The sequence below is a fragment of the Pseudopodoces humilis genome, chromosome 20, assembly GCF_049639895.1.
Source record: "Pseudopodoces humilis isolate 2021_Gansu_Grassland_sample_001 chromosome 20, ASM4963989v1, whole genome shotgun sequence".
NCBI lineage: Eukaryota > Metazoa > Chordata > Aves > Passeriformes > Paridae > Pseudopodoces > Pseudopodoces humilis.
In genome coordinates this window covers 8,252,662-8,374,557 of record NC_142219.1, presented here as the reverse complement: position 1 = coordinate 8,374,557, position 121,896 = coordinate 8,252,662, and the positions used below count along the sequence as shown (strand labels likewise).

The following is a 121,896-nucleotide window of genomic DNA, read 5'->3' as shown; positions in this document are numbered from 1 at the left end:
TAATAAATAGCACTTCTTAATCTCTCTTTATAGAATTAAACAAAATTAATTTCTATTAAAAAAATAATAATCAGAAGCCAAGTTCTTCCCTTTACATACAAGAACCTACCTGAAGGTCAAGACATTCACAAGTTTTCTACCATCACCAAATTTGTGACCACACAAATACCACAAGAAGGTTTTCAAAAAGGTATTGAGGTGAGGGTCAAAAAGGTTTGTATCTTTTTTTGCCATACTCCTATTTCACCTGCCCCCTGTTCATGCACACATCCAGTTATTTATATTCCTGGTAATACCAAATACCAAACTGTGGCAAAGTAACTTTTTAAGCAACATCTGGAATTATTTTATCATCACAAATAAATTCTTTTGCAAAAATAATGGTTTACATGTAGTAATGGTTTACATTCCTCTCTCAGCATCTAAGAGAATCTACTCAAGAAAAACACAGAAATGTCATATTCTCTTTTATTCTAAGAAAACAAAATCCACCAGCTGCATGTCCATGCTGAAACAAACATGATAGAGTAGTTTCTGCATTTTAACAGATATTATGGGGGAAAAGTATCAATGAAGTCGTAATAAAAAAAGTTTGGGAAATAAGTGCAACAACTCTTCATTAACAATAAGCACCTTTTATTGGCTGTCTTACCATTCAACACTCATTCCATTCAATCTCTTAAACTGCTGAACTACAGTCCAGTTTAGCATTTAAATGAAAGAACGAAATTTGACTTATACAAAAAATGTTATACCTCGGTGGCACAGAATTAAAGGTCTGTTTAAAAAAGTCATAGATAGAAATAATCACTACCTGTGATTTGAAATTAAATCCTAAGTATTTCAAAGTAAAAATTAACACATATCCTCCATGTGATGTTACAAATGCCTACAAAAATGTTTGTTCAGAAGGCAGAAGGTATTTTGTTTCAACACTTAACAAACGACATCACAAAAACACTAGGCAGCAAAATATTTCAGATAAATTTCACACATTAAAAGAACCCCTGACATCACCATGTCGCAACAATTTCAGTAGGGCAAATATAGTTCAGCACAGCAAAGAAATATGTGTAGTACAGACTAAAATTCAGCTACATATAATTTGTTACAAGATTTAATTCAATGCTCAGGAAAATTAAAAATCAAATACACCTAGGAATCTAGTCATCAGGTACTGGTAATTTCCATTCTTTTTCCTTGTTGCTTGTAGAATTTTACGTCTGTGTTATGAAGGGTATATGCTACTTCCCAGTGTTTAAGATATCTTCAAAATTGATCAGCAAACTTCTTGAGAAACTGGCAAATTGCCTTTTATAGAGAACACTTAAAATGTTTTTTTTTTGCCACCTTCTTCTGACATTATTAAACTTCTACCCAAGCCAATAAAATTAACCAGAGCTATTTTGCTGCAAGAACACCAACTTATATGCCAACATGAATATACAGGCAACAACATTCATTTTATCAAAAATTAGCACAAGTGCAAATTAAATTTCTTCTGAAAGTCCTGGACACTACACAGTTAAAGTTTTTCAACAGTATCCAAGAAGAAATAAAACTCCATCTCAGGAAACAATAAGAAAAGCTACTGAAGTAAATCCTTCATTATACATTCAAAATGGCATTTCCTGGAAAAGCAAAAATCATGTGGTTATTTTCCTTTAAATTTCCTTTTCCTCTAGGATAGAAAGTTAGTCCAAGAGATAAAAAACATCATCACTATTATAAAATAGTGGTGTCTCCTCATGTCAGTTAGACTTAAGTTTGTTATCAGCAAAAATCAGTATGAAAGCAGAGACAAGCAATTCAGTTTGTATCAGAAATTCTTTTATATCCATGCACCATCTTTTTCCCCCTGCAAAAGAAACCCAGTGTGGTAAATGATCCTTTAAAACAAGGCCATTAAAACCAAACAAAAATAATAAATAGAGCAAGAAAACCTAAGCAAAGGCAGGCATACATTACTGAGGCAGTGAATGGGATTGTTAGAAGACATGAGGAGTTAGACATCTGTATAGATTCCACATGGCTGAGATCCTGGGTTTTTACTCTGCTTGGATTAGGGCATTCTCAAAGCACAAATAGAAATTTATTTTTTATTCCCAAAGCAGAAATAGGGATTTATTTTTTATTCCCCAAGCAGAAATAGGGATTTATTTTTTATTCCCCTTCCCTCCTTGTGTTTTTAAAGGCATCAAAGATATCCAGGATGCATTGAATATTTCATAAGGCCACTACAACTAAACATTTGCTCAAAAACTTGAGTTAATTTTTGAAATAATTTAGACTAAAACTGGAATGGCATCAGAATGGCAGCACACTTCACCCTTAAATCAAAGATTTTTGCTTGGATTCAAGCTCCAGATTTCTTACTTCACATAACACAACCAGATCCTCCAGTGACGTTTTTCCTCCATTTGCCATAACTTAGTCAAGAAAGTCTCAGAGTCCATCCTTGTTATCAGTCTTACTTTAGTAAACACTGAGTTGTGACAGTTGCAGTCAGATTTCACACTAAAAGGAGTGTTATTAAAACAAGTAAGAAACTAAACTAAAGGTACAAACAAAATTTTGATCTTCCTTCACATAAACTCTATAATTTACTAAATAAATGCATCAACTGTCTTGAGATATCAAATCATATCATTAATAAATATTCTAACAGAGTGAAATAATTAATCATGGTATAAACCCAAATAGTATAATTATATATTAATAGGTTATTTGTAATTCTTAATGTGCATAAATTAGATAAACTGAAAATTAAAAAGCAATTAAAGGTACTCAATTGCTCTTGAAGTTTTATGTCCCTCCAAAAGAGATTTTTTTGGGGGGGACTGAAATCAATGCCACAAGTAACAAAGGAAAAAAAAGCTCACCTTAAATCTAATTCACAACTCAACCCTGCCAGTATCCCAGAAATAGTATTTTTTCCATACTACTATGTCAAATAAGTGTAGCTTTTTCAGTGATTTATTTTTCTAGAAGTGAACTTTCTGGGGACACAGTAAAATAAGAAAGGCTCAGTTTCTCTTATCTCCATAACAGTTTGGATGCACCTTGTGGCAAGTGAGCTCAAGGTAACAAATCCCTTGAAAAAGGAACAAGAGGGGTATGAATGTGACATCCGTGAAGGGGACAAGCTTGATAGCTCAGAACACCTTTAATCCATAAGGCAACGTGGCATTAGTTCAAAATAAGTAACAATATCTTCCTAGCCACACACTGTCACTTGTGATGCTCCAATACTGACACAGGTCCCTTTGCCTCTCCAAACAGGAGGACCTTGCTTGTTTTCAAGACAGACAGCAAGTTCTGAATGTCTTGTGTCAGGCTGGAGCAGAATTGTGATTATTTTGTTCTACAGTGATCCTTACAAAAGAACAAAACAAAGTGAAAGACCCAAATTCTATCTGGAAGACTCAGAAATGGTTTTGGGCTTTTCTTTATTTGCAGGAATTTTTTATACCTGCTAAGCCAATGCAGATGCATGTGAACCATAGTGGAGTTTCTTAACAGTCACATTACTTAGCAAAGCACTCCATCTGTAATCACATCTGAAATAAATGCTAAAGAACAATCTTCTGTAATCTGCTTGTGCACTATCAGACCAACTCTCCATTTCTAAAATGGAAGCTGTTTTTTCAAATAACCACCTAAATGAATAAGCTGAGAAAAAGCAGAAAATTAAAAGCAGATGGTGACCATTTCTGCAAAAGAATCTTTAAGAGCACATACATTTAAGTCCTCATTTTGTTACCCAAACTTTTTGGGTCACTGTCAAGGAACATTTCTTTCAGACCATAAGATACCCTTAGAAATCTTTACCGACAAGACTGTAAAGGCAAGTGTATTTAGCTACCTAAACATAAAAACCACAATTTGTGGATGCACCATTTGGGCAAAGTCATCTTAGGAAAGGTAACACAACACAGGATATTACATTAATACAAGACACTCTTCATATTTTACAACTTCCACAGAACAGTTCATTCCTTAAGCCCCAGAAATGCTGGAGAACAGTCACTTAAAAATATTTTTACAGCTGGAAATCAGCATTTTTTTCTGAATTTAACGTATCTGTAGGTAAACAGAATTAGCAACATTTGTTCTGAACAAAGCATCACATTATGTTCCCCCTGCCCCCTCCCCAAAACAGAGGCAAAAATGCAGTTCCTTTTCTCATCAGAGCTCCCAGGCCAAGGACACTGCAGCTTTGTGGAGTGCGAATTCCTCCATGCACATGACACAGTTACACAACTGAGTGGGGCATCCTGACCCAATGCTGAGAGATTTTACTCCACATGCACTTTTCCCATGTAGACCAAGAGGAAATGTAAAGTATTGCGCTGACTTAAGACTACATAATTTTAATGACAACAAAACCAGTAACACAGTAGAAAAAAAAAGATAAACAGATACTGCCCAAGATTTTTTTTAAGAGATTGGTTGAGATGAGGCATTCAGGATGAACCAATACCAGGCAAAAGAAATTCTAAAAATCCTTTAAAGTTGTCGGACTTTCCTATCAGTGTTTTTAATGTTGACATCCAGTGTCTCTACTTTCTTTGTGAGCCGATCCAACATATCATCCTGCTCTTCTATTTCAGTCTGCAGGCCAAGAGCAAGGCTTTTCAGGCGACTCAGCCCAGAAGACATCTCATCTGTCAGGGTAGAGAGGGATCATAAGGAATCAAAGTGCTGTAACACATATTATCTAAAGGGACACTCAGGATCCCTTCTTCTCCAAAACCCTGGGTTAGAAAATGTTAGGTACAATTCCTCAAGTCTGAGTGTTCCTCTGAAATACAGGAAGCACTGGTATGTTCATTGTTGTACTGTTACTACCAGAAATGGTCACTTCCTCCTTTTTTACATTTTACATTTGCTGTTAAGCAAATGCTTACCACCAGATTGGATCTTTATCAAATTACATACCCTGTAATGTAGTTTTTACCTTTTTTTAAAAAATGTACCTCATAGAAAATTTGGTATATGTTTTCTCTGCTCAGCATACAGTGTGCTTACTACCTCAGTTGTTTTGCTTCATGCACAGATGATACCAGTGAGCTGAAGATGTAAGCAGATATTTATCATAAATGAGAAACTCCCATTTCTAGATTTTCTAGTTGACCAAAAGGTGACAATTTCATTGCATGATTGATTGGTATAAATGCTTCTTGAGCTTAGTAAGTTTTCCACACCTTTTGAACAGAACAAATGGGCTTCTACTAGCTCTTATGACTATTTCTCTTTGATTTATTCCTTTCTGATTTTTTCCCAATCTCTTCTTTCTAGGTCAGCTACACAGTGACACATGTACGCAAACAGGCACTTCGTCTATATGCGACAGAACAAAGGAAGGCAAACTCAGCTGAATGGTTCTGAGAAGTAATAAAAGAAATGCAGAAATTCCACAAATTAAATATTTTGCAAAACATGTATTTCAAAAGCTGTGCACTGCTTTAAATTATTTGGGTCTAAACTGATGTACCACGTAGATAGTTTTGAAATGCAAATACCAGCAAATTATTTTTAAAATTATCAAATTTTGCATGTTAACTAAAAAAAGTGTTGGAAATATATCACATAATAATTTTATCTGGTTTAGGAATCAAAATTTCACAACTGTGTAACATCAAACACCTTCAGTTTCCTCACTCACCTAAGTTGGTATCAATTTTCTGATGGTAAGCTCGCAGTTGTTGGTTCTTTGGACAGGCATCTCTTTGCACTGAAGAAACTAAATCTGCTTTGTTGAAATCATTATCTGTTAAGAGTATAGAGTAAAGAATATTATATAATGAAAAAGCATGTGAGAAGAGGTTTTGAAGTTTTAGCAAGGCTGTTAAAAATTAGCTTGAATACAGCTGCCAGGTAATCACATAACCAGAGTATCAGTAGTCCAAGACCATTGTCTTCAAGCCAGCTCTCAAGATGAACACTTAAGCTACAGTTATTCTCTTTTGGGCTGTTAATTGTAGTTCTAGTAGGGAGTTGGGAGAGAAAAGCAAACGGAGCCCGCAGCGCACATCCAGGGGGACAAAGGGCTGGGACGGTCACCGGGACTCGCAGCGAGCGGCCGCAGCACGGGCTGTCGGAGCCGCTCTGCCCTCTGCTGGACAGAGCTCGGCACTACACGGAGTGCGATGGGATCCAAGCCCCCAAAAGCCTCATACAACTCTCATACAACACCATCGATATCCTGCTGCTTTCCCACTCTTACTGTGTTAAATAACCGAAGCTCGCTTTATAAAGAAACAGTCATTTAGTACGAAAAGGCCCTCACAGAAGTTATCAGATTGAGAGAAGGAGGAATGAGGCCAAACTCCATACACCACCTTCTGAGAATCAAGAAATTACTTCAGTATGAAGGGCTAGAATCCATGTTTGAAGTAACAAGGACAGTATCTAAAAACTATGACAAACAATGGTTAAAAGGAGAACCTCTGAACATGTAACATTTTGGCAAACTTAGGGAAACCCTGTCTACACACTGTGCATTCTCTATGCAAATAGAAGCACTGGGTGTTTTCAGTCTTCAGTTGGTATAACATCTTCCCAATGGATATGAGAGTTTAATGGAAACAATTCCATAGAATTCAAACATGAAGCATCTGGGATACCAATCTGCAGATGTTAGGCAGCAAGGCAAGTCAGCAGTTGGGCAGGCTGAAGGGTCTCTGCCTTCATCACTCTGGAAGTTTGCCCCACAAAGATGACAGGCATTCAATGTAAAATAAAGTTAACAAACCTGAATCATCTAGCTTCCTTAAATTTGGATGGCTTTCCTGGTATTTTGATTCTTGTTCTTTACTAGACATCATTGCTTCTTTTAACCTATTTTAAAAAAGAAAAAAAAATTAAAGAAAGCATTGTTTTAATGAAATTAATTAATTAAAATTCAGCATTTAAGAAAAAAGGTAGCCAGACCATCTCAGGAGTTACAAGAGTTTGAGAGAACCAACAGATGTTTTACTTTCTGATTTTCTGGTGACATTTCAGAGATGCTGTGGGAGACAAGTCCTAAATAAAAAGTTTATGTTATTTACCTGCTGTTAGCATAATATTCAGGGGCTCCATTCTGCTCTGGCTTGCTCTCTGGAGGTTTGGCTTTGAAGTAGTTTACCAAGCCCCCCCAAACACTCTTGATGCTGTTTATGTGCCTTTGACTCGTTTTCAAGTCCTGGTCCATTTTATCCACCATCTGCTCCGTGCGCTTCAGAGCCTCTCCCTGACGGATGAGCTCCTAACAGGTATTGACAGAGAAAAGCAGATCATAAAGCCAGGATAAACTGAGCCATCAATTAATTAACACTAAAGGTGACACGCTAAAGAAAAATTAACACCACTCCTTCACCTGTGCAGATTATTTCTGAGGGCAAACAGCTTTTTCCTTTGCTCCCCTTCCTCCAGGGCATTTCAATCAAAAGTTGCCTGTCAGCCACTGCATTAACAAGCTGTAAAATCCTCATCCCTGAGACTTCTTGGGTTCGTGGCACCTACCACAAAAAAATCCAGGAGCTTCCTGTACTAGCCTTTTGTCAAGCTGACATTTGCCTCTATGGCTGACCACCAGATGGGTGATGTGGTGGAAATGCACAGGTTTATGTCAGGGGAATGAGCAAGCAGGGCAATTTCTAGTTATGAGTGGCACCTTCATTGGGAAGGGAATCTATTTCCACCTTACTGGGAGGTTTTTGATAACTTACAAGTAGAATAACCAAAAGAAATATACACAAACATAATTTCTTCAGACTTCAGGAATATTTTAGTTAATTTTAGCAGTGCAGGATTTAGGAATTTTTATATATAGAAGTACATTATTTTCTAATTCAGCAGCACAACCACTGTTCCAGAGTAACCCAAAGATTAATGCTGGCAGGAAAGTTGCCTGCAGCTACCACCAGTGCCAAACAAAGAACTTGTGTTCACGTTCTTGTTAAACTCTGGGAAATTTTAGTTGAATATGTTTTTCCCCCTCTCAATAAAGGGCAAACACACAGTCTTCAAGCTTTACCACAGGCATCAAGCCTGAATTCTTGATTCCTCACTTGTGATTTCCTGGACAAACAAATTACAAGTCTGGAAGTTCACAGAAGTCCCACTAAGAACCTTCTGAACATAAGGACTGGCTGCAGCTTGGGGATGGCCTGGGGTTAATTTAGGCTACATCACCCAAGGAGCATCCCATTATAGCCGGTGACACAGTGGACAAGACCTTTATGAGCCCGAGCACAAAGTGCTGAAACAGAGCCTAAGGAATGAAGGAAATGATTAATCAGGGTGAACCGAAGCACATCACAAACAACTAAGAGGGAAGGCCCTTCATCTAACCACTGCTAAAAACTTTTTAGTCAGCTAAAAATTAGTAAGAACTGTTGAAATCGGCTGAAAACACCGCCGAGTCCCAGCCTCAGTACTATTCAGACACATAGGCTATAACTGAGATTTTTCCCTTAAAACCCAAACGCCACCATCCAGAAAACACAGAGACAGACTGACTGGAAAATATCAAGTAAAGAGGGACTTTTCAGGAGACTGTCCAGGGGAACAGGGAGCACAAGACTTCCCTTCCGGAGATGTGAGCGAAGGGGGAGCGCTCGGGGCCTGCGGCCGCTCCTCCCCAGCGGCCCAGGGGCCAAGGCTCCGCTCCCGGCCCTGACCCACCTCGGAGGCGGCCACGCCGATGCGCTCGGACTCGTAGAGAAGCGACAGGGAGCGGGTGGTGCTGTCGGCGGTGGCGGCGGAGCGGCGCAGCACCTCCTGCTGCAAGTACCGCTGCCGGTCCGTGCCGCCCGCCCCGCCGGGAGCCGCCGGCGCCACATCCTCCTCCTCGTCCTCCGCGAACGGGTTGTAGCTCCTCGGAAGCGCCGACATGGCACCGCCGACTGCGAGAACGCCCGTGAGGAGGCCTCCCCGCTCACACAACCGCCCTAGCCCCCGCCTCGGGCCGCGGCCGCTCCGCTGCTTCCACCCACGGCACCGAGCGCCGGGCGGAAGCGCCGTAAGCAGCCACCGACAGCCTTCCCCCCCGCGAGGCGGGGTGGGCGCACCGCAGCGCCGCTGGTGGATAGGCGGCTTCCGGGCGGGACCACTGCGGCAGGGGGGGAAGATGTGAAGAGACGGCTGCGCAGCGAAGGCAGGTCACCGGGCGGAAGTGAAGCCGCACTGGGCGCTGCCATCTTTGTGGCGCGATTGGTGCCCCGTGCTCCCGCGGGAGGCGCTGATCTCGCGGGCGGGGGCGGGACGGGCTGCCCGGCGCCGTTCCCCCACAACATGGCGGCCGCGGCGGTGGCGGCGGCAGCGGCGGCTGCGGCCACGGCGGCCACGGCGGCGGCGGCCGGGACGGCGGCCGCCACGGCCGGGACCGCCGCGGCTCCCTCCGCGGGCTCTGCGGGCCGCGGGAGCAGCGCGGCCACCGCGCGCGGCTTTTACTTCAACACGGTGCTGTCACTGGCGCGGTCGCTGGCGGTGCAGAACCCGGCGCCCCTGGAGAAGGTGAGGGCGTTTGTGGGGGCGCCCGACACGCGTGGGGCTGCGTGTGGGGCGCTGCGTGTGGGCAGACTGCGGGGTTGTCACGCGTGGCAGCCGCGTGTGGCGGGGGGGCCGTGCCGCGGCAGGGGTGGCCCCTGCGTACACGGGACTCGAGAGCAGCCCGGTCAGCGCCGCTCGTGGCCCCTTCTGTGCGCTGTTTGTGCCGTGTCGGGGTGTCCGGCCGACCCCTGGGCAGTGGGAAGCGGGTTAGGGGCAGCGAGCGTGCCCGCGGACCGGGAGATGCCCCAGAGGACGCGGCTCTGCCTGGGCGGGGCTGTCTGTGGGCTCTGAGAGGGTTCTGTCACCCCAGCTTCGCCCGTCCCTGCGTCCGGGGCAGTTGGGCCTCAGGGATGCTCGTGTGGGCTAGCTTGACCCAAAAATTCTGGTCAGCAGCGCACCCTCGGGGCGAGGAACTGGATCTTGCTGCATGTCCCCCAAGTCTGTAGAATATGGTCGTGTGGGAGTAATTAGTCTCAACCTAATTAGGGCTGGTTGCTTTCTTCCACGTATCTTGTTAAATCCAGGCGACGCAATCAGTGCCGGGTGAAATGTGGTGAGATAAAGCCGTGCTGACGGGAGAACGCGGGGATCCGTGTCTGGGCAGTGCCCCGAGGGGCTGTCCCACTCCCGGGCAGGTGCGTGTGCTGCTGCCCGCAGCAGGGATGCACAGTCTGCTGCGCCCGGACTGGCCACGAAGTGACAGCATGTCCGAATTGCATCAGGCAATAATCATGACTTAATAGCTGAAAAAATCACCTGTCTTTGCTGATGAAAACTATAGGGCTTGTTCTGGGCCAGCTGTTGCAGCCTTCTTTTCTTATTTCTTATTCTCGAAATGTACCGTTGGTGTGACAGCCAACGGTGCATAATTTTTTTACGCCCTGCTTGTTGGTTCATAAATATCCAGGGATTTTAATTTTTTTTTGCAGTTTGACAGAATATAGCAGTTCAATGATACTAACAGTTTGTATCTAGCTAAAGTTGTTCACTCATATTATTGCAAATGTAACCTGACGTGGAACGCACATATCAGCAGTCATTTTCCAAAGTTCATATTTCGTCTACTGCATTTTGTGTTGAGCAAGAGGATTATCTGTGTTGTACTACAGGTCTTGTAATTAGGAGGTTTGGCAGCTGAAGGACCAGAATCTTGAATTGCACTGAGCATCCAGTCAATTCTTCTAATCCTCTAGAGAGGTTGTGTCTTGCTTTAGAAATTTCAAAGTGGGATGTTCAGAGAGTTATCTAAACAGGAAGTGACTTGACATTCAAACATTGGTAAGTCAAACAGTTATTTATTATGAGGGCTGTTTTTAGATAGTATTTACTAACATAAAGGAAATTTATAAAAAGGCAACATGCTTGTTGCATTTTCCCATTTATTAACAATTCCATAGAAGGACAAAGTATTTGGGAGGTTTGATGTATTCTTTAAACATGCATTAAGTATGGAGAGAAGTAATAGGTAAGTAGTGAGATAGTAATTGTTCTGAAAACTTAATCTGTTGTGTTGAAAGTTAATTGTTTAGTGCTGTATATGTAGAAAGGCATTGGTGCAGCTGTAACTGAAGTTACATCCACCTATTTTTTTTGTTTACAGGAATTGAGTCATATAATGAAAGTGCCTGCTGCAAATTTCCTGCACATTTAAGAGTGAAATAGTGGAACAAAGGCTTTATCATACTTCAGCACTTTGATCAAGTGTTGAAGAAAACCTTTAAATTGACCCATGTCGTAGAAAAAATGTTCGACATCCACTTGAAATTTTTCTGTCTTTTTCTGGTTTCTGTCATCACTCTTCCTTGTCCTTGAATGTTCTCACTAAGATTGATGATGGAATGAGGGTAATGTGGCCAGATGTATTCCAGAAGATGGAGAGACTACTGTGTGTGTCAGACAAGCTCCAAATTGTTTTTCAATCTCTTTCCTTCTGCTGTTTTTCAGGTACAAAAGCTGCTCTGTATGTGTCCAGTGGATTTCCACGGGATTTTCCAGTTGGATGAACGTCGTAGGGATGCTGTTATTGCTTTAGGAATCTTCCTTATTGAATCTGACCTTCAGGTATTTTTCTCACTTAGGCTACCTATTTACCTTCAAAGATCTTGGATTAATTCAAGTTTTGTTGTTCAATGAATGAGAAGTTGGTATTTGTTCTTCATAAAAGTAATTAAAAAGGCCAGAGATAAGGGATGGATGCAGTCAAGAGAGCAGGGGAATACTGGTAAGTGCGATAGGCAGTAGCCATGGCACTGCCACAGCCAAATTGCTGCTGTGTTTTCTGGTCATCATGGCTTAAGCAGAGAAGGGAGAGAGTATTCAGGAGGATTTACTCAAACCAGATTTGTCACTGCATGTTCTTCCCCCCATGCTCCTGACTGACAGGGATGCTCCAGTGCACTCCTGAAGGCCAGGTTTGCAATGGGCCCTTTCATGCCAGGATAAACAGACAGACAGGGCACACAGGCTGCATTATACACAAACATCCCTTCTGTGTCTGCCAGCAGGGTCAGCACAAGCTGGTTCTCTTCCCTTTGACTACTGGGCCTGGTATTGTTCTGTGTAGACGAAAGGAAGCATGGACAGAGTCCCAGGTCCAATGCTATTAGACCTCACCTTGAATTCTTTCATATTGCATGCACAGCTTGCATGGGTATTATTGACCTCGTTTTTGTTTTTTTTTTTTTGTGTTTGTTTGGGGTTTTTTATAAGGCAGCTGTGCTGTGCTTTGATTTGCAGGTGAGGGAGCTGAAGTGTTACATAGATGTGTTAAGTGACTTGCGTAAGGCCATGGGATGCATCACGTGTACTGAATTGGCACTGGCGCTCTGAATTTCTAGCTGTCTTAAAATTATTTTGGGAGCTTGCTGTCAAATAATAAAATGTTTGGGGTTAGCTACTGTTCTGGAACTTTCTTCTCCAGCTTTTACAGAGAATGATCTGTTGCCTCAAGTGAAAGGCTTGGATTTAAGGCACTGAATTGGGTTACTTTCATTTGCTTGTTTTGAAATCAGTTTTGCAATAGTCAAGAAGCCTGTGGAGTAATCATTAGAAGCAAGTTCTGTGTGAGCTAATGCAATTTTACCATATCTCTAAAATATCTTAAGACTATATGGTTCAGCTTTTCTCCTCCATTTTAAATAAAATATTTTCTTCTTTAGCACAAGGATACTTTGGTTCCTTACCTTCTGCGGCTCCTGAAGGGCCTTCCCAAAGTCCAGTGGATAGAAGAAAGCAATGCACGGAAAGGCAGAGGTGATATTTGGATTTTTTGATCTTTGTCATGGAACGCTAGCCAGGAAATAGAAATAGCAAAGGTTGTTTGGGACGCGGTTCACGGGGAGGGGAGAAGTCCTGCTGTGTTCTTACTTAGCTCCTGGCTTGGACAGCCTTTAACATTGATTTTCTTTAGAAGCCAAAGGAAGTTGAATAGATCCCTGTTTTCCTGCCTGGCTGCTTTTAGATGAATTGCACTTTCCAAATAGTTCTGTGTTCAATATGTTTCGTTACTAAACTGGAGAAATTGTGTAGTAGCTAGGGTAGGAGAGTGGAACGTGAGATTTGTATGCTCTACTTTTAGCTTTGATGCTTAGTTGCTGTTTAAACCACTTCATTTTTTGCTCCCTTAATGTATGAATACTTTTATACAGTATTATATAATTAAGGTTTATTTCTAATTAGGCCTGGGAAGGTTTTTAATTCTGAATTTTCTTTAAACATTTATGCTAAAATTATGATGGTTAGAGTATTTCTAAATTTTGTATGTAATACTATTTTTGTCTACAGTCTGTCTCAGAACTTTATGACATGGGAGTCACTTGCGTCTTCTTGCTTTATTACAGTTTGCTCTTTGCATGTTGGTTTTGTCAAACAAGGTTTAAGTGCCTGATTTTCTCTCCATTACTTTGCAGGTTTGCTTCCAGTGGCAGAAAACTTCAGCTTCTGCTTAGTGACACTGTTGTCTGACGTTGCTTACAGGGATGCATCTCTCCGAGAGCAGGTGGAGTTTAAGTTTGTGCTGTTGTGTTACCCAGTTCTCCAATGCTGCAATCCTGACAAATGTCTGGAGAAGAGCACAGCTGCTCCCTGTCAGCAAGGGGCTGATTGCTTTAGTGTGTGCGCTGATGCATTAATTTGCTTGTCTTGATAGTCAAGTACTTAGAGGATATTCATAGGTCTGCAGTTACTTTTGGGTGTCAGTTGCTGAGCCCAGTTTTAAAATTTCAGTTTTGATGCTGAGGTTGGGAGTGCTGCTGTTTTATCGAGTAGTACTTGCAGCTCACTGCAGACTACAAGAGAAGCTCTGTAACCTTATGGAGGGCAATGTAATCTTTTAGTCACACAGTATTAAGAAATTTCACAGAGGTGATTACATTAATATTTACAAGTTTCATTTGTTATAGTGATCTGGTGTAAGATAATGATATCTCTTTACCAAAAGATGTTTTTGTCTGTCTTGATGACTTTAGATTTTGGATGCAGTCCTACAAGTAATGCAGTTCCTGTTGGGAATGTGCCAGACACCACAAATGCACGATAAAGGTAGTGATAAAATGGTTACTGTATTTGTAACTCCTCTCCTCAGAAATTCTCTTGTGTTTGCTGGTTATCAGGATCAATCCTGAAAAGTGAATTTTGTCTTTCAGCTTTCTGTAGCACTTCTCTATTGTTTGTTGCTGACTAGAAAATACGGAAGCAGAATTGTAGTAATTTGTGATGCTTTAATCGTGAAGTGGTAGCAAAACCATGAAGAGGAAGTTCTAAGTTACTGTTAATGTGCTGTTACATGTGTTTTTCTTTTCCAGAATATTTATGCAAGTATGCAGTGCCCTGCCTGATTGGAATTTCTCGAGCCTTTGGTCGCTACAGCAATTCAGAGGAGGCTCTCCTTTCAAAGCTTTTTCCTAAAATTCCCCCACATTCCCTGAGAGTTCCAGAAGAGCTCGAAGGAATTCGCAGGCGATCCTTTAATGATTTCAGATCAATTCTTCCCAGTTCTCTGCTCACTGTTTGCCAGGAAGGAACACTGAAGAGAAAGACTAGCAGTGTATCCAGCATCACACAGGTTTGTATGCCCTCCTCTGTGTCAGAGTCAGCACTGAGATAATTTCTTGATCTCAGTGGAGTTAAGACTTAAGCCTGGATATGCAGAGTCTCTTAACACATTGTTTGACCAAATACAAATATCTTTATTGAGGTTCCACAACTGAATTTCAAAATAGTTTTGTAGTTTCTGAATCACAGAACAAGCAGTGACAGTTAAAGCAGCAACTGTACTAGTAAGTCTTTACATGGAGCATTTGGCAAATTCCATTCCTTGTGTTATTATCATGAAAAGGCATTGTAATGTATAGCTGTAAAATCAGGATGCTGGCACTTAATGGCTGAAGTTTTCACAAGAGGATACAGGAGCTCTTCATGGTTTCACCAGAGGCTGTGGATGTTCATTGTCTTAGGGGAAGACTGGATTCAGATGGTGGTTTGAAACTACAGGTTGTTACTGGGCATAGTTTCATACTGTGGGGGAGTTACCATTCTGATCTCCGCTTTAGTCAAAAGCACTGAACTGGCATATTTTAACTTCCCATTTTTGGCTGAATAGTGCTGTTAGACCAAACAATATGTAGTTTCTGTTAGTTTTGCTTGAAGCTGTGTTTCATTTTAAAGTGCAATCTACTCCTTGACAGGTTTTTAAATGTTTTATATTTTCTAAAATACGGCTTCTGTGCAATGTTTCAGGTTAGTCCTGAACGTGGGCTTCCCCCTCCCAGCTCTCCTGGAGGACCTGCTGCAATTCATTACTTTGAAGGTAGATTACCTTAAGGAACAGTCTGTGATTTGGGGTTTTGTTGCTATTTATAGAAAATTTAAAACAAAAAAACTTTTGATCCCTTTCCCTGCCTTTTAGAGTTATTATAGGAATTCGTGGCACATGCTGGCTAGGATTTTTTACAAAACTCTGGTTTAAGGACAGTAGCAAGTAATTATTAACACCAGTAATTTCTAGGCTCAGGTATTTTTCACTTGTTTCTTGATTCTCTTCCTGATAGGCAGTGCCTAGTACTGAAGAGCTTAATTCAGCTAGGCCAAAAGGATTTCAGGAGATTAGGCTGAGTAACTTTGAGGAACAAGAGTTAATATTGTGCTTCAGTAGACAACAACATTGTTGAACTGGGGTCTGGAATTTTGAGACTTGTGGCACATTATATAAATCCAAAACAACTGCTTCATTTGGAGTGAGTGTGATGTGAGTCATTGTGGAAGACCCAGTAATTTGCTGAAGCAAGAAATACTAAAGGAGACAGTGCAGTGGAGTGTTCAGTAATGTGCATTAGTTACTGTATCATAGAAGGCCAAAACCTGAGAAAGTTTCAGGAATTAACACGCAAACTCTTAATAATGAGTTGCAGTAGAGCTCCATCTGTGCGTTCTAAGTTGACGCAGGGCTTAAAAATAAGCTCTTCTTCATGAATCATGTGGAGGACTAGCTCTGCATCTGAGCTGTTTTGGTGTCTCTGGTTTTGTCTGGCCCTTTCAGGTTTTTAACAGTTTGGGCTTTCTCTGTTTCTGGGTCATTCTCCTCTCTCAAGCCCTGGCTTAAATTAATTTCTTCCACATTGCTTTTCTTTTTCCTTCACGTTGCTATTTCTAGAGGCATCTTTTCCTCAGTCATATAATGGGATTGGAGGGTAGTTCTTAAATTGCCAGGTAGGAACAGACCTGTTTATCTGTCTATTGTGTTGAACCAATGTATTTTTCTTCAATGTTGTGGTCTTCATGGTTTGAATTGAAAAAATAGACAAAACCCAAAGGCTGCAGGTTAGAGAGATACTACTGTAGTAGAACAGAAATAATCTTAAATTTATAAGTGAATAGTGGACAACTCTGTAAATATTTTTTAAATTATTTTAGTTGTCTCTCTGGTAGAGTTATGATTATTCCAGTCAGGATTTTATTTTCAGTACTAACTTCTATCAAATATTTCAGCTACAGTCAATCCTTGTATTACTTCTGTTGATATAGCCATGCCTTCTAAAGAAGATGAATAGTGACCTTGGTTTTGAAAAAAAAAAGAGCTGAGGACTTTTTGTTGTTGTCAATAAATAGTCTTGCTTGAAAGCCTGTTAATCAGGAGAACATTACTCTAGCACAGCCAGCTGAGCACTTCAGTAAGGCATGAGATGTAATTTCTCAATAGGAAACAGAGCCAAGAGCAGTTTGCTGAGCAAGTTGTTTGCTTAATAGAGTACTTGAATCCGAAAAATAATTTGATTCTCTTCAAATTGCTGTGGTGAATTGGTGCCTCTTCTAAGATGGACACTGTGCCATGTGTTCATTTTAATCTAATACAGGGGAAAACCTTGCAAGATTGTTTTGACTTAACCTGTACTTTGCATCTCTGTGCTTCTCATCTAAAGGACATTTACAGATGTTTTCAGGTAAATGCACATCAGTCATCTGGAAAGGTTTGTCAGAAGTATCTCTGGCTTAGACACAAGTTATTGTAATGAATTCTCTGTTGTGATACTGAATTTCTAATGATAATTCTATCATAGCTTTCTGTCTTAATTTACCAGTAGATGAGCTGAAACCTCTGGCAGGTTAAAGACTGTGTTAGAAAGAACTCTTTTATAGTGGCTAAATGTTTCCATTAAAGAAAGTTAATATCCTTTCTCTCAAACTTGTATTTCCATTTTTTTCTGATCAGGTTCATATCTTCCTGATGGCAGTGCACTGGATCCTGATTATTACTTCTCCACAATCAGCTCCAGCTTTTCAGTTTCTCCTCTCTTCAATGGTATTAACAATAAAGAGTTTAACATCCCGCTGGAAATGCTCCGACAGCTGTTGAACATGGTTCGTGATGGCTCCTTATGAAGACTGCAGTGTCACTGTGTTCTAGATAATTGCTAGAAATAGACACAGTTTAAGTTTAAACATTTAGAATTGGAAGTAAACCAACTTTGTCTCTCAAGCTGTGTGTAATTTTGGTTTTATATCATTTAATGTCACACTTCAGTAGTGATCCTGAAAAGCTCTCATATAAACCATGCAGAATTTGGAAAATTCAGTAAGTTTATGTCAACTGCTTCCTGCTTGAGTCTTGCAGACCACTAGTTCTGGTGTAACCTGCATACTGCTAGCTGCTGAAATAGAAGATTGGGTTTTGCTGAGAGAGTGAGACTTCCTAAAGGATTTGTTTGCTGGCAATTTGCACGAGTGACAGAAGCTGCAGGCCCTGTCTGCTTCTGGCATCAGCTATTCTGAAACAGCAGAGAGGCTCAAAAGTTCTTGTTGCAGCCTTAATTTTATCTGAGACTTTGTAGTGAAGTGACTTGTGTTTTCTGTGCATTAGCAGAATTACTAAATGATATTCTCCTATCTAGAGTCACTAACAGGAAACATCCTGTTTCAGTTTGGGTTGTTTTCCTCCATAGGTAAAGCAGATTGTTGAGGATTCTCTTCTGAAAACCTTAGATGGAGTTATAGCAGAAGTTGCAGAGGTATGGTTTTACCTTCCTTCTTTAATGACTTTAATATTTCATTTTTTGCCTTATTACTTACAAAATCAGTATTTTACTGATATAAGGTATGCTTTATCTTTGCAAAATGATACTAATTTCCTTTCTGAACAGCTCTTTCAGTGATTTAAATCTAGCCTTAGACTATGTGAAAATGGTGATGGGGGTTGATGTTTTTCACTAACATAGGAGGAAATAGTTATTTTCCTACATTAGCTGTGTTGTCCTAATAAATTACAGCATTGATTGCCCCAAACTGGTTTACTGTAGACTGAGGTCTTTCTTGCATATTGCAGTAACACTGTCTTTTCTTCACATATATGAAATGTGTTGGTTGTTGTCAGTTTGTGGCTTGGAAATCGCTGCTGCTGTCTTAGGTGCCTTTCTATGAGTTTGTCAGTGTTTCATCTCATGCACTTTCAGAGGTGGCAGACTTGGTTCTTTAGGTCTGTGAGTCCTCGTTTCAGAATAAGGACGTGTTTCTTGTTCTCCTCTCCCCTGGGTGCAGTTCTGTCACAGCCTCCACCACATTTTATGGAGTTTGCCTTATTCCTCAGGGCATAAAGCTGTGCTGAAAGGGGTGTGTGCTGAAATGTGTGCAGAAATGACTCTGCTTTGCTCTCAGCCTCCCATTGAGCACTGCCATATTCAAAATGTAGGCCTGAGTGGAGACAACTTCAGCCTCTCTTTTTTCCATCTCAGTAAAATCAGAGCTTTGAGCCCCGCCTTTATTTTTCTTTTTTGTTTTTAGCCCCATTGTTAGAGAAACAGATGTGCTCTTCCAATCAGTGACTGAATCTTGTTTAATGCATTGAATGGCTGTACTTTTTCTTTCATTACTAGCAGAGGGGGAAAAGCTGTGAAGTTACTTCTTGTACCTGTTTTATACACTTGTTTACATTGTGGAGGTGGACTGAGATATATTTATTTGTATAATGTAAGATACTTCCTTTTGAATCTAAGATCTTCCTTTTGAATCTAATGAAAGATTTTCTCTTTCAGATGGGTTCTAGTACAGATCTCTATTACAAAACCTTCAGTGACCCTCTTTATCTTGCTCAGTTTAAAATGCTGAGAGACACACTATACTATATGAAAGGTATAGTATTTTTTTTTTATTTATCTTTCATTATGTTTAGGATCTCAAGCATCATCTGCTTTGTATTGAGTGCTTGAACATTGGATTTACATTTCCTGGGAACTCTACTTATGGTATTAAATTTGTATTTTGAAATGTTTCCATATTAAAAAGGTGCTATGGAAGTAGGAAAAAATGTTTGGACCAGCTTTAAAAGGATTAATAGATAGCATTTGAATTGTCTGTTCACTGGTGGACTTTGTTATTATATTTGTCTTTTAGACAGGACATAAACCTGATTAAATAATATAATTTATAATGTAGCAATGACTTTTATATATGCTGTTATCCTGATACACTGACTTCAATCCTTCCAGTATAATGTTGTCTCCTTTTTTTTTTTTTAGACCTTCCCAACTCATTTGTGAAGGAAATCCATGATTTTGTGCTGGAACAATTCAACAGCAGCCAGTCAGAACTTCAGAAAATCCTCCACGATGTGGATCGACTGCACAATGAACTGAGCCCTTTAAAACTGCGTTGTCAGGCCAATGCTGCCTGTGTGGATCTCATGGTGTGGGCTGTGAAAGATGAGCAAAGTAAAAAAAAATGTTCTTTGGTCTCTACAGTGTCTGTTCGTTGTGTTCTAAGTTGCAGAAATACTTACAGAGTAGATGGTTCTCAGAGAAATATTAAATTTCGTGGAATACTTCTTACTTTTAGAATACGAGAGTAAAATTTCTGTCAAAAGGTTGTCAGATTAGTTGGCTGAGTAGTTAGACATCTCTTTATAGAAATGGAAACAGAAACTTCTATTAATTATCTCCAGGGGATGCTCTAGATGCTGAATTGCATGCAGCTATTTATTTTGGGAAACTCTTTCTTACTTTTTCTCTATTTTCTTTCTTGTTGTATAGATTTTACATCTGCTGAATATGTGAAGGATATTTTCATTTTGGACATTGCAATATTTGATTTCTGTTCAGTATGAAGTATGCTCAAAATCAGCTTTAAGTATTGTCATTCTTTCAGACGCAGTGTTAGAGCTGTTTGGTGCAGGTGCTAAGTTTCTAAAACTATTTTTGCAGAAGCAGCACTGAATCTTATACTAGAAGCTTTAAGCTTATAAATTCTCTCCATTATTTTAGAAATTCCAGTAAGCATTGGGTTGTGTGTGGCCTAATAACAAATTGAAAATAACTTTTTGTATTGGATTTTTTGATTTAAGGTGCAGAGAACCTGTGCATCAAGTTATCAGAGAAACTGCAGTCAAAAACCTCAAGCAAAGTCATAATTGCTCATTTGCCACTGCTAATTTGCTGTTTGCAGGTCTGTCATTACAGCATTTGTCATTAGTTACTGTAATTACTCACTGTATCAGTGAGTGAGAGTGTAGGGAATTTTACAGATTGCTAGAATAGTTTATCTGCTATTTTTATTACTTTCCATCATTGTGTTCTTCATTTGGGTTTCAGAGGTCAGGTGTGAAAACTAGGAACTGCTTTTAGAATTTTCTTAACTCGACGACTTCTTGAACAAGAATATTCATGAGAGTTTTTTAGCCAGTATTTAATTTCTATTTATTAGAACTATTTAGCTTCTTAGTCCATTACACGGATAGTGACCTGCCAGTCCCAATGTTTTAACTGAGGTTTTAGACTAAGCCTTGGTTATTCTAATTTTTGTCTGCTTATTGGGCACTTACCTAGTCTTACAAATGTGGTGTTTTCTACCACATAAGTTGTAAGTTATCAGGTTCCTCTAGATGTTGGAGCTTGTACAGTAACTTTATTTTTGGTGAGTGCAGTTAATGTCATGTAACTCCTATGAAAGCACCCAGGAAGGGAGCAGCAAGGCTTGAGTGGTATATGACATACCCTAGAATAATCTAAACTGGTTAGAGGCTAAAAATGTCTAAATCTTCTGCTAAAAGTTGAATCTCAAAACTATGTAGGATTTATTTTGTTTTCTGTTTGTTTGTATTGAGCTGAAGTTGCAAGCTTGCAGCTGAAATAAAAACATTGCTGTTTTATTCTGTTTTGTTGGTTTTGTCTTGTTTTTTTTGTTTGTTTTTTTTTTTCCTTTTTAGGGCTTGGGTCGTTTGTGTGAGAGGTTCCCTGTTGTAGTTCATTCTGTCAATCCATCATTGAGAGACTTTCTTGTGATACCTTCCCCAGTGCTTGTGAAGCTTTACAAATATCACAGCCAGTACCACACAGGTAAAGGAAATAAGCCTGTGCTCCTGAGTGATTGATTTTCACATTGTGTGGCTTTTTCATACTTTTTGGTATTTTGTGGTGATGCAGCTGTAGGTGGAAATGGGTGGAAATGGAATTGTGCAATTTTTTTTTGGAGGTGGGGAGAAGGGAAGCAAATGAAATTCTGGTAGAAGTGTATCTAGGGGTAAGCAGTAGAACTGCTGTGCCTCTTCTGCTGACACTGAGCGCTTCTGTCTTGAGTAGAACTCTGCAGCCAGAGCTAGTGCATAATTAAACTCATAGTGAAATTACATACCCAGTTGGAACCTCCCTTGTTTCAAGTTGAGGCTATTGTGTCTAATTCTCCTACAAAGGCTGCTTCTGTCTGCCCTGTAGCCTACTTTGCAGTTTGGGAGGCAGTCACTGGGTCTGTCCAAAACTACTGCTTCTCCAGAGTGAACTAGGTCACGTTCTTCACACTCCCCATATGCATCCTCTGCTCCAGCCATGTGACTGTCTTGGCATTTGGCAGGATTTTGTTGTTGTTTTTAAATTTTAATACCGAGGTATGATTTCCAGAAGAAAAATTTGAATCGCTGGTGCAAAAGCACAATTGTAAGGCTAGAGCAAAACAGTAAAGTAGTAAGTGGCTATATTTAGGAATAATAATATAGGAATAGTCAAATACTGTAATGGCTTGTATAGCTCATTAAGTGGTGTTGATTTCTGTACTCCTGTGTTCTTAGTAGGTGGGAATGACATCAAGATTAGTGTTACCAACGAGCATTCAGAATCCACTCTAAATGTAATGCCTGGCAAGAAAGGTCAGCCATCCATGTATGAGCAGCTGCGTGACATTGCCATAGACAACATCTGCAGGTAAGAGGGGGGCTGGCACCATGCTGGACATGTGCTATTTCCCTGGCACCATGCTGAACACATGCTATTTCCCTTGCAGAAAAGTACTGTGCCCATTTAGAAGGTTCTGCTCTGTGCTGCCAGTGAAGTCTTTGTGCCTTGTTTGGTCATGACTTCATTTTCCTTCAGGCATCTCTTGGTTCTGTTTATGTCCTAAATGTAAAATAATAATTCGGTCTTACTGTTTTGCTTCCCACATCAGCTAGTCACCATTTTCAGTAGGTAGGTGTTTTTGTAGGTATTCAGTAGTTTGTTTTTTTTGTTTTCAGCTTAGGTTATCACATGAGTGAGTCTCCTGTAACAGAAGGATTGTCACACATGTGGGCAGTGATTATCCTTCCCTTTAGACAGCTGCAAAGAGCTAGAGGGAAGACATAGTTGGTGACTAGAGACAAGGAATTAAAGTTTCAAAGCAGTGGATTCTGAATTTGCCTTATTGCATATTCTCATCACTATTGTTTCTGGAGGAAGCAGAAGTAGAAACTTGGCTCATTTTTTGAAATTTATGTGCAGCATTCCTTGGCAATCAGTTCTTACTCTCCGGTATAAACCTGCTTCCCTTATATATAAATGGCATGCATTTACAGTAGTTAAAAGTGATATGTTTTATTGATGCATTATGTTTTTTCTGTCCATTGTTATTCCAGATGCTTGAAAGCTGGTTTGACTATAGATTCGGTGATTGTTGAGGCCTTTCTTGCCAGTTTATCCAACCGTCTGTACATCTCTCAGGAGAATGATAAGTAAGTTGTCAGTCAATTGTAGAACCAAATTTCCTTCACTCTGAATCTGAGACTTATTCTAAGATATAAGTAGTGGCAGCACTATTTTAGAATTAAATGTTTCTGAGATTAATGGGCTTGTGCGTGGGGTCAAGGTCTTCCCATGCCAAGCCTTTGCAGAGCTGACCCCCTTTCCATACTGAGAGGTATGGATTCAGTTTTAGCTGATTGAATCAGCAGTTCTTTGGCGAATATTAGCCAGTTTTGAGTCCTCAGCTGAGTGATGCTTTCTCTTTAAGCTTTAGCTGTCCTTTTTTTGGCTAGACACATCTTGTCACTTGTACCATTTTGCTCTGTTTTTAAGAGACTCACCAACCAAGAAGTCTCATGGTGGAGGTATGGTAGTAACTGGTCTGACTTAGTATTTTGCCCATCATTTTTGCCTCTTTTCACTGTTGTTTTTAGAACAGTTTGTTCGTGGGTTATTGTAGATTTCTTCAATAATGAGTCTGGGAGAGGTTATTTTTTATTTTGAAAATAAATTTGTGCAAGTATATCCTCTTATATTAAAGTAGGAAATAGTAGTATTAAAGTATTAATAATATTAGAGTTGTTAGTGATGTTAGGATAGGATTTGTTACTTACATGAAATGTAACTGAGGTTTTGGTAACCTTGTGGTTATCACCTTGTGGGTTTTGTTTGTTTTCCTTACAGGGAAGCTCATTTGATTCCTGACCATACAATTCGTGCTCTAGGGCACATTGCAGTGGCACTGAGGGACACCCCAAAAATGATGGAACCCATCCTGCAGATCTTACAGCAGAAGTTTTGCCAGCCACCTTCTCATCTTGATGTACTCATCATTGATCAGCTTGGCTGTTTGGTCATCACTGGAAATGTAAGAAAATAATTGGCCAAGAGAATGCCAGTTCATGATCCCTTTCCTTTAGTTAAATGGAAATATATTTTAGAAAGTGTACTTGCAGAAGGCTTTTAAAGCTTCTCTTTTCTTCACTACAGGTAGACATTTGTACAATCTTTGTGATATCAGAAAACAAAATCTGTGGTATTTGTAAAGTGCTGTCTCTGTAAAGAAGATGAATCCCCATAGAAAATATGAGTCTTTTAAAGAAAATACTATAAACCCTACAAAACTCAATCTTTTCAAAAGTTACTAAGTTTTTAAACCTGGCCTATCACAAACAAGTGGAGAGTATTTTCTTTTTGTGTCAGTGATTAACTTTCAAAATCTTGTAAATTCATACATTTAAAAGTACAGAAGATTGTCTTCTTCTCATACAAAGATTAACTGACTTTTTCCAAATGTCTCTGTGCCTCTGAACAAGCAATTAATTGCCAGCACTCAGAAGCCTGAAAAAATTGTTTCCATCGGGAAGGCAGAATTAAAGAACATAATAAATTTTTAAAAATTTGATCAATTAAAAACATTCACAAAATTCACAAAAGCACTTGCACTGTTTGTTTCATGGAAGCTGAAACCATTGCTCAAACTGTGGCTACACACCCATCTGGAGAACTTGGTAATACTTAGAGTATTTTACAGGGCTCTCCTTCAGACAGATTGTATTCAATAAGCTTTATTTAGGGATTTGGTTTTGGTTTTTTGCAGCAATACATTTATGGTGAGGTGTGGAATCTATTTCAGCAGATCAGTGTTAAAGCAAGCTCAGTTGTTTACTCTGCCACAAAGGACTACAAGGACCATGGATACAGGTAACACTTAACTGTGTCCCTTAAACATGTGAAAACTATGTCAAATATCCTTTGTGCTGCTTTGGGGTTTTTCACTTTTTCCCCCTATCAAATTTTGTTACAAGGTTGTAAATTGTACTGTTCTTCGATGTTGAAAAGAAATATATTAATTTAAAAATAATAGCACTTGAAAATGCAGAGATTCCTGAAAATGATTTTCACTACAGGTAGCAGTGATAACTTTTACCTCTGTAAGGAGTCAGTATTTGTGAAAGATAATTCGTTGATGACTTATGTTATCTGTAATTACAGTAATTAATTAGTAAATTGCAGTAATTAATTACTGAATCTCTTAGCCCAGAAAAACTGAGAGTGTGGTTTGTTTTGTTTTTAATGTGCTCCTGGTACTTGGATCAAATGCCAGCCATTATCTGTTTAATTCTTTGTAAATTACGCATTGTTGTCCCCAGTAGAAATAAAGATTGTCACTGACTCTGTGGGTAGTTGGGGTAGGCTGGATACCTTTCAGTGCAGAATGGGAGTAGCTGAGAGGCCTGTTCCTGTACTGACAGGAACACGTTTTAAGTATTTTAACAATGCAATCTCAGCTTCAACAACTGATGTGAGTTCTGATTCTTCTGCTCCAAGAGCTTTCCCAAAACAGAAACACTGCCCTTGGCTGCTTTTGGTCTGCTAGATGGAAGTGCTTTCCTTGTGGCCATGACTGCATCATAAATGGAACATTCTCCAAAGGCACAACTTAAAAATAGTTTTTCACTTAAATACCAATTGCACTTCAATTGTCAGTAAAATGATGTGCTGCTCATAAAAACAGCAAGGAAAAATCTGGGTGAAAATATGTCAGTAGCCTTTTACGAAGAAAACACTGAAAATATAAAACCCGAGGAATTGCTTGTTCATAACTGTTCTTTGCCCTCAGGCACTGCTCCTTAGCAGTTATTAATGCCCTGGCCAACATCGCTGCCAACATCCAGGTAGAGCACCTTGTGGATGAGCTGCTGATGAACTTGCTGGAGCTGTTTGTTCAGCTTGGGCTGGAAGGGAAGAGAGCTAGTGAGAGAGCAAGTGAAAAAGGACCAGCACTGAAGGTCAGATATGCACTGGTTTTTAATGGTGTGCAGCTGTGCTTTATGTGGGTGGCACTGCTGAACACACAGGGAAAACTCCCACTGTGCTAAGCCTGAGAGTGCGTTCTGATTGTGGAGTGTGAGTGCAGGTCTAGGATGTCTGACTGATTCATGTGGAGTGCCCAGATAAAATGGGATAGCTGTGGTTCAGCTGCCTGAGCTGGAGTATCAGAGGCAGAGCTGCAAAGGGAACCGTGGGATGCTCTGGAAATCAGTATGGGAGATAAACTGCTGCGCTGACTGAAAGCTGTGCAGTTCTGCAGATGGAGAAATGACAGATTTCAGATGGATTGAGCTAGGAGGCAGTGTTTCTTTAGTGTGAAGATCCTGAGAGCAGTTGTCACTAAAACATTCTCCTCAATGCAGAGCGTTAGTTATGAAAGGTATTCTGAAGATGGGGTTACTTCATTTTCAAGAAGAGATAAAGAGGGTAAAACACCCCATATGCTGCGTTTCCCAAACAAAAGCAAGCTTTTCTTTGTTAGTTTGCCTATGCCTCTTCTTCTCAGCACATTAAAATTTGCTTGATAACCATTAAAAGGTTCAGTGATTTAATTGTTCTATTTTCAACCATTCAAAAGTGCTTTCTGTGAGGAGAAGAAAAAAGTCTTATTTTTCTTTTGCTATTGCTGATAGTTGGCAGGGATGTCCCCTGAATATGCCCAGGAATGGAAGTCATTCCATGTTCTTCACCCTCAGTGACATATATTATCATAAAAAGGCTGATATTTCATTTTTTTTTAACAAAAAATGCTACTAGAAAAGTGGGTTTTCTACAGAAACTCTGTAGTTCTGCTGAGTTCTGCCTATTGCAGTTAGTTTGCATCTCTGCTGACTCTGAAGCAGTGAGTCACATGCAGTGAATTGTCCTGAAGTTAACAAAAAACCCATGGCGATGTTTTCCAATTGTCCCCACCCCTCAGAGTGCCTTCTGTGCTATTATTTTATTCCCTTCAAAAATATTTTAAGACCCAGCTTCTGTTTTGCTTTATCTTGACTCTCCAGGAAAGATAACTGAAGTTTGTTTTAGTTGGGTTGCGCCATTATTGTTTCATCTGAAGACTATTCGGCTTTGTTTCTCTATTGCTCTCTTCTTTCCTTCTTTGTTTTTGCTTTTTTTCAATTGCTTCCTTTTGGTTTAATTCCACTTCAAGCAAAGCTGTAACCGATTAGCACATCTTCCCTGCCTCATCTGTGTGGGGGCAGCAGTCTCTCTCTTGCAAGGAGGGAGCTGGAGCATTCCCTCTTTCCCAAATCCAGTGTGGAGGGATATCGGAGGTTGGGAAAGACTTTAAAGTGGTGTCTGTGCCATTGCTGTTTGCCTGATCAGAAAAGGTGAGAAAAGATGTGCTGTGCTCAGTGAATGTTTTCAGTTCTTAAATACTCTGCTTGGCCAAGAGCAAACACACGTATATAGCTGCAATTTAAAAAGTCCAAAAAAGTAAAAGGAAATACGTATTTTCCTTACGCTTCTTCTATTTCAATGGAAAAGGCTGCTCCTCCTGCTTAAATAAATTCTTGAAAATGCTATCTTTTTACAGGCTTGTTATTTTTGGCTTCATTTTGATAGTAAAATGAAAGTTCTGGTAAACATTTCATACTTATCTGTGACCACACATTTAATGTGATAATTTTTCTAAGAGTTACTCAATATCTACAGATTGTGTGCTGACAGGGGAAAAAAATCCCATCTATAGTCCATGAGGAAAACCTGAAAAGCTTTGTTAAATGATTCCAGGGTGTGTTCAGTCCAGTAGATTTCATGGGTGCTCTCTTGACCATCTTGTGCATGTCTCTTTGCAAGATACAGAGTTGTACTTGTAACGTTTGATGCTTGAAATCTGTCTTATAGCAAATACTTTAGAAATGCTTTTGTAGATGTTTTGAGCATTTCCTTTTTCTTCTCCAGGCCTCCAGTAGTGCAGGGAACCTGGGTGTGCTTATTCCTGTCATTGCTGTGGTGAGTAACCAGTGGATGATGTGTTGTAAACAATAATTTTTCTCATATTTATCAAATACTGGTGCTATTTCAAGCAAAATAGTTTCATTGACTGATAGTGCAGAGGTTACCATCCAAGAGAAATGTAGTACTACTACATAATGTAAAATAATACACCTTGCTCTAAGGGTGGGAAACATTTGTTTAATAATGAAAAATCTCCTGAAAATAAAGAATCTTTTGTGATTCAGGATTAGATTGTTTCAAGCCATGAATTCAGGAGATTGTTGGAGCTAAATAACACTGTAGGGAATATGACTTTGAATAGTGTTTGGCATGCAGTGTAATAAACAGCGCATATCTGTGGCCTGAGGAGAAGTGAAAAACAAAAGTTAATAGAAATAGAGTGAAAAATAAATCTTAGTTTGGCAGCAAAGTGAATTCTACTTCTTAAAAGGAAAAAAAAAATCATTGATAAAGAAAGGGGTAAGTGTCCCTTGTCTTCTGAAATGAGAATTGACTTTCAGGCTGAAAGCATTTTAGGAAACATGCAAGGATACCAATGGCCCTGCCAGACTCATTTATTCTGAAGCATATCTGAGTTCACTCTTGGATGTTATCTTTTTCTGGGGAAAAAACATTTCTTTTAACAAAGTAAAAGTGCTAATTCAGGAAAAAATTGTAGATCTGGATCTGCAATGGAAAATTTGATATGTCCAAGATGTGTTACCAGGTCAATAGGACTATTTGCCTTACTGCTGTAGCTTTTACGAAAAAAAAGTCACATCTAAAAAATCCATAGACAAACTTCCTGAAGGACAAAAGGCATCATGCTGCTTGTTTCCCTCCTGAAGTTGAATTATTCTGTAGAGCTTTTCCTGCACAGCTGGTGGGACAAAAGTGAAAAACGTATCCCATGCTTCCAGTAGGGATGTCTGCTTGTAACTTGTTCCTACTGCACATCCATTAACAGACAGGAAAAAAACCATTCATTTCATGCTCTGCCCCCTCAAACCACTGAAGTGCTTCAAAGAGAAGACTAAATTAGCACTAAAGATCTGAGGGCTGTTCCTTCCTTCCCATGTCTCTTCCACTGGTTTTGTACATCAGTCCTCCCCAAATTAAGCAGTGATCACAAGGACCAGTATCTAACTTTAAAGAAATGTGTTTCTGAATATCTTGGATCACTGTTATTCAGTAGTTGCTCAGTTTTGGCATGAGCCAGCTAGTCCTGCATTGAGATGTTCTAGTGGGTGGCATTTTTCAGCTGTCAGTGATGCTGATTTCAGTGAAAGCAGGACTATTCCTTGCATATTGAGAGAAGATTAATGCTTATTAGAGACTTAATGTAAAAGTTACGGAAGTACTTTTCTGTTTCAAATTTTTATTGATGATACATTTGTTCTGAATGGCTGGGGATAACTGCATTTTTCTTAACCAATGTGACCTTTAAATGCAGTCAGATAGTGCCAGAATCTGAAGCAAGAGTTAATGGTTACATTATGGTTGTTGAAGCAAATATTTGACTTTCTTGCACAATGTATGAAGATCATGAGTTTCGAGCAGTAGCTGATTTGCTTTTCTGTTTGACCTCTTTGCCTTGAATAATTATCTTTACTTAAGTCCCCAAAATCCCATACTGCAGATGCTCCAGCTCATTCAATCATTGATAAACCAATTAAACCTAGGGCATGAATATTTAAGCTTTTGCATATGCTTTTCTTTCTTGTATATGCTTTTCTTTTTGAATACAGATAAAACAATAAAATGTGTTAGTGATTTCTGTTATGCACTTCCAGTACTGAAAACTATCTACCACATTATGGACTTAAAGGACAGAATAAGGGGGAACATCTGAGTTTCCTATTCAGTATCAGCTCTTCATCATTCATCATCATGTAATACCAGTGTTCCACTGGTTTACAGGTTGAAAAGGTTTGAGTATGGAGCTTATAATTGGAGCAGATGCAAAATTACAAACAGCAGTATATAAAAGCAAAATTAAATCAACAAGTTAAACTTATTATCAGAAAAACACCATTTTAAGAAAGTTCTTAATTCTTAAATTAATGGGTTGGTTTAAAGGTTATTTGTGTGGTTTTGCTAACATAAGACAAATATATAATGTATATAAATAGATTGATACAGTATTTGATACTGATTACTGTAAAAAGTAATAAAATTACTCTCACTGGATTATGAGGCACATTTTTTTAAGAAGGTATGATGTAAAGTAAGGTATGCAGAGGTGAATATGTTCATTTGCTTTAATAATTTGAATGTATGGTGCAGCTCTGTTCCTTGTACCAGGTAGCCAGTGATATTCTACAGAGTGTGGGTAAATTTTCTCATTTTCAAATGTGACACATTTGAACAGAATTTGTGTTGTTTCCAGAACAATTCAGAAAGTTTGCAGTGACTTGAAAGGTTTTGTCCATTAAATCAAGTATGGAGAGTGCACTGGAACATTAATAGAGTGATTGCTATAAATGGCTTTTTTTCTAGAGAGAATTAGCTGATACTAAGCCAGTGAAAAGAGCATTTTGCTGACTGCTTTCCCTCTGAAGGGTATTCTGAGGATATTTATGTCATTTACCAGGCTGGCCTAACTCTGATACCTCTTGAACCAATGAGAGGAAGTATTGAAGTGATACAAGTTAGATCAGGGAAAAGTAGTGGCTCTCTTAGTATTTCATTCCTCCAAGACACTTCTGTTGCCTCTTGCTTGATACACTGGTCCATGAGGCTCATTGTGTGCATCAGTCTGAGTGTTTAATACACATTGTGTATATTCACTGAACATTAAATGATGCAAGCAAAAGAAAGAATGGAGACACTTGATCTTTTTCAAGTTAGATTGTGTAAAATGCCCAGGAGAGACTTAGGTGTCTATGGCTGGTCAGGTATTCAGGATTTCCTTAGTCCTATTTATCATAAACAGACATCCTAGCACAAATTTGGAGCTAAATTTCAAGATTCCAGATAGTCTAAATACTTTATTGATTACATTTAATACACTGTTGCAAAACACAAAGTGTAAGTTACTTTGTGATAATTTTTTTTTTTTTGCTAGTAATACACTTATATCAATACATGGCACTAACCATTTTAAATTGTAGTCAAATTACCTTCTACTGTGAGTCCATTCAGGAGAAACTACCTGTAGATAATACGTTTTGTTTTAGTACCAGTGACTTTTGTATTGACTAATACAACAATAAATTTTCCTTTATGATACTGGTATTTTAACATGTAATTATACAGCCCATGTGTAACAGAGTGTTGGAAGGTCTTCTCTGCTTTTAAGATGTGGCTGGGTTGGCAACTCTGCCCATGAACAGAAGGCAGCTGGTGCGGTGCTCATAGATCAGGAACAAAAAGGGGCGGTCGACGACAAAGCGGATCTGAGTGGAGAGAGGCATGAACCCCACGGTGGTTATTGCTGCAGCCTCTGTGCCCTCCTCATTCACTGTGATTGTGCCTTGGTGATTGAACTGTTCAGTCAAACAAAACAGGAAAACAAATGAGAGACTCTCCTAAGTACACGAATGATGCACTCACAGCCTTCCCTGCTCCATGTCCCACACCCTTGCTGCTCATCCTGCGCAGCACCAAAAACCTTTGGGGTTTGTTCTGTGGAGAAGCCTGTTCCTGACTGAACACAATACTCTCAGTGCCTTTGACATCTGATTAAACGTATGCTTCGTCATGTGAATAGACAAGGGCAAACCCACAACCCCTCCCTCTTAACATCCTCCAGAAAAATGAGGAAAAAATATTGTTTTAGCTTACTGTGCAATATTATTACTGAACTGCCATGATACTGGGTGATAGAGTTTAATCAGAGAGAAGGTGAAATGAGGAGTAAATACCCTGTCAATGGTGATCTTCTCATCTGATATACCAGAGTAGTCGCCTTTTCCATTGAACAGTTCTTCTATTCCCATGGATCTCAGATAATCAATCAAGTTGTAAGTCTTCTCCAGCTTAAATTTAGGCAGAACCACTTCTCTTGTTCTAATAAAAATAAAGACAAAAAGGAAAAATAATTGAGCAGATAAGTATGTACAACTCCTTTGCTTTACAGACCTGTTGTGGATTGGATTTTTTTTGCTGTCTTCAGCAAGCAGGACACAGAGATACAGGACTGTACTTTTTTCAAAACTTGAGCATCATGACTTTTAAAACTGCTTTAAAAAATTAATTCCCCTGTGAAAACTTAATTTGTCAATTTGATATTTCATTTATAGTGATTTGCATTATTTATGTGTATAAGGAATGTGACTGAGCAGTTCAGTGCATGCTTGTAATAAGTGTTGAGGTGTCAGATTTTCTGAAGTACTAAACTGGAGATCTGTCACATATTGTGTACAACAGAAGTAGGCTGAATTCCTGGATTCCTGGAAATTATCTCTTTTTATCAAGTTTGAAGACAGGTACAGCTAACCTGTCATCTTCCTCAAGGGAGGCTTTATTTTTCCTCTCCCATAAATGTGATGTCCTTTGTTGACTATGGAATGTGTTCCTTTACACACAGCTCTGTTGAAATGCTCAGTGCTGAGCTGATAGGCGGATGTGACCAAGATTATTGGTGCAGAATAATCTGTTATTTTCACAGTCCTGTTTTTCCTTCTTATTGTAAACTTCATCAGTAAGAATGTTTTCTTTAAATTGACATCGTTAATTACCCAATAGAAAGAATTTTGAAACTTCATTACAATTTTCTACCTCAATCATCCTTGATTTCTTGATGGTATTTAAATTTTGAGAGATCACCGGTCCTGATTTCTAATTCAATAAATCCATTTTTTGGAGGTTTTGTTTAGGTTTTGTATTTTTTTATCAAAAGATACTATCCTCTGCGTGCTTTACTTGAATAATTTTTTTTTACTCATCAGTCTCAGTGAGAAAATACATTGAGATTTTACCAAGAAGTGCTTTTCAGCAGATACCTGTTTGTCATGCTTTTCTGCCACTTTTCTACCACTTGAGGTGTGAGCTGCTTTTCGAGGGCTTTCATGCTGGCCAGTTTGTGTGGGAGCACCACGAGCATGCTGATGTTGCCCACGAAGGGGAGCTGGATGATGCTGCAGTCCAGCTCAGGGTCAGCAGCTGCCAGGAAGGTGCCCTTGGTCTGCATCATCGGCACCTTCACCGTCTGCTTCTCGTTCAGCCGGAAACTTCGCTTCATGGTCATTTCCACTGGAAACTTATTCTCCCAAGTTCCTGTTCATACAATGCAGAAGACAGATAAACCCCAAGGTGGCTGTTTAATGAAATGTTCCCAGAATAGGTTTACACTAAGCTTTAAGTCAAGTGGACTGGGAGTTACTGCAGGAGATTGTTGATTTCAGTGAAGCCTGAATTAGAAGATGAGTTTTAAAGTTACTTCAAAATTCCTGTCTTTATAACTTAACATTTGTCTGATTTGAGTGTTCTGAATTACAAAAGCAGGTGAATACAAACCAGAAATAAGAATGTGGTTGGTGTGTGTATTATTTTTCTCTATGGGGAGCCAAGAAATTTAAACAGATGTAAAATATTTCTTAGGGTTTGCGTCTAGCAGAACACCTGACCCAGCTGTATTTTCTGAGAGATGTGATGCTTGAATCCAGTTCTGAAAGCACCTCTTTGGAGAACTTTAGTGGTGTATCAAGCTAAGCAAGGGCTGGATTCATTTTGGACAAGGTTGTGAAAGATGCTATGCTGGAGGCATTATGTTACCTTAGTCCATTCAGAATGGTTGATTTTCCATCTTAACCTGAAGAGTTGGGGTGTTGACTGCTTAATTCTATGATCCATTTTGATGTGATAACAGGTTCCTGTAGATGTGCTGAAATCTGACAGGTTTATGCCCAAATAATGCAGTCCAACACATTTTGCAACCCAGAAAGCTTTTCCATCAGGGTTTAAAGCTTTCTGTGTGGAGATAATCTGGATACCAGAAATATTTATTAACTGTTTGAAAGAAGGTTTTTTAAATGCAGTGTTCTACTGGTCTTTTTATAGAACTGTGGCTCTGGAATAAAGATCATTTCTTAAGGGGCAGACAAAGCTAGAAGATTATAGTGGAAATAGCGTTACCAGTATTTCCTGTAAAAACTCAGGAATTTAGGTCATTGTTGGCAAGCTAGTATGTGAGGAATGTGACTGACTGTGTGGAGTGCCTAGAGTATAACCTTTATTGGTTCCTTGGTGTGACTTTGCCAGATTGACTGTGAATAAGGAAAGAAAAGCTTTAAGTCCGACTTTCATTCTAATAGTTCCTGCACGTGTCAGGCCGATGGAGATCAGTTTGAGAAGTGATCAGACTGTGGTTAATAACCTGAAAGGTATGGGGTATAAAATGGATTATGCTATTCTCAAACAAATAATCTCACTTCCAAGGAAAACCCAGTATCTGTCTGTTTTTCAGGGAGCAGAATTCACATATATAGGACCTCAGCTGGCCAATGACATGGGCCTGCTGTGGGCCAGGGGAGCTTCAGCAGCTCTGCCATCCACTGAGGGATGTGAGACATAATCAGCTCTTCCTAGTGGAAAAGAGGAGCTGGGGAACATTTTTCTTGGATTCAGTTTTGCAAATGTGTTTGTCTTGGGGTAGAATACTGATCCCCAGCAGGAGCTGTGTGGCCAGCTGAAACCAGTTGGCACTTGATGACTTTTGTGACTTTCTGTTTTGAATCTTCCCCCAAGATGTCTTTTGCATCCATCTGTGCTGGCAGATGTTGTCTCCATTGAGTGACTCCTCTTTTGCATTTGTGACTGGAATCTCAGAAAAAAATCAGGACATTTTGGACCTGTCAACATTTGTCAGTTACCAAAACTGACATGGCTAAAATAACCAGCTCCTACTTGACAGGAAGCTCATAAATGATTACTCAGAGTTCTGCAGAATGGAGGGTGGGCTGGACATCTATACAAGAAATAATGTGCTTCTTACCAACATAAATAGTTTACAATAGTTTCTTGATGTTCTTTAATATAAAAGGAGCTTGAAACCTCACAGTGTTTGTCAAGTATCCCACTACTCAGTCTCACTTGTACTGAGATCTTTGTATATCTGAAAATACTTACAGGTTTCTTGGTTCTGAGGGCTTAGTGGAGCTTTTCTGCAGTAGTATAAACAGTGCAAATGGAAAGATGTGGACAAAATTTGCCATGTTAGCAGGAGTAGTGGGGAAACTAAGAAACCTAGGAGCAGAACTTGCTTTTAAAAAGTTCAGTTCCACTCAAAGGAGAATTCCCAGGAGACTGTCACTGTAAGACAAAAGAATGAGAGCAGTAGAGAATTGATCTTTGTTTTGAGGGTTAGAAATTCCAGCCTTCAGCAGATGGCACAGAAGGCAATTTGGACTAACAGGACTTCAGGGGCAAAAGAAAAACCCTAAAGCCTTTTTGGTCTTGATGACTCAAGAGTTCAAATACCACAGCTGTCTGTTTTTGTGGTGTTTTTGTTATTTTGAGATAGCATAGGTATTGAATAATTGCAGCATGAAAAGCAAGGGTATTTCAAATTTCACAGAATGATGAAAAAAAAATATCAGTTTCACTTTGTATAGTCCTTTTCTTTGGATGGTTTAACAGGCAGTAAAGCCTTGCATTTAGTATATGATTATCAGGGATGTAGTCAAGAATACAAGTAAGTGCCTGTTGGATGGTATCTGAGAACAGGAGATTATCTGGATTTTATGCTAATGATTGCTTCAGATTCTTTTAGGGATAAATGGCATTATTCAAGGAAGTAATTCCCTGAAAATGAGTGGGAAAAGGTACATTTATAGGAATGTTGCTTCTATAAATTGCTGGGATGGCAGGTGTAAGAGAGGCCTTTGTTTCCTGGAAGCAGGGACATAACTGGGGAAAAAGAAACTCCTTTATGATTATGGAAAGGAGTGTGTTGTACTTGCAAACATTGCTACCCTTTTGGGCTAATCTGTCTTTTCTTACCTATGTTTTAAGTCACCTTCATCTGATTTTCATCTTTAACAGTCAGTAACAGATTTTCTTTTATCCTCAGTTCTTCCATTGGCACCTCTCACCTCTTTCTCATTTAATATAGTTTTAAAAGTTTGTTGAAAACTTTCAACCTGAGGCAGATAACATGTCTTGAAAGTGTCACCACAGGCTCTTAGTTTAAATGTAAAGATGTTGAAAATAAGGGTTTATAATAAGAATATATTGTAGAATCTTTACTTCAAGCCTCTTTGACTGTTCAGCCTATACTAATACATGAAGAAGCCCGTATCAGCTGACCATTCATGCTGAATTAACTAAAATATTCCATGTAGTGAATGAGTTTGGTTTTAGTTGTAGAAGAACAGTGTTTTGTTTATTCTCTTAGGTCCCATATATGGACTTGTTGATAAGGATCATTCTCTGATCATACTAAAAAATTGCTTCCTTCAAGCTGAAATTCTTTGTAGTCATTTATGTGAGTCCTGAGTACTTCAGAGATGCTAAGTGCTTTAACTGAAATCAACCTGTACCATTTTGGTGACACCAGGACTGAATGTGACTTGCATATGCATCTATACCTCCCCATCTGATACTTCTACAAAGCTTATGCTTTCTGAGGCTATTCTGCATTCATACGTTGTTTCTCTGTTTCACTGTGAGTCATTGAGGTTTTGGAAGTAGTAAGCAGTTGCTCTGTGTATACAATACCTGCTAACTTCAGAACATTGTTGTGCTACAGAAACAGGCAAAAAATGGGCTAATAATACAGATTCCTAAAGAGGGGGTCAGTAAGTTTTTTGTAGTGTGTATTAGACTTAAGTTCTGTCTGGGATTTCTAATGACATATGGCAGTGCATTGCAAACTGAGAAAATCCATCACCATGATTGAAATAACAGAGTCTTACCTTTAAAGTAAAGACAATTAAGAATCATCATCAGTGTTGTAGGGTTTATATTCACAAGAGCTTCCTTTATTAATCCCTTGGTCAACTTCAAGATGCGTTCATTGGTTTTGGCTATGAAGCTGGGATCTGAGAAATCAGCTGGTTGGGCATCAGCAAAGTAGTATGTTTTCATATTGTTTTTGAAGTCATTGAGAATAGAAAAGTCTTTATGAATATAAAGGTCATTGACAGACCTCAGTGTGTAGCCAAAGTTGCGCCTGAAGAGCCGATGGGTGAGTTTGCGGAAGAGGTTGTGAACAGTCATAAGCTCGTATTTGCTGCTGGCATTAATGAAGTCTTGAAATCCAAGAACAGATAACACTTCCTGCTGGGTTTGATCCTTCAGACCCAGGGAGATCATAGCCATTGCAGTGGAAATACCAACAGGAGCCATGATAATATTGTCTGAGGAGCTGGCCTTGTCTGCCACACTGCGGTAAAGGTTAAAGCCAAAGTTTGCATTGAGGATATTGAGGCGCTGGATTCTGGTTTTGCCATGGAATAGTTCAAGAATATTTCCTTGCTGAACTTCAGAAACCATTTGTGGGGCAGCATCAATAATATCACTGTAATCATCTTCACCCAGTATCTTGTCGAGGTCTAGATAGTCCTCTTCCTCCTCCTCTTCAGGAATCAAGTCATTAGTGATGGTGTTTTCTCTGTGGAACTCGAGTGGTAGGTTTGGCATATAAGTCCCGTTTTCATGTGGCTGTGCACCTTTAAGGCTTTCAAAATGCTCAGTGACATCCTTGACTCCGCAAAATGTGGAGGTTATCATGAGAGCAAGGGCAAGCAATTGAAATAGGAACTTCATTCTGACAGGTGAAAGCCTGGAAGACAACATAACACAGTTGAGAGTCAAGGCTAGTTGAATTTTAGTTACCTGTTCCCTAAATTTTAGGTCCATGCTGATTTCTGTTGCAGCAGCAGATCTATAGTTACCTTTTTCGACAGCACTGTTTTTTGGTGGAACATATGTCAATTAGATGGATAAGTCTGTTTTACTGGTAATTGGTTTTGCTTACACAATGCCTCCAGCCTGCCAAAGAGTTGGTTGGTCTCCTCCGATACACAGTCATTGCTGGCATATTTCAGCAGTTACAAACTCATTACCCAGAATATGTGGGACTCTTCATTTTAAGCTTTTACATTTAAACCATGCACTAACTGTGCAACTAGTGTGTGTTGAAAATACAGTGTGAAGTTAAGCTTGAAGATTTGAGCTTGTTAAAAGGGACTCCTGATTCAGTCCCCTGCAGGAGCGTACCAGAAGGCTGAGATGTACAGAAAATTTTGAAAAACAAACATCCTGTAGCTGCAACAAAATGGAAGTCTTGTGGGAGTATTTTGGAAAAGCAAGGCAGCAATCTGGTGACTAAAGGCGATCTAGGCATGCAGAAAGACATGTATTTGCACTAAGTACCATTAGTGGGACTGCAGTGGGGGAAGTGGGCATAAATGTCTGTCTTGGCCTGCTCACAGTCTTACTCGGGTGTGTTACTCAATGTCTGTCCACCCTTTCCGCAGCTCTCTGTCCTCATCTGCCACTTTTGTAATGGATTGGCTCGATTCTACTTTTGGCTTAGTTATGTTTTGTTTCACTTTTATGTAGCACTGCAGAACTCATAGTGATCTCTGTTTTCTTTGTGATGTGAAGTCTCTGTGAGCTCCCTTCAGAACTTTGTTTCTCTAGGCTGATCCCAGTTCTAGATTCACAACCTCGCCTCTTTTGTTTGAGAATGCATTTAAGTAGAACCTTCATTTTTCTAAGGGAAACTTAATCAGTCTCTTAATCTACTGAGCATTGGGATTGTTGCATTTTTAAATTATTTTTAAACTCAAGAATTTTCTTCAGTATATATTTGAAGAGAATCCATCAAGCTTACTCAGCTCTAAAACCCTCTACCAAGAAGCAGGTCTGAGAGACTTTTCACCATAATATTGGGTGCAGTAATTAAAGTGATCTTAAAAAGATACAAAAAAGTGTAATTCCCGCCTGTGACAGTCAGAGATCAAAATGTTCAATAGATCTGTCAGCTGAAACTGAATGGGTGTCTGAATGCCAGGCCTTGGCTTTTGCTCAAACTTAACTATAAAGTTATTTCACACATTTATAAAGTTAATTTCAATTGATACCCTTTCTTGAGGAAAAAGACAGTTATTTGCAATATAATACAGGATTGAATGCAGTTAAAATATTAATTAAAATATTAAAATATTGAATGCAGTTAAAACAAAAGTCTTAGTAAGTTGTTGATTAAAATGCTTTTTAAATTAGGAAAGAGAGCTATTCCGTAAAGTATAAAGGTTCACATACCTGTACCTGTTCACTGACCTGTATATCAGTGAATAAAACCTTGAAGGAAAATATTTTCAAACATGTTGTAACAGGTTTGAAATAACTGAGCTGACAGATAAATTTTTGAAACTATCCCCCAGACTAATTTGCTTTAAAACCTAAAACCATTTAAGGTGATCCTCCCATATAAAATAATATATGGTTTTGCAAAAATGAAGGATACTAATAAGATGCTTATGAAATTGTTTTACACTGTGACTGAACATCTCAAGTCAGTCTTTTTCTTATTGTTTCTCCATAAATTCATTAGTTTTTCCCCGCCCCCAGAAGTCAGGCCCTTAGGGCTGAGATACTCTGTCCAGTATCCATTGATAAACATTTTCTGCTCTTGGCACAGCAGAATTTGCTGTCTGTATTCCCAACTTTACATTCTTATCTTCATCAAAGTTCAGTTATTGTTCCGCTGCACTTACACAGGCAAAACATCCCCCTTCTCTGCAATACCCATGTTTTTGGTGAGATCTACCCAAAATAACAGGAGAGGTAAATTAAGCTTACCTTTAAGCCACTGTACGGGAAGGATGTGTTGAAAAGCTCAAGTAAAGGGAACTGCTGTGTTTAAATCTGAACTTTGACGCTGGTTTTTTGTGTATCTCCCAAAGTAAACATTCTGTAAACCAAACACTGCTAAACTTACTTCGTCAGCCAAAATCCCTCCCTTGCCTAGTAATCTCTGCTGAATTCTCTGTTGTTTGTTGAACTACTTTTATAGCTTTGCAGGTACTTGTTCCCTTTTGAGGAAGGTCTTTGAGCAAAAATCGGTGGGTATGTAAAGTTTCAAAGTCAAGCACACACATAAACTTGACTGTTAATGACAGGAAGATTCGTGTAACTGCTGTTTTCTGCTGAAATGGGGGATGGGGGGAGCATCTTAGTGCAAATGTGTTTGAGGCCTCTGTGGTTGTGATGGGGTTTCTTCAGCTGATGTTATATTGGTGCAAAAATTTCCGTTGCACAAACAGCTTTTTACCATAGTGTTGTTCAAGAGCTAAAACACAGACTGATTTTATTATAATAGAGAGATTTTTTCATGCTTTTCCTTTTTAAATGACTAATCTCCCTCATGACTTAAAAATGCATCTGAAGTTGGCTTTATGTAAGGTTTCACTGAAATACTGCTGGCTCTCATACCTAGAGAGAATTACTGTGGTTAGAGAAAACTTCTTCAAGCTAGATTAGAATGTAACATTTCCTTAATAAAGTTTACGGTAGTAATAAACAGTCATCTTGAATAAAGCTTGCAGTTTAAGAGACAATTTCTTCTGCTTTTTATACACTGCCTGTGCTTTAACTCTTTTTAGGATAACACATATGGTCTTTGTTTTCTAAATTTATCTAAAATTGTATATCATGTTGGCTGAGAGGATATACTGTTCCTTTGGTGGTAGCAGCTATTTGTGCAAAAAATATAAGAGAATTTTAATAAATGTGTTGAAAATAATGCTTTTTTACTTGCTTGTTTAGATAGTAAATTCTTCAGAACTGATGTCATTCTGTGCGTGGGTGCAAACAATGAAAGATCCCCAACTGGTGCCTCAATGTATTTCCACAAAGCTGATAAACAATAGCAACCAGAAGTGTTTTTGACTAATATTTATTTAGTTTGGAGTTCCTTTACACTGAAGCAAAGCTGCATGGCATTGTCTTCAGCACAGTTTAAAGGATTGTGTGGTCTCTTCCTCCCTGAAGTGTATAGTATACCAATATTATGTATTCTCCTCAGAAGTTACTGTATCAGCATGGTGTTATTCCTGTGTAAAACAAAGGAAATTCTTACTTCAGACATCTCAAAGTTAGCCTTTCAGCTCTCCAAATATAACCTAATTCCTTCAATATAACAATAGCAGTACAATACTAGTTTTCATAGGTGACAAAGAATATTACCTTTGTAAATCATAGTAAAGAAGATACACAAGTTGATTCTTTAGTGTGGAATTAAGTTATTCTAATTCCCACCATTTTCTAATGTTAATTTTTATTTCTTTGCTAGCTCACTAGGCGCTTGCCTCCCATCAAGGAAGCCAAGCCCAGGCTGCAGAAGCTGTTCCGCGATTTCTGGTTGTATTCGGTGCTGATGGGATTTGCTGTGGAAGGATCAGGTACTCTGCATCTAAGAGAACAGCATTGCTGCTCACATTTAGACTTTTGATGAATCTAAATGCAACTCTGTGCAAACCATTCACAGCAGCTGGAAGAAAAATTACAGGCATAAAGACACTTCAAAGCAAACAGCTTACATGACAGTTCTCTGGTGGCATTTCTTTAAATCTTTGCAGTTTTGTTATCAGATTCAGCACGGTACAACTTGTACTTAGTTTTATTACAAAGTTAATAGCCTTAATTATGAGTTTTGATAGCCAGATTCCTGAAATGGAAGATAAGACTCATGGGGTACAATGATAATTAAGTAGAAACTTCACCTAAACATACTTACTAAGTTTGGAACATGGATCATGTGTGTTAGTATCTGTGCTTAAGAGCATGAAAAATCTGCCCTAGAGGTAGTGCAAAGCTTGGTAATGCAAGTAAATTTGTGAAATTTGATTTTTTTTTTTAATCCCTCATTCCACCTTCCTCTTCCTACTTGTGTTCCAGGTCTTTGGCCAGAAGAATGGTATGAAGGTGTGTGTGAAATTGCCACCAAGTCTCCATTACTTACATTTCCCAGCAAAGAGCCACTCCGATCTGTTCTGCAGTACAATTCTGCCATGAAGAATGACACCGTGACTTCTGTAGGAATTAATTTCTTCTATTACCTCCTTCTATAGTGTCTGCCATTGTTAAATGACATGGTCCCTGTGATATATTGAAATAGCACAACACCTCTTCAACCTGCCTCCAAAGCAGCTATTTTACACTATTCTTCTGACATCAGGCTGCATAAGTAACTTGGGGTCAGTTTTATGGAGTGTTAATACAAGTGTTTAGTGGGGTCGCTACACCACCTTGATTAGGTATAGAAACCAAGTCTTTGAGGAGATGGAAGCCTCTTAGTGCTTTTTCATCCATTTTGTACCTGACAAAACTCGCACTGATTAAAGAAAGAAAAATCAACCAAGTTTGAAAGAAAACAGCTCATTCAGGCTTTCAAAGGAATATTAAGTGTGCTCTGGCTGGATACTGGTATTCTTGTCTCTCCCTAGCATTTGTAGGATAGATTATGCAGGACAGATTTTGCCTAAGGGCTTTTTGGCTTATGAAATCTCTTTGCCTCCCAAATAAGACAGAAATCTTTATTGTACCTAGATACATAGTTCTGTGACACCAAAGACTGGCACAAGTCCATGAAGTTTCAGGAGCTGGACAGTGTTGATGTTGGTTGAACTTGCATGCATTTAGTGTGGGACTTGTATTTCTTCATTGGTATAACTGCATGGGAATTAGCAATTATTTCTGCCAGAAGCTTGATTCCAGCTTTAATTCTGTTCTGTATTTGAAGCATTGTGATTTGATGGGTCAGGGGAGGTTGTTCTGAGTCTGCAGGCAGAAGCATCCTGACATATTGTTTGTGAAGGCTGAAATGTTAACAAATAGCTGAATGCATGTTTGAGGAAACAAAATAATACAGGATTCCCACTTGAGATAACTTCATGTATTCATCTCTAGGCTGAATTAAATGAATTACGGAGTACCATAATCAATCTCTTGGATCCTCCTCCAGAAGTGTCAGCGTTGATCAATAAGTTGGACTTTGCTATGTCTACCTATCTCCTTTCTGTTTACCGCCTAGAGTATATGAGGTATATGTTTATCTATATTTAGTTTTTTCACTGATGAAGCAGCAAAAAAACCCCTAAAACAAAACAACTAGTAAATCCCTGAAACAAAAAAGAACAATCTGAAATAAACAAAAACTGAAACAAAGAATAAAATAAAACCCCCGAACATCCCAATGTAAAAAACTCTCCTTCCCTAGGGTGCTGCGTTCAACTGACCAAGATCGCTTCCAAGTCATGTTTTGCTATTTTGAAGATAAAGCAATTCAGAAAGACAAATCTGGTAAGATTTACCTGTCTAGATTTCCTCTCAACTTGTGGTATAAGGAAATTACCTCCAGGCCTGCAAAACAGAAACAAATCAAGCAGCTATATAACAAAATGAATCATGTTCACCAGATTGCTGCTGCTTTATTCTTGCCAAGAGCACTGGTTTTGTTTTGAAACAAGTTCAATATTGGCTGAGTAAACGTAAACACTTTTTAACTGTTAAGCCTGGTTTATAAAACAAATGTAATTTTGACAATGAAATCTGTCACTTTTCTCCACTCCTTAGGCATGATGCAGTGTGTGATAGCTGTTGCTGATAAGGTGTTTGAAGCTTTCCTGACAATGATGGCTGATAAAGTAGGTTACCTGGAAACTAGAATTTTGAATTTGTATGAATGTTCTCATTTCAGTTTATGGAAGTGAGTTTGTCTGTTCCTTTAAGAGCTTCATTCTTCTCTTTGGCATGTTTTTAGCCTAAAACTAAGGAGAATGAAGAAGAGCTGGAGAGACATGCACAGTTCTTGCTGGTGAATTTCAACCACATTCACAAGAGGATCAGGAGAGTTGCAGACAAATACTTATCTGGACTGGTAGACAAGTGAGTGTAGATGCCATGTTTCTCTTTTCACAATGCCTGTTTAGTGGTTGCTTAGGCACTTGGTGACACTGGTCAAGTGGATTTCTTGGCTGCTACTAATGCTGAAACGTCTCCTTGAAAAATTACATTCAATGGTATCTCTAGCCTGAGCTCTGAAACCCCTGGTTAAAATGTGTGTCTGTTTAGTATTCCCATGGTGGGAATAAAATGGTGGAGCAAAGCAAAGTGCCCATGATAGAAATGCCATCTCAATTGCTGTGCAATAGCTCTCCTCAGCTTTTGGCTCTGGATAAAGCCAGGCTGTTGTGAACCATGACAGGCTTTGTGGCTTCTGTTGAGTATGAGCTTATCTAAGGATGTATAAAGCTGGCTCTTTGAGCAGCTCCCTTGATAAAATAATGGCCTTCCTCAGCTCTCTATGTTTACTGTGTTTCTTAATTCTGTCTTGCTCTAGATTTCCTCATTTGCTGTGGAGCGGAACCGTGCTGAAGACTATGCTAGATATTCTGCAGACATTGTCTCTGTCCCTTAGTGCAGTAAGTGCTTTTCTTTCCTAGAACTTTTTTTTTTATTTGTTCTGCATTTATTTGATATTTAATTGAGTTTGTAATTTGGCTTTCCTTTTACTAAGTTTGATAAAATCTTAATTTTAAATTCTGTGAAGCAAGAAATATCTTCGCAATCCTATTAAATAAGTAGTAAAACTAGTGCTAAAAAGTTCTTGTCAGACGTGGTTTATAGTTGTTGAAATGTATAATTCGAAATAAAGATTCGGTGGTGTTTTTCTGGTTTGTGGTTAGTTTGGTCTTCTATGAATTATGGTTTGCAGATTGTATTCTCTCCAGTCAGTGTATGTGTGCCCATATTTCCTGAACCTGTTACATGCTAGAATTTTTGAAGATGGAAATGCTTTATTGAATTTTATTTTTATACTGAATGTTGAGAAGAGTGTTTTGGATTTTCAAATTATTTATTCCAAAAATCAAACTTCAATATAAACAGTTGCTTTTAGAGCTATTTAAATTGAGAGCAAATGTTAGCAAAAAAGGTTCGGTAATCAGGCTTCTTGTTTGCTACCTGTAGTGTTAATGTCAGGTGATGATGATTTTTTTCTTACTGAGGGTTGATAATTGTTTCTGTTTAGGACATTCACAAGGACCAACCATACTATGACATTCCTGATGCTCCCTACAGAATAACAGTCCCTGACACACATGAAGCCAGAGAGGTGGGTGGCTCTCCTTGAGTTATCAAAGAATGAAATAATGCCTCATTTTGTAGCTTGAGATAAATTAGTGAACTACTCTGAATGGTCATTTTTTAAAAGTACTTCCCTAGGTAAGATTTTTCTAATAGGATATGACACTCAATATTTATGTTTTTCTTAATTTTACTATTTTACTTGACCTAAAGTGTGATAGTTCTTTTCTAATCAAGGGCACAGTTATCTGTTACAGAAATTTTAACTTTGTCATGTTGCTGCAACTGTCTTGCTCCCTATGTTATTTATTACACCATTAGAACCACTGCCTCATGTTAAATGTCCTGTATTTTACTGATTGTGTTGATGCTTTTTATTCTAGAGTATAGTCAAGGACTTTGCTGCACGCTGTGGGATGATTCTGCAAGAGGCAATGAAATGGGCTCCCTCTGTTACAAAATCTCATCTACAGGTAATGGGCCTGCTTCTGTGAAAATTTGATTTTTGTACATCTTGAACACTGCAAATCTACCTGAAGTTTATATTTCCTCCCCTAAAAAAAGGAGCCTCAAGGGATTCTGTGTGTGAAAGGACAAACAATTACATTCTCTTCTTCCTTGTAGTCCAAAACACTTCATCTCATAAGGGTTTTTTTTGGTCACAAGTGATTCTTTTAAGAGAAGATCGCAGCCTTCAAGCATTTATTTTGACAACTTTATTCATTTTGAATACAGAAAGAGTCTTACTCTTTCTGTGTTTAGGAGGACATTCAGAAAATCTTACTGCCAGGGGAACAATGCCTGGAAGGGATGAGTAGAAACAGTCTTTTGTCACAATCGTGTATAATTAAGTTTCTTGTAGTTTGCAGTGATACAGCACTTGCTTATGAGCCACCTTGTTTTGACGATAATCAAAAGTCATTATGGAGTTTGGTTTTTTTTCCAGGAGTACCTAAACAAACATCAGAACTGGGTATCAGGGTTGTCCCAGCACACTGGACTGGCCATGGCTACAGAAAGTGTTTTGCACTTTGCAGGCTACAACAGGCAGAACACCACTCTGGGCGTGAGTATCGTTTGTTCCTTTGTGCACCTGCAGAGAGACCTTGACAAATGAGAGGGCTAAAGAGAGACCTCATTGTTGCCTAAAACTTCCTCACAAGGGGCAGCAGAGGGGCAGGCACTGATCTCCTCTCTGCTGACCAGTGACAGGACCTGAGGCAATGTCATGAAGCTGTGTCAGGGGAGGTTTAAGGCTGGGTGTTAGGAAAAGATTCTTCATTCCGAGGGTGGTTGGGCATGGAAACAGGCTCCCCAGGAAAATGGCCACAGCACCAAGACTGACAGAGTTCTTCAAGTGTTTGGATAGTGATCCCAATGGTGTGGTGTGACTGCTGGGTTTGTCCTGTGCAGGGCCAGGAGTTGGCCTCAATGATCCCTGTTGGTCCCTCCCAGCTCAGGATATTCTGTGATCCTGTGTTCATGGAAAAAATATACATACTCCTTACTTGCTTTTGATCTGTCCTGGTACTGTTTTACATAACAGTCCTACTCTCAGATACTATTCTGATTACGAGCATAAGGAAATTTAAAACATATGTGAAGGAATACAAAGATAAAGAGACAAATGGTTTGATATGTTGATACATACTTGATATGGTTTGAGCAGTATAAACACCTTGTTGTGGTCTGGCCATAGGCAACCCAGCTAACTGAAAGACCAACTTGTGTGAAGAAGGACTACTCCAATTTCATGGCTTCTCTTAACTTGCGCAACCGTTATGCAGGGGAGGTAAGTACAGGATTTCTCATGAATGTGGGGTGTCCAGAAGCTCTGGTATCACTTCTCAGGGGATGATGTCCTTCCAACCTTTACTGGTGTGTGGGTCTATGTTACATGAAACATAGCCTCTAAATTCCTTCAGGATAAAGAATATAATTTTCCTAAGTTATTAAACAGATCATTTCACTGTTGGTCTTGCAGATAAAGCTAAAGGTTAGATAAAGCTAAAGATTAGATTGCAGATGAAGCTAAAGATTTGGTAAAGTAGTAACAAAAGATGCCTGTGTTTGTGGAGCTCCCTAATCAGCACATGACCAATACTTAACTGGATTCCTAAAAATACTATTCTCTGTTGAAAACCCCCCTAAATTTTACAGGTTTCTGGAATGATTCAGTTCTCAAATGCCACAGGACGAACATCTGACCTGAATAAAATGATGGTCAAAGAGCTGAATTCTGCTCTTGAATCAAGCAATACTGAATTCTACACCCAGGCCATGTTTAAGTTGACTGCACTGCTAATAAGCAGCAAAGGTAATGAAAACCAAATGGAGTTCTGCTTTCTGACAGTGAATGCCAGGAATAATAAACTACAAAAACTATCCATATACCATCCCAGTTTGCATCAACTTGCTGCAAAACTGTGTTTGAATTTTTTCAATTAAGGTTATATTGGGGAAAAGCCTCCTTCCTTAAACCAGAAGCTATTTATATTAGGAACTGATTATTACCTATGATGCACACCAATTTCATGCTGATATGGAAAGTAGTTGTTCTGTTGGAGAAATCTGAGTGAATGTTTGTTTTCAGACTGTGATCCCCAGCTCCTTCATCATCTGTGTTGGGGACCCCTTCGAATGTTCAATGAACATGGCATGGAAACAGCAATTGCTTGCTGGGAGTGGCTGCTTGCTGCCAAGAATGGAATAGAAGTGCCGGTAGGAAGCGATATAACTACTCATTCTCTGTCCCTTCCAGAGGGAAGAGAGAAGATTTTGAGAGATTCACAGATATTTTGAATCTGTGTCAAGGATGTTTAAATGCACTGTTAATAACTTTTGCCTGCTAGGAATACTCTGTTCCAGTATTACTGGAAGTCAGAGCACCCCCATGAGGTGAATGGTGGGAAACAGACCTTTCTCAACAGCATGGATGTTACAGCAAAAGAAACCTGGTAGAATTCCAGCTGTAGAATTTACTTTGCTGATGAGATGCCTGAGCTGTTAATGAATTGACCTTACACTATCACAAACTATAGAATGGTGTTTTAAAACGAAGAGAAACCAGTGTCCCTGTTCATTAATCAGCCTCTGGTATCTGGTATTGCACCATTACATAAAAACATGGGCTTGCAAATGTCCTAATCCTGTAACAGGCTAAACCAGTTATATTTTGTGAGATGGGGATCAATGTAATACTAATAAAGTAAATCAGCATGGTGTAGTGACAGTCCACACAGCTGAGAAAGCTGCCTCTGGTAATTGCTTTGCTTAGGGAGCACCAAGTAAATTTCACTTGCTGGAGATAATCATGCATCTGAATTTACTTAATTGAGTTTATGTGCAGGTTTCAGTGGTTAACTTCTTAAGCATCAGTTTCATTTTTTTCGACTGGACATTTGGGGAAATGTCTTTGTATCTGGTTGAAGAGAACAGAGAAGCACCCTTGGTTGTTTAGCCCCCTTATTCCTTCTGAGAGCAGGATGAGCAAAACTGAATGATGTGCCATCTTTATGTTGTGCTTGGTCAACCAGAGTGTGTTCAGTGTGCTCAGGGGCCAAACCATGTCCTGCAGGTCACAGGAACCTGGCATGTACTTGTGTCTGCTGGGCTCGCAACCTTTAGTAGAGCAGGAGGATGGACGGCATGGGCTGATCTAACAGTTCAGTCTCCTCAATGAATACAGTGCCTGGTTGCTGCTGCCTTTAGTCTTTCTGTTACTAGCTGAGATTCTGGGGGAGTCCTCTCTTCCTTCTGTGAAAGAAACATTTTATTTTAGGTGGAATGTGTAGACTTGTCTCTGCCTCTCCATCAGCGCTGCAGTGAATTGAATTTAATTGATGCAGTAGGTTCTTGTGTGTGCTGTGGGGAAAGATTGTGCTTTCCACATAAGAGGATGCTCTTGAAACAGGAAGCACTGTCACCTTTCTTTCTGCAGTTCATGAGGGAAATGGCAGGAGCCTGGCAAATGACAGTGGAGCAGAAAGTTGGGCTGTTTTCTGCAGAGCAGAAAGAAGCAGATCCATTAGCAGCCTCAGAGGAGAGCCAGCCACGGCCTTGTCCACCAGAGGTGACCCCACATTACATCTGGATAGAGGTGTGTTTTTCTTCTGAATGTCACACCTGTGGGCAGTCTGTATTTCCTGTTGCTGTGATTTGGGAAAGGACTGGAGTCTTGCTAACAGCCAGGAGAGACATTTTGTTTAGATGAGCATAATCATTGAGGGGGAGAAGGGTGTTTGAAACAGAGAAGTCAGGGGGTGGGGTTTGAAATTCAAAAAGGTCAAAGGAGATATAGTATATCTGTCTCTTCTTCTCAGTTTTTGGTGCAGAGGTTTGAAATAGCCAAATACTGCAGTTCTGACCAAATCGAGATCTTCTCCAGCCTGCTGCAGCGGTCCCTGTCCCTGAACATCGGGGGCGCAAAAGGCAGCTTGAACCGGCACGTGGCAGCCATTGGACCCCGATTTAAGTGAGTGCTTTTGGGTTTTTCCTTCTGGAAAGAAGAAGAATAAACAGAAAGAAGAAATAAGATTATAGGGAGAAGAAATAAGATTATAGAGAGATGGAAGAAAGCAACTAAACATTACATGTTTAACTTGTCCTTGGCTTCATGTGCTGAGGATTGCTTTAAAAGCCTGCAATGATGCAGTCTAAGCTCTGTTTTCAAAGCAGAAGTTGATCACTTCAGCTTGAAAGTAATTTTTTGGTGTTTCAGAAAATTTCACGGGATGATTTCATATAGTGAATTGCCTACATCATGGATCTAGTAATGAATCTAGTCTTTGCTTCATCAGTTATTTTCACTTTTTGGTGACTTGAAGGCTCTCACTTTCTGTGGTTCAGCAGTCACAGCTTTAAAACCACACTGATGATAATGTGAACAGGTTGCCAAGAGCTCTGAAACAGACACTTCTCAGGCTACAGTTACAGTTGTAGTTGTGGTTTACTTGGTGGTATATTGGTCACCATTTTGGGAGAGCCAATATTTCCATTCTCTATTTTGCTCATTAGGTTGCTGACCCTGGGTTTGTCTTTGCTGCATGCTGATGTGGTTCCAAATGCAACTATCCGAAACGTTTTGAGAGAAAAGATTTATTCAACTGCCTTTGATTATTTCAGGTACTCTTTTATTTGAAACAACTCACTGAAAATGTCTTTGTGTTTTTCCTGAACCTTCAGTGATACTTCAAAGCAGCAGCTGTCTTTCTCTTCTAGTGATTTTTTTCTTCCTTTCCTTTTTTACCCACTTTAACAGAAACTTGTCTTGTGCTTTAGTATGGTTCATAAATTGTCTCACAGAGGCTTAGATATTAGTTTCAGATTTTATGTGTGATTTAAAAAGCAGGAATGTTTCTGTTCTTTTCCCTTTTTTCCTTATTTTGAAGTTTATTCAGTGCTCAAGATTATATCTAGATTTATATGGTTTAAAGAACTGCTGTTAGAGTTTGTGTGGCTGAAATACAGTTTCATTGTTTTAAAATACAGCCACACAGAATCTGATTATTTCAACATTTGACACAGGCATAAAAGAAAATTTAATTGATAGGAATGTCTGAATGTGAGGAGGTCAGTCAGTCGTAATATTAACTTTCAAATGAATCCAGGATGCTGACAGACTGCTGCCTTAATTTTCAGTTAAAATTGGAAGTTTGTGCTCTTCAGTCAGATATAATAAATCCATAAAATGTATAAAATGTAGGATAAAATGTAGTGATGTGTGGTCTCATCCTTGTAGATTTTAGTCAGAATAAGAAATACTACTTGATTAGGTTGGTGAGGGTTTTTGACTGCTAGGAGTTTTTTTTCCCCTAATGCATTCAACACGACATTATTTGTGTGATTTCTTCAAGTTGTCCTTCAAAGTTCCCTACACAAGGGGAAAAGAGGCTCCGTGAGGATATCAGCATATTGATCAAGTTTTGGACAGCAATGTTCTCAGACAAAAAGTATCTGACTGCCAGCCAACTTGTGCCACCTGGTGAGTTCCTCTAAGTACTGTTTTAAAAATGTCTGGTTTCTTTGATTGGATTCCACACCAGATCTGTGCTCTGTTCTTAGATAATCAAGACACCAGGAGCAACCTGGATATCAATGTTGGATCTCGGCAGCAGGCTACACAAGGATGGATAAATACTTACCCTTTGTCCAGTGGCATGTCAACCATATCTAAAAAATCAGGTATTTTTTTGAGTGTAACCTGAAATCACCTCAGTTTTTTGATAGAATGTTCAATTCTGTTATGCAGGAGAAATAAGACTGGAAGAGGTCAAGACATATTGAAATCCTGTAATGAAATTTTTTGCTTTGTGGATACATGCCCCTAATGCTTTTTGGGGACAGCAGAGTGACATTAGATCATGGACTGTGTTTTTGTACAGATCTAAAGCTACATACTCTTTCTTTTTAGTAGGCTGTCGTGTTCCTGAAGTGAATGCGCTGCTGGCTACAGTGATACCTCTGTAGCCTGTTGGACTCCATAGATTCAAAGCACACCTGCAAAATGAGTGGCTGCAGAGCAGACTCCCTGCTGCCACTCTAAGTTACAGGTGTCCTGGGGTTATTCAGTTCTGTGTTTGTGTTTCCAGGTGTGGACAGTTTGAAAGTACAGTTTAACCTACTGAACAAAATCCACTTAAATCTTTTTAATCCTTTTCTCCAGGAATGTCCAAGAAGACAAACAGGGGGACACAGCTGCACAAGTACTACATGAAGCGCAGGACATTACTGCTGTCATTGCTGGTGAGTTATCAGGATGGGAAAAATGCATGAATTTCTAAGACCCTCTTATTGTTGCAGGATATATAAACTGAAGTATGTGATTGGGAGTGTTTTGCTTCTTCCAGAAAACCCTTTTTTTTCCTGTTTCCCTCAGGCTACTGAGATTGAACGCTTGATCACATGGTACAATCCACTGTCTTCCCCTGAGCTAGAGTTGGATCAAACTGGAGAGAGTAGTGTAGCAAACTGGAGGTCTAAATACATCAGCCTTAGTGAGAAGCAGTGGAAGGATAATGTGAATCTGGCTTGGAGCATTTCTCCTCATCTTGCTGTGCAGCTGCCTACCAGGTGAGATATTTCAAAAGAAACAACTGATGTAATTACTGCTGCCTTAGAAGTTGAGTGAGTATTTACAGGAAGTACTGATAAGCACTTGCTGCTGGTTGCAGCTTCTCACATACTGTCACAACTGTTTGAGACCTTTGAAAATAACTACATTACTTAATAGACTCATTTGGCTCAGTCACTAATGAAGCCTTTCCTACCATCTGCTCTTTGCCAGCGCTTAGACAGTGTTTGATTCAGAAGAAATCAGGTTTGTTTTTTAATAGCATTCAGGACATTAGCAAGCATGACATTTAAGCAGTGCTAAAAGTAGCTTGGAATGCAGTGTTTTAGCTAGATATTGGCTTGCACTTTAGTGTTACAGGAGAATTAGCATAGTTGGCTCTGGAAGGGAAAGGAAATTCTTTCCCCCTTACAACAATGATAGTTTTTGCCAAGTAGGGTCCTGTACACTGGTTGCTGTAGAATCCCAGACAGAATGCTTCAGCCAAGAATCCACCTAGTGGAAGTGGGCTGAAATACAACTGGTTTATACAAAAGCACTGGATGAGGACTGGATTTCAGAATTCTCTTTCCGCAGCATATTTGATGTGCGTTATTTTGAAGTTGGACTATTTGTTTATTGAGCATATAGTTTTCTGCCTTCTGCTATCCTCATCTTCATAAATAGAAGAAGCCATCAAAATTTTCTAATAATGTTATTGTGTTCCTGGTTATACTTAGGTTTAAGAACACTGAAGCTATTGGAACAGAAGTGACCCGTCTGGTCCGGTTGGACCCAGGAGCTGTTAGTGATGTTCCTGAGGCTATAAAGGTACCTGTGAATATTTTTACTGTTACAGGGCCCCAGGAGGCACATTTTGTTCAGATATATTGGAAAATACAGTCTTGACTTACCACAGGGTATGTTCTAGTGCTACCCATATCTCTGGTAGGAGAGAATGACAGAACAGCTGTGGGAATAGGGTGCTGAGGGGAGAATCACAGCAGTAGGAGGTAGCCAGTTAGCTAATGGTACATTTTGCTTCTGGGTATTCTCACTGTACACAAAATGGCTCAAAATTCATCACTTGCAGTATAGCCAGCATTTCTGTTCCTTGGCATAATAAGTGAAAAGATCATGGGACCAAGCCATGATGAATGCTGCTGCTGAAGTTATTTCAAGTGTAACCTTTTCTGTGGATCCAGAGGCCAAGGCCTGGGAGTGAGGAGGGCTCATCTGCAGAGAGGCACTTTAGTCCTGTGAGGGACCATCTTGTCAGAGCTGCTTTCTGTACATCACCTGTAAAATAGATGACAGGAAAATTGAACCTTTTTTGACCCTTTCAGAATGACTCATCCCTTCTTCTTTCTCCCTGTACAAGAACTTCTGGATTGTGCTTTTAGTAACTTCATTTGGTGTTCTGGGAGGTGAGGTGATTCCAACAGCTAGGTTTCCATGGAAAAAATGCAGTGGAGAAAACAGCCATAATTTTGTAAAAAAAAAAGTTCCATATTTCACTTGCCTTGCTGGAGGGAGCTAGATGACAGCATTACTGTCTGATGTGTAGTACCTATACATCAGTGAGTGCTACAAACCCCTAATGTGTCTGACCTGCTTTTTCAGTACCTGGTTACCTGGCACACAATTGATGCTGATGCACCTGAGCTCAGCCATGTTCTGTGCTGGGCACCCACAGATCCACCAACTGGTCTGTCCTACTTCTCCAGCATGTATCCACCTCACCCTCTGACAGCCCAGTACGGAGTTAAAGTCCTGAGATCTTTCCCTCCGGTAAGAAGAGCTCCAAGAAAGCCTTAACACTCCAGGGGAAGTTACAGCCCTGGTCATTGTGGCTACAAGTTTCATTTGAATGCCATGGAGAGACATGTACTAAATAGGCACAGCATGCTGCAGAATGTGCATGGAGTGGGATGTTCCTTGTAAAACTGGCTGACGTATTTGCAGCTTGCAAATACACTAAGCTGAATTCTTCAGACTGCCCTTCTCAAATTGTCTCTTTTGCCTCTTCTCTCAATGACAAAGTTGTTTCTTCTAAGCTGTTTTTTAGCTCTTCTCAGATTTCTATTGGGACTGTGAAGTACATGACTATTAATTATATTTTTGAAGGGAGTAACTAAACAGAATACTTTGATTTGAGAGAGTTGCATACATAGTTTAAAATAAAGAGGGAATGGGATTTTGTTTATCATCTAACTGAAAAGAACTTTTCTCTGTGTATGTATCTTCCCTTCTGACTACTAGAACAGAACAGTAAAACCCTGCCATCCCTTCTCTTTCAGGATGCCATTTTATTCTACATTCCACAGATTGTTCAGGCACTGCGATATGACAAGGTGAGATTATGAACCAGCTGCATGTGAAGAAAACAGATTTTTAATGCAGCTTTTAGATTTAAAGCAGTAAATAAAAGCAAAATTAAGTGTCTTCTAATCCTGCTTATTATTATCCTACATCTAGGATAATAATTTTAGAAAACTTACTGTCTCTAGAAGCTGGCTGGCTTTGAATATGCCTCTTTTATGAACAGATAAACTTGAGAAAGGCTATGTAGCTCATCTGTCAGGAAAGAGATTTTGTTATGGGAAGCCCCAGGTGAGGATTCTGTTTGAATACAGCTTTTGGAGGTCTGCATGAGACAACCAATAATGAAATTAAATCATTACCCTTAATAATTTTGCTGTGGAGTTAAGCAGAGAAGACACCCAGGAGTGTCTTGTGCTCCATCACATGTATGAAATCAAATCTCAGCCTTATCTTGCAGAAGCTGAAGCAAAGCTTGACGACCAAGTTCAGAGTTCATTAATGTGAGATCATTTGAACTGCCAGCGAAGCAGTGAACTCTGGTCAGTGCTTTATTTTCAGGTGAACATATTCCCATCCCATAGTGTGGGTGACTGACTGTAGTTACTTGAGAAGTCTGCAATGCAGAGCACGAACATCAGACACCTGTCTGTTAATATCAGTCAAACACCTCTGGGAACACCTATAGACTACAAAAGTAGTTGCAGGTAGAGGAAGGGGAGTGTGGCTGCTGGAAGGAATATGATTTTCTTGGACAGTTCAACTTTTTAAGTGTCTTCTTAGTTTCCAGAATTTCAGTGAAACTGTGACAGCAGATGCAGTTCTTGCCACCTAACAGTACAGTCCCTTATGATACTATGTAGATTTCTGGTATTACAGGAACACGCAGCAATGCTAGGGAAGATCAGTGTCCCTGTTATACTGTGCTTTGTACATATACTAGAAGATGCTCTGAGCTCAAAGATACTTGAAATCCAAAAAGATCAGATGGAAAATGGCCTAGAGGTAGGGAAAGGCTGATGAGAATAACAGAATAGGTCAGTAACAAAGCTGAAAACAGTTTTCACTTTACTACCTTTTAAAATACACTGTCAGGTCTTTTTAGCAAAGTGAGTGAGAGTGCAGAGGTCTTCTGTCCATCCATTTAACACTTTCTGGGTTTGAAGAATAGCTGTTAGAAGCAATAATATTGAGTCTGAGAGTTGTAATGAACTTTGATCCTTATTGGTGTGCATATGGTTGCAGATGGGTTACGTTAGGGAATACATCCTGTGGGCAGCTGCCAAATCTCAGCTCTTGGCTCACCAATTCATCTGGAACATGAAAACTAATATCTACCTGGATGAAGAAGGACATCAAAAAGATCGTGAGTACTTTAAAATATAATCTGACTTGACTCCTTTCCTTTTCCCAGTCCAGACTAAATCTTCTTCCTGCTTCTTGCTTGTCAGGAAGAATCCTTTTAGCTGGGAAATTCTCTTTTATTTATAGAGGTAGGGCCCATTCTGCATCAGTGCCTGATCTGAGTCTTTCAAGAGAGACAGGGTGCTGGTTCCCTCAGTACCTTTTTCTGAATACTGTCCAAAGGCTCTTATTTCCATCACCCATATCATTTTACTTTCTGAAATAAGCTTCTGACACAGATGCTTCCTTTTTTTTCACATGCAGCTGACATTGGAGAACTTCTGGAGCAGTTAGTGGAGGAGATAACTGGCTCATTGTCTGGCCCAGCCAAGGAGTTCTACCAACGGGAGTTTGATTTCTTTAATAAAATCACCAATGTTTCAGCCATTATCAAGTAAGTATTGTACTTCAGAAACTGTGCTCTGTTTTTATCAGTTTGAAACAAATTTGAGGCTAGTGTGTAGAGTAATATATAATATGTAGATAATTAAAAGATAATTCATCTTTCTAGGCCATTCCCTAAAGGAGATGAAAGAAAAAAAGCTTGTTTGAGTGCTCTGTCTGAGGTGAAAGTGCAGCCTGGTAAGATGTGATTTAGTCATATAAAATTGTGGGCTTTTGCATTCAACATGATTATTTATTTTCTGCAAGCAAATCTTGGAATCCCTAGAAGTGGCAGCTTGTCAAGATTTCAGTTTTGGTGCTGGTGGCTGTTCTTGTTTGGTTGTTTCTCTCTTGAAAAAAATTCAAATATTTTTGCCTATCCGATAATTTCTATATGGTGCATTAAAACTTATCCAAAAGCAAGTTAGCTAATGCATATCATGGATAAAATAGCAGTGTATGTCTGAAGAGGAAAGATAAATAAACTCTTTTGCTTTCTACCACCTTCATTTTTAAACAGATGTGGTGTTTTTGAGAAGTTTTGTTATCTCAGGAATGAAGCATATCCAGTTCCTTTAATTCTCCCCTTTATTCCATCAGGCATCTCCTTGAAATATCTGAGAGTCTGTTCAAATCTTGAATATGTGTTTTCCCGACCTGAATCTTCTCTTCAAAATGGAGTTTGATGAAAGGTTTTCCTGACCTCTAACAGGTCTCAAACCTTCTACCATGTGTTGGTGGCTGAGGGCACTGCCCAGTGCACTGGGGCTGCTGCCACATTTAATTCAGGACTGTTGTAAAGAGATGTCCTCTCTGTACCTTTCTGTGGTACAGGTTCTGCAGTATTAGCTCAAAACTGTATTTTATTAGTTTCTGGAAATCTCTCACTAATGCAAAGCATGCCACATCCTTCATGGCTCACAGACTGCAATCTCCAGTTTCTCTCTAACATTAATTCAAAACTATGTACTGAAGTTATAGACACTGACATCAGTTATTGTCCAGCTTGCATTGTCTCACTGGCCAGTGGATTTGTTCTCAGCTGTCTGCTTTGTTTTGCAGGCTGTTACTTGCCCAGCAATCCTGAAGCAATTGTTCTGGATATTGACTACAAGTCAGGAACTCCTATGCAGAGGTACCATGCTCTTGTTTTATATATATATATAAATATGCTTGTTAATTAATGATATTCAAGTATTTTTTCTATAAATTTTTGTTTGGCTAATTGCACTTATCGTCCTCTTTGTTTCTATTGTAATTTAGTGCAGCAAAAGCACCTTATCTGGCCAAATTTAAAGTGAAACGATGTGGAGTCAGTGAGCTTGAAAAAGAAGGTTAGTAACTTCAATTTAATCATCGATACTACTCAATTGATAGTCAGCAATTCCATTAAAACTGCTCACTTTTAGTTACCTGTACCATTGCAGAAAAAATTATTTCCATGTTGAACTTTATCTGCCATAGTTCAGCTGAGAAATTAAACTGGACCAAAGGAAGAGAGAAGAAAATTCTGAAAACTTAAATATTTTTTAAAGTCCCAAGAAGAAAGCCACATAGGGCTCTTGAAGAGATTATACCAGTTACTTTAGACTAAAATAGAAATCACTGGCCTTTTCTGGGTTTTTAGATAGTAGCAAAATCCAGGTTTTGGCAGTTTTTCTCTCACAAGACATTTCATGGGAGTCTCCAGCTGACTAGCTCAATGCAGTGCAGGCATTTATCAGGTAAATCACCATCACTGATTTGAGATGTTCTAATTCCAGTAGACAAAGGGAACTGTCTTATGATAATTACCTTGTAAGGCAGAAATATCTGTGCTGCACCTGCAGTAAAATGCTGTGGGTTTGAGTGCAGGGGGCTTGTCATGATAGAAAGTTACTAATTAAAGCCCATGTCTGGGTTCTGCTTGTTTCTCTTGTTGCAGGTCTGCGTTGTCGCTCTGACTCCATCGATGAAAGTGCAGAAGAGGATGAGGATAGTGAGAAAATCTGCTGGCAGGCAGCGATCTTTAAAGTGGGCGATGACTGCAGACAGGTACAAAGCTGTCGGGCTTTGCACTTAGAAGAGACAGATTTGTACCTGATAATACATAAGAAGAAAATAATTTTAGTATAAAAATATTTTTCTTTGGAACTTTGGTTATCTCTGCTAGTTATGGACTGAGAGGGAGAACTGTGTTGTACCCCTAGAGAAATTCTGGTTTGGAAATAAAGGCCATTCTGTCAAGACAGGTTTACCAAGCCTTAAAAATTTTTTTACAGACTTTCTTTTTCAATTGCTCTATTGGTAATATCGTGGTTGTTCCTGAGGTGGGATACTGTACATTGAAGTTTGATTGATTAAGAGGGAATGCTGGTTATTATCCCTGGAGTTATTAGTAGTCCTTTTATCAAAGGGTGATAGGCAGTTCATTCTTAGGTCAGCAGTTAAATCATCAGTGTTGCTTGCTGCCCACTCACACAGCATTTATCAGTTCCCTTTTTGACATCTGCACACCTGCTTAACTTAATGTGCACTTCTGAGTTCTTCAGAGCAAGTTTATAATCCAGTTTATGATCTGTAACCCTTGTAATATTTGTGCAATTTTTTTCTTGTCTGACAGGACATGTTAGCTTTACAAATCATCGATCTCTTCAAGAACATATTTCAGCTGGTAGGCCTGGATCTTTTTGTGTTTCCATATAGAGTGGTGGCCACAGCTCCTGGGGTAAGTGGGCGAATAACTGTAGTGCTATAGAAAATAATTCCTAATTCAAAAATACTTTCTTCCAGCACACATAAAAATTGCATGCTGCAAGGAAGTACTGCCCACATCACTTATGCCAAATATTTGGTTTACCAGCAATAGAAGATGTTTCTTTCCTCTCCTGCTTCCTGCTTTTCTAAAGCTTTTGGCTCTGCAATTTTACTGCTTGCAAATGTTTGGTTTTTTATTTCTGGGACTACATTGTGCAAAGCAGTGGAAAGTCACAGAGCTTATCTTAGTTGCATGGAAATCCTAAAAGAGAGGATATTCTTTTTTAATTAATAAACTAGAAATTCTATATTTGGTGATCTATAGGCTTCCCCACATTACCCAGAGAACCTGTATGATGGCCAAGAGCCATGAACAAAATATATTTGGGAACATGCTTTACAAATCTGTTCCTCTTCTTCCCCTCCAGTGTGGTGTTATTGAGTGCATTCCTGACTGCACATCCCGTGACCAGCTGGGCAGGCAGACAGACTTTGGGATGTATGATTATTTTACAAGGCAATATGGAGACGAGTCTACCCTTGCATTCCAGAAGGTAAAATATCAGTGGGCAAACACAGCAAAATATCAGCTGAAAAATATTCTACCTATAAGAAATAATGACAAATAATTGCATAATGACTACTATAATGCTGTATCTAGTTCCTGATGCTGATAATCCATTTTAAGCTATTAGTGAGTTAGCTAAAGTAATTTCAGCTATAGATGCATGGAGAATGTCACTGGACATCGCTTCAAACTAATCATGAATGGAAAAAAAGCAAAAAAGCTTTGTTCATCTGTCTTTTCTCCTGATGGAGAGTTAATAATTTCTGTAAGTTGTTCTGATTTGTTTTAACTTGTTGTTTGTACAGGCTCGCTATAATTTCATCCGCAGTATGGCTGCCTATAGTCTGCTGCTGTTCCTGCTCCAGATTAAAGACAGGCACAATGGCAACATCATGCTGGACAAACAGGGACACATCATTCATATTGGTCAGTCATATGCACCTCTGAATGTCAGTTACTGCCTTTGCTTTGTGCTCTTAAGTATTGCTGATAACAGACAATAAGCCGTTTCCCCTTTGAGATCCATCTCTATACTGATTTCACTGTTCATGAACACACATGGAAGGTTTTTGTGCCTTTTAAGTTGGCTTAAAAAGTTGGCTTTGTGTGTTGGCTGCTTCTGTGTAAATTTAGCTCTGCAAAGTCCTGTCAGGTTCAGGAAAGTATATACACACATATGTATGGATGACACATGTTTATATACTCATGCATGGATACATGTGTGTATGTGTGTAATTATAGAAATATGTCTTTGCACTCTTTTCATCATTGCAAGGGTGTGAATTGAACTTGACAAGTAAATTTATATAATTGTGTGAGGCTGTAATCTCTGCTTTAGCTTTTCTTTTCTGGAACTGCACAAATATTTCAGCAGTTCATTTGATATCACCATTCTTACATCTGTTCTTATGGTGATGATGCTTTTGTCACTATTTTGTCACTATTTTTACACTTCACTAAAGCTTTTTTCCAGTTGAAGTTAAAATGGTTATAATTAATACATGAAATCTACCTCTCTTGCTTCTGTCAGCTTTAACAGCACACAATTAACCAACAAAGTTTATGAAGCAGTTTACCTTTTGTGCACAGATTTTGGATTCATGTTTGAAAGCTCACCTGGTGGAAACCTGGGCTGGGAGCCTGACATTAAACTGACTGATGAAATGGTGATGATAATGGGAGGGAAAATGGAGGCAACACCATTCAAATGGTTTATGGAGATGTGTGTCAGAGGCTATCTGGCAGTCAGGTAAGTTGTTCTTAGCTGCTCACAGTGAGAATTCTTGCATGCCCAAAGCCAGATGAGAGGATAAATAATAAGAAATGTTGATTTCTTGGGAGTCTGAGCCTGTTGATTGTCCTGGTATATCTTGCAAACTTTGAAACAATGTAATAAGCCTGCTATTTTACAGCTTTACTTTGTGCTATTTTTTCTGACTTCATGTTAAATTTTATATATTCAATTTATAAATATGACATTTCACACATTTCCTCACACAATTTAGCACACTGTTAATACAACAAGAAACTACTGTCTTGTTGTCAAGATCATTTTGTTTCCTTGAGGGGGGAAATAGTCTGGACAAAGTTCTTGTGGCAAAGCAAATGTGTCACTCAAGTAGCAGAGTAATAGCCTGGTAGATAATAAATGTACTGAGCAAGAGGACAGGAAGGAAAAGGGAAGCTGAACTGATATAGCAAAGAATTACCTTTCTGATGCCAAAGAAGTGTTGTTTGCTAAAGCATTACTTTGCATAATCCTTCTTGAGACTTAATCTTGCAGCATTCTGAGTCAGATGACAGTCCAGCATAAAGGAGTGACAATTAAAGTGACAGATTGCAAGAAATGGTGTAGCTTCACCAGCAAATGTAAGAGGATTATCTATGTTGATTTAATTAAAGAAAAAGGTGGGATCCAGCTCATTGAACTCCTCATTTTGTCTGCTTTACCTGCTAAGGCTGCAGGAGTTTGAGTGTTAAGATATTTTTGTCCTGTTTTTCTCTAGGCCTTACATGGATGCTGTGGTCTCACTGGTTACCCTGATGTTGGATACAGGGCTGCCCTGTTTCCGAGGGCAGACAATCAAGCTGTTGAAGTAAGTTAGCAGTAAGTGTGAACTGGAAAATGTTTTTTATTAAAATGTTATGTCATTTATACCAAGTGGTTTCACAAGAAGCAGGTACTTGCAGCAAGTGAAATCATACCTAGTTGAGCTTGTCCAAAGACACATTTGTATTGTGTTCAAAAGAAACCTCACTAATTTTCTCTTATTTGATTGTGATTTTCTGCATATAGACACAGGTTCAGCCCCAACATGACTGAAAGGGAGGCTGCGACTTTCATCATCAAGATCATCCAGAACTGTTTCCTCAGCAACAGGTTTGGCTTCTATGCATGTCTTCTCCCTATGGCTAAAGGAAAGTCATCAGGCTTTGAGCAGAGCTGAAAAGTAGAGTTTTATCAGTCAGTTCCCAAAAATTTTTAAGTCGTTGATACTCTGATAGTGCAGGATAGCAGCTTTGTTTCTGAATGTGCTGCATCTCCTCCATTTTGTGCCGGGAAGGAAGATCTATGTCCAAGATGGTCAAATAGCAAGGCTGGTTAGCCTAAAGAATAAATGTAATAGTTATGTTTTATTCTGCTAGATAATACAGACTTTGTGGATATGTTGGAGAGTCTAGTACAACCTTTTGTGCTTGGGGTCAGCTTGAGACCAGTACCACTCACTGGCTCAGATACAGCCCCATTAGAATGGGTGTTCAGTGCTTGCTAGTACACTTGCTCAGAATCTGAGATTAATAATGGGGGGGTTGAAGGCAGTGACACTGCTGTGTGAATGGCCAGAACCAGATGAGTTCTGACAAGCTTGAGTTTTTCTGCCTATGGCATGGTTAATCTGTGACCTGAAAAAGTTCTGCCCATGTATAATTGAGTTATCTGTAACAAACTAAGATTTGTTTGTTCAGTCACTCATCAGAGATGCTGCTGTTAATGCTGTTATTTCCCCTGCACTTTTATTTTCATTATTAGCATTATCCTTAATTAAGATGACTTTTATTTCCACATAATCCTGTCTCCATGCAGCCCTGCTGATCTTGATTCATCCATTATGCATTTCCTTCTCCTAGAACAAACTGCAAATGCCACGTGATATGCTTGTGGCTTATCCAAACATAGGATCCAAGCTGCTGATGCTGTTGCCACACTGAGAAGCGTGGAAATACTTTTTAAAACTAGTTTAAACAAGAGCAGGATGTTTTGTGCTGTCCGTAACAGTAACTGGACCTTCACAATGCCTTCAAAGAATGGAGGGCTAGCTTTAATTAGCAGCTGATTTCCTTCACCCATGTTTTGTCTCTGTGGGATCTTGATGAATGTTTCTTGACAATGAGTGCAGTGTGTTTTTAAACTTTTACTTACCTCTGGCTTTGCTTTTCTTCTCTAGGAGCAGAACATATGACATGATCCAGTATTACCAGAATGACATCCCCTACTAGATGCTAGAGATCCACTGCCGAAGTGAAATGTGCAACCCCATGCCCTCACTCCAAACTTGTGACAAACAGGAGATGCTCTGTCACACCTTGCTATCTTCTACCCTCTGTGTATGTGTGTGAACATGTTGGGTACATGTTTCCTGGACATTGTTCTGATTCATTCCTTCCTCTATACCAGGTTATATATATCACTGTTTTTCCCTGGATTCTTGGAGTTGGGTTGCAATCACAATAAAAAATGTATTATGATTATAAATGTGTGAAAGTGGTAAAGCTTGAGGAGTTCAACAATTTTTCATGCAATGCAAGGATTTTATATCTTTAAAAAGTAAATTAAACCCTTTCCTCTACAATCATACAAAATGCCATGGAGGGGAAGGGTATGGATTTCTCTTTGGAAACAGAAATGTTAACTTGTTCCAGTTTTACTGTAGAAAAAGCTTGATAATCATCCAAGGTGGTGATGTCTGTGTAGCTGTGTTCATACTTTGCACTGTACATGGTCCCTGCTACATGGTCAGTATTTCATATGTACATGAAGAATGTATTTTTTCCTTTTGTGTGTTTTAAAAAGAGACTCTACTGAAGATATATTTAATCTATAAAATGTAATAAAAGACCTTAGACTTCGTGTCTGTTGCAAATGTTTTGCCCTGCTCTGTTTTTAGTGTATATACATCACTCTGCACATTTGTGTACTGTTCATTTTATTATGCCCTTTCTAATAGAGAAATCTAATTTCTTCTTCAGCTGCTTGTCCATCTCAAGTGACATTTTTTATTCGTAAAATAAATGTTTAGGGCAAGAACTGGAATTTAGGACCAAGGTAAAGCTCCCCAGTGTTGCTGACTAAGGACTTCTGTCCTGGGCTGGAACGTAGGCCTTTTGGGTTTTTTTTTTCCCCTTTTACATGCTTGTCCTTCAACATGGGCTCTTCAACACAGGGGCTGTCCCGTCTTTAGGGGATTTTTTTTTCCCCTTTTAGGGGGATTTTTCCCTTTTTGGGAGCTATTCCCGAGTGTCCGGGTCGTGCCCTCAGGGACGAAGGGGGTGCCAGGCCTGGGCAGGGCCCCGGGGCGCCCCCTGGCGGTTCCCCCGCGCTGCGGCGAGCGCGCGCCCTGGCGAGAGGGGCGGGGCCCGCCCTCACCCTGAGGGGCCCCGTCTGACCCTGTATCACAGGCCAAAGGGTGGAGGCGTCGTGAGGGAGAGCCAGCCCTGGGCGCTGAAGGGGACACACCATCCCGAAGCACAACGGATGAGTGGAACACGGGACAGGGCCTCGAGGAGAGCTCAGCGCTGAGGAGCGGAGGTGTCGTGAGGGAGACCCAGCCCTGGGGCAGGGCCTTGTCGTGAGCTGGGCCCGGCCCTGAGGGGTGGCTCTTTCATGGGGTGGGCGCAGCCGTGAGGTGCGGTTCTGTGGTGTGAGGAACGCCCAGCTGCATCCACCCGACGGCAGTGCCTTCTGCGAGGCAGCTGTGACCCCGAGGGGCATGGTTTGGGGCTGTAGCTGACCAGGCCGGGGGCTTCCTCAGAAGCCTGCGGCAGGTCAGGGTGGTGTCTGTCTGAGGGGATAGTAGGCCAATGATATGACTGTGCCCATACATTCCCCTTGTCAGTGTGCATTTCTGAGCACCTCTGAGTCAGCTAAGTCTCCTGGTGTGTCCCAGGAGCCCAGGCAGCAGGAGCTGCTCAGGGGGACCTCCTCAGCCCGAAACCGGGGTGACTGAGAAGGTCCCTGCAGAGGAGGGAGCTGCACTGAGCTCACAGCTCAGGGAGCCTGAGAGGGGGCAGCCAGGGCAGCGTGTTTTGGTTCTGCCTTCATGGTGCAGTGGAAAGCCTGTTCTTTTTTCAGTGTGGGTAGCATTCAGAATTTACACCTGCTTTTGCCATGGGTGTTAAAAGTCTCTTGCCTGTTCAGTGGATGTCTCACGGTGAAGTGGATTCTGAGCCCTTTTTCTCATTATGGAGAGGTGCCACTGGCTTTCTAAAAAGGTTTGGAGGCTCATCTGGGAGAAGTAGCATGCAAGAACTGCTTTAATTATTGATTTAATTCAGATTTATTATATAACTAATGGGGACATAGAGTAATTTTGGTGCTCTATGCCTGCAGCTAGTTGAACCTATTTAGACTCCGTAGGAAAGGAGCTGATTGATACTACAAATATGGTAAACTTCCTCACACCTTTCCTTTAACGAGGAGCAGGTGGAGTGAGGAGATGTGAAGCTCCCCTTCTTCTTGGGGGAGGTGGTGAGGAGTTCTAATATTTTGTTAATTCAAGTTAATGCTTGTGTGCACGTACTTTCCTGCACCTCAAAATAAATGTACCATGTTAAAAATATCTAGGGCTAGAAGTGAGGAATTATCTGGTGAATAATAATATTAGAAATAATAAATGGAGCTCTGGTAATCAGAAAGTCACTCCTAGCTGCAAATCTCAAACCACACAGTAATTTGTGTGTATTCTAGCATAGGATGCCCAGAATTTGCTGGAATGCAATTAAGGCCTTCCAGGGTTTTGTATTGGGAAGTGAATGAGTTTGAGTGTTCTTCACAGTGCTTGCTTCAAGTCAGGCTGTCTGGAGAGCTGATGTGGTCTTAGTTTCTTTTCTCAAGTTTGTTCAGAGAAATTAAAGCAGCTGAAGTCAATTGCGTGTAGTTACTATAAGAACAATCTTGCTTGCAGTATGATCCTAAAAACTCAAATGGCTACATTTGAGATATCATGGATGCATAATTTTGTACTGCTACGTATCTTGCAGAATGTGGTGTGTTAAATCTCCATGTTAGTAGAAATTATGCTCTTGTAACTTCTGTTCTCACTGCAGTGTCAGGTGAGCTCTGGTGAGCTCGCCTGACATCCATAGATTTTATTTTCTCAAGTTGGCTGTGCCTTCTTCCCTTTCCCTCCCCTCAGGGTCCCTTCCTGCAGCACAGATGTGGGACAAAACTCCCCTGTAATTGAGTGTCCACTGAGATATGGAGGAGATTAGGCTGTTTACGTTTAATCATGCAAGGCAGTACCCTGAAGATTCCTCCTAAATGGGTTGTGTACTGTATCTTCCTGCAGGGAGATTGAGGAGGCAAGAATACTGAGATGCCCCACAATACTGCAGGTGCTTCCGAGATACTGAATCAGTGCAGCTGGAGACACCACAGACTTCTCTCACCTTCATCCTCCCACCAGGGAAGGATATGTCCTTGACACAAGGAGGCTGGCAGGCCTCTCAGAAGTTACTCAGGTAATTAAAACAGATAGAATTAAGACCTGCATGAAGGTATTGTGAAGGATTTTGTCTCTGAACTTTATGCTAAAATATGTTGCGATGCCTGTGCAGCCTTGGGAGAAAAGACACATAAAAAATGGGGAAAAAATGCTCATTAAAAAAAAAATAAAATTAAAAATCTAAGAAAAGATGCTCCTATGGTTTATCCACTCTCAGAAATGCCCAGTCAATGATGAGAGACAGACTTCCTGGGCCAATACCCACTGCAGCTCTTTCTACATTGGCCATGGATATAAAGAGCATTTAAGAAAGGAGCAAAATTTATAGTGCTTCGTTTGCATCTGATGGACCCAGGGTTCAGAGCTGCTGGTAACTTGATCAGCACTATTCAAATGCTAATCTCATTATGTGTGTTAGAGACTGAAGCTCAGCAATCCACCTCCGTTAGCACAACGGGCCTGTGTGATGTTCTGGCAGGGTCGCGGTACCCCTTGCAGGCACCCAGCACATGCTGCAGAACATCGGGGCTGATGTGGCCAGGGAATGGGAGCTCGGTGGAGAAGCCAAGGGAATGAGTCAACAAGGGAAGAAGAGCTAGACTTCTCTTTGGAAAAATGCTGAAGAGGGGGGAAGGGATAGTGGCCAACGGAATGGTTTGGATGAGACTTTTTTTTTTCCTTTGTATCATAAATATGTCTATCCTTTCCCTTTGCTTACACATGAATGCTATTAAAAAAAAAATAAAGGGGGGGGGGGATAGTAAACAAGACTTTGTCTTGAATGTACCTACAGCTTTAAGCACACCTCATTATTTGATTTATTGAAAAATATTGCACCTGTGCTGTTTGTTGTTAAGACCTGTCAGTTTTGCTTGTGCCATGTAACAAGGACTAAAATCTGCTCAAAAGACAGCATGCACAAGGGATCCTTTCTAGATAAAGGCTCTCTGATAGAACTTTTTTATTGACGTGCAAAGGATCTCCACCTCACACTGTTACCTACAGCTTGTGGGTTGGTTTGTTTGGTGCCTCATCTGTTTCTGTAAGGATTCTGCATTTGGGAGGCCACAGGGGTTACACTCCTGAAGAAACAAGATTTCTAAGGTGACATGGTGTAATTATTATATAAGCTACTTAGCTGGCAGGAGCAGATGAATCCTGGTAAGGTGCAACCCTGGCACCAGCTGGTTTAGTAACTAGCACAGCCTCCACAGAAGGAGTGGGTTTCAGCTGGGCCCTTGCCACTGCAGCAGCCCTGTGTCTAAAGCTTTGTAGTTATAAGTGACACCTTTGTGTTTATTTCTGGTACAATATCAGTGGCCTAATAGCAGTGATATGTTGCTGTGAATCACGTTGCTCTAACACAGTCCTCTCCAGGGGCAGCACAGCCTTAGGGAGCCTCAGTGCTTACTGTGGCAGTGAGAAACTGTGACCAGGCTTGTGTTAAGTTTTATGAATGTTCCAGGTGGCTCTGCTGTCTGACAGGGGAGAGCAGAACAAGAGGATGACACAGTGACACAGGTAAGTAATCACACAGGCAAACAACAAAGGCTGGCAGTTCACTGAAGGGAGAGGCTATCTACCTGACTGCATTCAGGTATCTCTTCCCAAGGAAAGCACGGCAGCCAAAATGGGAAGGGAGTTGTAAGTTGTTATAACAAGTGCCCACACAAAGACTGCTACATACCCTGATGCTCCACATACACCTTTTGGAATTAAAAACCCTTCAACAGGCAGAGCTAGGATTGTGTCTTAGTCTGTTCTTAGGCAAGTAGTCCCAGCTTTGCAGTGACATTCCTGACAAAATAAATTGTGCTTTGCTGTCAGGGAGGAGAAAATGTCTGAATTGTAGCAAGTCGAAGAGACAATTCTAGCTGCATGTATTGATTAGGAGTGAACATGTGGGTTGGTAACTTCTATCCAGATGTAAGAAGGGAAGAGTCATGGAATTCTATCCTTGTAGAGCTATAGGAGCAGTATTTCACAGAAGACTATAACTCTGGATAACAAAAATAAAAGAGATAAAATCATGTATTACTCTCATATAGTTGTCTTCCCCAGTGCAAGCTACATTTTGACTGCCACATCTCAAATTTTTTAAGATGCTTGCTGTTAGCTCACATGTGAAGGCTGTATGTGTGCATCCTGGCATGCACTCCTGCAAACCATTCCCCTGCTGAGAACTTCACAGGACTTTGTAGCGCAGACCAAACAGCTTTGCAGTACCTGACCTCACTGCACAGAGAATCCAGTACATACTGCAAAGTTACTTCTTGTGCAGGATGGTAGTGAGCCTGTGTAGTAGCTAATTGGACATGAGTGGTGATCTAATAAAGATACTCAACGGTGTTGTGCTTAGAAGAACTTTATTGAAAGAACTATATTAACCTAGGTAAGTAAAAAAATCACGTTATGTTCTGGCATTGGGAGTCAGAAACTTCAGTCTTGGTGTCAGGCTTAGCTGCCTGCACCAGCTTGAACAGAAAGGGGTAAGGGTAGGGTCAGAATTTTTAAGGTGTCTGGATGATGGAGTGACTAAAGAATTTTGCCTGGTATTATAGGTTGTAAGTTAATAGAACATTCTAGAATCTCCAGTCTCTTACCACCTAGATAGAAACTATTTCTGTGCAGTTTTCAGTGGTCTGCTGACCCCCAAAGGGGTTCCTGGCTCCACATCTTGGACGTGTCAGCTTTCCTGTTTTCCTTTGGAGACAGGAGTTACCCGAGGTGGGCTGGGTGGAAGAGTAAAGCTGCCTCCCATGGCTGCAAAGGAAGAATCCCAGCAGTGCCAGTGCAAGGGGCATATGCTGCTTCTTCTGCCTCAGAGCCAGATGAGAAGAATTGGGTAAGAGTTTCTGAGGTGTGGGAGGTGAGCTGAGGTAGAGTTGGCCCAGAAAACAGACCTGAGAATCAATTGTCTCTGCAGTTTTGGTGGGTGGTGGTGCTTTGCAAACATTTAAAGCTCAGGCAATCAGTTCCAGATGCTGAACTCGGGGCTCGGCTCTAGCGAGGGGCTCTGACCTGCTCCTGAAGCTGAATGGCGCTGACTGCTGTCCGTCCTTAACCGAGATCCCGCTCGTGGTCCCGGCCTCGTTCCCTGCGGGCTCGCAGGTCTGTGGGCTGGGCGGCAGAGGGCACTCCAAAACAAGCCACCGTGCCTGGGACACAGGACAGCAACTGAGCAGACACAAATCTGCCGTTCCTGTAAAGCGGGCAAATCTGGCAGGGAAAACCTTGCCGTGACCTTTACTTGTGACATCTGTCACGGCATGCACTGAGTGTTAGAGCTAGCGACTACCTGAATATCAGATACGAAATTGCTCAAGAGCCTGGCCGCTTGTATTCCAGCATATTGTGCTGGGGAGCTTTTTGACCTTCCAAGGGACAAAAAGGAAATGCATTTTGCTGGCTCTGCATTGTTGTGTCAGGTGAAGCCTTTAAATATATGAGTGTCCTCTGATATAGCAAGCGTGCAGAAATCCATGGTGCATTTACCAAAAACCCGGAGGTTTATTGTGGTAGCTCTCCTTGTTGTTATCACACTGTATTGGATGAGCAGCAGCTGTAATCAGCTCCAGAGGTGGCTACATTTGTGTTGCTGTGCATGAATATTTTTGGAAAGCTTGTTTGGGGTGAAAGGTACTCTATATGCAGGTTGTGATGTAAGCTATCTGCTATTTTTATGATTGTGTACTTTGTAAAAATTAAAGCCTGCCCCACATAACAGTAGCTGAGCATTCTCTCTTACTTTTGAGTAACTTGCCTTGGGCTTCACTTTTGTGGCAGACCTAGTGGGTAGATGGCACAATGAAGTCTTTAAGCTTCATAGAATAAGTGGAACTCAGGTGATAGGATGGGGGAAGAAAACAGATCCAAGAAAAGAAAACACTTTGATGCAGCTATAAGGAGTTTTTTGATTTTGGATAATTCCTTGGTCAGTTTGACTCCAGGGAAGTCATAGTTAAAAGTCTTCCCTGTGCTGTCTGTGACCAAGGTGGAATGGGGTGTGTGGAATCCTCTGCCTTGAAGATAGCCCTGCTCTGTGTGTTACCAGGCATAAAATTCGGTGTCTCTGGAAAGATTCCAAAAGAAACCAGGGTTCTGAAAAGTGCTTTTTCCCTCTTACCCCACATGTAAACTGGGATTTGAATTTCACTGTTTTTAGCATCAAGCCTGGCCTTTAGGCTGCAACTCTAGACAATAAAGAAAGATGGAAGTCCAGCTGTAGCTGTGGTTGTCACAGACCAGAGCTCAGAGGGACACATAAATATAGAGTGATTTCAAGCTCATTAGCTTGCAGACAGACTAGATGAGAGGGAAGGATTAAGCTCTAGACAAACCTTCCGAGGAAACATTTGAGCTGGATCCATGATGATAGACCTCAGGAACCTGAAAACCCACTTCATTTCCAGGACAGTGCTGAAATTGGCAATTTTTTCTTGCCTCTCTGCTGACACTGTGATCCTTCTTCCAGTTTGAACAGAGTTTTCTTTCCTTTGAGATGCAGCTCTTATCAGTTTGTGGGACAAGTGACTCAGTGCAGTGCCTGAGGTTATGGGAACAGGGATGATGGTGACTGTTTCTACTCGTCAGCTGGGCCTGGAAAACCAATCATGTTAGTGTCCCTGCTTTGTCTTAGCTGAAAGGTAAAACTCATAAGCTTAAATTTCATTGAATTAAGACTAGGTTTAAGAGCAGGTACATCAGTTCCTAGCTTCACCAAGGAGAAGGAATTCATGTTGCCAGAACTGTCACACAGAATATATGGTGGGTCAAATCCCTTTAGATATGCTTGAAGTGAGACCTAAAGGCCTTGATCTCTTGCAAAAGATGTTCTGTGACTTTTGGAGCTGCTTAAGCTGCACTGTTCTTGAGTTTTCCCCCAGTATGATATAAACTGGGAATCCATAAATCAGCTGCCCTTTCTTGAGGCCTGGGCATGTGTGCCTGTGCAAGAGAGCTCTCAAAGAAACTGGAGCCCTTTCTCCACTTGTATCTATTACTATGATTTTTGAGCATTATTGCAGCGTAGGTAAAAGGGACATTTCAAGAGATCCACCTTCTATACTGAAAATTACTTTTATATTTAAAACGTTCACAGCTAAGTTTGCTGCTGACTGCTATCCCTCAAAGTTACTGTGGCTTGCTCTTTCCCCAGGAGATTGTCTTCTAGTTGTGTAGAAGTGATAGCGGATTAAGTTGGTCCTTCACTTTATTTGGTAGCCTTTGCAAAAAGCTCTCCTCGAGGTGTGAATGGCTTTTACTGAAATGGTGGAGCTGCTCTGCCTTTGAAAAAGGTAGTGTACTTTGGAAGACATTTACCGAACCTGCAATTGTGTGGGGATGTTTATGAAGTGGAAGTGGGTACCGTGTGTGTGCCCATACAAGCTGTCACCACTAGATGACACCATGACTCTGGCAACAAGGTCCAGATGAACCCTAAAGCCAAGGCCATTTTGCCTGTTTCGGAGGGTTTGTTACAAACCTAGAACACGGGCTGGATTTGCGAGCCTTTCAGTGAACTGGAGTCAAGTTTCCCCCAAATGCAAGCTGAGGTTTGAGCAGAATGGGCTCAAGTCCAGGTGATGGGGTGGGATTTATGATTTGGGGTGGATATCATCTGAACATTTGACTTGCAACCAGGCTGATCTTGGCCATAATTATGCTTAGAGGACCTGTGTGTATTTGAAACGAAATCTCAGAGCAAGGTTTGGGCAATAGGCGCCTCCTTGAGCCAAAACCAGAAGGGGTTTGCACAACCCTGCACAGAACTGCAATAAGAAGGGTTTCACATGACTTCACTGCTTACCCCAAGTGGAAGCCCTACTTCTCTTTTAACCCATTTTCTCTGTGGCTAATAGGTAACTAAAGAGCTGCCAAGGAGTTGGCCTGTACACGTTGCCATGCTGCTGCCATACCTGGCTTAACAGTCACCACAGTGTAATGGTGGCTCAGCCACTATTTGGGCAGCCTTCTTCCCAGGAGCATCTGACTGACCCACCAGCAGAAGGGATCTCTTTTTCTCTGGGGTGTCTTTCTGGGCTTTCACCCTAAATTGCACAGGGTCTGCATCCAGTCATTGAGCTGTGGCTCTTGCTTGCTACCTCATTCTATATTTTGGCAGAGGAAATGCTTTGTTATTCCACAGCCTGAAAAATCTTCATTCTGCTGTAGTTATTTTCTAGGTACACCTACTCAAGTTATCCTTCCATTGCTCTTTTTTAGCCTTTTCCATGAAATTCAGAGTATGTTCACATGAAGCATGTTGGTCCTGCTTGTCTTGCGCTCTTGCAAAGGGTATTTCTGCATACTGAAATTTGGCAACTATCATGTAATTATGTGGCTCCAAGGATAATTGATAATCTAAGAGATGGTTGTACAATGCTTTGTCACCTCCTTTGAAATTCATGTCTTTCCACTACCACTTCACGACAATCTTCATATGCAAACTTGTTAAATACCTTATAGCAAGGAGTCAGCAAGATTAAGAGCATTTATGTAATGAGCACATTGTGTGCAAGCTACCCCTAAATGCTGGTTGTCATTGTGTCCCTCACTAGTCCTGGCCTAGAGGGGTCCCAGCAGTTTGAGATCTTGTTATCTTGTCTTGTTATCACTGTGGCTCCCGATAGTGCTTGCTGATTTGGATTTTGTTTTACTAAATTTGTGGTGCATAGACGTTTCCTTATTCACTTCATTAAATGATTTTCTCATAGGATGCTCACATAGCTAGCTCAAACAAACTAGCTCTGTTAATAAGGCTGTCTTATGCTAATTTATTATGTGTGTAGGAAACATTTTCAAAATATTGTTTGCTAAAGCTTTATTATTATTTTGAGGTTAAGCATCACAGAAAATTCTACTCCAAATGTTTTGGTTTACTCTTTGTTTTTATAGATAGCATAGTGGAGTGCTTATCTTGAATCATCCCAAACCTTTGCTGTGATTGGGATATATTTTTTATGGTTATCAGTTTTTATGGAAGGCTGGAATTAATATTTTTGGTGCTTGATGATACCATCTTTTTCTGTATTCACTGATGCAGTCAGGATTCTAAAGGTTTTGCCAAGCCTTGGCATTTCATCTGAAGGACTCTCAGGCCCCTAGCATTGCTTCTGTTTGTTGGGCCTACTGGGGTGCCAATAGGGAAGGATTTTCATCTTTTCTTCTACAGCTGGGAAAACAGAGGCCTAAAAAGACTTGAGTCAATGATGCAGACTCCCATGCCCAGCTGTAGCCCAAGAGCTGCTGGTCTCCATCTTGAAGGGTTTCAAAGCTGAAGATCATAAGCAAGGTACTGAAGCTTTTCCTGAACTTCAATCAAAAGGTTATATGGCCATTCAGTGGGGCCCCAACCCATGAGCTGTCAGTAGGTCATCGCAATGTCAGTTGGACAAACTTCCCTTCTTCTTTATGGGATAAGAGTGTAACCACAGGGAAAGAAGTAGGCACAGCTTGAAGTACTGCCTGTAGAAAAGGAGCTCCAGTAAAAGCTGTCACTCTCCCATTTGGTTTTTCTTTCTCTCTCTCATTCTTCTTTCTCCCTGTCTGGCCATTTGTGCTGCCTGCCTGTTTGTTTGTTGGCTGAGTGCTTGCTGAATTATTTACCAGCCTGCCTGAATTAAGCAGCAGCAAAAGCAGGCGAGTGAATCCCACCTGAGACTCTTTCAGCAAGGGGAGGGGGGGGGGGTCGAGAAGTGGGGTGTGGATATGTGGGTGTTGATACATAGTGCTTAATTAAATGTACCAGGAAAAACCCTGTGGGAGGAGAAACTCCTCCATTTTCCTGAGACGAGGATGAAGGGAGCTGAGCACATGGCTGATGCACCAGCTCAGGTGGCAGTGTGCCCCATCTCTGAGCTGGGTGGGGGTCCTGCCTCTGGGAGTTGCCTTCATCCCTTGCCAGTGTCAAGTCATCATGCTGGGATGTGGCAGGGCTGTCAAGCATCCATTCCCCTTCACCACATCAGTTGTGTTGTTTGTGATGGTTGTTGTGCAGTGTTAATTGGGTTAATGAGTGCATTGTACATTATTAGAGTCTGAATTGACAATTGTGCTAATTATTGTGTCTTCCAAAGTGCCATGTTACTGAAGATATTTAAAAGGATAGGGAATCTTATGCCATACACACTAAATCAGACCTGAGTACCTGAACTCACCAAATGGAGGTGTACTGGGTATTTGATGTCAGGAAATACCTCCTGGTTGACATACCCCTTCCAGCAAGAATGTGCAAGCTTAACACGCAATCCTTAGCTCATACAGTTCCTTGCCTGACTACGTGTCTCAGCTGCTTGGTCTTACAGATGCAGAAAATGAGACATAGATCTTTCTGTGACATCAGATCTGAGTATGCTCTCACTAAAGCATGCATGCTCCAGTGTGGTTGCTTGCTCCAAGCCAGTGCTCCTTACCCCATAGTGGACACAGCCTTTTGACTCTGAAACGTGCTTTCATGACAGTTCTTCAGACCACAGCAGTTGGTTCAGATGCTGGAGATCTTCCCATGACTCTGTTCTTCCCATCAAGTTCTGTTTGTGCTGAAAAGCAGCAATCTTCCCACAGGTCTCTATTTGCTGAGATGAAGAAGCAGATTGTGATTTGTAGGTTTTGTTGGTTTGGGCTGCTCTCTAGGTTGCATCACTTTGTCATCCAAGTGTTACTGTCATGCCACTGTATTAATGTCATCCTGACTATTCCAACCATGCAGTTGTCCTAGTAAAATAACCCAAGGATGTGTTTGTGCCCTAAAACCAGCTATGGAACACTATTTCTGGATACTGAGAAATTGCAAACTATAAAGCAGTATGGGGCTTGAATAGAGTTATCTTCCCTGCATCCATGGGCTCACAAGCAGTGCTCACCAGGATTACTGCTGGCTTCAGTGGGAGAAGATCTAAGGCTGAGAATGGGGGAATGCCACAGTGTGCTCCAATTCATCTTTAATGCTGATCCAAAAGATACCTATTCAAAGCAGTACAGTACTAGTATGGGCTGCACAACCTTTCCAAAAGTCTGGTTGGTATCTGGTGGCTCACCTGTGCAGGGCTCCATGGCTGCAATGCCTCTGGGACTCCTTAGATGTAGCCATACTTATGCAGAGTAATTATGAACTGAGAATGAGTGTAGACTGAAGGATTTATGACATCTGAGGCTTAAACAAGAGCTGATACACCTTTTGAATCTATAGACTGCTTCTCTCTTTCAAGAAAGAGTTAATCTCTCCCAGTTTAGCAGGGAAAGTCCACTATGTGCCTTGTGAAGCTGGGAGTACTTTTGTGCATGTACAGTACAGAGCACCTTTACTAAAGCCAGCTGATTGAAAACTGGTCCCTATCAGCTTTCTTTTCCTCATATGGATATACATGCTTGGATATGTTAGCCCCTCCAAGCAGCCTGCTTGCACTTACATCTCCTGTACTTCTGACTTCTTAAAGTACCTCTTCCTCTCCAGAATGTGGCATTTCAGCAGAGGCAACCAGTGCAGACAAGTCCTTATTGTCTATAGCACCAGTTTACCACAGGAGGTAGAATAATGTATCCAGAAGGTGGATAAAAAGGGAGCGGAAAATGGCAAGACGTGAGAAGAGCATGGCGCGATCAAAAGCACATGCCTCATGAATTTATCATGAACTAACTCTGTGGGACTTGCTACATAAATCAGCTGATAACTCACCATGTAAAAGATCATATACAACAATTCAGCACTTCCCTCCCATTTCTGCTGTAACCCTCTTTCTGAAATTCACTGTACAATTGGTGTGAGCATGCTCACACATTCTGCTCTGTTGCAGAGATGTATATGTGCCACATCAAGGTAATGGATTTTTCTTGAATACCCTAGCAAGTACTGTCATGTTTTGCATCAACAAAAAGTGATTTCATATAGCATAAAGCAAGGAGTTTAAAAGAGCTGATGACCCTTTTTGGCCCAGTTCCAGATGTGAGTCGTGTCTGGGTTACTGCCCAACCTTTTCCAGTAAGTTAATTCCCACTCTTAGAATTGTAATGGCTGCATTGAGTTGTGCTCCTCTCCATAATGATTACTTATGGAAAAGAAAAAGTGATTTTTCATTGAACTCCAGCATTCCTCCTCATGCCTTGCCAGAATTTTGTGTAGGAGCCTACACTTTATACTTGGTGTGAAAACAGAGGCATCATACCAAAACTGCTGCTGGCATGAGCATACATGTTGTGTTCTAAGACTGCAGCAACATTTGAGTTCACCAGTTCTATACTGTTCTCATGACTAAAATTGATTTAATTTATTTCTTTAATAAGAAAGCTTAAATGTCTTGATTTATCAGCAGACATCATCTAGCTAGATTTCAGCAATGCACTTTGTAAGGTATCTCATAGGAATATTGTACTCAGGAAAACAGGGATTATCACGTGGCTTGTGCAGTAGAAGAGAGGCTAATGACAGGAGGCTGCACAGGAAGAGAAGGCCTAAGAGTGGAATTCTTCCAGTACAAGGTTGATGTATTTGCAAATGTTAATTCTACTACTTAAATACGGATTCACTGGACAATATTAGGATTTCGCAGAAGCATCTGCAAGTACATACAAGCATATCAGAGGAGCCAGGGGCCCCTTTTCCTTTGCCTTTGTACCCACTGAACAGCTCTTGCCTGCTCTAGTCTCTGCAAGAGGAAATGACCCTTTCTGGTGCTGCCATCCCCTGCTGTGTTTCAGAGAGATTTACTGCTCTCTGCTCACCGACTGTACTTGGGAGCTGGTATAAAAGCAAATACCTAAGGGATGCATTTGTCAGCAAAACTTGTTCTTCCTGATTACTCCAGTTAGGCCATGGATGGCCTTTCTGTTGAAGGAAGGTTTGTAAGCCTGGATCTGCTTATTCAGATGAGGTCAGAATGGTCCCGAGTCTGCTCCTGTCCACATGTCTGAGCATGGAAAGAGAAGGAGATAGTCCTACCCAGCATGTCAAAGGAGGGACGAAGTCCCCAACTGATGCCAGTGTGGAATGGAAAGGTTCTTTCTGTGACGTGTGATTGCTGTATGACAGCATCAGAGTCACAATAATCAGTGCAGCTGCCACTGCTCTACAATGGCAAAGTGAGCCATTTCCCTGTTTGGCAGACGTGGCAGGGAGGTGATGGAAGAGACGCACTTAGGGAAGCAGGTACTTGGGCTGAATGACTGATGGAGTCCTAGATAATACAAGAGGGAGAGATTCAGAGATTATAAGGAAGAAAATACCATGTGGGACTGGAAGAGAGGAAGGAACATATCCAGAATAAAATGAAGACAAGGAGTGGAATATTGTTGGAGTATAGAGAAAGGGACTTACCTTGGCAGCAATCTGGAGAGGGTAAGGTTTTTTTCCCTTTGTCTGTCTCAACCTTTACCCTTTCTCATTTTTCCCACACAGATATCTTAACCATCTTTCACCATGGCAAGTCAGTCCAGCACACATTCTGTACTGCTCAGCTCTCAGTGACTGGTGGAAGTGTGCTGGCTGATTTTGTTGAGGTGCTCTTCTCCCTTTTCCTGTTTTCCTGTGTGGGAATTTGAAACCAAGAATGAACCTTTCACATCTACCTCACTGACAGGAGGTGGTGTGTTAACAGGAAGAAGTGAAGGGAGACATCCATGCCGAGCATTTTGGAGCCTTTCCTGTCCCATTTATAGATGTTTGCTAAAGAGGTGTTTTAGTTTAACTGTAGCTTATTGGATTATGTGATTATGGCATTTGAATTCTTTATTAGATCTTTTCTGTCTTGGTCCCTGGGGTTGAGTGGGACTTGTTTTCTGGCCTTTGATGTGTTTGAAAAAGTCAGGCTATTTGTATCACTGTTTCTTTGCTTTGATTCTTTGACTACTTCTCTGGGGAGCATTCTGATGTGCAGAGCTCAGCTTTGTATGTCTGCTGCATGGGATGTCTTTGTGGTTTATTTTTGTACTGGGCACAAATCGCCCCTCCTGCTCCCTTCTTTGCGCGTTGTCGTGAAAGCAGGTTATTGCTGACCAGTTCATTTGGAGAACTTGTGCTTGCTGACAGCTGTACAGAAAATTCAGTATTTTAATGAGACATGCAACCTTTTCTTGGAGGGATGGGTGGCATTGCAGCAATTGTCCATTTTCCCCTCAGGCCCTTTCTCCTGGAAAAAAATCTTATAATTCATTTATCAAAAGAATATTCTTCACATTCTGTTGTATCTGCTTTCTTGATGATTGTAACTGAGGCTGCTAGAAGAGGACTCCTCCGAACCCCATAGTGGGAAGTGAGTAGCTTCTACTCTGGTTCTTTGCCACGAAGCAGCACCCTGTGAGCAGAATTTCAGAGAAGGGAAATTTGCTTAGCCAGCAAGAAAAGGTCAGGCCCAGCTGGGTAAACCCTGCCAAGAAGGGTCAGTGTGGTGAACCAACTTACACTTCATTTGTCACCTGTCAGTGCTGAGCACGATGCACTTAATAGCACGGTAGTGGAAAGCACAAAGGGAATTTCTGAGGGGAGAAGTGAGGTAAGCCATAATTAACTAGAGTACTGAAGGAAAAACTCCATCTTGAAGCTGCTGAGTTTCTCCTGTGGGCTTAGGTGCTTGCACACACTTTTAACACACAGCACAGCCCGTCCAGTATGTTCTAACACCTGTCCATGGCTGTGCTCTCCACAGTGTATCATGTCAGGAAATGGGACCAAATGAAAGGAAGACTGAATCTTTGTGGGCACAGGCAATGAATGCAGTACTAAGATCTGCAGTACAGTGCAGAGCTCAGGCTTAGTCTGATGTGTTGACCAAGGCAGCAGAGAGGACTATCCCATGCTTGTGTTAATTATGGGATTAATGTCCCCAGCTAGCATGGGTAAAAACGGAGTTATTGACCCCAAGAACAGTTTTGTTAATTGTCCCTCTAGCAACAAGAAACAAGGGGCTCTCCCACACTTTCTTTCTGTATAGGATTGCCTGTACCTGTAGTACCTGGTTTATGTATCACTTGTCCTGCATGAAACGTTACTACCATATTCTTGCTTTTCCCAACAGAAAACAAGTATGTTTTCTTCTTTGTTCCTGAGTAGTTTCCAGCCAGTCCCTGTAGAATGTATGCTCATGTACCCCATAGCACAGGCTGCTTCAATGTTGAAGCATAAGCTGGTTGGAAACAAGCAATTTGGATTTTTCTCCCCAGGCATAGCTTGGAAATATCTTTGCAAGGGCTGCCTGTGCCCAAGCAGTGATTTGGTTCCCACATCCTGCTCATCCTATGTGAGACCTGCTCTTGTTTTGCATGGCAAGAACTGGCAGAGCAGGCTAGGAGCACTGAGCCTGCCTTCTGCTTCACCTCCAGAGCTCAAGTGTAAGTGCACCTGAACTATTTTTAAAGGAAACCATTCAAGTATCATTAACAACAAAGTCATAACGGTAGCCTCTGGCACAGCTGGAAAACATCTGCAAATACTTGGAACAGGTAACAGTTTGATGAGGGCAAAGTTGTATCAGACTGCCCACATCTCATGAGATTAAAAGCCTTAGCTAGTGAGGTCAGCATGACCTCTGGTTTGGCTTATGAGCCCCTTTTGTTCAGGCAATATTGTAAAACATGGCAGCTCCTTGCTTCTAGAGAGTGTCAGGATGTAGGATACCAAACAAAAAGATCATTTACCTGACAAATGTAGCTCTGCTCCATGTAAATTTCTTGAATTTGCTCATTTTTCAAAAGTTGGGTTTCTGTACTGTTTTGAAGTTTTTTGTTTTGTTGTAGGTTGTCTTTTAAACAGCTGCCTGCACTTGGTAAATGTAGTCACTGTGGTTAAATGACTAATGTTTTACATTGCCTAACACTGGAAATAGTTGTGGTGCAGATTTTGCTGGGATTAGTTTTGTTGTTCTGTTTCTGTAAAAATCTTAGGCAAGTGGCTTTTTGCTGATGTAGACAATCATGAAAAGCATGAAACTTCATTATTCACAAAAGTTATGGCAAGAGCACAGCAATGATGAAAAGAGCAAAATAAATATTCTTGATAGTTTTTGGTTTGTTTTTTTTTTGCTGCATTTGCTTGGAGCACTGTGTGTATGGCCAGGATGTCATGATTTTATGTTTCTGCTATTTTGTCTTGAGGTCTGTATAAACTCTGAGGACCACAGTGTTGTGAATACAGCAAAACAACAGGGTTGTATTTTGTATCCTCTCCACCTGCCACCTTAGGATTACCTTTGTCTCAACAACTTATATTTTTAAATAATTTTATTTGAGATGCCAGGTGAACGAGATTGAAAATTTAGGTATTTTTCTGATTGTTATGGAGCCAATAAATAGAACTGCAATTGCCCCATACATGATGCAACTATGTCAGGAGCACCACAGGTAATCCTTTTTATCGTCTTCTCACTTTTCTCTCCTGCTTCTCGCTTGAAGCAGGCACACTCTGAGCATGGAGCGCCTCCTAAATACAAAAAAAACCCCAAACTTAGCTGTTCTAGTAAAAGATGCTACCTCACCAACAGATGTTACTGTCTAGCTGGTCACTGGAAGAGCCTCAGGCTAAGCTGAGTGTCTGTTCAAGCAGTTTCAGTTGTTTGCCACAGCAAAATTTTTGGCTTCAGAGAAAATTAGGGAGTGCTCACAAGAAGTGTTCCTTTTGCAAACTGGTGGAAACACAGCCTCAGTAAGGACAGAAGAGATAGGAGGAGTAAGTGAGCAGTGTGGAAGGTAAGTGCTGGTTCTGGGTGATGATGGCCAGCGGTGTCCTTGATCACCTTTGTACCACTACAGTGATAGCAGAAAACTGTCTGCATATACGTACATCTTTTGTTATTGCTGAAAAAGGAAAGTTTCAGCCTATCTCAGATTAATTCTTTACCTCTCATAAAGAAGAAAGGTTGTTAGATACCACTTTTATACTACTTTTAAGGTATCTGCCCAGGGTTATGGGAAATCAGTGACAATGACAGACCTAGAAACAGAGCATAGGAGTCCTGGCTCTTTAGCTGTCTTCAGTAACCATTAGATGATACTTCCTCCAGATGTTTCAATAAGGGGTGCTATAAAAAGTTCTTTGCATTGCTGTTGCAATTCCTTATTTCCAAAGGGCTGCCTGCCTTTATGTTTTTAATATCATTGCTTTGAAGCACCATAGCTAGAAGTGACAGCGCCAGAAATAATAATAACAATAATAATCTGCATAGCACAACGGGCATTTTACCAGCATGCAGGAAGACAAAGGTCCCTGTGTGTTTTATATTAGCACAGTGAAAAAGTCTTATTGAGTCTATCAGGAATGCATAGGTGGGAACCTTAACCCCTCAAATGCTGAGAAGAAAATTGTATGCAGACCTGAGAGCTGAAGTAAATTAATAAAAGGGCACGAGCTTCATTCCTTTGGCAGTGGGAGGTCTTTCTGGACCATATGCCTTGACAGCTTTGTTCAACCTTATGTATTTAATATCCATGTGGCACCAGTGTAGTTAATTTACAAGTGTTTTTCTATTTTTTTCAGTTGTATATAATTGTTCTTTCCCATAGACCAAAAAAGATAGAGAAAAGGCAAAAGCCCAAATAATTTTTTTTTTCCCTGGCAATTTCAATTCTTATTTCTGCCATGGCCTATGTTCAAAACCCAAACAATAAAACATACAGCTGTGACATAAGGGAATTGTCCAAAAAGGACGATGTCTGAAGGTTTATGATTAGGTTTTATATTCCTTCTGTCTACAGAGCAGCACTTCCTGAATGTTTCTGTGGTGGGAAAAGCATCCCAGCCATTTCCCCTTGTGGATGATGGTGTAATTAGAGCTGTAAAGAAAGAACCCATGACACTAAAAGGCTATAAGTGCTGCAGATTTAGGACAACAGGTTTCTATGGAAACTGAAGTGAAAATAGGACCTTAAATGGGTGAATAACAATAATACAGAGTTCTTAGTTTGGATCAGTCTAAGTTGCCACAAAATACAGCCTGCTTTTCTGGCAGTTATTTGCATAATCTTCATGGTGCTTTCAATGAAACATTGCCCCTCCAACCCTTAATTTCTATACAGAAACATTCTTTCCTTAAAAAAGAAAGATGAGGATTTCCCAATGAATGGTATCACCCATTTATAGTTATTATAAAAATAGTTGAGCTTAATATGGGCAAATAAGCAACATAAATTATGTTCATTCTCATCATCCATTCTCATCAATAGTACTACTCTTTGGAGTCCTTGAAAACTCTTTGGAGTTTTCAGTCCTAGCTGAAATTATTCGTACATGAAATGGAATATGAAGTCTTCTTATATTCTGGTTTAGTGGTGATGCACTGGACAGATGAGGCAGTGCCAATGGTACCTTTGTGCATGATACATGTGTCATTCACTGCGTGCTCTAGTTGCCAGTTCTTGATAACCAACTGTCTCCTGAAATTCTGCCAGAGTGTTTTTCGGTCTAAGACTGGGTTTCATGATTGCAGTGGGAGATCTTTTCCCTCAGCTCTTCAGTTTCTGAGGAAATTCAAAACAGTCTCTTACTGGCAGGAAGTCTTTCCAGGATTTTTGGTAGAATATGCTGTCTTGCATTTGCTGTGCCATGCTTTAAGCAACATCTGAAAATGCCATAGCTAGAAATGCTCCAGGAAAGAACAAAAGGGGACTTGGCATTCTTTGTGCTGTTATTTTTTTCTTGTTGAGCATTTAACCACAGGAAGAAATGAAACTGCAGTGTGGGAAAGATTGAACTGCTAGTGACAGAAATACCCATATGGTCCTGTTTGTTTCTGTAGAAACAGCCATGCAAACTTTGTATAATAAATATACAAACTTGGGAATATTTGGGTTGTAGATTACTGCTTTCTCTGCAATGGATCTATATAGGCTAAATATATAGAAATACATATGTAGCATTATTATTAAAATGAGAGGCAGCCAAACTGGGGCACATCTGTGCAGTAATTGACCTAAGAGCTTATCATCCCCATGGCACTCTGAGTGGTTCATGGTACTCTACAGCCTGAAACATGAATTAATTTTGCAAGCAGTGGCTAAAAGTCACATAAGCTGCAGTTTAACTCTTTGCAAACTGTCCCAGAATAAGAGTCAGCCTCGTAATGTGCTTGGGTCTCTTTTCCTGCCTGAATTGGTACCAAACCACTATTCCAAGTGGGAACCACTTCAAGCAGTATATTGCCTGAGCCAGTCTATTGAGCCTGAGCCAAGATCCTGGTTTGCGGGAGTGTCATCTACAGCAATACCAGCGATTTCTGGTCTGAAACTTGTGTTCTACCATTTGAGTTTTAATTAAATAATACTGGCTTCCCTGACTCTCCAGCTTTGGAGATGTTGCCATAAATGAGGAAGAAACTGTTTTTCTGTGCATGTGTCCAGACTCTCTCACTGCGTAGCAAGCCAGGCAGATCCGTGATTCTGGCTGCTCTGCTTATGCAGGCTCAGGGCATCATCCAGATGCTGACACTGACTCCAGACAGGCTCCCCACAGAATAAATCGTGTTAAATTCTTGATCTGATTGGCAGCCCTGGGAATTCAATTCAAGTCCCTGGGGAGAGGCAAGAGAGCATTTCTTTTTTCTATGGCTATTGTCATGAAAATGAATAAATCCTTCTCCTTCTCCCCCATCCTCAGGTTGTCACTGGCCTGGATTAATTTTGTCTACATTTTTCATACTCCTTCCCTAGCTGCTTCTTGAAAAGGAGATGGCCTAATTCTCTGTTCAAGTTTAAAGCAAAGCTGAGCAGCCTTGTAGGTGTTAATCCAGGAAGGGAAGATGAGCGATCTGACTGAAGCCTCTGCAGCCTGCTGGTTCTGTGGCTGCCTGGTGCTCCAGTTGTGGTGCCCCAATAAAGACAGAGGCTCATCGGGGCCGGTGGGGGCAAGGCTGGGCACACTCTCCACTTCCTTTACCACATCCATCTCATCGTCATTCTCTTCTTGTTAAAATATTACTCGGTGATTTGTCTATGGATTTACCCATCCTTTTAGGCAAATAATAAGTTATCTGCAGCTGAGCTGCGGCCTGGTGTGCCCCCCGTGTTATCCGTGTGACACCAAGCACGGGGCATTGGCTACCGGCACAGGCGGTGAAGGGAGCGAGCCCCGCGCCGCAGCGCGGGTTAGGTCAGGCACAAATGGAGGGAACCAGCAGCTGGGACCCCGCACCGGGGCTGGGCTGCAGCTCTCACGGTCCCGAGTGCCTTGGGGATGCTGCGCTGCAGACCGGGAGCCAGCCCGCAGTGTCACAGCAGAGACCGCGGGGAGCTGCCCGAACACGGCGATCCGAGCAAACCCATCCAGCCTTTGTTTCAGCAGAGCATTTAAGCATTTCTCACCTTCACGTTTAATGCAGAGCTTGCAGGGGGAAAATGGAAAAATTAGTATTTTGTGCTGTATTTTCATTCACTAAAACTTTCTGATCTGTCTCTTCCCTTTTGAAGGCAAAAATGAAAAAAAAAAATTTGGGGGGGGAAAGAAATTGTATCGTTTTGATAATGCTTTATTTAAATATCTGATTTATTATTAGCGAAATAAAGTTTTTTTAATGGAAATTAAAAACTTCCCCAAAACTTTATTTAGAAAAGGAACCAGTATTTCTCAGTTTTATTTATATGTGTAAAATTACTTACATGTTAAAGCATCTTGCTGAATCAGAACTTTAGAAGATAAATCTTTTCTTCTCTTAGCTGCAATACCCATTTGAACTTATGTAGGACGTTTAAATATAAGAGTTATATGCTCTCTCTTTTATCATAATTACAGGTCTTTAAAAACCTTTTATAAAAGTGTATGTAATTATTATATAGAGCAGAGTTTTTACCTTTAAATGTCATGTATTTGCATAAAAATTTACATAGGAAAAGAAACAGAATTTTGCTAAACTTCTTGCTTTGAATTAGGATACCAGTGTCAGAAGGGCTGAAAAATGCAGATGTTGATACCAGCTGTGTTCCTTAAATCCTTGCACAATGGCAAAATTATCTAATGTCTCTGTTGGTGATCATTTTGTCAGGCTGTTTGGGAGTGCTGACACCTGGGTTGCCGTTGCTGCACTGTACTGTTAACACCTTGTGGAGCTCAATGAGAAATTTGCACCTCTTTTTAAGACAATTGATTTAATGATTTATAATCTGCGGTCTGGAGGTTCCCAGAGGTTCTTCTGGAAGCGCCAAAAGGAAAGTGAGCCTGTTGACAGTGTGCTTAGATTTGCTATAAAAAGCCTAGGACAGCCAATGGGAAATTTTTTGCTGTGATTTAGACTGTCAGCAGTCTCAGCAGCCAGAGCTGCTCATGGTTAAGATCTGGACATTTCCTCTCCAGCCTTCATGTGGGGTTCTGTGTCTGTTCTCAGGCATTCTGTGTTCACAAAAGCATTATAAAAATAAAATTGTTCAGGGGAAGTGATTATTCTTAGAAACATGAGGCAGTTTACACAGAAAAAGATTATTTAAGTTGGAAAGGGAGGCAATAATGGAGAATTATTTCAATTCCAGAGAATTTTTAGAAAATTCCAGAAGCACATGAAATAAGGACTAGCACAATGATAGTAAAGAACCTCCCTCTCTGCATTTTACAATAGAAGAGGAAGGAGATAATGGATTATAAATGTTGTCTTTGATAGGTAACATTTTTAAAACAGCTAAAGAAAGTATTCTAGAGTCACATGTTGCAGAACACCTTGACAAAACGTAGCACTTGGCAATGAGTTCAGCAGGATCCAAAGCAGTAAAGAGGAGAATTTTCTAAGGCAGGAAGAATAAGGTGGGCGTCAAATTCCCTATGTAAATCAATTGAATGTTGAAGCTGTATTCATGGTCTTGATACCTGCTCATTGTCTTTAAATGCTGAGAACATCAAGAGCTGGATAAAAAAGGATGAAGTGAAATATAATGATAAAGCTACAAGAACCATGTATGTCAAGGCATAAACCTCTGACTTGTGCCTGCTAGGAAGGAGCTTCTCTCTGAGTAGACTTTTGCCCACTCTGAAGCTCCATACATCTACATCTTTGCAAAGGATTGTTTAGCAAAAAGGAAAACAAACAAACAAAAACCCAGCTAATCAGGCACTGAAATCCTGGAGTGAATTAAATCCTGAGCTGCTGAACAGAATTTCAGTCATTTTCAAGTGTGGCAAAGCCACTGATGTGCACGTTGGTGGAGGTGTGCTGCACTGTCTGTGGCACTCCCATCTGGCACTCCAACTTGGATTTGGAATGGGAAGGCAAGCTGTGCATACTTGAAAGAGAAATTATTTTTCTGAACTTGTTTGAATGTTGATGTTAATTTTTTATGTTTTGTGATAAATACTTGAATATCTGGAAGCTTTTCTTTTCCAATAGTTAGTGAAACAGATCTGCACTGAGCCAGAGCAGCCTTTCCCAGTACCTATATCCCTTAGAGAAGGATTTCTTTCCAAGCAGAAGCCTCTTGCATATAAGTTAATTAAGCATATTCTCATTTAGGAAATAATTTATGATGAGTAAGGGCTGAAAAGGCAACCGTTACAATGGAGGCACTGCAGCCAAGAAGTAACAGCATTTAGGTACGGCATTTGTATCTGTAGATAAATGACAAGAGCATTGTTCAGTCCATCTGTGTAACATGAGAATGGCATATACACAGCTGACTGTAGGAAAGGAAACAGTGCTATTTTCCTTGAGACCTGCCTTTGTGCTATTTTAAGATGGCATCATTTTTGAATAGTGATAGTGGCAAGCTTGCTGTGGCTTATAAACCTTTAACTCAGCAGAGGTCCAGGATGAAAAAGGAGCCCACCCACCTGCATAAAAGTCATCCCCCTGCATCTTGCCTGCAGTTTGAATACTAGAAAAGCAGGGGTTTTTTAGCCAAATTAATATGTAATAGCTGAGTTATATCCAGTTGTGAGACATCTGAGGCAATTTTAGCTCAGTCCTTGGGATTATGGTTTACACCATGTATGCCTTTTTACTGTGGCACAGAATACCTTTAAAGTAGGCTCTGATTGAACATGTGTTGCTGCCATCTTTGTACTGGTATGGGCACAATCAGAAGCCAGAGGCATCTAGAGTAGAGTTTAGTGTCTTTATTAGAATGTACTTTTTTTCTTTATGGCTTTGATTTACAATTTTTTCTCTGTTGAGTCACAGTGAAAAGACTGGAATTTTTGATAATTTGTTTTTAGAAAAAGGCAAGAAAGTGTTGTTTTAAAATCTGTAGTCATTGTGAAAAAGTAGTTTTGGTACAGATGAAGCCTATGTACATTCAAGGAACAATTCAGAAAGTTTGGTAAATGACATTACTAAAAAGGAGCACAAAAGGTAGATGAATGAATTTCACAGTTTCCATTTGTGTGCATGATTCTGCAGCCGTGGGTAGCAGTGTGTTCCAGGACAACCCTGATTGTCCAGCTAGAGAGAAGTGAGTATATCATCATGCCCATGCCTTAGATGAGACAGGCAGAATCAGGCCCAGTGAATGCTGAGAGGCAGAATAAAGCCAGTGGTATTGCAGGGACAGGATCTTGCTGTTGATGATTCTGTTGATATATACAGCTGGTTTGTACAATATACTGCAGAGGACCTATGCATGTTATATTGCTATAGAGGACAGTGCGTACCTGGGCTGTAAGCATTAATTGCTGTTACTGCTCAGTGTTAGATCATTATATTAATTTGCTAGATGCAGAGCAGTTGCTACAGATTACATTGGTGGCATCAGAACAGATTACTTGGACCTGCAGTTTGCTGCAGGGCAGCAACCCATGTGAGAGAGATGAAGTGTCAAATTCTGCTCCCCAGTATACCATTGTAAACATCAATAATCCAATTGATTTTATCAAAGTAACTCTGGATTTAAACTGGTGTAATTAAGGGCATCTGACCTCATTGTTTTGTTATGTTTGTTAATACACATGATACTTTACAGCAGCAGTCTTTGTAGTGGGCAGGACAGGAATCTACATTTCTAGAATTTTTGAAGGAGTCCAAATAACTAACGTGAGCCTTTCATTCACTTTACTTATCCCATGTTTAAGTGTCTGAACATCTCAGCCATACAGTGCAAATGATGTTGTAATGCAGTTTTATCCAACAACTGAAAGATAATGCCCCTATTTCTGACTGAGCTGTGAGCATGCTGGAGGATTGCAGAGATGGAGTGATGCACAAGATATATAACACTGATTATACAAGATGAATAGGCTGTAGTGAATGCAAGTAGCAGTGGTTACTCATGGATTTAGTACTTGATCTTACTACCACCAAAGCCTATAACAAATCTTCTCCCAGCTCTAGGGGAAGGAGAATCAGACCTGCTATTATACCAGGAGAGCACAGCCAGCTTGTGTGTGCTGCAGAGAGAACAGTGCATCATAATGCAGATTACATTGGTTTGCTGCAGCGTCAGGGAATCTCCCGGTGGTGTGTGCTCTGTAATAGAAATGTCACTCAGCCTGCCTGCTTTTATAAATAAGTGAGGTTATTTTAATACTACTTTTGTTAAATTCACAGCTGCTAGAGCAGCTCTGAGTGGCAGGGGTAAGCCATCTTTACCTGCAGCCACCATGGATGGCTGCAGGATTTTCATGCTTGTTCATTCAAGGAGGAATGGCAATTTTCTTCTCACACCTTCCACCTGACCTTGCAGTTCTCTTGCATAGCAAATGTTGTAGAGAAGCTCATGGTAAGGGTGTGGAACCAACAGATGTCTCCTTGCAAGGGGAAGCAACCTTTGCCCTGTTGCCCTGCAGCTCTGTTAAGTGCTTTGCCTTCCTGAGGGGAAGGAGCCAGGAATGAGTTCCTCTCTTGACACCCCATGGCAGTATGGGTGGCTCTGTGGGAAGCTGGAGCTCACAGCGGAACAAGTAAAGATCCTGCTAAACCTGTGTCCAGGATCTTGTTACCTGCTAAGAAGCACTTTTGTGTGTGCGTTTTGTGTCTCTCTGGCTGCATCCTGCTTTGGGGCTCTTTACACAGTGTGTAGGCCAGGGTGGCCAATAGCCATGGACCTATTAATGATTCCATAATGAATATACCAGAATTTAATTGGATGGCTACTGGGCCCAGTATCTGACCCCTTCAGGAGTCAGTCTTTCTCTGAGTCTTGTGATCTTTTGGTCTTTGAATTTCAGATTGAATAAGTTGCTGATTCTTCTGGGAACTTGGTTCTCCCACAGGTGACCAGCTATTGAAACAAGTCACAGACCTGATAATTGATGCTTAATGCTCCCTGGTGCTTCATACAGGACAGGACTTGCCTCCTTTTCCATTTGCTAGAGGCAGTCAATGTCAAAACACTGGACTGATTGGAGAAAACAGTGCAGGCAAGCACAGTATGATCTTACCCTTGTGTGGTGTCTTGGCAAAACCCTGAGCTAGAACACAAGAGGCTCAAGCTTCTTCGCAGACACATTTCATCTGTTCTGTTGCCTTAACTCCTCAACCGTGTGCCTTGTCCCCTACCTGTCTGGTGAAATTCTCAGATTTCAGAGCCAAAGACAGTAACAGGATAGTGCGATGTCCAGTGGGGTAGGTAGGGCTTTAGTTTTTGGAGTTTTTAGGTGAGGTGCAAATGTGATCAGTGTTTGGCGCCCTCTCTGGTTTCTTTTAAAATACCGTATCTTGAGAGTCCATATCTCCTGCGGTGCCAAACGTTGCAGCAAGCAGTTCTCTAATTTGTCTGCAGGTGTTGTAATACAAATGATGAACAGGTCCCACAGAGGAGCACTGCAGAAAGGGTGCCTTAACTCTAGAGATGTAGGGAAATGTGGTAACTGCTTAGAATGCAAAATGTTCTTACTTTATTCATTGCTTGTGTCCTTCCGTTCCCCCCACCTGTTGTGCCTGTCATTAACTGAGAGTATGATCACTTCAGAGTTGTTGTTTAAAAAGCAGACATAAATGTCCATAGAATTTCTGGCATAACAGACAGCATATTTTTACTTTTATTGACAATACTAGCTAAAAGAAGCAGCAGAAGTTTTTATTCTCTCTTCTCATCTCTGTATTATCTATGAATCTGGGCTGTGCTCTGCTTAAAAAAGTATCAGCAGATAGATTATAGGGTCTGTCTCTCTGGTCTGAGTCCCACTCAGAGTGATGGGGTCACAGTCTTGTGGTACCTTAGACTGAAGGATCTTTTATTAAGCACCAGTCAGAGTCAGAGATGACCATATGGCTGAGTTTGCCTCACTGACTTGGTCTGAAAACTAATTGTGTTTACACTCTGGTTCTGGAAGACAGCAGTGTGAAGCCCTGTGCTATTAACTGACTAGAAGGAGCTTCCCAAGGAAGCGTTGAGGCTTTATTGTCATAAAGAGGAAAGCTGTTGTGCATTGGCAGTGATGAGGATACCAAGGCAGACTTAGCTTGCAGGTCTGAGGAGTTTCTGAGCAGTTCCTCCATTCATTAAAAGAAAATCCCATTCATCTTTCTCATTCATAGTTCTAAACTCTGTAGGGTACAGGAATTTAACCCATAGCATTCAGAGTAGGGATTTGGAAGCAGACTCATTTGCTTCCTTAACTGACCCATTATTTTACCCTGACTACCAGCTATGGACTAGGACTGCTAATCTTCAGTGCATTAGTTTCTCTCCCTATTTTCAGCTCTCAAGATCTAGGCTCTGTAATAGGCCAGGGAGGTTAGAATATCTGTGTGAATGTTAAATGGATTTATGCAGCTTTGACTCAGCCAGAATCACTGCTGCTCAGCTCTGTCATTGTTACTGTAAGAACTTAATTATTAGATTTCCTGTTGTTACTGTGTTGTTGTTGTAGGCACTGTATAAACATACAAAAACCAATGATGGCCTCTGCCCTGAAGCTCTTGCAGTCTTACATACATGAGACAGCAGACTGTTGCAATGAATAAATATTGTTGGACAATTAAAAGTATAAAGCAACAGTTGGGTTTTAGCCTCAGGTCTTCATAGCTCTCAGGTGCCAGTCTGGTTGCTTTCTTCAGGATGCAGCTGGGCAGAGCTGCTCGTGTATCATTTATACAAGTGTATATATGTTGGTTTGTGTTTTTATAATGTAAAACATAGTGCAGAGTTTGAATCAGACAAGAAGCCCAAGATAACTGGTGGGGCACTGCCCTGTGCCAGACAGAGCTTAAATGGCTGCTGACGAAAGCCGCTGATGGATAGTTGATGGTTTTCATTGCCCTGACCCTGTTTCATTACATAATCTAATATGAATTATCACTATATCATCCCCATGTTATATCTGGCTTCCCCTGGTTACTCTGACAAACACAGGTTTCGTACATAGAGATGCTGGGGAAAGGAGACTTCTGTAGATGCTTCCATGAGTTATAGACATACAGAAGTCTTCACGCTGAACTGGTCAGCAGCTACTATGGAGACTGATTTTGGTTCTGGGAGATTACTAGTTAATCAGGAACTCCAGAAATACGGTGTACAGATTAGTTACACTGGACAGATAATAAACTCAGCAAAAAACACTCAAAGTCAATACCTGAGGCAAGTTGTTGGCAAATATTCCAGATAAGTAAGGTATTCCAGGAAGTATTGCAAGTATTCTGGTGTGTTTGCATAAATCATCAGATAAGGCTATGCTACACTGTTAAAACAATGATTTGGAATATCTGTTTCTGGTTATTTGTTGGGGTTTTTTAATGGCTTTGACTTGAAGGGCTTGAAATTTTAATGATTTAACTAATTGTGGCTAGGCAATATGACTTTCAGTTGGTATGGCTGCAGTGCTAAAAAGTCATAGCACAAAGGCAGATACAGTGATATGGGTTATTAGTAGGATGTATTCCAAGCCAGGCAGGAGGAGGGGAGGATCCTGCCTGAGCTCAAGAAGAGCCAGGAAGGATTGCCCTGCAGGAAAGCAGGATTTTGCCATCAGCTGCTTCCAATGAGCAGCTGCTCAGCTCCCGCCTCTGGGCTCTGACTTCCTTCAGCTGATGGGTGGTGCTTTGCTTCTGTGTGAAACTGCAGCCCTTGCATTGAGGTCCTTCCGGGCATTTCGTGTACAGCTGTCTGACTAAAAAGAGGGGAGGGATGGCATAGTAGTGGTGCAGCGGGGGGAAAAAGGAAAGGGAACGTGCCTCTGCATATCACTGTGCTTTAGGCAGTGCTGCAAGAGATGACTGTCCCATGCTCCCTGAAGGAATAGGGAAACCTGCATAGAATGCCTTTAAGACAAGGTCTGCTTGGCTGGGGAGGTTTGTAGGTATCTTGGTATAACAAAGAAGTGCAGTTCTCCAGCATAGACTGAGCCCCAGGCAGAGCTCCAGACAGGGGCTGTCCTGTTCCTGTTTGACATGGTGTGGCTTGCTTTTAGAGATGTAGGGAACCACAAGCTGCTTGGGCACTTGCTTCTGTCATGATACCTGATGTGCTCTGTGTGACACCAATGAACAGGGTGAATCATTTCCATGTACGTCAGTACCTCAAGGCACTAAAATCTGATGAGCAGTTGCTCTGATGCTTGTATTAGTACCAGTGCTGGAGTCTGACACGTCATGGTTTTATAAACTGGCCTCTTTGATTTTCATGACTTCTTGAAAAATCTGTTTTTCTTCCTTTGCTTGCTTTGTTTCATTGCTGATGAAAGCATGGTCTGTTTAAATGCATCATCCTACACTGGCATCCAGTGCTTTTGGCTGTTCTTGATTTCAACAGACTTTGCAGAAGATGTTCTTTATATCACTGAAGTTTGCAGGATCTGACTTGTCTTCATCCATATGTAACTAGTAGCTCTTTGATAAATAAAGTTCTACCCAAGTAAGCATATAGAATTCCATCATGTTTGGAGTATGTGTTCCTGCTCCATGATACTGAGATATCAGCAAGAAGCAGAGTTTTATTGGTGCTTTATTTAACAGACAAAGGAAACAAGCCATAGCACCAGTCTCTGATTTAACTTGGCCATAAAAGTCAGCATTTGTGAGTTTTGCATTTGTTGTGTGGAGTTGGAAACACTCACAAAAGTAGTTTTTTCCAACATTAGACATCTTTCCTGACACACCAGACTTTTTGTTTTAACAGACTTTTTTTTTTTGCGGTCTTTCTGCTTTCATGTTATTTTCATAAGCCCTCTTTGCTGACCCTAAACTTTTTGATATACTCAGCTCTTGAAGTACTAGTTATTATTTCCCTTTTCTTTTTTTTTTTTTTTTTGGCTTCTCTGCTGTTGTTTTCTTATTGATGGTCTTGCAGACTTCTATCCACTGGTTTTTTAGGAACCTTCTCTCTTTCTGAAGCTCCTTCAGAAACTATGCATAGTATGTTGTGAGATTGTATGTAATGAGGAAACTTTGCCTGTTCTGAGGTTTCTATCTCCATGGGACAGATTTTTGGCTGGGGTTTGCAGGAATGTCATGGATAAGGTGATGGTCAAGAATCTTGGATGTTTGTGCTGCAGTTGCAGGCTTTGGTGGGGAAAACATGAAAGGTGAGTACCATGGCAAAGGAGTGTGTATGTGAAAGCAGGCAGTAAGCCTTTTCTTGTCTTGAGTTGCATGTGACAGTATTTTTAGTTGAAATCAGTGCAGTAGCAAGTGAATTAATATATGCCATGGGAAAGATGGCAGAACTGGGACCAAAATTACTAATTTTGACAGTAATGGGCTTGAAAAAACCAGCACTGAACCAAACAACCCCTAATGGCTGCATCAGATGAGCCTGTGCAGGAGAGACCATACTTCTCAGAAAATGCAATTGATCCAGGCAGAATGCCATCCTAACACAGCTGTATTGCTTCTAGTTCCTCACTATTGCTGAGCAAGCTCAGCCAGAATTATCTGCCTGGCTCTATGTGGCAGAGATTCATCCTCCTCGCTTCCCACTGCTTTGGTTACTTTTCCTTTGAGGAAGAGATTAAATGAGTGTGGCTCTGTGCCAGTACAGGTTGCTGGGACATCCATACTGCTCTGCATTGCTGAGCCACCCCTCTTTGTGAGCCTGGTGACAGTGACAGTCGTCAGCAGAGCCCTGGGACTGCAACATGTCTTTGGGAACACTGCTGCTAATACTGAGCACATACCTCAGTTTGCTAGGAAGATGAGACTTGGGCTCTGAAAACTTGGGTGGGGTCTCAAGAAACACCATAGCAAATAAATGGTTAACCAGTAAGGCAGAGCATAGAAATAGGATGGAGGAGTGTAATTATCATGGGATAAGCAAATGATTAGAGTGTTATGATGCTCAAAGTATAGCCCTGGAGTCAGATGCTTAATTATTAATATTACTATTCATGGATAGGTCTTTATGATGTGGGAAATGAATATTTCTGGCACTGGAAGGAGATGTAAGACACCAGTTTAATATGCCAAGCAGAGCTTATGAGAGAGTGGTGTGCTTCATATAAATGAAATCTACCCGTTAGCCACGTGTTTTCCACTGGGGATGGATTCTTCATCTCCTTGCCTCCTAAACCTGCTCATAAAACATGAAATTTTTTAAAAAAATAAATCTCCTTTTAATATTTTTGTAAGTAAATCAAAATGCTCAAAATGGAGCAGAAATGTAAGGGAAGACATGGGTGGCAGCTTTGGGCTCAAGGGAGGCAGGGCTGAGACCCTGGTCTTTGCGATGAGTCCAGGACTTTTTCAGGTAACACTGGCTGTATTCGCCTTTCATCTAGGTACCTATAACCTCACAAATCCATGGCACACATGTGGTTAGGAGCAAATGTTGGAACAGACACTAAACAGCACTGATACAGCTTTTATGCTGACATAAGCATCAGCTCCAGCATCCCCAAGGCCAGGCACACTAATCTTTGTTTTGGGATTGCTGTCACATCGGATGTTTTGATGTCATTATGTTGAATTCCTGTGCTGAACACCTTCATAGCACAGGCTTGTTTGTCTGGGACTCAGCCATTCATGGCAGCGATTTGGCTGCTGCATCTGTGGACCACTTTAGAGGCCACTTTGTAAAGGTCTGGATTAGTAGTTATTTATATAAAAGAATAGACTGGATTTGAATGGCAATCTCAAACACATCCAGGAAAAACAGCAAATGAGATTGCTGTAGTCAAATAAAGGGAAAATGTTGCTTGGCTTGGCCTCCAGTCACTGAGGGCCAGTCTCAGCCTTTGCAAACTCTAAGTTCAAGCATTAGCTGTTATTAGAGCGAGGAGTTGTGTCACTAGGCAAATAGTACAGAATTTAGCACAGAGAGAATAAGTGGTATATAAGGTGTTGTAGGGAATAGAGGCTGTGTCCATGCTGCCACCTTTCTAAATGGCTTCTTCCCTGTTAGTATCTGGCTTTTTGGCAGTGTGGCTGTTGAAACTGTTTTCATCTTTCACTCCAGTCCTAAAATGATGGGCTCTTGCAAAATGCCTCTGTGTGTGGTAGGGCAGAAGAAGAGTAGGAAAGATATAGTCTTCTTCTTTCCCTCTCTTTTTTTTTTTTTTTTTTTCTCTTTATTACAATCCTGCCTTTTTGATCTTGCTTCCTGCAATATTATGAGGACTGCAATGGATTGCTATGGCAACTGGCCAACCAGGCCTGCATACTAAAGGAAAACACCTCCATGAGGGCTCACAGGGGAAGGAGATAAAAGTGTAAATGATGCAAACAAACAGAAGAAACTCCAAACAACAGCAGTAGCACCATGTGGATGTGTTATACTGTGAGATGGTATGGAATAATATAAGGAATAAAGCACAGTATTGCTGGCCAGCTTCAGAGCCAGAGCATTTTGTCATGTACCAGCAGGATAGAAAGCTCTTACTCTTCTGCTCCCCCACCTCTGCAGCCCTCAGCACAAGCAGATATCCAGCAGACACGTGTGTCTGTAAATATAGGCAGACTGCTAATTTGCAGGGACGTGGAGAGATGGCTGTGTGAAATTGGGGATGCAAATGTTCAATTATTGCAGCTTGACAGTGATAAATGGAGAGGGGAAGAGGGGCTGTATGGCTGGGTTCATCCTCTGGGTACTTCTGTTCTGGTTGGTCTGAGCTGCATCCCTGTGCCGGAGGCTCTGGGGAGTGCTGGGCAGAAGAAGGGAGCCTAACAGAAGAAAAATGCCTGTCTGGCATGGGGCAGGGCCAGCTGGCAATAGGGTAGGCCTTTTCTGTTCAGTAAAACCGAGTAGAGCTGTTGGTTCCTAAATATCTGGCAGAGGAGACAAGGAGGTGGGGAGGATGTATAAATTTTCCCCAACATACTTGGCTTTATCTCCACCTTCATCTCTGCTATATTGCATGTCCCTCCAGTCTCCCAGCCACAAGCCCATATGGCATTTCCCCCTCCCCACAACTGGAAAGAGCAGGCCTTTTTGCCAGAGAAGGAGGGGGAGGCCAGTGCTGCTGTTAGGGCCAGATGGCCCTGAAAGGCTCACTCTACACTACCCTCTGCCACAGACCCTTTCAGCTCCTTTATCTCTGCTTTTCTGCTCCCAGCAAATGGGCAATATCTGGTTTATTAAGGACCACTTGAACCTGGAACTGCCAGTAAAAACTCATGGGTACTTTTTTCTTGCTGGTCTGTGGGATGAACTGGGTGAGCCCAGATGTGCCATCTACAGAGGAATCTTAGGTGTGTGTATCTAGTCCCAGGCTGAGGCCTCTTGGAGCTTGGCACAGAGTAAGACAGCCAGTGCCCTCTGAAGAATTCCAGGAGCCTTTCCCAATTTGCCTGTCTTTACTATCTGTGCTTTACTGAGCACAGACTCCCACAGGATTGCATTGGTGCACAAGCAATGAGAATTTTGCCCTTCACTCAGAAGAGACACCACTGTGTTAAACCAATATATTTTTATAGGCAGGGCAAAGCACTCAATCAGCAGGGAGCATCTTAAAATCAGGTGCAGAGACACAAACCTGATAAAGGAGCAAGTTTCCGTGGAGTGGAACGTGTGACAGTGGATGCTGGAGAAGGAGGCAGACCTGCTTTGCCATGAAACACAGCTATCTGTATAAATTAATGAACACCACTGGTCTTCCCACCATCTTGTAACCAGGTACTCTTTCACATGGGTATGAGAACACTGAATATTTGCAGAAATGCATCAGAGGAGTGACATGTAGGGACTAAAGTAGGTGATGGGGTCCGCCTCCTGTCAGTTTCAGAGGTGGTATTGGTAACACAGTGATAGCAGGAAACATCTCAAATACACGAATTGGTAACAATTACATAGATTTATAACTAGAGTTTCTAACAGTTTCTAATGTGTATTGAGGAGGCAGACCTGTAACAAGTGTTCTGAATTAACCTTACTGCTGCACATAAGCCCCTTGCAGTGTGGTAGCTATGTAAAACACTAGATTAGTCCGTGAACCTCTGCAAAGGCTGGGGAATGCTGATCCCAAGGCTTGAGTCTGAGGAGCTCTGCAGGAGTCAGTCTTTGATTGCTAACATCATGTTCCCATGGAATTCTGCGTCCTTCCAGAACTGGGCTTCAACTTTGTGGCCCTTCTACAAAATATTTTCAGTTGACTTTTCTTTGCTAGTTTCAATATGTTATTCCACTGGTGAGGCTGTACCAGGCTCCCTGTGGTTGGTAATTAAACATGCTGGAAATTCTTGTGCTTTCATTTTTGACCAAAGACCCTAGGCTAGCTGGCACAAAGGGATAAAGTTTGCTGACTTTGGTGTAGGAGGCCCTGAGTTCAGATTCTCATCCCTTTCTCAGCACTTTTCTCTTTTTAAAGAAAACAATAAAAAGAAGAGAGATGTGATCAGAAAGCACTTGACAAGTACAAAAATACTGGAAATGGGATGTTTGCTGCAAAAAATGGGATGAAGTTAGAACAGGCTAAGCCTTGAAATGGGCCAAGTTAAATAAACAGCAAGTCCTGATAACTTGGCCCTTTTTTTCCAAGGTTCGTACACCCACATATGGGATCTCAAAAGGGTGAGCCAATGTAACCCTAATTGTATCTTATTTATCTTGGCTGTTTAAACAGCTCACCATGCTGTAACTTGGCCCCTTCCACAGTGATTGCATCTTTATACAGTTGACCTTTTCTTCCCCCTCCAGTTTTCTGTATGTGCTACAAGTTTTCATGTCAGATATAATTATCTGAACCCCCGTAGGCTGTGAGGATAAGGTTTCAGCCATTTTTGGCAATGGGGTTCTTTCCCAGGGCTGCAGATGGGTTAGGTGAACCAGATGTACTCAGATAAGTTTGTTGCAATTTCTTTCTGGTTTTTGAGTTGTGCTTCAAAGGATGGCCTCTGCGCTTAGGGGTTAGTTGCCTTATAAATTGTAACTTATATTTTGCCTTTGTGATGAAGGTACTTTTCATTTCATTTAAACCTGGCTTAAACTATCATGTTCTTGTAGATTCCTTTTTAGAACCTGGGATGTGATTGTTGCATGTGTGTGTTGGTATGCACTTGGACTGAGGATGAAAAAGAAAATAGTAAAATATTTTGGAAATCAGAGGCAGCTCTGCTGCTGCTGTACTGTATTACCTGCCACAAGCTCTGTGTAAGGGTCTGGCCTGTAACTGGACCTAGTTTACTTGAGAGATAAAGACACTGCCTGGGTGTCAGAGCTGTGTGTCTACCACTGCACAGCCAGCCTTCTGCCTTCCCCTGGGTCCCCCCTGCCACCCAGCCACTCCTGCAGCTGCATCTTAGTCTGATTCTTACAGATTACTAGTAGGCTGGAAAGTAGGCAGATTGGTCAGCTGGTTAATTAATTCTGTTTAGTATTATTATTTATACTGAGAGACTACAAAGAGCTGTCAGAGGTCATGCTACCCCATTCAATAGGCTCTAGAAATGCACATGGGCATGACTTTGATTTGGTTTCTATCTCTCTAGACCAGGGTAGGGAAGAAGAGCATGTTGTGACCCTGATTTTGCAGAGAGGGAATGGGGGAGATGGAAAGTAAGCAATTTGGCCAAGGCTGTGCAGAGACTCTGAGCCAGGAAGTAATACCAGCTTTCCCCTACCCCTATGCAGGTCATCCTTGGCTCTCATCGAAGCTTTCACTTTTAAAATTTCTCTATCTTAGTATTTCCATGCTGAGTTACAACCTCTTTTCTCCACCCATGTCCCCACCTTTCCCGTCTCTTTCTCTCTCATCCCATCTCCTCAGACTCAGTGTCACAATGCTTATATTTGCTAGGAACAGCATCATTTTGGAAACAGCACAAAATACATTTCAAATTATAGTTCTGTTCAGCTGCACCATTTATAACGGGTGGAAGGGACGTGGGAAGAGCTCACTGGCCTCTTTGTGTCAGTGAGTTGGTGGGGTTTCTCCTCTCTGTAGATGCCAAGGAGGAGCAGCTCCTGACTTCTGTTAGAGCCCCCATTCCCTGACAGGGCCATGGGCTATGTGCTGAACTCGGCTGAGCCCCAGCTGCTCTGACTAAAGGCCGTCAGAGCCCCATAGTGCTCAGACCCCTCAGGAATTGGCTGCAATTTTTTTTTTTTAATTTCATGTTTTTGTCTGTTTGGGAGGTGACCAGTGGCACTTAATGTGGGTCAAGGCTGGCAAACTGATCTCCATGGCAACCCTTAATGAATGCCATTGGCTCAGTGGTTCCATCCCTGCATCTCATTAAATTTCAATGACTTTCATGGGGCTCGGACATGTAATTAATATCAAACACATGGTATTCAGCAGGATAAGGTTTAACAGCAGGCAACTTGTGCAGGAGTGGGAGAGTGACGTGGGGGGAGAGGGGGAGAATGTTTGGGCTCTGTCCCCAAACATGACAGGAACAGACAGCCCGTGAAAAAGAAGTGAAAGGCAGAGCCTGGCGGTTGCTGCTCATGGCACGGCAGAGGCACTGATGGGCTCTTCAGCCTCTCTGCTGTGGTAGAGACTGGGAGGCAGCTCTGTGATCAGAGCTCATGCCAGCTCTCACATTTGAGAGTGGCACTCAGTTGCTTTGTGACCAGTGGCCATCTTGCTGAAGGCAACACAGAATCACTGTAGAAAATGGGGTCATATGTGCTGGCTAAAGGAAACTCCTCAAAGGCCAGGGAGATCAGAGGAAGCAGCACAAGGCAAGAAGACAACTGCAGTAGCATTTCTTGGTTTTCTTTTCACTGTGTACTGGTACAGCCTCTGTGGCACATTGCAAACTCTCCCCATCCCCAGCACAGCAGCATTACAGAACAGCTTCCAGAGCCATCACAAGGAGCTGCTATGGACTGGGAAAAATCTTGTGCTTATCATTAGCGTTGGTGAATCATACAACTGTCTTCAAAAGCAAACAAGAGAAATTAGAACTGGAGATGCAGCAGTAGGAGCAGCAACCTCAATGTTTGCACAGAGACCACCTGAGTTTTGCCCCATCCAACTGCATAGTAGGGCCAGGGAGGCTTGTTCTCAAGGGGGAGGGACAGAAGCCAAAATACAGGGGGGAGTGGTAAGGAGTGTCTTGTCGTTTGCCAAAATGAATTTGAATTTCTTAGGGTTTGCCTGCCTCTAGTGAAGATCTCAGTCATTTCAGTTGTATTAAAATCTTCCAGCATCTTATCTCACATGGATTAATGTTAGCAGACATGAAATTAAACAAAAAGGTGGGGGAATGGAGGAAATAACTTCTGCTAATTACTAATATGCAGAGTAACAAGATGAAGAAATAATGTGCTATCAGATATGATCCTGGGGTTTTTAAAACAAATTATTTCATCTTGAACTGCATTGCTGCTATTCCCCAAGGAATAATATACAATTCCCACAAGGATATGAGGATATTATTCAATGGTGGCTTTGGTGAAGTTATATTCAGTTTAATGAATGTCAGTGGGAAGCTAAGATTGAATTATTGCCCGAGTGCTCTGTCAGATTGCCTTATGTTGTTATGCACGATATAAAGAAAATTATTATTGACAATGCTAAGGAGATTCATTTTGTCTGAGTGAAGGAGGCAAAGGAGGTGTATTGAATCTGTGACGTAGTGGGAGAAAGTTAATCATGACTGTAATGTGGGATTGGGAGATCGATCATGCGTGGATCACAGGGTTGGATATTTAATGTGTATGTGACACAGCAGTGGAAGTTTTACTGGCCAGGATGCGTGGAAGGGACAGAGTTGGAGGCAATAACAATGTCTTACTGTGTGGCAAATAAATAACAGTGTGAGAAGGATGGTATTCAAAGATTCTTGTGTTCACTAGAAGGTGCAGCAGTGGGGTAAGAGTGCATGGGATTTCTGGTAGTGTTTGTGTAAATTCAGAGCATCTTTCAGCGTGTGCGAAGAAAAGCCAGGAGAAGAAAAGCCTCTGCCAGCTTGCAAATGGCAGTCGGCTATTTAGGCGGGCGCCGCTCGTCCTCTCTGGCCATGGGGTGGCAGCATCTTGATGTGCAAAACGAGCATCTCCAGCGCCCTCGCTCCCGGAGGCTCAAAGGTACCCGGCGGAGGGCTGGGAGTTCGGACTCACCGCCCATCGTACCAAGAAACACAGTGCTCACGTTCCTGGTTACAACGTGGTTCTGGCCTCAAGTTGTGCCAGGGGAGGTTTCAATTGGATATCAGAAAAAATTTCTTCGCTGAAAGGGTTGTCAAGCACTAGAACAGGGTTCCCAGGGCAGAGGTGGCATCACCATTCCCAGACGTTACTTAAAAGATGTGAAGATATGGCACTTAGGGACATGGTTTAGTGGGGCACTTGGCAGTGCTGTGCTAATGGCTGGACTCAAAGATCTTTTCCAGCCTAAATGATTCTCTGCATCTGTGGTACTGCAAGTGATGTGTAGCAGAAATGGAAACTAAACTGGATGCTCCAGTCACACTCTCTGGGGAGTTTGCTCACAGCTTGCTGGGAAAACAACTTGGAGGGAGACCCATCCCTGGGTATTTTCATGGACAGTCTGGACTTGAATGAAAAAAGAGAGTTGTATGAACAGTGCAAAGTAATTATGTGCAAAACTATGCAGAATTGGAAAAACTTGTTTTTGCTAAAACCAGATTTAAGTATCTTTGAGATCTCTGTATCTGTCAAATTTAGTTGACATTGGCCAATGACTTATAACTACTCAACAAAATGTCATGTATGATATCGTAATAAATATGAATGCACACAATTATTAATGGGGAGACGTGGACAAACATGTACTTAAACATACAGCAAGATTGTGTAAGACTTGTTTTCTCAGGAAACCAGCTGATAAGTAGTGAATAGTTTGGAAAGAAGGAACTGGACATTCTCAAACTTCCAAGAAATGTTTGCTTAAAGCTAGACATTAGAAATGCTTTTATAAAAATAAAAATTAAAAAAAAAAAGAATCTTTCCTATCTTGCTCTTTCTACACAGGAAATTGATTATTTATTTTTCAGGATTCCAGGTCACACAATTCTAATCAAGATTTCATTATACTCACTCAGAAGGCAGCAGTCATTGATTTAAAGAATGATTTGATTCATCAAACTTTCCATATTGAAAAGTGTAACTTCTAATTTTGAGTACCATTAGGGTAAAGGGTTGTTTGCATCTGGAGTGCTGGACAAGGCCCATCCAGTATGCATTCGTGTCAGCATCTATTAGAAGGAAATGAATATATTGAAATCTAGTGCAAACTATTATAAGCAGAGCAGCTGGTGGTCTTGTTTCAGAAAATTCCATTAGCCTGCAAAATGGAAGGAGATTCATCCAAAAATCCCTTTCACATTTTTTCTTGTTATTCACAAAAAAACTTCAAAAGCAGATTAAATTCAGTCTCCTTGAACCTGTCCACCACATTTCACTTTCATATTTCCTTAGAAAAAAGTCCAACAAGAAAATATGGAGATGATTGTTTCATTTGCTTAACCTGTCACTCACTGTGTTTGATGTGCACACCCACAGTACAGCAGTTACAGTCAGCACATTTCCATTACAGACAGGAGGAGTGCCCAGGCCACACCATCTACAGCTTCTCCAGTGCTGGCATTCTGAGCAACATGGGACATTTGATTGGTTTCCATCTGCTGAGATGACAGGACTGGCAGGCAGAGAAATGCATAAATAAACAAAACCAAATTCTTTAATGGCCAAAATAAAAGATATTCTCGTAAGTCGTGGAATAATTGGAGTTAGAGGAATCCACTGAAGGTGGTTTTGTCTAGTCTTCTCCCCAAATTCCTCATCAGATATATTTGAATTTTGACATCTTAGACCTCACTGTCACATTTCTACACTTTTTTTCCCTGAACATTTACCAAAATCCCATGGGTAGATTTCTTCTTTTCTTTCTAAGTGCAGTTCTGGTTAGAGAGTCTCACATTCTTGACATTTCTCTTTATTGCATATAGTAAGATATAGTCTTCAAACACAAAAAATGAATCTACATTCAGAATCATAATCACAGGACAGGTCTGTGCTAAAATGGAGCTGAAGTTCAGATTATATGTCAGTAATTTAAAACACCACAATATATATCATTCCAGAAGTGTGTGCTAACGTACCAAGGGAATTCAGAATTGAGCTGAAACTTTAAAGGAACTCAAAGAAAGAAAGGAACAGAAAACCATCTAAAAATACCTAACTCTACCTTGATAGAGATTTGTTCTTATCACAGAGGTCTGATCCAAGCTTCCAGCAGAGAGTTGGTGTAGAGCCCTGTGTTGTGTTTCTGTTGCCTTGGGCATGGCAGTTCCCTTGTTTCCCATTCAGGGGCTCAAAGGCTTCTCATGGTGGGGGAGTTGTGGTCATTGAAACAGCTCAGGAGGTCTGGTTCCCATCTCCTGCTTACAGCTCCCTGCCAGGGACTCCAGCTGAGCTTGATGGTAGTGTGGAATAAAAAGCTGGAAGCCCAAGGTTTCCTAAGGTTCCTACACAGCAATTATTCTGGCAAATGAAGACTTGCCACTGGAATAAAGTTCCAGCCTTGTGTCTGGAAAGATGGTAAGGCCCTTTTGCTACTCGTGGATCACTCTCTCTCATATTATCCAGTCAGCGTGTTTGGAGGCTCTATGTGTTAAATAGATTTATGTGTTTAATAATTACTAGTTTCAAAGATTTACAGTACCCCGCTGCTGCTGTTTCTGTGACTCTGCCTCCTCAGGAGGTTGAGAAAGTGAAAATCCTTCATCAAGGAAAAAGAAAAAATAGGAAACTTTAAATCTTCCATCATCTGGAAAATAGCTGTGGAGAAAATAAAGACAGATTCTCTGGATGTTGTGGATTAGGTGAATGCATGTATATGTCTTGGGGTTGCACATTACGCACGTGTTTAGGAAAGATGTAAAGATATGTTTATCTCCTTCACCTTTGCTTTAAAAAACATTTAGATAAGTCAGGGGACATATCCAGAGGAAGCTTCAGAGATGCTCTGCCACTGTTAGGTTGTGCAGTGACAATTTTATAGAAAGAAGCAACCTTCATTTATCAAGAAAAAAGGAGTGGGATGCACCAATAAGAGGATACAGCTACTTCTAATACAGCCTTGCTTTTTTATGTCATCTTCAAAGCTGACTCTTGCTCTGTGCTCATGTTATTTCCAAAGCTGGCTCATGCCAGAGCAAGTCCCACTGTGTGAACTGGCCATTTTAATCTTCTTTTAATGTAGAGTGAATTATAGTCACTATAAAAGCTAAAAGGAACACAAAGAGGAATTTAAGAACTGAAATGCTTGTATGTGAAGTTTATTAACATATTCCTATCTGGGTTTGGTGCAAAACCAATGCAGTTTTATTTGATAACAATACTAGAAGCATGAGGAACTTGGAATGCAACTTACAGAAATTGGATTTGAATGACTCATTTTCAAATGAGAGTCAGATTTGGAAAGGAAAAGAAAACCATTCTGGATTTCATATTTATTATAGTGAAAGTCTTAATGAATTTCATGTTAATCCTGATTACCTACAGGAGTTGGAGGTTCACAGTAGAACTTGAGGAGAAGTAGCATGAAACAGAAAAGTGTGTGATGCTTCTGGGAAAAATATATATTGTGAAAGTTGAGAATCGTACAGCAAAGAATTTTGTTTCCAGAATTTTCTTAGTTCCTGGGCATTTCCAGGGTCCCAGAAGGATGAACAGATGTGTAGAGAACACCTAAGTTCCTGCCATAAAACAAGCACTAAAATCGCAGGTGTGATTTTATGGGGTTGTATGGAAAACCTGAATAAAATAGAAGGGCGTATACCCTTTCTGATAAAGGGCGGTCTTCATTGTTCAGAACACAACAAAGTGCTCTTTAATTTGAAACCAACATTGGTGAGTGTAGAGGACAAGTACTACTGGTGAAATAGCAGAGCTCTGAGAGGAAAGCAAACTTCCTGACATCTGAATGTTGAACTCTAGGCATCTGTGTACCCCAGCTCTGCAGCCTCCATCGAATCACCAGAAGTCTCTGTCCTCTTCCAAACCCTGACCTGAGCCATTCCAGGGGCCTTGATAGGAGGACCTGAGCTGTCTGACCTGGTTTGCACACTGCAGATTTACTACCAAGCTTGTACTGACATTAAGGAGCCCATGGAAAAGAAGTTTATCTTCAAATTTGGCAGCACATAGAGGTAGATAATATTTGAATTAAGTTGCCAAAAAGCCCTCAGGGCCTTAGCAAATTGCAGCTTTTGAAGCACTAAGCTGCATTTTTTGCTTGTGATCTAATTTTAAGAGTCCTTGTGGAAAAATCCTTTTGTAAGTGGCCTTGCAACCTTAGGTTACTAATTCAGATCTGATCAGAATGGTAAGGCAGGCACACAAATTTTGGTTCATGAACAGCTGTCTGAAGGACAGGGTAACAGACAGCCTCCAATGCAGGCCCTTTATGTGGAGGGCTGTGCCTAAATTTGGAGTAAACTGTACTCTCAAAGTTTGCTTTCCTACTGCAGTAGTAGCAACTGGGTCTTTCACTCAGCCAACTCAAAGCAAGCTGATGCTACTGTACTGCTAATACCTGACCTAGTTTGCATAATTCCTGAGTGGAAAGCCTAATTCCTGAATGGCAAGCCTTCCCACTCCACCAGCCTCTTGTGTGTAACTGAAGGGCTATGCAGGACTGCAGAGTCACTCTCTTCCACCACGTAATGCAAGTGCCAGTGCCCTGTTGACATATGAGCTGAGGCTGTCTATGGTCAATACAATTATTCTACTTTTAAGATAACAAAATGCTATGAGTTAATATTTTCAAATTTTGAATACTTTTTAATTGATTAAATTAAAATGGGAGAGTCAAAATGTTGGCATTTTGTCTAATGCTAGGTGTGCTTAAAAGCATGTGGCTGCATTTAAACATTTCTACAGATGAAATGGAATGTCATTCTTTCAAATAGGAATGTGTAAGGAATATAACAAACAATAACAACCCCTTGTAAGAATGGAGTTCTGTAGTATGTTTTTCAGTAGGCTGTGCTCACTGAGAACCAAGACAGTTGCTGTTTATGCAAAAAGTTCATTCATGGAAACACACAGTTAATAGCAAAGGAGAGGAACAGTGATAAATGCTCTGTGCCTTTTAGGTGCTGTTGAATGAGTTTCTGCATCCTCAGCTCATCTGAGAGCCTGGGATCTCTTGTACTTGCCATTTACAGCACCATCTTGTGTGGTGACCTGGTGACTCCGTGCTGGAAAAGAGCACTCAGAGGATTTTAAAGGTCTTTCTTGGCTTCCCCTACCTTTCTTTGATAGCTTTGCCTGGAAAAATGTAGGTGTACCTGAGGAGGATTAGCTGCTATGTATCTGCACGTGTTAGTCTTCCATCACTCTAAAGGGAGAATTGCATGCCAGCAGTTTACTGAATTCTGTCGGGCAGTTGTGACACTGTTAAAGTAGGTCATTTGAATGCATTGCTGATAACAGTAATGGATTCACACATCAGCTGGCTGCTCCATACACAAGTAACCCCTGCCCAATGTCACCTCCACCGTGGTTCACTCCCGGGCGCTGGAATGTACCATTTTGCTAATGCATATATGCGGAGTTTGCATTTCAAACTAAGGAAAGCCGAGAGCTTAGAAAACGCCAACAATAACTATTCTCCAAAAAGTGTCTCAGATCTGTGCTCTACATGGCTGGGTTATATGAAGTGGCAGCAGGATGAAAACTTGCTTAAAAAGTTATAAGCTGCTGGGAGAATATTTTACTAAAAAACAAACAAAAAAAGCGCTCCACCCCACAAGCAGAATAACCCTCTAGGTCTTTCTGGAGTGCACCAGAGGATGCACGTTCAGTAATGTCTGTGGGCTGCTCAGTCTGTGCAGCACCCTCTGCAGCGCCCTTTGTGCTCCCCACTGCTGCAGCGTGCGCTGCTGAGCTGGGCTGTGCGGCTCACACAGACCCAGCCCCGTGCTCCGTGCAGCCACTCACTCAGCTTCTCCGTGCCCAGTGGCTGCAGGCTCTGGAATCAACAGCTCTGCATCGCTTTGCATGAAGAGTTGCTTCTTCCTACTTTCAGGATAGCTTGAAACTAATTTCTGAAGATTGAAATCTTTAATACCCCATGTACTTGATTCTGCTGTCCCCCAAACAGCTTAAAGCAATGGCAACAACCAAAAGCAGCCAGGAGCCGTGGGTTACATTTGCATGTCTTGCTGTAGCTGTTGTTAAGCCCCTGGAAGCAGCAGTAAAGCCTCTGCTGTCCCCAGACCAGCTCCTCAACAAGCAACAGGGAGCAGCTGCAGTCAGGCTCACAGATCAGAAAGGCAGTAGTAGAGTCTGGGCTAGAGAATAAGCATCACCATTTGAACAGAGTAAGAGCTGTGAGCAGAGAGGAATGGAGACATTTCCAGCTGCTGTAACCAGCCTGTGGTGAAACAGTTTTAGTTCCCATGGAGAAGGCAGCTCACTTGTGAAGCAAGATCCCTAACTCTACTTGATCTCACCTAAGACAGCCACAAGAATTTTGTACTTGATATCCAAAATGACATTATCTATGGAGACCTTGGGGAAGATGCAAAACAAAGCAAAAGCACGTCTAATCTCAGAACCCACCCTTTCATGTAAAAGACCAGGGCTGGGGTATGTGTACTTGGAAGTGCAATTTAGGAAAATTAAATAGATGAGCTAAAACCCTACCAAAATATAATAGAGGCACAGAACACTGAGTTAACTATTTGCTAATTGACTGTGCCAAGAAAGGAAGAGAGGATTACTCAGAGTGTAGAGTAACTCTTTCAGTAGCAGTGCTGGACAGTACAGAATCTTACTTGATAGATAAAAGTAGCTTGGTTAAGGTCACACACAGCCTTTGCCTTCTGCCCTAGATCTGCTACGATCAAGAATCATATGTGTCTTTTTACTACTTAAAAATACTGTACTGTATTTGCTCTTCTTGTCTAAAGATTCAGGAATTGCTGATGAGACCAAAACCTTCAGCTTTAGAGAGAATGTATCTGAAGAGTCAGCAGTGATACGCTACCGCAGGCTGTTTCTGTGCATGCCTGTGGTAGGAGGTTAGCTTTCCAGTGCAGCATAATGCAGCAAGTTGATGGAAAGCTGAGTGTGATGCAGGCTTGGCTAATTGGAGCACTCCTGGGAGGATGTGAATTGCAGTTTCCATAATGAGTAGAGAGAAAAGATAGTTTACATCCCCTAATGTAACAGCATCAGGACAAGATTAATAGCAGAACCAGAGCAGCAGTGTCTGTCAAACACTTCATTATTAAAGGAACTGGGTTTCACTAGTGGTATTGTGCTGGTGATGGGTGCTGTGAGTCAGTGGGCAAAATCCCTTCCCTGTGTCTCCCCTAACTTTCTTATCACCAAAGCCTAAGATTATAATGGACACAGGAACACAGAGATTTTTCTGGTAGGCGATGCAATTAAATTGTGGTTCACCTTCCAAACTACACTGGAAATGGAGTCATCTGAATGCACAATTGTCTGTGGATCTTTTAATTCTGCTGCTGCTTTATGGAAGGTCATATCAGGAATGTTAATGAAGGGTCATTACTTTGAGGTTGAGGAGGTGGACTGGATTTATGTAAACATGCAATTTTTCTTTCATGTTTTGAGCACACTTTACACTGGCAAGGTTCTCAGTGATATTAAACTGTACTTCAGCCTAGAAACTTGGGCAGCACAAATTTGGAAAACAGTCACCTTTGCTAGCACTTATTGACCTGGAATGGGATGGCAGGGAGTGTTACAAATCAACATGTACACACCAGACTTGATTGGGAGGGGGAGGCTTTTGCTCTGAGAAGCACTCTAAGGTTAGAAACCAAAAGAGGTCACTTTGCTATCATTTCAGATATTTATGAGAATACAAGCTATGGTGTTGTTTACAACCAGAGAGGGAAAAGACCTTTAAGTCCCCACTGCTTTAGGTAAAATGCATGCCTTTTTGCTGCTGGTTTTGAGGAAAATCACAATCAGCAACTTTTTATGATCTGTGCTGCCAAAAAGGCTGTGCATTTTTCAGATGCCCTGTTTGGGGGAAGTGCCTTTTTCAGACAGATACTGTTTGGGTTAACACTAGATAAATGTCTCTAACCCCTGAGCATGTTCGCTAAAACCTAATCCCAGACTGGTGAAGTGAAGGTTTTAGTGCAACATCAGATCAGTTTTGTATGTTAATCTGAATGCTCTTCACTTTTATATGTTAATCCTTCCCCTTGCTGGGCAGATTTGTGTGTCTGTTGGCACAGGCCCCTCAGCTCTCACAAGACATGTTGCTGACTGCCCAGACTCAAGACCCTCAGTGGTGCCAGAAAAAAATCTACCAGTTCCAGTGTTTGGTATGGTGATAGCTCTGATAAACTTGGAGGCCCCAGTTTGCTCTGTCCTATCCTGGTGTAGAGGCTTGGCATGCTCCAGCCTTGGCTTGGAATGATACAGAAGGTGAATCTGAAGTGCCATTATTATTCCTGAACAAATCCCTGTAGTCAGTATCCTGTTTTTACTCAGATAATGCAAATACAGGTCGAAGTTCTGTCTGGTAACTGAAAGGGGAAACTTTTACAGTCAAAATTACAAAAAGCCCTGAGTCTGCCATAAACAAATATAAGTGCAGTCATCTGAAGAACTTTTCTCTGCAGTTACCATGATTTCACACCTGTGGAGCAAAGAAACTTAGAGTCTGGGGATACTCTGGGCATGCAGACTTCCTTTCTTATGGCACTGTATGTGTGCATCCAAAGATGGTCACTTAACCACTTCCTTGGCCTGTTCTTCTGAGCTCATTTGCATCTTACTGTGATTGCCCTGGTCATCTTGGCTTCCTTCTCGCTCTTTGTCTCTCACTCTTTTTTTTTTATTTTTAATTTTTTTTTAAAATGGAGTTAACCACAGCTCAATATTTGTATCATTCAAGCTCAATTAAAAGCACACACAAAAATTTTATGAATAGTCTGCTTCTAATGGAGAGGCATACTTTCATAACAGCCACTTTTCAAAGATACTTTTAACAACAAGACAGAAGGATTTACGATATAAGTGTTTTAGTCATTAGAAAATTGGAATTGTTTCTTTGGAGAAAACAAACAGGCCCTGGGCTCTTCCTAAGGGCAGTATGAACTCAACGGCTGGCAGCGAGTTAGCCCCCCTGCAGTATGAATTAATGATAAAACTGCTTTCGTTCAGAAGGGAATTTTATTGGGCAGGATGCCGGGTACCAACACAATGAGGTCTCCAGGCACCCCTCCCTCTAGGGGTCTTCAATTACACTTCGTAATGAGCACTGTTTCATTAGTGAGGAAAGCAAAAGTCTGCACTAATTAAAATTAAATTAGGACACACTCAAGTTGTGTCACACTGTGTGCTGAGATATTAATAAAAAGGAAGCTGCCTTGAACAAGCATGGACCAAAGGGTCAAGTGATAACAATTAAAATATTGGATATGATGTCAATGCTGAATTTTAGCACTCCAGTTTTGGCTTTGTGTGTGGAAAGATGATGTCTGGATTGGTTTCGGTAAATTGGAAGAGGCATTGCATCTACATCTGTCAACAAAATGTCTGACAGAACATTTTCCTAAAGCTTGCATGCCTGCCAGAGTATTTCACAAGAACACATGCATGTGCACATGTGCCTGCAATCTGGTGTTCATGCATGCTGTTGAGCTGACGTGTGAAAATAAGATGTACATTCCACGTGAAAAGCCTGCATAGACTGCTGACATGCAAAAGGTGTTTGCTCAAGCACTCGTGTAGCAAAGCAGAGTATCTGCACTGTTATATATGTATACCATGAGATGAGCATACATTTTCTATGTATGTATCTCACATAAAGGTTGTTTCTTCTAAGTGGAACAAGTGAGCTCCAGTCCCAGTCCTTGGCTCCCTTCCTGGGAACACTAATACTTCATTTACCTTAATGCGTGATACTCTTGACATGGATCCTCAGAGATTTTGTAGATGAGCTTCCTTTAGGTTTAGCACATAGCTGAGTTTCCTTGCTTGTCTACTTTTTAAAATCTGCAGTTTTTACTTCTTTTGCTGTGCTCTGCCTTGCTGCCTTGTGCTGCTGTTCCTTGTCCCTAGTGTGTGGGTGTGCTGCCAGGAGTGCAGTGCAGGCACCCACATGGATCTCACTCAGAGCCAGCTCAGGTCTGGCAGAGCACAGCCACCTCGGTTCCAGCTCTCCAGCTGCATCCAGCTAAGCCTGCAGCTAATTGTTCAGACTAGTTGTTGTAAGCATTTTTGAGGAAAACTTACTGCCCAATTTAACTGTGTTTAATTAAGTTGGTTCCAAAGGCATTTGCCAAAATATTAAAATATATTTGACCTTCAAAATGGATAAATAGGCATGATGTTCACCAAGGCAAATTACAGTGAACATCTGTACATTTTGTGTTTAAATATACACACGTGGAGCTTGCTGAGCTGGTGAATGGATATGGAATATTCAGCACATACAGATCCTAATCTAGAAAATAATTGTTCTTCTTAGTGAATATATTCTTGTACATGAGTAAAATTATGGTCAAGGCACCTCACATAGTGTGAATCTGTTTGCCTTGTTATAATTATGGATGCTTGCAATGGTACAGCAATAGATTGTGCATGAGACCTCTTGGGTGGAAAACTGAAGCAGAAATAGCATCCTGGTGTTACCTAAGGTAATACCTAGCCTTATTTAGGCCCCTGACCACCAGCACACCCAAATGTCCATGTCTGTTTAGTATATCAGTGGAGTAGGCCTCATCACTGGAACATCCTTCCTTCTGTGCTTTAAGTCCTCTTTCCTAAGTGTTAAGAGAAATGGTTCCCTTACTTGCTTCTTGCTTAAATACTTGCTGGGTGTTTCCCTTTCTGAGTGTTTCCCATTGGGGCAACTACAAAGAAAGCTCTCCATCCTGTGAGACTATCCCTGTGCATCCAAGATAAAACTCACAAACTATTCAAGGCCCAGCTCCAAAAGCTGACTACTTGTATTTCCTTAATATGAATTTACAAGAGAGATCATGAAGCCTGTAAATATGTGTTACAATGAAAACATCCCTAATGTGTAACTGAATGTTCTGCCATAACCATTCCACATGAGCTGTTAGTTGCTGTGAGGGCAGCAACCTGTATTGTAATAATTTCTTAATGTCTGCTTTAATAAAGGCCCTGACTTCTCTAGGTCATTTATTTACAATTCTATAGATGCTCTACCTTTTTAGTACAGTCAAAACATGCACTGGTGTATGTTATTGAGGTTTTGTTTATTTTCTTGTTGTATTTGATTATAATGACTTACATTTATACTGCATTTTCCATCCAGAAGAGATACAGCTCAGATTAAAATGTATGTGACTTCACCACCAACACAGAAGTGGAGCAGAGCATCTGATGAATACTGTACACGTAGCAGTTTAAAGAGTTTTAAGAGATGTTTTAATCCCATGCCCTGTTCAGAAAATCTGAGCTAACAATTGAGGGCTGTTGAAATTGAATGTTAAGTCCACTAAGCAGAGGCCTAATCATCTAGGGAAAGATGTAAAGAGAAAAAATAATGAAATTACCAAAAACATCCCTTAGCACTTCAGCTTTCCTAGATGCCTTCCACCCTATGAGACATAATTCTGATTAGCTTTGAGGCAGGACAGTCAGTGGCTAATGGATTTGATCAGTGCTTCAAACTATTATATAGCTCTTTTTAAAATCTGTGTATGCTCTGGCTCAAGTACCGGCCTCAGTGCTACTCTGCTGAGTCCTGGGATGCAGACAACATCCTAGAGGGGAGTGCACTCTTCCAGAATGTTTCCAGTCAGTGCTATTCCTTGTCCTTTCAATCTGCACTCGGGAAAGGTACAATCAGGCACGCTGGGGATGAGTGAGCAGGCAGTACACCAACATACACACATAGCACTATTGTACTGCCATGCCTTGTGCAGGCATTTTCTTGCTAGTTCCTCTTGTTTTCACTTAACTTGCTGGAGATTGCAAAGGAACACGCTTCTGTGTTTGCTTATATTGAATCACTGGATGATACAGATCTTTGTTACCTAGGCCTGCCTGGTCCCATTCAGGATCAGAGACGTTTCTTTTTGTTGTACAGAGGTACTTGCTTTTGCCTGCTGCAGCCCTTTCTTAATGGTGAATGGAGAGCGAGTGAGTGAGAGTGTGTGTGTGTGAGCAAGCTTTACAAATCCCCTCATAGACACCCCTTTGGCAACCTCTTTTATGAAATTTTTATTAGTATGTTCAGCAATGTGCATGTCCTCAGGAATAACAAACAGCACAGAGAGAATATATAGCCGCTCAGATGGTCCAGGGGCTTCAGAAGGGAGGTGAACAATGCTACTTTAAATATTGCAGGATGGTTTACAACCCTGAGGGAGGAGGTGTGGGGGAGGAGAGGGGAAGAGCAGATGGGCACAGTGTCCATTTAAGGTGGTCTGGCACAGTTGGTCAGCAACAATGTGATTTATATTTGGAGGCTCCTTCAAGCCCCTGTTTTTGAGTTTGCATATGTGTCTGTCCCCAAAAATATTACCATGGATTTCAGGGGGTTCGGCAGCTAAGCTGTGCCACAGTGAGTATGTTTAAAAGATTGACAGAACATTTCAGTGACCATTTTCTTCAGACCAGATGGGTGTCTGACATGGCTGATGTGCCCTGTGTTAGGGGGCTGACACGGCAGGTGCTGCTGCCCGCCTCAGCTGCAGTAAACCAGTCTCAAGTCACAAGAAGATGTCATGAGGATCTGCTGAGCTCAAAACCTCTGTCAGGGTCCAAAAAACATTCAGAAACATTACTGGCCATTATCCCAGACACCAGACTGGCTCCAGGCTGTGCAACATGGGGAATGAAAAAACTGCGTTATTTCGGGCTTTTGGCTCCAGGAACTTTGAAACCACACGAGATCCTTGAATTGATTGAAGGTCCTGGTGTTAGAGTAATCCTTAACATACCCATACTCATATGCCTCATACTGCAGGGCTCTTACTATGTGCTCTTTTCCCTCTGGGCAATGGGAACTGAGGGTGCTCTTTCATCAGGATTTGAGCTGGGAAGGTTATGTGGATTCTAGCAGACTTGGCTATAAAAGAAATCACTAGACGGTGCTGCTTTTATATCCCCAAATAATATTTGTGTGTTTCTTGCTCCTTTTTGAATGCAGGAGCTCTGAGGCTTGTGAGCTTCTTTTTGGGAGAAAAGGCACCTGGTATCTACAGCAGTGTAGCTATCTGTCTACAATTAGGGCCTAGTTCACCTGCTAAATTTCTTTGAATATCATTGTTTTTATGTTTGCCAGTTCTCCTCCCCAAGTGACCCATTAAATCACATTAATCCTTCTACTCCAGTCTGTTCTTCTACTAAAATCCATGCCTTCCTGTAATTTGCTTCTCGTAATCAGCACAAACACCTGTGAGGTGGAAAACATTTAGCCTGGTGGTCAGCAAATGTAGTTTATAGACTAGTAACAGGTAGGTGTCCTTCATTTTCATTCATGATGTGATCCCCTAAGAGATGTATGGCTTTTTGCCCCAGTTTCCCCATCTGAAAAATTATTTATTACATTGCAAGGCTTAATGCAGTAAGGCCATCGAGACAGCTGATATAGAAAGGCTAAGGAAGAGCATTTATATTCACATGAACTTTGATAGTGCCAGCAAAATGAGCCTCACTCTCTTGGTTTGCTACCAACAGTAGTATCAGACTCTATCATAAACTCGTCTCAGAGTTCTGGTTTATCTGTTTGCACTGGGATTAGTCTGTTAATCGTCATGCCAGCATGGCGCAATATAATCTAACAGCATTAGAGGAGAACTGTTCTCTTCGGGGTCTTCAGGCATGTGTTTTGTCTATGGAGAGACAGGCAATGATCTTTTAGTGGCTTATGGAAGGAACAGGATTTGTATTTCCTTGAGTGAAAGATGGTAATACATTATCATGTACAGCTCATCATGATGCCACAGGAGCAATATGAAGGAACAGGGCATCATGCTGAACAGGGACTGAAGTCTTTGGGGCAGGAACTATCACTCTTTAAATGTACACACTGTCTTCAGCATGGTAAGTGATGTGTCCCTGAGATTATTAAGCATTCCAACAGAAAAATGTAATTATTGTCACCAAGGCCTGTGTGATGAGATTTGCAAAGAAAAGTGATTTTTTTTTAGGGTTATACATGCAAAATACTCACCAGTTGGCTGTCTGCTGCTTGGAGACCCATTTTGGTCCTTATGCATTTACTTGCTTCAGTTTTTTCAGGGTCCTGAGGGCCATGATAAGAAGGGCTTTATGAAAACCTTACTCATTTTTCTGATGTGTGGAGTACACAGACATGATTAAAATCCAATGGAGCTTAAGGATACAGCCAGGCATGTATCCATCCACTAGAGTAGTCAAAAAGGGTGTGACCCAACAGGAGGCTGGAAGACCGCCTGACACACTTGGCAAGTGATGTAATTCTCCATTCTCAGGAGGAAATTCTTTATTGAACCCCTCTAGCAATGAACTTTTGGCCTGAAGCTGGAGTTTGGATTGCACAAGCTCAATAAATGTGTAATTATAAATACCAGAGACACATCAAGCCCCCCACCACCCCTCTACAAGTAGGACCTGTTTTAGAAGTTGGGAAGGAGCAAACATCCAGCCAGTAAACCTACTGCAGGAGCCAGCTGCTCTGACGGAGAGCAGCCTCTGCTCAGGGTGTGGGCCCTGCAGGAGATGGCTCCTGCCCAAGAAAGTGTCATCGGTCATCTTGGGCATTGTGGCAGCCAATCAAGCCAGCAAAGCTATCAAACATTCAGCCTCCTCCTCAGGTCTTGCTGCTTTGAATTGGCTGCTTGACAAGTGTGTGGTAATTCTGCTGTTACCTGAAGTCATTGCCTAATTTAGAGTTTGTTTGCAGCTTTGCCATTTAGGAGCCAGAGATGGATGGGAAGCCCACGGCTATTGGGCTTCCTCTGATGTGGGAGATGGTATCATGCAGAGGGAGAGAATCTCAGCTTTCATAAAACTTCAGTCTCCAATCATGTTTTTTTTTTTCTTCCTCTCTTAATTTAGAATGACTGCAATGTAATGCAGAGATAGAGGATCCACTTTGATGGTAGAAATATACCTGCAGCAGCTTGAAGCTCAGCACTGGTAGACCCTACCGTGCTCTTCTCACTCCAAAGGAAGGATACAGAGCTCATGGTCCAATGACACTTCCACACCTGTAATACAGGTGCTTTGAGTAGCAGTGGAAAGCAATGGCAGGGTCATTTGCTAGGTGATTTCAGGGCAAACTGTGCTTCTGATATTCCAGGCTAAGTGTGTATGCTCCCAATAGTTCCAGAATGAACACCCCAATCAGAGTCTTATGACTCTGTGCTGAATGTAGCGAGGTTGGGATGGATGAAAATTGTTTACATCTTCATTTCAGTTATGACAGTGTAGAGTGGTAGAGGAAGTGTCATTGCTCTTCTTGCAAAGTTCGAGTTGGTTTTGTGGGGTTACCCCAAACCATGTTATCTGTAGCTTTGCCTGCATATAAGGTTTTTTCAAAAACCTCTGCTGGTTTGCATGATGGCTTGCTAAGCATTTTATGTATAGGGTCCAGCACTGAAATAAGCAAATGAAAAGTCTGCTGAAGGAAGGGTTAGGAGTGGAACTCAGAGATGGCATATTCAGTTCTTTCTGAAGGCCAGGAAGACCTGTCCAGCCTGCTCACTGCAATTACTGGATAACTAGAAGAACTTAGCACCACCTTGAAAAGTCTGACTTACATCTAAATATTAGAATTGACTGTCAGTGAAAAAAATCAAGCAGGAGCAAAATATCGTTAATCTTAGACTGGAGTCCTCTTGTCCTAAAGCATTCAGAGTAGTAACGTCTAAGCTGTGATGCACTGTGCGGCAAGGTTGTGTTTGGAAAGCATTATGATTAGGTGGGGGGGGGGGTGTGTGGTGTGAGTGTGTTTGAGCACACACACATGGTTTAGGGTTAGCAAATGGAAATGTTTTCATTTCTACCTGAATACAAATTTATCTTCCTGCTTTAACATGCTTACCACCCATTTAAAAACGACACAACTCATAAGGGTTATGAAGCACTACTAGCAATGACTTAGCCAGGGCACCTGAGTGATGATCTAGGTGTGAAGAGCTTTGTCATGGTTCTGCGAGTCTTCTCAAAATTCCTTAAAGCTCCAAAGGGCAATAGAGAAGGGTGTAGAATAGTCAGAATGTTCCTCTGCAGGACGCAGCAGATCATAGCATGGCTTCAATAGCTCTTCTCTTAGAGCAGGGACAGCAGCATGCTTCCCCCTCAGAGGTTTATCTAGTTACAGTGTTCTTCAGGTGTATGTGTATTAAACAAGAGTGACCAAATACCTCGTCACTGCACATCTGCAGTTTGCTGAGTTTGTTAATCCTATACAGGAAAGGCAATTCAAACATTCTTGTGACCATCTCACCCACGTTGTTTTATAACACTTCCAACATTATTTTCCTTCAGATTCTGCAAGGCCATTCCCTTTGCTCATCTTTTGTCTTTTTATCTTTTTTTTTTTTCCTTTTTCTCTTTCAAGACTGCTGGTTGTATAACCTGCTGGTTCATTTTGTTCTGCCTATAGATTTCAAATTGGTTTGGTACTTTCTACAGTTGTGAAAACTGAAATTAAGCTAAGATTTTTATATGTGCTAAATTAGAATCATAGTACAGTATTATAATAAGAAGATAGGTTATCATTTATTATGGTGTATTATTGCAGTAAGTAAACAAGACTGTCTGGTGTAATTACTATATCAATGCAACCTTTTCAAGGATCTGTCCATGTTTGTACTAGAAAACTAGATGTCAAGGGCTTATAATGAATCCATTATATATTTCCTGAAGGTGGAATATAACACAGTGTGTACCAGTATTGGGGAAATCCCTCTTCCCTTTGTACTATCCACTGGATTGAGTTTTATCATGTTTGGAGGAAGATCTAAACTCCTAGAATTACAGCTGTGGAGGCTTATCTTTATGGGAAGGATCCATGCCAATCCCCACAACTGAAGGCAAATATCTACTCTCTTCAGCTTCTAATGAATGTTTCTTCTTTTTTCTTTCTTGATTTGCTATCCAGTTGACTCATTTTACACTTTCAGAGGAAGGGAGTGATAGACAAAGCAATCAAGAAATGTTTAAGAGAGAAATTTGTTTCTTTGTCAGGAAAGAGATGAGAGAAATTCCTGGAGATGAAGTCTTGGTTCCAAGCTGCTAGCTGCTTCCTGACTGCCAGTGTTTATTCTTTATTTTCCAGAGGTAGGGAGGTATGATGGACTAAATTAGTCATGCTTCCATTTCAGTAATCTATGAAGGTGTTGTGGGCAGCCTTCTCTCTGCATAACCCAAGGAATCCTAAATGGGATGTCTAGAGGGGAATTTTGAGATTTCTTTACAAATATTGTTCCCTAGGATCTATGTAGGGGCTCTTTCTCTTCTCCTTCTCACCATTCCCATTTCAGTTAAGGATGACACATTCTCTGTATCAATATCAATCTTCACCTCTTCATAAGGGGCCCCAAACCCCCTGTTCTTTCCTCCATCCCTATTGGCATGATGAGATCAGATACAGGTTTGGGTATTTGCCTATGGATGCAGACATATAGTTATTTATTCCTGATGAAATGCTTGCAAAGGACCAGATGTGAATGTGAGAAGAGAGAGTCACAGAGGACAGGAGTGAGCAATGAGATGCAAGGTGCTGATGCTTCAGCTGTGGATGCCCTGGTCCAAAGGCAGAGTGCTGCATGCACCCAGGAGCTCCTGCTGGAAGGTCCTGTTGGTGCAGGGAGGTGCTGTGGATGAGTGGCTGCTAAAGAGAGCTACCATCCCTTTGTGCAGAGACACTAGAGCTGAGGGCTGGGATCCACTGGATCCATGAGTTAGCAGTGGTGTGTCCTGCTAAGATAGTTTAGTAATAATAATTATGATGATGACACCTGGCAGAGCTCGAAGTGGGAGAATTTCAGGAAGACGTGCAATGAATCTCTTACTCTTGCTATATATTTGTATATACATTGTGTCTATGTGTTGACATGAAGGTGTGGAGAAATCTAGAGTGCAAATCCAGGCACAAACAATAGAGCCATACTTTTTCCCCTCTCCAAAGTGGAACACGACAAGGATGAGGTTCCAGAATGGAAACAAAATGAAGGAGCTTTCTGGCCTGCAAGTGGAACTTAACTGACTTCAGCTCTTTGAGTGCAGGAGTAGTGATAGCCAGTATGAGTAGGGTAAGCTGAAACCAGCTCTCCCCAGGCTGAATCACAGGAATCTTCTCATGACTCTCCTTTCACCCATCCTTCGTTCCCACAGGTTCCATGTGCGTTGCAATCAGAACATTGTCAAGTCAGTGGGAAATGGCAATGCTAGAAATGCTCTGCAATAAAGGTAACAGGAGGCAGGGGGCGCAGGAGAGCCGCAGGTAGCCCACCCACCCTCAGTCGGGAGGCACTTTGCTGCCGTGCTAGGAGCAGTCCTTCAATCTATAGAATGTACAACCAAATGCATTTTAAACACACATGAATGTGCTTTAAAGCTTCCTGGGTGATTGACCGTATCTCCTAGAATTCCACCTAATGAGTTGCACTTACCTTCAATTATGTGAGGCTATGTTCTTGTGTGGCGCTGCTCTCTCTGTAGGAAGCCACACAGTGTAATGGATTAACTCAGTTATTCACTCTCTAGACTAATTCAGCTGCCTCGGGGATGAAATATAAAAGTTAGTTAACCAACAAAACTTCACAACAGAGTTCGAGAGGGACACAAAATGCTGAGATTTTATATCAGTTGTCCTAGTGATATCTGAAATAATTCTGTTAGATGTCAGTGGAACTGTTTTGTTTATACCTATGTACAAAATCTATCCTTAAAAATGTCTCCAGCAGAAACTATGTCAAAATATTCACAATAATTTGGCCAGAAAATGGAAACTAAGGCGATTTCTTCTGGGAATGCAGGTCACAGACGTATTTAAACTAGCTGCATACTGGCTTAAATGCATCACATATCACATATAGATACACGTCTCACTGTGTTGCACTCACAGGAGAGAGTATAGTATGTATGTAAGCTATATTACTACACTGGAAAGCATTATAGACTACAAAACCAGACAGGACAAAGCCTTCCTATCTCATCCCAACATCATGTGAGACTGGCATGTACTCACCCAAGAGGCATTTGCCTTTGCTGGTCTGTCTGGTTTTACCACAAAAGGTTATGATACCAGCAATTTGATTATGGTGCAAGTGAGGGATTATTAAGGGTTTATGTTTCCTGTGGTAAAATTCTGTGATTTCAATTGGTATTACTAGATCTGTTTACAGAAAATACACTGAAATATAAAAGATTTGGCAACACTTGTTTTTTCCTCTTCTTTAGAAGTTCATCAATTTGTGGCCTAGGGGCTTGCTGAAGAGCAGTATTCAGTGTCTCCATTTCTCTGGAAGTTAATTCTTCATTCTGCCAAGTGTCTTTTCTCTTTCAAACAATAGTAGTTGAGACAGCAGTATCCACCTTATTTTTCTCTTGCCTTCAGTGTATCAATTGCTTCAATAATTACTACCATGTTCATAGTACTTTGTAGATTTGTCTTCATGTGAATATTTATTCTGTTGCAAAGCATTCTGCATAGCAATAGAGGATTCATTGCTTTCATGAATCTGTAAGGTACCTCTTCAGCAATGTGCTAAAAGGACAATGCTGATCTGAAAACAAAGCTGCATCATTCAAACATTGAAGCTGGACAAATACAGACCAATGTATGGCAAGAGCAAATGTAAAACCCATTAGATAAATCTGCCCTCAAAACTTTAATCTGGTGAAGGCTGAGAGAAATTCTGTAAATACACAGAACAGGAGAAAAAGGAGAGGTAAATGCCAGGGAGGAGAACTACTGCTTAGACTAAAGGCAATACTGGCACATGAACAGATGGGCATCATCAAGCTAATAGTAACTTTAGCTGGTAATTAGAAGGTTCCTAACCATCAGAAGGGAGGGATTCTGGAGCAGAATTTGCTGTTGGGGCTTTTTTTCCCCTACTTCTTGCTGTGAGGCAGAAGTCAGTATGCTGGCATGAGGGGTTATATTATCTGATATACTGCCTTTGTTTGTACATGTTCTTCCTCCTGTACCACTACAGCTCTCAGTGAGCAGAAGGGGCAAGGGAGAGAACAGCCTGGAAGTAAACATCAGCATCTATGTAGTGGGAATTCATCTGGAATATTTCCCATGCTTGGACTGTGGGAGAAGAAATACCCAAGAGCTCTCTTTCATGTCACTGTGACACCATCAGTCAGTCTCAGAACAGGGATGCCTGTTGTAAAGGCCTGAAGATCTGAAGTGGCAGGAAAATTCACCCTGGAGAGTCTGTTCCTCTACAAAGGATTGTGAAGAGGTCCTCCCTCATGCTGGAGAAGGTAGGCATGGGCCAGAAAGTCAGATTGAAACAGGTCCAGGTCCTCTGAACCCGAGGTCTGTAGTATGAGCCTATCTCCAATGACATCTTATTGAATCAGAGTAATTTCTCCAGCTGCTAATGTACAACAGGCAGATGTGTATTCTCACACCCACTGCTCACCTGTGATTCTGTTTTTCTCTTTAGTAATTGTGCAAGTCACCTGATAATTCAGCTAAAAGCCCTTACGAGACATTACATAATGTCCTTGGAGAAACACTGTCTGCTGTAACATTGGAGAGATTATTATGTAAAATTTTCTCTC

The 121,896-nt window shown here is 41.0% G+C and overlaps 3 protein-coding genes and 1 long non-coding RNA gene across 5 annotated transcripts; 2 read left to right on the top strand and 2 right to left on the bottom strand.

Moving 5' to 3' along the window:
• Positions 1-454: 454 nt before the first annotated feature.
• Positions 455-9,009, bottom strand: SNAP29 (synaptosome associated protein 29). Its single transcript, XM_005524396.3, has 5 exons — positions 8,674-9,009; positions 7,056-7,252; positions 6,758-6,843; positions 5,669-5,773; positions 455-4,667 (listed from the first exon to the last, which is right to left on the bottom strand). Exons 1-5 carry the CDS (start codon positions 8,881-8,883, stop codon positions 4,510-4,512), a joined length of 756 nt encoding a protein of 251 aa, XP_005524453.1. The 5' UTR covers positions 8,884-9,009; the 3' UTR covers positions 455-4,509.
• A 273-nt stretch (positions 9,010-9,282) lies between these two features.
• Positions 9,283-63,429, top strand: PI4KA (phosphatidylinositol 4-kinase alpha). Of its 2 annotated transcripts, none has more exons than XM_005524394.2 (55): positions 9,283-9,504; positions 11,485-11,601; positions 12,699-12,792; positions 13,449-13,537; positions 14,007-14,079; positions 14,343-14,602; positions 15,277-15,346; positions 17,246-17,394; positions 17,976-18,041; positions 19,062-19,158; positions 19,545-19,736; positions 20,366-20,466; positions 21,227-21,356; positions 22,082-22,214; positions 22,901-22,996; positions 23,691-23,874; positions 24,607-24,710; positions 25,630-25,798; positions 27,747-27,797; positions 41,029-41,137; positions 41,634-41,770; positions 42,645-42,778; positions 42,955-43,037; positions 43,311-43,381; positions 43,498-43,622; positions 44,077-44,158; positions 44,767-44,850; positions 45,206-45,295; positions 45,769-45,888; positions 46,522-46,614; positions 46,983-47,139; positions 47,416-47,543; positions 48,763-48,921; positions 49,145-49,296; positions 49,839-49,946; positions 50,678-50,805; positions 50,886-51,005; positions 51,487-51,566; positions 51,700-51,893; positions 52,614-52,704; positions 53,497-53,664; positions 54,174-54,227; positions 55,441-55,561; positions 55,864-55,993; positions 56,111-56,181; positions 57,046-57,118; positions 57,247-57,317; positions 57,908-58,017; positions 58,586-58,690; positions 59,148-59,273; positions 59,593-59,713; positions 60,377-60,536; positions 61,294-61,383; positions 61,584-61,667; positions 62,734-63,429. In XM_005524394.2, exons 1-55 carry the CDS (start codon positions 9,283-9,285, stop codon positions 62,783-62,785), a joined length of 6,378 nt encoding a protein of 2,125 aa, XP_005524451.2. In that variant the 3' UTR covers positions 62,786-63,429. The 2 variants fall into 2 exon arrangements, with proteins under 2 accessions (XP_005524451.2, XP_014109255.2); XM_014253780.2 differs by having other exon boundaries at positions 9,382-9,504; positions 22,085-22,214.
• On the bottom strand, positions 30,753-39,662 carry SERPIND1 (serpin family D member 1). The gene is made up of 5 exons (XM_005524392.3): positions 39,537-39,662; positions 36,641-37,509; positions 32,729-33,002; positions 31,649-31,793; positions 30,753-31,270 (listed from the first exon to the last, which is right to left on the bottom strand). The coding sequence occupies exons 2-5, from the start codon at positions 37,491-37,493 to the stop codon at positions 31,079-31,081; spliced, it is 1,464 nt and encodes a 487-aa protein (XP_005524449.1). The 5' UTR covers positions 37,494-37,509; positions 39,537-39,662; the 3' UTR covers positions 30,753-31,078.
• A 548-nt stretch (positions 63,430-63,977) lies between the features above and the next one.
• Positions 63,978-66,546, top strand: LOC148182757 (uncharacterized). The gene is made up of 3 exons (XR_015774208.1): positions 63,978-64,094; positions 65,854-66,025; positions 66,488-66,546. It is a non-coding gene; the product is annotated as an uncharacterized LOC148182757 (long non-coding RNA).
• Positions 66,547-121,896: the final 55,350 nt, after the last annotated feature.

Excerpts from the sequence above, each read along its gene's own strand:
- PI4KA (XM_005524394.2), top strand. The coding sequence starts at position 9,283 with ATGGCGGCCGCGGCGGTGGCGGCGGCAGCGGCGGCTGCGGCCACGGCG. Across the intron at positions 41,771-42,644 it reads AGAATGACACCGTGACTTCT|GCTGAATTAAATGAATTACG; the intron begins GTAGGAATTAAT and ends ATTCATCTCTAG. Across the intron at positions 60,537-61,293 it reads AGAGGCTATCTGGCAGTCAG|GCCTTACATGGATGCTGTGG; the intron begins GTAAGTTGTTCT and ends GTTTTTCTCTAG.
- SERPIND1 (XM_005524392.3), bottom strand. The coding sequence starts at position 37,493 with ATGAAGTTCCTATTTCAATTGCTTGCCCTTGCTCTCATGATAACCTCC. Across the intron at positions 33,003-36,640 it reads TAATTGTCTTTACTTTAAAG|GAACTTGGGAGAATAAGTTT; the intron begins GTAAGACTCTGT and ends TTGTATGAACAG. Across the intron at positions 31,794-32,728 it reads CAGAAAAGCATGACAAACAG|AACAAGAGAAGTGGTTCTGC; the intron begins GTATCTGCTGAA and ends TATTTTTATTAG.
- SNAP29 (XM_005524396.3), bottom strand. The coding sequence starts at position 8,883 with ATGTCGGCGCTTCCGAGGAGCTACAACCCGTTCGCGGAGGACGAGGAG. Across the intron at positions 5,774-6,757 it reads AAGGAAGCTAGATGATTCAG|ATAATGATTTCAACAAAGCA; the intron begins GTTTGTTAACTT and ends TACTCTTAACAG. Across the intron at positions 4,668-5,668 it reads GAAAATTGATACCAACTTAG|ATGAGATGTCTTCTGGGCTG; the intron begins GTGAGTGAGGAA and ends CTACCCTGACAG.